This window comes from Nelusetta ayraudi, unplaced genomic scaffold, assembly GCF_046127955.1.
Source record: "Nelusetta ayraudi isolate G7.1 ecotype Tasmania unplaced genomic scaffold, CSIRO-AGI_Nayr_v1 ptg000033l, whole genome shotgun sequence".
NCBI classification, from domain to species: Eukaryota; Metazoa; Chordata; class Actinopteri; order Tetraodontiformes; family Monacanthidae; genus Nelusetta; species Nelusetta ayraudi.
In genome coordinates this window covers 3,721,560-3,859,174 of record NW_027466083.1, presented here as the reverse complement: position 1 = coordinate 3,859,174, position 137,615 = coordinate 3,721,560, and the positions used below count along the sequence as shown (strand labels likewise).

Below are 137,615 nucleotides of genomic sequence, written 5' to 3'. Positions count from 1 at the left end.
TCCTAAGCTAACTAAGGGTCCACATAAACAATCTTGAACTACCAGTATCCATGCATATATTGACTGTTAAAGGCTGGTGTTGGCTGGGGTGTTGTCTTCATCTCTGCTTCATGCGAAAAGAAACACAAAGTTAATGTGGCACAAAAACCATAAAGATTCTCTTTGCCTTCAAGCTGGGATTCACTGACAAGTGCGTCTTGTCTAAAACATGTTTGATTCACAGATGCGTCTTCTTCGTTCCCGCAGCTGAGTCATGGGAAATGTGGAGAGCCAGAATGGGGACAGTGGTTTTTACGGCGATGTGACTGGGCATCTTTCCCGCAAGCACACCTCCCGGTCGCTCCGTCTCTCCAGCAAGCAGCAGATCGCCCGCCGTCCCCGCCACTCCTCCTCGGTCAAGAAGCAGCACAGGAACTCCGAAGCCTCCACCCGTTCCTCCAGCACCCCCAGTATCCCACAGTCCCTGGCGGAGAGCGGACTGGATCCCTTCGGCGCGGCCGATGCGTTCGGGGAGTTCGGCGTCAACCCTCACTGGACCCAGCGTGTCGCCATGACGATGAGACCCGAGTCCTTTCAGAACGACGAGGACCTCTTGGCGACGCCCACTCCGGAGACCTCGGAGGCAGACACCATCGCCCAGGACGGCGGGGAGGACTCTGCGGGTGAGGGGGAGGTTGAGGGAGACGGCGTCGGCCAGGTGGAGCGCTACCTGCAGCGCGTGGCCGAGGGCTCGCGGGATGGAGGGAGTTTCAAAAAGAAGCGCTCCAAGTCGGCAGACATGTGGAGGGAGGACAGCCTGGAGTTCTCCCTGTCGGACCTGAGCCAGGAGCATCTGACCAGCACCGAGGAGATGATCGATGGAGAGGAGGAGGAGGAGGAAGACGAGGAGGAGGAGTTCACACGGCTTCGTGGAAGCGCAGGTGAGGACGGCAGAGGGATGAAGATACTAAGAAAAAGTCTCTTAGAGAGGAAACAACAGACCTTTGCATTTTTGGATAAACATTTTAGTGAGTTTTTCATCCTCGCCCTGTTGTGTACAGGGTCATAAATCACAGCCATGAGGATTTGCAGTGTTTTTGAATTCATCTGCACTGTCCTTTAGGTAGCAAAATTGTTTCATATTTGTTGAATCTGAGGGGCAGCTTACAAGCTGACATGGCATAAGGTTCAATTCTTTTTAAATGTAAAAATTCAGTTAGCAGGACACAGGCTCAGGCAGGGAGGTTTCATTTGGCTCTGAAAAGACTTCACCTTGACACACACACACACACACACACACACACACACACACACACACTCACTGCTGTGCTCCTAACCACCTCTGTGCACCATTCCAGGCTCTGCCGAGAGGGCTTCGTCCCTGGACCATCTGTGCAGCCAGCAGCAGAGTCCAGGCCTCAGGGGCCAGAGGAGCCGCTACGGCAAAAACCGCAGAGAAGCCGAGGAGGACGGCGAGGGCGAGGAGGGCCTGATGTCTCCGGCCGAGGAGGACGGTGGCGGCTATGGTGCCTTCACGCTCCCCTGCCGCCGCTCCCACTGCCTGTCGGAGGGCCTGGCCGGGCTCAGCATCCCGCCGGCACCGTGTCCCGCCTTCCAGGGACGCCGCGCACAGACCACTCAGGTGGGCATGATTGTTCTTTTTTATTCAGACCTTTTTTTAATTGGAATTTCTCCACAAAAACAAGTGAAGTTGTTGACAAAAGCGAAAGAGAAAATGGTCGAGGGATTCACTTGGAAATAAATAGTAGATCGTCAGTAAAGAACTATGAAAGAAAAAAAGAAAAAAGTTTTTGGTCCTTTCCCAGTGTGTCACTGGTAAAAAAAATACATAAAAATGTTCCCAAACCAGGAGGCAGTGCTGCAATAGTGAACCAGCTTCTTCTTTTAACGTATTCCCCAAACCTCTGAGCACCCTGCAACACCCTAAGTGCTCATTATGAATTCATCCAGCCAGACTGTGGGCGTCGCTGGATATAAATAGAGAGACAACACAACAAAACAAAGAAGGGGGAGAAGAAGAGAAGCAGAAGCAGCTTCTGTTTGGTAGAAATGAGAGGAGCATGAAGAAAAACTTTCAACGTCAATACTCCCCTTCAACTCACAGGCAGCCGTGCACTTCCTGGTGCATGGAGGCACCTGTACGCACGCACACACACACACACACACACACACACACACATGGATGAGGTGATTTTAAAATGAAAAACACTCTTTCTGCACTTCCTTATTTGTCTTGGTGAATCAGGATGTGAGTCTTTGAGACGCAGCATTTATCCACATTGAATCCATTCAAAGCCTGTTTATTTCCTGCAGGACATCTCAGGGGTTTTGGGCGAGGGCAGCGAGTACGGTGACAGCGGCATCGACGGCGTCGCCGCCGAGATAGATGGCGACGGCGAGCTGGTGTCCCGGCGCTGCAAGGCCATGTCGGCCTCCTTCTCCGTCTACTCGGCCGCCGAGAGCAGCGTCTTCAATGGCAGCGACAGCGGCAGCAGCAGCGCCGGCGGCGGAGACGGCCGGGGCGGCGAGGCAGGCAGAGGGGGCGTGTACGAGAACTTCCGCAAGCTGGAGTTGGACAATCAAGCCTGGGTGGGTCCGCCTTCCACGCACCCTCACCCCTCCTCCGGCCGTGCGGAGCCTGACTGACCTCGCCGCTCTCCCTTGTTTTCAGACGCGCCGAGGCCAAGAGTGCACGGAGGAGGCTGGCTCGGCCGTGAGCGACGAGCGCAGCAGCGGCACGCTCAGCAGCGCTTACCCCTCGGACGCCGTGACCGGCTGCGCCCAGGGCACCGTGAGGAAGGCCGGGGCTCTGGCCGTGAAGAACTTCCTGGTGCACAAGAAAAACAAGAAGGTGGAGCCGGCGACCAAGCGCAAGTGGAAGCACTACTGGGTCTCTCTGAAAGGTGCAGTGAAGGCTCTCATACTGCCGTGCTAAACTGGCTGCCCGCAGCCTGCAATCAATCAATCAATCAAAAGAAGAAACCACAGGTCCTCTAACAACCACATGGTTAAGTGGCCTAAACCAGTGGCAGTCTCACATTTTGATCCTTATTTTGTTGTAAGTTGCGATCCAAATTTATTCCACAAAAATAGACAAATAGTGCAACAATACAGAATGGTGTCATCCAGTCATAATCCTCATATGAAGAAAATATCATGTATCTTATTAATATATAAATATATATTTTTTATTTTATTTAAAAAAACAAAAAAAACAAAAAAAAAAACAAGGAAAACTGCCCATGAAGACCCAGTTGAGGAATGCTGGCCTAAACAATGATGAAAATTATATAGCAGCGTTTTCAGCACATGATCAATTAACATCTCAACTCGGCATCGTGCTGGCTGCTTTGCTTTGCTGCTCCGTCAGAATCAGATTCCCGCCAAGCTCTGCCCCAACCTGCGCTGCCTCTCTGGCCGTGCGAGTGTAATCGCGTCACGGACGCAGCCCGTGTCCTTGGCCGTCACCTCTGCTCCTGGACCCTCCGCAGCCTCATCACAATTTCATTTTACGGCCGCGTCTGTGTCTAATCCGCTCTGGTGCTGGCGTGCAGCTGCGCTCTCTCCTTCGCCTCCTTGTTTCCTGACACGCAGCCCCTCGGCAGAAATGGGATTTTATTTCTTATTGTGTAGATGGTGTCGCACGCTGGATTCGGCGCCGCAGCTGACACTCGTCGGGCTTGTTCAAAGGCGTAAAAAAAAAAATCATATGCAAAGCAGTGCATATACAATATGACAGCTGCACCGGCTATAGATTTATACTCCTGTGCCCCTGCTCTGTCTTCCAGGATGCACTCTCTTCCTGTACGAGTCAGACGGCCGCTCCGGCATCGATCACAACAGCGTCCCTAAACACGCGCTGTGGGTGGAGAACAGCATCGTCCAGGCTGTGCCTGAACACCCCAAGAAAGAGTTTGTCTTCTGCCTTAGCAACTCTCTCGGGGATGCTTTCCTCTTTCAGGTGAGACACACACACACACACACACACACACACTGGTGTACGTCCTACTGACATGCTGCATCTTTTAGGGGGTTGAGCATGTGTGTGTGTGTAAGTGTGTGTGTGCATACATGCCTGTGACATTTAGCCATGTGTGGGAGATAAGCCAGTCCAGTGTCTGTGTGTTTGTGTAATGTGTGACATGTTTAAAGGCCACGCTGTCACACGGCGACAGTGATCCGGCGGCGCCGCCGCCTCCACCCTGACATTTCGCCAAATAATGGGACTGATAAGTTAACGAAACGATGATGAGCGCTAACACCCTCTTGCAGATCCTGAATCTCCTTTCCTACTGTATTTGCATTGTTGCTCTTAATAGAGGTTTTCACCTCTCGATCCCTCCCCCTTTCCTCCCCCCCACCGCACCGGTCCAGACCTCGGGTCAGACGGAGCTGGAGAACTGGATCACCGCCATCCACTCGGCGTGCGCCGCCGCTCTGGCGCGGCAGCACCACCGGGAGGACACGGTGCGGCTGCTGCGCACCGAGATCCGCAAGCTGGAGCAGAAGATCGACATGGACGAGAAGATGAAGAAGATGGGAGACATGCAGCTGTCCACCGTCACGGACACCAAGAAGAGGAAGACCATCCTGGAGCAGGTATGCCGACGCTGCCGTCTTTATTTAGTTCTGCAGATTAGTCCCACTTCACGGCCCCTGCGGTTTCAAACCTGAACCAGGTGTTGAAAACTCTTGGATCTCCTCCCGAGCTGCTCTCCACACCACTTGGCTGCCTTCTCACACCATTAAATGACCTTTACTGCCTCCACTGGCTGGGACAAAATGTTCATTGGAACTTGTGCGTTTTCTGATCTCTTTCACCGACTGGTGGTTAGAGGAAGAAAGCTGATGACACGTCACTGTTGTGCGACTGCTACTCTAACTGCTTTGGTGGAAATATATATCAAGTGAAAGGCTGCGTTAGCAACAGCGGCTCTGGTTCATTGTTTCAACTCATCGTCCCCTTTTCCTTCGCTGCAACGGGTTTGAGCTGCGAATAAATGAATCACTGAGTTGTGCCGGGAGTGGGTGCAGCTTGGATTTCTGCACACTCCCAGTGACTGATTCAGTGACTCAGTGTGACTGAAAAAAACATTTTTCCTTTATCGGACAACTTCGATAAACACGAGTTGGTAAAGCAAATCGCTTCCCGTCACTCCTTCCAAATATATAAATACATTTTCGTTGACAGCCACGCATCCACAAAGTATTTACAGCACGTACTATAAAGTACACAGCACTCTAATTCAGCAGGTAGCCCATCTTTACTGCCTCTTGTACAACAAGTCGCTACTGGAATTCGAAGCTTGGCTTTTGCTAAAACGTTGCGTGCCGCATTGTTGTCCTCGTGGCCGCTCGTGTGCTTTCAGCATTAGGGAGAAGAAAGAGCCCTCGGTAATGAGGCTGAGCGTGCCTGCGTTGAACAATCCTCTGTAGCTGCCTCGCTGTGTAGTGGTACTTGATTCTTCGCAAGTACAAGAAGAATATCACCATTAAAAAAAAACCAAAAGAGTAGGTGGTTGTGTTCAATCATGCAAAATGTTTCCCATCTTCTGAGAAAACACTCATCGCTCTCCACGAAGGCATGTTGCCTTGTTCTGAAGGATCAAAAGACTTTGGCTTGATTAGATCGCTATCTATGCGGTGATGCACAAAGCAAGCGGATGTTTGGAAGTTGAGAGGCCTGAGCTTGATGTCGATGTGAAGACTTGAAAGTCGGAGTATTTGTTTCCATATTGATGCTCTTAATCCAGGAGCAAATGACGACTTAATTTCAGGAGTTTGTCTGTGTGAGTCTGTGTGTTCGGCCTCCCACGGCCCCCCCCTCCAGTAGCGGGTTGTTGCTGAGTAATAGCTCTTTGCAGACAGCTCCAGCACTCCCACATCTCCCTCCTCACGAACCGACCCGATAACCAGCTGACTTCATATCTTTTCACACATTTCTCACATTGCGTAATCACAAATCCATCTTTTTTTCCTCTTTGAAATCTCTTTTTTTCCTTTCAGATCTTCCTGTGGGAGCAGAACTTGGAGCGTTTTCACATGGATCTGTTCCGCTGCCGCTGCTACCTGGCCAGCCTGCAGGGCGGCGAGCCCCCCAACCCCAAACGGCTGCTGGGCTTCGCTTCGCGGCCCACCAAGCTGGCCATGGGACGGCTGAACATCTTCTCCGTCTCCTCTTTCCATGCACTGGTACGACAATGCCAATGATTCTCATGATCACATGAAGTTGCTTATTAGTTGCTTAGTAAAGGAGGATGAAGGAAATCAGTAACAGACAACAGACAACATCTGCTATTCACGTACGGCAACACCTATTGTGCCACACAAAAATTATTTGCAACCAAAGAGCAGCTTTAGAGGATTAGGCCGGCTTTTGGTTATTCAGCCGTGGCAGTGTGTCATTGTCACTGTTGCGTAACTTTTCTATTCTTGGAGTCAATGAGCCTCAACGGTGAGAAAAATCACTCCTGACAGCATTACGGTAACTGTTCAGCCGTCTAGCAAGTCACATACCTCTGTCACTATGTTGAAATGCAGTGCACGTCAAGGGAGTGCAGGTTGTTTTGTTTTTTTGTGCGGCGCACCTATCTTGACATGAATGGTGCTAACTGCGCTACGCGTTGTTAAACCGCCATCTCCTCTTCATCCTCTGCTGCTTTTTTAACTGAAAATTGGACAAAGATGACAATAAAGGCAGTAAAGGCAACAATTTTATGAATTTTATGAATAAACCAAGTACCACACAGTACATATGCTATTTGCTAGGAAGCGGATGTCAGCGTTAGCTAGCATGCTAATGTTATTGCGCTACTTGTCCCTCTGTGTTTACTGATTATGTGACGTGTCTGTCGTTACATGCCTTGACTTGAGGGCTGCCTTGAGCACTCTCACTGTGTCACTACACTTAAATGTTAAGTATTTAATACAAAAGTCCGAAATCCGTGTTTTTTGCATTGCAACATTAGCAGTAGTAGCTTTAGGAAGCCCTGCAAGGACTTTCAGTCTGTTGACTCGTGTGAAATAATGGGTATGGAAGGCCATTACATTAATCACATTACAAATAAAGGCTGCATTTATGTGTTACACAGCCTTGGCTCTTTGTAATGACAGACACTCTGAGGCATGCCAGATTCCCGTTGTGCAGCTGCTCAGAGCAGGAAGTAAAAACTTATTACGTGTTAGCCTTGCATGGCAGCTGGCATGGGAAGCATTTCTTTTTAAGAAACCTTCCACAGCTTTGCTTTAAGCCACCTTGCCAAAAAGTTGGATTTTTTTTCACACAGCAGAATTTGGCCATATGCAGTTTATTGATTTAATTCCATGAGCTCGGAATGGAAATCGACCCAAATCTACACCTTCAAAAAAAAAAAAAAAGAAATACCCCAAATGTTGCGGTGCAAACTGGGCCAGAGCCATCTGTCATGAGTAATTCATCGTCCCTTTGGTCTTGTCGCTATACAATTTTCTTTTTCTGAAGGCGTTTCTCATAGATTCTCCCCCCAGTTCGATTCTCTCTTGAATAGAAAATCTCAAGACTTTTTACAGCAGTGACATATTGTCATTGTCTGTGTCCTCACGTTTACATTTAAGGCTACGGCTAAGATTGTGTGTTCAAAATAAATCAACAGTATGCTTTCAAAATGATTTGTTCAACGCAAAAATTCACATTTTCAGTAAAAAAAGATAAAAAAATGGAATAACATTGAATGAAATTCTAATTTCAACTGTGAATTATTTTTAATTCAGTTTAAAAAGTTATTTTTTGCGACGATAGAGCACAAACAAAATTGTGGGTGTGGGGGAACGTGTTTTTGCTTGTTCTTTTTTTTTTTTAACCCTTCCTCAACAGGCCAAGTATGCCAAGAAGGGCAAATATTTACGGAATTACTGCACACCACTCTCTCTCTTCACCCTTCACATTCAGATCATTTTATCCACAAACCGGCTGACGCTGACAGCTTTTCACCTCGTGGCTCCGATCCAAGTTCTTAGCTCAGTGTGTTGTCACCTTGAGCACGTGGGGAATGCGGCGTTACAGAGCTCGCTGCCACCGTAGATGGAGAGGTGTTGCGTGTTGCGTGTCGCTGCCGCGTGTCACGCGGCTGAACACCGACATCATCCAGGAGAACAAAAGGCAGCAGAGGTCAAGAACAGATAGAGGTGGCGGAGAGGAGGAAAAAAAAACCTGTAGTGCAGTTTTTATACAAGTAGGCCATTCCAAAGACGCACACACACACACTCGCTCTCACACATCAGAGGTTGATGGTGTTTTTTTGTGATTGGTGGATCAATAGGAAGTCTGTTACTAAGCTGCCATCCCTGCGGCACTTTCCCACAAACAGGCTTAAGACTCTCTGCTCCTTTGACCCTCCCCCTTCTTCCTACTGCCTACACCCTCACTTCCTTTGTCTGTCTCCCCCTCAGCCTCTCTCAGCCCTGCCTCACTCTCCTCCCTACCGCCTATTTTCATCCTTCATCCTTCAGCCATCTCCGTCTCTCCGCCTGTATTCGAAACAGCACATTCTGAAAAGGTTGAAACCCTTCTCGCTCATGCAGGCCTCAGAATTCGCTCTCACAGACAAGCGGAATGCTCCTGTAATGCAGAGACAAACACAAATGTCCTTGTGAGTTAACCCCTCTGAGCATTGCCATAAGCTAGTCTTAAAGATCAGACAAAGAAATGACAATAAAGCACTCGAAGAAATCATCCCTCCATCCCTCCCTCCATCCACCGCAGCTCCCTGATCACACCCTGCTGACGCCTCTCGCCGTGTCTCTGCCCCGTCACAGGTGTCAGCGCGCACGGAGAGCAGCATGAAGAAGCGCAACCAGGCCGTCCCGCGCACTTTCAGTAAGCGCCGCAGCCGTTTCTCCTCCCTGTGGGGCCTGGACACCGTCTCCAAGAGAAAGAGCAGCGGGCATCCGTCCATCAGCCAGGTTCAGTGGCAGCGACGCTCGTCAGTCCAAACCCAGCGTGTGACACCAACCAGCGCGACTCACAGCACTCTGCCCTGTTTGTGTGTTTGTGTGTGTGTGTGTGTGTGTGTGTGTGTGTGTGTGTGTGTGTGTGTGTGTGTGTGCTGCTGCAGGTGTTTGTCGATGGGAGGGAGCCCATGAAAAAGCCGCTGGAACGCATGTTTGAGGACTCTGCCAGCGAGAAATCAGTAAGAGCCCCTTTAAGTCGCTGACGCTGCACACGTCCCTGTCGCTTTACTATTGGAAGACCTCTGTTACTCTTGTGAAGGGTAGCAAGGTGTGCTTATCAAAGTGGCCGGCGAGCCCACGTCCGCACATTTCTCAGGTTTCCTGAGCATGAGGGTTCCCCTGCACACTCTGTGGTTTGCCCTTCGCGACGGATTCCAGAAAGCGCAGCTGCAGGCTGGATCGTTTCTCACAAGCAAAACATTTAAATCCTGATGAGGCTCTGTTCTTGTATAATGGATTGCGGGATCCTTAAGAGCCCGAGGCCGACGGAGACGCTGAATTTTTCCTCTCGCTTAACCGAGATCCTTTCCCCTGCCGCCTGGCTCTCACTGGTTGGAGGAGTGCGGGGGGGTTGAGAGGTTTACACAGAGGACAGACAAAATCCCTGCACCCTTCCCGCGTCGGTGAGTAATTCTTTGAGGTCAAGCTCCTGCTTTTAATGTTGTCAGACACCCACTTCCCTCCTGCAGGAGCGGGAGCAGCCAGTTACTCAGGCCATGAAAACTTTAAAAGCTGCATCCGCCGTGCCCTTTCCCTCTCTACGCCTCTCACTGCCGCTCAGAAGCGACACGGCTTCATCACAGGCTGCCGAGTGGAGGGATTTCTGTCCGCTAATCCCACCCAGAGAGATAGGGGGGGAAAAAACTGGGTCCGATACACCCAGATTGGCAGCGTTGGGATGGTTCATCAAATTAGAGACATGCGACACCAAAAGTAACGGACACTTTGGTGGAACCATCTGGACTCTGGTGTGTCTGTCTCCTCCGTGGCTGCAGTTAATGGACAGTGAAACATGATGGGGGATCACTGAGAGCCTTCTCTCACATCAAAGACAATTCAATGAGTTTATGTGAGCTGTAAGGGTAAAAAAAAAAGAAAGCCCAACTACCCATGGGCTCCTGCGTGGACGAGCGCGCCGGCTCCATATTTCATGAGGAGCGTCGGAGCGTCGCTCTGAACTCCTCACATAGCAGGAAAGCGCCGCGACGCTGACTGACGGCGACTGACGGCGACTGTCGGAGGCACCGCCCAACATTGATTCGCTTCCTCCCACGCCGCGCCTCTCAGCTGGCCGGGTGTCGTTCAGGCTCGGCAAGGCTTGGGCGGGAGGAGCCCAGTTCAGCGAGATCCTGCAAGTAGCCTCGGCTCACATCTGATGGATTCACTCCCGTGTTTGTTTTGGGGAATCGTGTGTGTTCCCCGGGACCCCCACACCCCCCCCCCCCCCTCCCCACCACCACTACCACCACCACCTTGTAGTGGCATCCAAGGGAGGCCAGGAGGGGAGCCAGATGGTGCCGAGAAGGGCTGGGGGGAGTTCAGGGAGTTGGGGAGTGGGAGGCGGCGCTCGCAGCCGCCGGGTCTCTTTCTCTCCGTCGGAGAGAGAGAAGAAAGAAAATCACGCCTGTCTGTGTTTGTGTGTTTTGCAAAAACCCGTTTGTGTTTGTGTTTGTGTGACACGCATGTACGCGTGTGTGATGCATGTATAGTTTCCCTCCCTTGCACACACACACACACACACACACACACACACACACACACACACACACACACACACACAAGGCCAGATCCTCCAGGTCAGCAGATTGCGGGGCATGAATGGGAGATGGGGAGGAGCGATGTGATGGAGCGATGCGCCGGGGTTGAAGACAAGTGATGGCAGAAGGAGAGGAGAAAATAAGTAGGGGGGTGGTGGAAAGGTTGAGGGGGCGGGAGCACGACAGAGGATGGAGAGAATAAAGGAGTTTGCGGATGCTGTTACCTGAAAGGATTAGATAAGGTATCGATGACAGACAGTGTGAGGTCTGAGGGTCCGTCACGGCTGCCAGGCTGTTGGAGGTCAAGCTGATGGCTTTGGAGGTTACACATCTCACACACACACACACACACACACACACACACACACACACACACACACACACACACACACACACACACACACACACACACACGCACACACACACGCAGAAGCTCCCAGCCCTGTCACACACACACACTGCCACAGGGGCAGACAATCATATCAAGGGCTTCTCATCAGCACAAATGAATTAGATTTTTTTTTCTTCCCTGTAATCGGACCCCAAGTTGCCCTCGGGCCTCCTCGGCTCTGCATGGCATCAGGCTGTTTAATCTGAGTGGAAACGGTTTCTTTAGGGGTACAAAAATTGCTTCATGATTTTTTTGATAATTTTTTTATGTGTCCCTCCCTCCCCTCCCCCTCCCCTCCCTGTCCTCCCTGTCGACTGCGTGTCATTCCTTTCAAAGCCTGGAACCGGCAGAAGCAGAAATCATCTCCCTCTCTCGCTTGTTTTGTTTTTTTTCCAGAAGGAGCGAGACGGCGCTGCCAAGACGCTTCCTCAGCAGCATGCAGACAGCGACATCTGGGTCCCAGAGTGCCTGGCGCCCTCCTGGGTGTGCCTCCCAAACAATCGGCCCGTCCTGGTGGTGGTGCAGCCTGGGGAGACGGCGCTGGATGTGCTCAGCTCCACCTGCAAGGTGGGCCGCGCTGATAGCGGCACCTGACGCTGCTGCAGGTCCCGATTATCTGACACCCGGGTGGCTGATGCTCGTTACACTGGCTTAGTTGTGTATTTATAGGAGACGCTGCGCCGCCTGCAAGCTCTTTTACATCTTTCAAAACAAAGTAACACCTCTGAAGAAGAAAGAAAAAGCACAACAGTTATATAATGATGTGTTATATCATCATTTTATCATATTTTCACTGTTTGGGAGTTATTGTCACATTTTTATTTTTCATCCTGGTCTCTAGAAGAGTGAATTATTTATCCTAGTCTACAGATCTCCAGAAAACAGCATATTTAGCCCTCTGTTTACAGCCAGTTACAAAACAGTCAAGAACACTTGGCAGTGGTTCTTCTAGCGAAGCGAAGAAAGGCATTGTTGCCCTCTGTGACATTACAAAGAGCCAAATTTCGGAAGAGTGGAGCAAGCGAAACAAGTAAAGGATCATTTCTGGGAAGTTCACAGACTCGAGGAACATTATGTTCCAAAAACATTGCTCAAGGGATGAAAAAGGACTTTTTTTTTGCACGCGACCTTTCAAACCCAGCAATAGCAACTCAACCCAACAAGACGGGAGATAATTACAGACCAAAACTCTTTCTCGACAACTTGGCGGGCCCCGCCCCCACTCACGCCTGGACGCTCCGGCAGAGCGGATCACCGTCAACAGCTGTTACAGCCGCGCAAATAATTCATCTCAGCAGCTTTTGTCAGGCACCTGCCGTCTTGAGGAACGAGTCCCGTAAAACTTTAGAGAGGAGCGGAGAAAATCCCCCCGGTGGTTATGTAAGGACAGTAAAAGTCACTTCGCTTTACAGCATGTTGACAGCTCCGTGGAGGCAAACACGTGAAAAAGGTCAACGCTGTTCGAGTTAGACGCTGATGATCAGAGGACGTCGGTCCGGACGGCCGGAAACACACGAGACAACGTCTGCGGATGATGCCTGACGGTGTCGCGCGTCCTCTCGTTATCCTCCCGCTGTGCGCTGCCTTCTGAGCAACTGCACCCCCACCCCCCCACCACCGCTGTGGGCTCGGGACGCACAGGAATAATGAGGCCTAATGACGCGTGCTGCAGTCGGGGTTCTGCGAGAACACAGCTGATCAACGTCGGCGTGGGAGTCTTTGTGTACATACGCGTCGCAATGAACTGGAGCGTGTAACAACGCGTGGCGCCCGTGTGCGTCTCACACATGGACGCATACGCGGTTGTGTGTGTGTGTGCGTTTCGCGAGATGTACAATTAATGCATTTCATCCGCTTGCCAAAGGGTTCCTGACATTATAGCGCAAACACTGGCTGTGTCTTCCAGGCTGAAATGTTCAGCTTGTCTCTTCCGTCCATGAGTCCGTGCGCGCCTCCGTTGCCTATAGTGTCGGGTGAGCTATTGTCTGATTGCGTTCCCTTTGTCTCTAGACCCACAACATGGACCCATCCAGCCACTACCTGCGGCTAAAAGTGTGGACGGACCACCAGATGCTTTACTATGTGCCCAAACCTGAGGAGGACATCTCAGACCTGGTGAGAACGGGTGCACTCTGAATTATGAGTCCGAGCACTCGCTGTTGTTTCTGTGAGTTTAGAGTTTGAACTGAGCCAAAGACGTCCAGTTGGAAATGAAGGGTCTCCACCCTGCGATGACATTTGGGCAGATCTGCATGCAGGCTTGTGAAAGTTTTATGAATCACTTGCTGATTTGCTCTGCAGTGCATAAAATAATTAAAAGAATGGCTTATTATTCATATTTTCACCTGCCCACATTTTGAATTATGCGCTAACACTATTTGCACTTTACAACACGCACCATGAACCAGGTTTTGTTCTCTGTTTTTTTTTCTAATGTTTTATTTTAACAGTCAGTTCCATTGAAGTGAGAAACGACCACCCTTTATATCATTCAGCCGGCGTAAACAAAAACTCTTTTCTTTCTTGTGACATCGCACTGAAGGTGACACGCTGAACTCAAACCAAAGTCGTTGTGCAACTCGAGCTCAAGTGGTCCTTTATAGTCCTGCTTTGATCGGTGACTCATTTTGCTCTCTTTCATCCTTCGCTGCTGTACGATAATATGTTATTATTTCTCCGCACCAAACACACACACACACACTGAGGACTTCTGTCCCCGTCTGTCCTTCATGCACACAGCTGCGTCCACACACTGAGGTCAAACCCTCCTACTCACTTCTCACACTCGACCCGGATTTCTCCTGCCTCCTTCCCCCTGAATTAAACATGAATCTGCGCGTTCCTAATTAAAATGTGGTGGCCGAGGCTGCGCCGTGACCTTGGCCGCCTCGTCTCGTCTCGTCCCAACAAACACCCCTTCAGTTTCATATTGCCTATTAAAACATAATTGTCATGTGCCCGCAGCTCATCAAAGAGATCGAGGTTTGCCTCAAAGACACCAGAGTGATCCGCTTCGACAAGGCCGAGTCCTGCGCCGTCGGTTACGGTACGTTCTTCACCCCCACTCCTCCGACGGCAGGTCCAGTCCTCACCTCTGTAATCCTCTGGAGCAAATTGATTCTGTGACAGACGTCACAGTATAGTCAAGGAGTCATACTTGGTTAATAATTGGTATTAGATGGTAATTAGGTGGCTCTGTGGTTTTTTGCCTTGGCAGTCTAATTGAGGGGTTTTCAGGAGGAGAACTTAAAGGAAAAGCTGACTGGGCCGCCTTCTCTGCAGGTTTTTCTGTGGCCGTCATAGACGAGGACGGGACGCAGCAGCTCCACATCACCGAGGTGAAAGCAGAGGGACTGGCCTCAGCCAAAGGTACAAACTGTTCAAGTCTACAGTTGCATCTGGATACAGCAACACCACGGGGCTCATGCAGCGTTTTAGTGCATGCTGACACACACACACACACACACACACACACACACACACACACACACACACACACACACACACACACACACACACACACACAATCCCACATGGCATCATGTCAGTGCAGCTCTGCGTGACAGTTGCTGAGCCAACAGCGTAAGTTCCCTTTGCTCCAGAGCTGGAGGGGGCGCGGAGGGGGGGGTGCAAAATCCCACTGTAACCCAGAATCAGTGACGCGCAGTCGCAGCGGCTCCGTCACCTGATTCGTGCCAAAGGAACCTATAGCGCATCATTATTCCCAGTACATACGAACTTGAACCTAGAGGTCACTGAAAATCATCTGGGCAGAAAAAGTGGGAAAGTGATGAAGGTATAAAAACTCAACAAGGGTGAAACTAAACAAAGTTAAACTGAAAAGAAGGTTTTGTTTCTTTCCTGAGAGCAAAGACGACTTCCAGCCTTCCTTCTGTCTGCACCTGACTGTTGGCGGCGCCTGTGGCTTCCAATCAGGCCTTCTTATCCTTCAACAAAACCGAGGGGCCAGCTAATGGCTGCGATAAGCGCACGGCTGCTCCGTAGACACAAAAATAACCTAATGTATAGAAAATAACACAGGCCACCGTGGTGCCCGGGGGTCAGACCGAGGTTACTCAAGTGTGAGATTGTTTCCTCCGGTGTATCAGGGATCAGAAAGCTGCTCGGTTAGCAGGCCGCCAGCTGCCACAGGACACGGCTGCGCTCTCTCTCCGCTGCTGGCCAATGGGGATTAAAATGAAGAAAAAAGATAATGTGGTATCCAGACAACACAATACGAGCTTATTTATGCATCCATCCATTTTCAATACCTGCTTCTTCCTGCACTTAGGGTCACGGAGGTCTGCTGGAGCCTAGAGCTCACTAATTTATTTATTTATTCAACAGTATAGCACAACGTTTTAGTGAATCACACAACTAAATATACCAAGCATGACAAAAGTCGGGCCTGCTGCGTGTGCGTGCATGTTTGTGTGTGCGTGTGTGTGCGTGTGTGTGTGCGTGCTCAGCCCGTAGCGAATGGAGTGCAGAGGATGGGGGGGGGGGAGATTGCGCTTCACTTTCTGCAGGGCACGCTCAGAAACCAGGCCAGCGCTGGACGAGGAGCCCTGAAGGCTCTTCAGCCTCCTATTCCCCCCCCCCCGCCACTATAGTTGTCGCTCCTCCCCTCCCTTCATCCCCCTTTCACAGAAGCACCGCCGCACACAAAGACACAAGCAAGGCAACACACACTGTCATATTCATATAGTAGCACATATAGCCGTAGGCGCTTCTCTCTCCCGCTGCCCAATAAAGACTCGTCTGCGGCTGACATTTCCCATCCAGACATCTAGGTCATAACTCAGGGCTAAATGCGCGCGCCCTGTGTCTTTCCTATAGATTTGTGTTACGCTGTGTGTGTAAGCATGTAGGGCTGTAAAAGCCGACGTCGAACAACGACTTGCTGCTGTCTGCAGCGGTGAGAAGGGCGCTGAAAGTGGGACGACGTGGGGAACATGAGCTCGTGCGTTAGATCCGCGTTCACGGGATGGCGGCCGTCTTGTCTGACTCCCTCCGCCGGGAGCTTCAGGTGGGAGCTCCGCCTCCGTCAAGTCCATCCAACCGCTGCCACAACAAATCAAGCTCACCGGCTGGAGATCACAGCTGATTGGCCAGCTGATTATGTGCTAATTTAGCAATTAGCTCGGCCGGGCACACGTGGAGCAGAGGGTGGGGGGAGTGGTGACAGGCTGCGTTCTACCAAAGTCAATATCTTTCATGTTTTTTTTTCCTTTCTTTCTAAAATAAAGATCTGCAGAATGTGCACCATGGTGGGACAGGACTGGAATAGATAGGAATTGCACCCTTTTCCCTTTTTAAAAAAAACTTATCCAGTCTTGTCAGAAGATATATTTGCCGCAAGCGAACAAGCAGAGAAGGATGCATTTTTAATGTATGGGGCCACATTAGAGTCCCAACATGTCTGAATGCCTGGCAGGAAGGCTGCGCTCTCAAGTTTTTCCCCTCTCTGGATCATTTGTACACATTAGCACTCATGAGTTCATGGCCCACAAATAGAATGTTCTGGTTTTACGAGACATGCCGCCCCCCCAAACCAAGCTTTTTGACACGCCAACCCATATTTCTCTTCCACCAGGTTTAAAATCAGGGGACGAAGTTTTGCTGCTCAATGGCAAGCCGGCTTCGGCTCTCCAGATGGACGACATGAAGGCTGCGTTTGTCAACCAGGCCTTGACCCTGAGCATCAGCACCGTCCCTGAGCTGCACCCGCAGGTGCTCTGCTGCCATCCCCCCCGCCGATCTGACTGGGAGCAGGAGCCGGCCACGGACATCTTCTCCCAGAGCCAAGGTGAAGCATTCTGTCGTGCGGAAAGAATGCCCCATGCTGCAAAGATTTATTTCGTTTGATTTGTGTACATGATCTCAGCGGCCACTTGAACAGCAAAAATGTGGAAAAACCTGCAACCAGAAACTCTGTGTAGCTGAATAACAGGAACACGCTTGGGGTTTAGGTGATGCGCTCGTTATGCACCAGCGCTGACCTGCAGGCAGACGTCTGACCTGTTCTTTTTATCTATGCAAGGACGCCATTTGTATTCCTGGCAAACTGGGTCTGGCGGTGCGGAGGCTGACACGCCGGCGGTGTTTGTTCAGATCAGTATGAATATTAATAGGAATCCCTCAGCAGTGTGGGGCTGTCAGTGTTTAGGATGCGCCATATGCGGGAGGGTCGAGTGGAAACACCCAAAGCCAGATGGAGGTTGTCGATGGTGTCACGAGGAGACGCTGAAAGGCCTCCGACAGGGAGGAGACACTAATTTGGGCTTTTTTCTTGTGGATATCAAGAGGATCAGGAGCAGTTTTCCATCCCCCACTTTAAAAACACAGGGACACAACTGAAGACAAACACAAAGGGGATGCAGTTAAACCTCTGTACAAGTGCATCACATTGTTCTTGCTGTTAGACAGATAGCAGATAGAGTAGTGTCATCTTGATTTTCTATAGATCCAATGCAGGACTTATTTTCATCATATTATTATCCAGGTCTCCAGTAGAGATGCCTTTGATAAAATAATTGCAAAACAATTAAATAGAAAATCCAGGAAGAAGCATATTTAGCCCTCTGTTTACAGTCTTGTTTTAGCTCCTGGGGGAAGCTGGTGCATTGTGGAACCTTTCCCAGGTTTAGAGAGGGACAAGGAAACTGGGTGGTAGAAATGTGCACAGGCCCTAAAATTTAAAGTCCTACCCTGGGAGAGCTGGGAATGTAGCAGCAGTCTAAACCTGGGACTGCCGACCCGTGAAGAACTGCACAGTTCTGTCCCTGACCAAGCAGTGGTTGCTCATTTGCCAACATTATCATCAGCACCCCAGTGTGACACCTGGCTGTAACGTGGGAGGGGTGTCAGTGACATCACAAAAGGTTGTTATGCGAAGCCATGCCTTTTAGCAAGCAGAGCAACTGAAAGTTCCCTGCCAGCCTGGAGACGTCATTGCTGCAAGAGCGTCCCTGGAGCGAACAACCGCACAGCATGCAGATCTGCTCCCCCGCTGAGCTCCGTCCTTTGCCTTCGTCTCTGCAGAGGACATCTTGGACGACGTGTCGGAGCTGGCGGTGAACAGTCCCGATGAGGGTTCGGAGGACGGGCCTCACCCGCTGCTGCCGAGCCCCGGAGGTCACCCAGAGGACCAGAAGTCCAGCGCGGGAAGCGGACAGCGGGTAGGACACCACATGCAAATTCTGCACAACTCTTCTGTACGCATGCAAATGTGGAACAAAGGCCGGGGAGACAGAATATGCGTCCTCGCTGTTTGGACAGTCCGCACACCCCCCCTCTGTTTTTCCCGCACGCACACAGAGAGCGGTGGCTTTGAAACCCGGTCGCATCGCTGCGGCTGTTTGAAGCGGCTGATTAGCTGCATTGTTGCGCTTCCATCTCTCGGCCCACAGTCAGTTTTTTTCCCTCTCCCCTAAGCTCCGGGGGGGAGGCTGGTCCACTCACTGCTTTGTGTGTTTGATCTCGGAGATGTCGCGCACGCACAGACGCGCGCGTACGCACTGTGTATGAGTAGCCTGCTGACATCACTGATCAAAGACCCAGACACTCTCCGGGGTTGATATTCACACTAATACTCTAAACTGCACGTTTAAGACAAAAAAGAATCTTGAATATTTCACTCCTCGTGCTTCCTCGCATGCGTGTGTGAGTGACGGAGGGAGAATAAATGGAGTTGTGCACGCACATCCGACCATGATGTGAAAGAATCAGTACAAGAGAAGCACTGATTTTTTTATTTGGGAGTGTTAAGTTGCACATTGACGTATTGATGAACGTCCTTTTAATCAATTTTTATCAGTGCTTGACTGAGATTGCACTATGTGTGTGTGTGTGTGTGTGTGTGTGTGTGTGTGTGTGTGTGTGTGTGTGTGTGTGTGTGTGTGTGTGTGTGTGTACGTGTACTATCGGTTCCAAAGCGTGAACAGATGTGTTGGTGTTGGTCCAGCGCTCAGGGATGGAGACGGACAGGTGAGCGAGAGAGCCAGCGCACGCCGTGGCTTTCTAATTAACGCCGCGTCCGCTCCCATCAGGGTCGGCGCCGTGACGGGCGGGACGCTCGCCGCTGCCTGCTGGCCTTCTTCCGATGAGCTTGTCACTTCCATCGCAGCGGCGACGCCTGATGACCGGTCACCACCGGAAAGAAACCTGGGATCTCTGTCAATAACCCAGATATGAGGAAAATGAAAAGATGAGGAGGGGAAAGAGGGCGGGGACGGCGCCTCGCTCTGTTTTGTATGTGTGTCAGTGAGCTTGAGTCCGAGCGGGAGGACTAATGGAGCGAGTCGCCGGAACCACAGACTGACTCCCGGTCTAGACTCGGTCCTGGCCGACAGCTGCGGTTCTGCGACTCCGCCGCGGCCTCAGACAAACTCTTTGAGTGTGAGCCGCAGCGACGGAGGGGGGCGGTGAGGGAGGGGGCGTGACGTGCAGGAAAAAACATTGGGGGGATTTTGTTAAACTCAACAAAACTGCTGAACCTCAGACTCCAATTAAAAATGTAGGAAGACTCGCCGAGGTTTTCTAAGGTTGGCAAAAAGACGAATCCAGTTAGATCCAGCTTCGTCTCGCACTGCAGCCTTTATGTAACGTCCTGGGACAGTGTGCATGTGCGCGTGTTTGTGCGTGTGGCACCACCTCATTGTTTTGTCCAAGCAACAATGTCAGTTCTCTGCACTGAAAGAAAGACGACTGATCATCCATCGTCCAAACTGGATCGATGGTTTTAGTCGCATTACTTCACCAGAAAAAGAAGCTTTATTTTTTAGGGTAACATTGCACATCATCGTCATGTCATGTCAAGGTGGATTCATGACTGATGTCAGTGGTGGGAGATGAGACTGAATCCTAATTCAGTTAATGTCCCAGTGTTACGCAATGCTGCCCCGCTGTCTCGCCGCAAAGGAGATCTTGATTTCCTTCGACTCGTTTTTTAATTCGTATCATCCCAGGCTGCTCTGCATGCACACTGTGAGGGAACTAAAGCAGAGTGCGGTGCAAATGGCTGGAAAGAGAGGGGATCCAAGATCCGCATAACACCTTTAGTTTCTCACCTCCTTCGCCCCCCCAACACGTGACTTCTCTTCCCATCTGCCGTCTGCAAAGCCGCAACGATGAAGCTCTTCTGCGTTTTTCTTTTCCTTCTTGATTATCATCGTCGTCATCATCATTTTGTGCTGTGTTTGGAACCACCTCTCACTGTTCTTCCTCCCCTTCACTCTGTTTTGAATCGCATTTTATTCTCCTGTTTTTGTGAGCACACTTCCTTCCCGGCAGCCTCCTCCCTCTCGCTGACCCCCTGCTGTTCATTACCATAAACAACACAAGGATACTGTTGGCTCTCAAACAGCCCCCCCACCTGCACTCCCGGACCGGCTGCGACCCCTGACCTCAGCCTGAAGCGCTTGCGTTGAAAAATGTAACCATAGTCTTGTTCCTAACATGCAGCGTCTCAAAATCTGCCCTTTACTTTGCACGTGCGTTGTTGTTTTTGCTCTTGCTTTGTTTCTCTGCTCCCCTGTTGGGGAGGAGCGGCAGGGACAGTGAAGGCACTGAAGCGCTGAGAATTGCTGCTCACCTCATTCCACCCACAGCCTGCGGTCACATTTTGGCACGGCTCAGGCAAATTTAAAGGAAAAAAAAACAGAATAGGCAAAGTGGGACAATTTTAATTATCCCCACATTCTAATTACTTCATTCTCCACAGTGTTTGACATCATTTAGTTGGGATAAATGAGAGTCTGGGTTGCCAGAGGAAACAGGGAGGTTCATTATTTTAGACAAAGAGCGGGAGCACCTCCTCAAAATGACGAACCAAGCGCAGAATGAGGCTGTGATTGCTCTGCGATTGCCCAGATAATGAAGATGACGGTGATTGCCAGCAGCCTCTGAGGCGCTGTAGCCGGCAGTTGTGATTGACAGAGCACCGTGATACGTCAGAGTTAATCAGTGTCTCAGAGGGTGGCAGGTTCTGTCAAGGTTCGTTTCTGGTTGAACAGGTGGAGCCGCAGCCAAACAGCTGTTTTTGCTTCCGGCCAGTCCTGTCTGTCCACTCACAGTCCATAATGGCAGGGCTTTGTTTATGTAACCTCAAACTAGTCTTCATCATCGGCTGCGCAGCCAGACCTCAAGGTTCAGTCGTTGCTGTCATTTCACGGTCGCCCACTAGAGGGAGCAATGCACTGATTAATGGAGACGACGCGTCCTGAACATTCAGCAGCAAATCTTTGAAATCACTGCTGCTGCCCTGCGGACGGTTAACATTTATTCCTCAGCGCTTCATAAACTCCTTGTGATGATAAAGCCATCAGCAGCTTCACCGCCACCTCTGAGGGAGGATGAATAGAGGAGGAGGAGGAGGAGGACGAAGAGGAGGAGGAGGATGAGGAAGGTCTTTGTTTTAACTGCGGCGTCTTGCATAAGATGCTGTACATAAATAAATAAATAAATAAATAAACCCCTTCATAGATTTGCGGAGGGCTCGTGTCACAACATAAATCATCCTTTCAGTTCAGATTAAACGATTAAAGTCTGTCTCAGGCCGACTATCCCATCATTCCTCGCAGGGATTTATGGATTTGCATGTTTTTTTTTTGCCTACATTCTGGATGCGACTGAACTTTAAAGACTTCCCGTCATGCCTTCCCCCCCACCGCATATTTACTCCTGTCGACAAGCGGCGCGGCTGCTCTGCTTCTGAATGTCACGGGATGTTCACGGTACCGCTATCAACTCTGCCATCTTTATTATTACACACACGCTTTATATGACGTATCCCGCCTGCCACTGCGATAGAGCCAGAGTGAATGGGTGTGTGTGTGTGTGTGTGTGTGTGTGTGTGTGTGTGTGTGTGTGTGTGTGTGTGTGTGTGTGTGTGTGTGAGAGAGAGAGACAGAGAGAGAGAGAGAGAGAGAGAGAGAGAGAGTTCCTGTTTGCCAAGTGTGTGGATATAGATACAGGTTTTTGCTTGCCTGCGCGCTCCTCCCTCACCTTGTGCTTGTGTCTCTCATTCCTGATGGGCGAGTCAGTGATAAGTGCTCTCTCTCTCTCTGTCAGAGGGTGCAGAGTTTCTCTCTGGACTCTTTAAAAAGGAAAATGCATGACACAAGGAAGGGATTGACACGAGGAAAGGTACTACCTGCATGGTCTCCTATTCTCTCTCCGCTGGGATTTGTCGACTTTGTCTTGAAATTGTCTATTTTCCTCCTTCAGCAACGAGGTGAAAGACCTTCGTGTTGCGCATGCGCGTGCACCTTTGCACATTACTCTCACTAACTGCTGAAGAAAAGTTAGAGACAGATCAGCTTTCAGTTGTCGTCACTAATATGTGGCAGAACTTTCTTTTCTTGCTAGAAGTGGGTAGAAAACCATCCTTTTAGAAAACATTTCCAGCCTCTCCACTCCTTTCTTATCTCCCTCTGACCTCTGGCCGCTCCGTCAGCCTGAGTTGTGGCGTAATCTTACTCCAGTTAACGTTATGCAATAGTATTGATTAAAAAAAAAAAAAAAAAAACAGCAGCAGGTGTGGCGTTGTGAATCACTCGCTGGCTGACATGAAGAACTGAGGCTCGTGTGGTTTCTGCTGGGAGCTCGACTCTCCAGTCAGACCTGAACCTCCGTCCGCTGCTTCTTCACCTCTCTGATCCTCCCCCCCCCTGCTTGTTGTCTTGTTGATCCCCGTCGCATTCCGCCCCGCTGCTCCTTTGAAACACCTGGACAGGGAGAGTGAGTGAGAGCGGCGAGCGGGACAGAGCCTCAGAGGGGGAGGGACGGCGGTGGAGGGGGGAGGAGACTGAGAGACGACGGGAAATCACGCCGGGTGGATTTGAGACGGGCGGACAGATTAGATGCACGCAGGGGAACGTGGCGATTGCAAATCTGCCGCTGCGTTGGGTCCTGCCTCCAATCCTGCCTGTCGGCGACGGGCTGCTTTCATCGGAAGTCGCTGCTGGCAGAAAAGTGCAAGCGTGGAACCGCAGGAGTTTATTTTGCTGCGCGGTGGGGCTTGGCCGCCCGGAGAGCCTGCTGGGTGAACTCGTCCAGTCTTGCATGATTTTTTGGAGGGGTGGAGGGGTGTTAGAAATATGAAAACAGACAGCTCCAGCACTGCGTGGCACCGAGGGATCGGCACCTGCCTGCACAGGAGGGAGAGATCCACGGCTTCCCTCTGAACTCTGGCAGCATGTCCACCTTTAGGAAGAGCAAGAACTCCAAACGCTCCGCAGAATCCATCTATGACATGTTGCACATGGTGAGCCAAGTGTGTGTGTGTCTGTATGTGTTTGTGTGTGTGTTAGACTGCTGCTATCAGAGCTAAGAGGTTTTGGCAGAGGTTTTATTACACAGCGTACCAACCTGGGTTGTTTGCTTATGTTTTTTTTTTTTTATGGATGAAGTCATGTGTCCGATCAGCAGCATCAGCGTTTATGGCTGCGCTCGGTGCCCTTTATCTTGACTCGGAGGACGGGAGGTCGTGGCCACTCTCTGCCGTGCCTGCCGTCTCGTCAGGGGTGCGTCTGTCTTCTGGCTGCTGCTGGTTCCTCCAGCCGTGGATGTCAAGACTTCACTCACCTGCCATGTCTTTCCCCCAAACTGGAGCAGAATGTAATCGGAGTGGTTTGGTGTGTTTTGCTAAACTCCCTAACCTGCCTCCTGGTTTCAAGTGTTAGGTACGAGCGAATGCATGTTTAAACTGAGCGTTTCAAGTTTTGACACGGCTGTGTAAGCAGTGTCTTTGAAGACCACAAGCTCTGCTGAGAGCCTCACGCCCAAGCGTCAGTGATAGCAAGAGGCACAGCAGCTCCATGCTGTGCACTCACTGTACACCAGATCTGACATGATGCATTCAAGTCTGGGGGAAGAAGAAGCGCTACGTGGAAGCTACGCAGTAACTACGGAGCAAAATTTGTCAACTGCTCAAGTTCTCAACTTCTGCTCAAACCCATGAACGAGGTCATTGGGGAAAAACAGCTTCATTCATGGCTTTGAATTATAATTGTAAATCATTTATGATCAGCAGAAGAGTCAAGACAGCCTTGTGTCACTGTCGCTTTAGGATGTGGGCCGACATCTGAGAGAACATCAGCTATGTGCGTGTGTGTGTGGGGAAAACTGGTTTACATACCAGTATGGAAAATTAGTGTTGTCACTGGTGCTGCTCGGCGTTAGACAAGGCGTGAAATCAGGCAGGACAGGCCGTAGCTGAGCTGCAGTCGTCAGCAGCAGCAGCAGCAGCAGCAGCAGCAGGAACAGCAGCAGCAGCAGCAGCAGCAGCAGGAACAGCAGCAGGAACAGCAGCAGCAGCAGCAGGAACAGCAGCAGCAGCAGCAGCAGCAACAGCAGCAACAGGAGCACAACAGCGTGTTGTCAGATTACAATCTGAAACAAAAAAACAGCATTTGTCCTATGCAGCAAGTGAGCCATGATGATGATGATGATGATGATGATGATGATGACACGCATTCCCATTTCATTTCATTTGAACCGTGAACGGATGCGCCCCAGGATTACATTTGGAGCGTTAATCCTGCCCAACTAAACAATGACTAAAAAGAATAGGTGTGTTGTTGTTGTTGCTGCTGCTCACTCATGATGATCGCTGCGGTGACTCACCACTTAGTGCTGCTTTGCTTTGTTGTTTTAAAGAACCTGTGGAACGGAGCCCATCCCAAACAAAACTGGCCACAGTTCTCTGACAGTCGCGCCTGGTTCTCCGTCTTTTCGCTGTGCTGTACTTGTCTGAGTTGGACATGTGCGAGGCGTTTTGCAGCAGAAAGTGTTGTTGTCGGGGCTAAACTTGACTTTTAAGGATAATGGACCATGTGAGGCCCCTCCACTGAGGTCTGAAGGGGAAAATCTAAAAAAATGGGTAGATATGCCCCAACTTTGACGCATGTGATCTTTTCTTCCTGCAAACCAGCTGCAAGAAAATGTTCAGGTCCTCCTCACAGGCAAGAGGAAGCTCACCATCATTTAAAGGCTATTGTCCAACTCAAAGTGTCCTTAATTCGCCCCTAATCATTAGTCATTACACGGCCTTTCAGACTGGATGTAACGCGTCCTCCCTGTCCTCCATCACTCTCTGGTTTCTCTGAGTTCCTGTGCCTACATGCTGTTGCATTCACAACCTTGGGAAAGTGAAGCAACACTCGGATGAGTACACAGCCATCATTTCCTCATGCAGGTTCCTGTCGTTTTGATTTGGTTCCACTCTATTGCACACTGGCAGAGGTGTGAAGTAATGACGTACAAATACCCTGTTACTGTACTGAAGCAGATGTTTCAGGTATCTCGTACTTTACTTGTGTATTTCTTTTTCTGATGACTTTTACCTTCTACATTTGTGCATTTGTAAAGGTGCTTCAGTTTGTCTTAACCAGCTAGGAATCAGGCAGCTCTTGTCATTGCCATTTGGTCACTTTATTATTTTTTATTTTGAAGAGCCGGACAGCCGTGTATCAGCTGTTATTGCTCCCTAAGGTCTGGCTGGCGATTGGCCGTGGGAGGAAGCTGCCCCTCATTAATAAATGTGATATGACAGATCACGCTTGGCATTTTGATGAATCTTGCTATGACCGGTTGTGAGTGGATGCGCTGTTCTTGCTGTAGGTGGGGCCGTTGTTCTCATGTTGGCCCAAGTAAAGATGTTGCCATAGTGGCTGGTTTTGGATTCAATATGTTTTTTTGTGGTGCAGAAACTTTAACCTCTTTGATTCAGCAGCTTTCGGCACATTTCTTCACTTTCTCTCCCAAGAACCTTTTAAAAACGCAGCGCCGTCGTCTCCTTTCTGCTCCGCAGAGCACGGAGCAGGTCACCACCTTCTGCCGGAGTCTCCACGACATGAACCCGCTGGAGTGCCCCATGTCGTCCTCCTCCTCCTCGTCTTCCTCCTCACTCTCTCCCAGCCCCGTGTCGGCCTTGCCGCCCACGACGGCCGCCGCCACTCAGAGGCAGCTCTCCCACGCCGACAAACTCCGCAAGGTCATCAGCGAGCTGGTGGAGACGGAGAAGACCTACGTCAAAGTCAGTACATCCCTCAGGACCTGAGTTATTCTATACGGCATGCAGAGCAGTGGCTATTTTTGTGTTGATGTGTTGATGATTTGTAATAAAAGTCAAAATGCAAGGGCCTTCACAGCAGCAGTAACCCACGCCTGCCCTGCCCTCTTTTCCTCTGAATCACTGAGCGCTCGTCATTCGTGATTCACGTTGTCGGCAACGTGTTTCTTTGCAGGACCTGAGCTGTCTGATCGAGTGCTACCTGAAGCCGCTGCAGAACGAGAGCTTCCTTTCCCAGGATGAGGTACTTTTCCCTGTATAATGCAACTGAATCAATACAGATATGCATTAATTGCAGGGTCCTGATCAGTGAACCCCTCCCCCCCAACTGAGACCCTTCCATCCTTTTCCTGCTTTTGCTCCCGACGCTTCTTAAATAGCCATCCATCCATTTTCCATACCCGCTTAGTCCCGAGCTCAGGGTCACGGGGGTCTGCTGGAGCCTATCCCAGCTGTCTTAGGGTGAAGGCAGGGGACACCCTGGACAAGTCGCCAGTTCATCGCAGGGCCACATAGAGACAGACAACCATTCACACTCACATGCACACCTACGGACAATTTAGAATGTTCAATTGACCTCACATGCATGTTTTTGGACTGTGGGAGGAAGCCGGAGAACCCGGAGAGAACCCACGCAGACACAGGGAGAACATGCAAACTCCACACAGAAAGGTCTCAGGTCCGGGCCCCGGAATTGAACCCACGACCTTCTTGCTGTGCTAACCACTGCGCCACCGTTCAGCGTGTGCTGAAATGCACTGTTCTGGAAAATCTGCCCTTTGTGATGTCACAGAGGCCACCAAAACCTCTCTAAAAGTTGGTGGCCACTGTGTTTGAGGTTCTCTTGTGAATTTCATTTTAAGAGCTTTTAGAGGCAGGTAGATAATGAATGTATCAAGGCGGTTCCGCTGAATCTAGGAAGAGAGAAAAATATTAGTCCCAAATTTAAACAGGACTTCCAAGATAGCAGCCGGATCAAAGTGATCTTCTCTGTGTTGTAGCTGGACATTTTGTTCGGGAACCTCGGGGAGATGGTGGAATTCCAGGTGGAGTTCCTGCGGACGCTGGAAGACGGGATCAGGCTGGTGCCGGATCTGGACCGGCTAGAACGGGTGGAGCAGTTTAAGGTGAGTGTGTGAGTCAGTGATGAGTGTTTGAACCTCTTGTACGTGACTCATAGCAGCATAGCGGTACTTTTTGGAAGAAGTGACTGATGGTTTGCATGGCTGCATTGAAATGTCCTCTTCGCTCCTCAGAAAGTGCTCTTCTCTCTGGGCGGCTCCTTCCTTTATTACGCCGATCGCTTCAAGATCTACAGCGCCTTCTGCGCCAGCCACACCAAGGTCCCCAAGGTCCTTTCCAAAGGTAAACAAACCTTTTGAAGCTGTGTTCTTCCAGTGGACAAGTCCTGGCTCAGGGTGATGTGCAGTGATGTGAGGAGGTGTTGCTGCGCTTCATTTTGTCCCTGCAGCCAAAACTGATCCAGATTTCAAGGCCTTCCTGGCAGAGAGGAACCCCCGGCAGCAGCACTCGTCCACGCTGGAGTCGTACCTGATCAAACCCATTCAGAGGGTCCTGAAGTACCCGCTGCTGCTGAGGGAGCTCTACTCTCTCACCGACCCCGACAGCGAGGAGCACTACCACCTGGACGGTACTTCAGGAGGACTTCTCCTTTGTTGAGCTGCTCTCATCCGTGTCTCAGACGTGAAGTTTGGAGCATTTTCGGCTGCATAACTGAAAGTCACTGCTGTTTTGCTTGTTTTTATGCAGTCGCGATGAAGGCCATGAACAAAGTGGCGAGCCACATCAACGAGATGCAAAAGCTCCACGAGGAGTACGGAGCCGTTTTCGACCTGCTGATCAGCGAGCAGACTGCTGATAAAAAAGAGGTAGAGGTCTACAGTCCCTCTTTGTCCTACATGAATCCAGTCGGCATTCTTAGGACTCGAATACATTGTTTTTAATGTGTTTTTTGATTCTATCCCTGTCAGGTGGCTGACCTGTCCATGGGGGATCTTCTGCTGCATTGCACTGTGGTGTGGATCAACCCCCCAGGGTCTCTGCTCAAAGGCAAAAAGGAGCCAGAGTTAGCTGCTTTTGGTATGAGTCAGAATATTTTACACAAATACAGACAAATACTCTCTAAAAAAAAAAAAAAAAGTACAGGGAAACTGATAAGGAAAAGCATTTGGGCTTATTTTGGCTCTGGGGTGTTCAATATATTATATAACCTCGAAAATCCAGTCAGATTTTGAGGGTTTTAGATGATCTGCACAGTGATCGCTTTCAACAACGGCCCAGTTTGCGATAAAATATTTGTTTGCTAGAAACATTCGGACAAAGCGGTGACACTGCCGTGATCCCAAAAAGGAAAACGTGGTCAGGCGAATGAATAGCACAGCTCTGCCATATTTTCATTTTTTTCCATGTGTGTTGAAGTTTCACTAATGGGATCACACACTACTGCTTGTAAGATATTAATCAGCTGGGACACTTTGGCCGATAAATAAATAAGCTCTGCACTCTGCAGGAACCCTTCCGGAAAGTCGCTCTAGAGTGGAAATGAGTGTCTTTTGCTTGCGAGCTTTGTCCATTTCTGTCTTCTTTTTCCAACTTTCACAGGTAACCTTGCCCAGACTCTGCTAATGATTTTCTCTGCGTCATTCTTTCCCAGTGTTCAAAACAGCAGTGGTGTTTGTTTACAAGGAGTGCGCCAAGCACAAGAAAAAAATTGTAAGTAGGACCTTATGTAATTTTATTGAGTGATCACAGAGGATCTTGATGCAGAGCAGGCTCAGTCGCTCTGCGCTCTTTTGTGCCCCCTGCTGCCAAGTTGCTAAATTGCAGCCGACCTGCCTCTGCCTTTTCAGGGTGCATCTCACCGAACCTCCGTGAGCGATGACAGGGATCCTTTCCGCTTCCGTCACATGATCGCCACCGAGTCCCTGCAAGTTCGGGCCCTAGCAAGTAGGTCTATCTAAATAAAGCAGCACACGTCAAACTAGATTTATTTTTTTTAATTTATTTTTTAGCCTTGAATCACTCTTGATGCCTTCCGTTTGGCTTGTCATCCAGATTCTGGGATGCTCAGTCCTATGTTTGCTTCAAGTCAAATCTCAGTTTTTAAATCCTGGATTAGTTGATATAAATGCAATTTATTACCGCGGATTTTACAGGATAAAAAAAATAAAATACTGCGCTGCTATTTTTTTTGCTTGTTTTCTGTTTTATTTTTAATCTTGTCACACATTTTAATCTTTAACAAAACTGAAATACATACAGAATCAAAAAAGATTCCTCAGTGTCTGTAGTTACGTCTGTTAGCCTAATTGCAAATAATGGCACCATGTTTGTATTTCAGTGTGCCTCAGCAGAATCAGACACACATCTCCACAATGAAAGTCTATTTTTTTTGGCAGTGCGTGAGAGCTGTGCTTGATCTGTGCACATGAACTGTGTTCACTGTCACCATCAATGTTTAATACTGGCTGCTTCGAATCGGCGATAAGGCTGCACCAGAGTGATGCTTTTACAACTTTTGCATATTATTGTGACTTTGCCTGAGCTAGTTTCCTTTTCCCACTAGACTGGAAAGTTGCCGAGAACACTTGCAATAAACGCACTGACAATGCAAATGAACCATCTGAACCACCCGAAGGGTCTTTTTTTTCACTTCCCCCATTGCTTGAAAACTTCCAGAGGTCACGTGGTGCAGCTGTCGGGGAAAAAATAGAACATTTCCCTGGTAGCATAGCAGATGAATCTGCATGCTGCTCCATCGCCACCTCTCTGAGTTCTCGGTGGAACATTTTATCACATTTTATCATCATTTTATCACCCTCTCTGGTAAAGAGACAGAAATTGATGGGGGCTATTAAGAGGAAGCTTTGAATAATGTAGATTTCACCTTTCTCTCCTCCCTCCTCTTAGACTCCGAGGTTTCTGCACTGTGTGAGATTGTTCACATGCGATCGGAATCGGAGGGAAGACCGGAGAGAACCTTCCAGCTGTGCTGCAGGTAGGATGAAAGAACGCAGGCTGACGGTGCACTCGGCGGCTCCGCCCTCCTAAATCTTACCCACACTTTCCTCTCGTCCAACATGCAGCTCGCCAGACAGTAAGAAGGACTTCCTGAAAGCCGTCCACTCCATCCTCAGGGAGAAGCAGCGGCGGCAGCTTCTGAAGACAGAGTCTCTGCCGCGCAGCCAGCAGTATGTCCCGTTTGGAGGCAAACGTCTCTGTGCTCTCAAAGGGGCGCGGCCTGCCATGAGCAGAGCAGGTGACGAGCAAAGCTCAGATGGTACACATTTACATCTCGTGCTGTTTGTTAGTGATGTAACACAGAGATGAAAATGTTGAGCACATCTTAGATGTGGAGATGAAGCCAGGGTGGCCAGACTGGTTTGGACACGTTCAGAGCTGCAGGCCTGGAGAACAAGCAAAGAGGAGATTTATAAATGTAGCGAAACATGAAGATAGTTGGTGTGAGAGGAGCTTGCAGAAGCTTTTAGATTGTTAGATAGAGGCATCTGATTGGCTGTGAAAGGAACAGACAAAAGGAGGAGAAGAAGTACTGGAGTAGTCGATTTTGTGGTATTGCACAGAGAACAATGAGGACAAAGTCACTGACAGACAATATGAACAATCAATCTTGTGTTGTTTTCTGAGCATTTTCTTTCAATTTGAGATCCCAATAATTACTTTCTAATATTTGTATGTAAGTGCAACAGGGTAAAATATGTGTTTTATTTTCTCTCATCACTTTAGCATCCGCTCCAACCAGAACGCTGGCTCGCAGGAAGCTGGTGAGGAACCGCTTCACCATCGACACCGACATCATCTTCCATGGGAACAACAACAACAACAGCGGCGGTGGTGGTGGCGGCGGCGGCAGCAGCGACCTGGACCCCTCCCAGCTCTACGTGCCCCTGACCCAGCACGTCCTTCTCCAGTCCCAGAAGCCCCAGGGCGAGGACACTGACCGCTGGGTGGAGGAGCAGTTCGACCTGCGGCGGTTCGAAGAGCAGGTCCAGGCCGTCGACATGGAGCAGGTGAAGGAGACGGACATCCTGAGCGACGACGACGAGTACTGCAAGTCCGTCCGAGCCGCCGCCGCCGCCGCCGCCGCCACTTCAGCGGGGGCCGCAGACCTGCACGACAGGATGGAGGGGCTGGGCCTCGGCGGCAGGGAGCCGGAGGCCGGCGCCGGCCGGAGGGAAAGCCGGGAGGACGGAGCGGACCGGGGGCGACTGGTCGGCGCCGTCCCTCTGACCCACTGCACCGCCGGCACCATCAAACTGGGGCCCTTGAAGCAGTGCGCCGTGGAAGGGGCCACTAACAAGGACCAGGACGTCGTCTGGGTGCGACGAGACGACTTTGCCAACGGCTGCAACAGCGACGTCTTCTGATGTCAATGAGTCTGAGGAGGAGATGAGACGAGGAACTTTGAGGGAGGATGTGTGGGATCTAAAGCTTTAAGAAACTGACAGACACAAGAGGGAAGAACATGTGTGGAGGTTGTAAAAAAACAAAAAAAACAAAACCCTGAAGCGATCCTGCTTCTGCCCCACTATCTCCCACTATCCTTCCCCAAACCCCCCTTATCTTCCCCCCCTTTATCCTGACAATCCTGCATACTTCATGTGCCCGACACCTTGATGTTTTCTTTGAGGACTATTTAAAAAAAAAGAAAGAAAGAAAGGACCTGAGAAGCTCGTCAAGGTGCTCACTGTGTTTCTAATTATATTTTTCACACCCACCACACACACACACACACACACACACACACACACACACACACACACACACACACACACTGTGGAACTGTGACAAAAAACGTGACAAACGAGACGGCACCGCATGAGCACGGCTGTGTGTGTGTGTGTGTGTGTGTGTGTGTGTGTGTGTGTGTGTGTGTGTGTGTGTACACTGTAAAGCGACACGCAGATGCTCTGGCGCTCACAAAGACAGCAGGCAGCTACTGTTCCTAAGTCACCTGACCCGTGACCTCGTGGCCAAAAGGAGGAGAAAAGAAAAGTCTATTTTTAACGCAGGAATGTGGGTGTACTATATATTTTCGAGGGCAACATAAACAAAAAAAACAAAAGCTGTTTGTATTTTATCACTTCAAGGGCTGTGTGTTACTGAACTTCTCTTCAGGGGCTTTTGGCTGAAAACGGTGACCTGACTAGCTTTAGCGTGCTTTTATTTTCTTTTATTTTTTGACAGTGTTTTAACGGAGACTGCTGTGACGACAGCAGTACAAACCAGTGCCGATTTCCTCTTTGTACAGAACGGCGGTGGCGCTTTGGCCTCCCACTCCATGTGTTTTGACACAGACACGTGTATACTGTTCCTTATTTAATAATTATAGGCTTTGAAAGGGTAAGTTGTATTGTTTACATCGCTCTCGGTTGCTCAGTGTTAAACACTTGTTTTTCTACGTTTGGTGCCAGGAAGAGGCTCATGACGGAGCCAAAACCCCTCGTGCCCTTCACGCGAATGTCCAGTCTTCCTCTTTTTCTTTTCTTTGTTTCTCTTGTCGTTCTTAAAACTCTCCGTTTTCTCAACTGGCATGTCTCATTAGTGCTTATGAACATACAGACCCTCCCTCATCCCGCAGGCCAACACTCCCGTCGTGCTCGACAAATATAGCGTAATAGCTCCCGACCGTGATCCTGTTTGACTTGAATTCTCTCGTTTTCCACGAACGGAGACGTTCAACCAAGACGCCACCGTCACTCCAGACAGCGGGAGGTGCCGGTGCCATCTCCTGCTCTCACACTCACCCGCGCTTGCGAGACACATCCTGCACAACTTGCGTTACTTCCTTCCGTCCACCAGTCTGTGCTGTTTCACTGTCGTCTACCACACAGTCGCGCACTTTAAAAGGATGTGGGGAACGTGCGCTTGATGCTTGGCAGTCAAGAGGGATGGAGGAAGGCAGTGAAGGGAGATGGTACGCTTTAGGATGCTTCCTGCTGTCCCGCTTGCGATTATCCTGGTTATCCTTGGATTCTCTCTCGCTGGGTTGATGCTCCCAGCGAGGAGGCCCAGACTGTGAGGTACAATCCCTTGATCTCGGAGAAGAATCCCCCGAGAGACCCTCTGACTCTTGACTCTTTGTACTCTCTTTGTGCGTGCGCGTTAATATATAAAACTGTGGAGTATTATCATTTTTATGTCAAAATAAATTTTTCTAAATTTTGTTTGGTGTGGAAGCGCAATTATTACAGAAGGCATGACTTGAATTTCAGATTTTTTTTTTTCTTATTTTCAACACTCACAAAGCAGTTTCATCAAATGTTTTTTTTTTTTAGAATAACATTATGTTTGACCTACTGGGTTTAGTGCAATAAAAAGTAGCCTATTGGATGAACTTAATTAAATTCAAGGAAGGATTTTCAGCCGGTAAATAGGAACAATTTAAAACAGACCTGTTCCAATAAACTAATTTTATATGTGAATTTTACTTTACCAAAAATTAACTAGCAACTGCTTAAACTGCATAGATAACAGAGATGTTAAAACACGTGTTGTGTTTTGATTTATAATAATAATTATACCCTAATACTTGCACTGCTCAAAATCAATTATTTCTTTTGAGGACGTATCCTCAGTTCCCTCAGGCTTGGTTTAAATTACCACGTGGATTTAAACCAAGCCAACATTTCTGCGGCAAATTAAATCCATGGGAGGCAATTTTCCAGACACGGACAGACAGATAGTAAGCAAAAAACCCTTTTCAACGAAATCAAAATTTACGACGTAAGAATTTGTTATTCACATCGTCAGACTGCTTTAAAGGTGTCCTCATAAACTCCTGCCTGACCTTTGCACAGTCAAGCCAGCTGCCCACAGAAACGGAGGGTTAAGACTGTGCACGCTGACATGTCCAGCACTGGAGGATTTCACACCTTTTGAAGATCCTTCAAGACATCACTAGAGTTGAAACAAAAGGTGGAAGCCTTGATGAACTTGTTATAGTCTGTGGATAAGAGGAATGTGTGTGTGTGTGTGTGTGTGTGTGTGTGTGTGTGTGTGTGCGTTAAGCAGTGTAAATTCAAAACTCCTTTGACTCTTCGATAGACGTCAACTCTGCACCCTTAAGGAATCCTTTGAGACGTCACTTGTGCAGAAGCTGGAGGTCAAAACTTTGACAAAGCCTCAGGAGGTAAGAATCCTGCACACATGTTCCTTTTCCCCCTGAGATGTCACTTGACTTACAGCTGAATTTCAAAGCTGTCTTGGCTCCCTCGATGGTTGGAAGTCTGGTGCGGTGCTGAAGGTTGGAAGTTCAAACACGTTCGGAGACATGAGTGGCCGACTTGTGTCGCCGACTTGCCTCAACCTTCATGAAGCTGTGGAGAAGCTTATTACTTGCCAGATAATGTGATCTGTTTGGAATTGCACAATGATTCTGGATGTAATCAAATTCCAGGACAAGCGAGGGGAGGCCAGAAGGCTGGGATGAACCGACCACCACAAGCTGATTGGAAATTAGATAAATCTCTCTCTGCTGTTGCATGTGTTTTGCGACATTCCAGAATGCCCTTTAGCAGGATACATGATAATCTATTTGAAAAATAAAGGGATGTCCTTCCAATCACACCACTGAATCCTCATAACAAGATGAACCAGGCGGGGGGAGGGGGGTTGTTGCAATCCAGCGCTGCGAGTCAAAACCTTTCATTTTGAGTTAATGAATCCTCACATCTTTTGCACAAATCAGCCTCTTTTTTACTGTCACATTGCCATGGTTTTAGAATTTTTTTTTTTAAATAAAATTACAATTACATTGTTTTCATAAGTGGTGAGTTCACTGGGAGGCCCATTGCCTTGAGAGTCTTTCTAGAAAGGCTTGAACGGCAGTTTTTCAGTTGATTAGTTTTGTCTCATTGTGGTTTGTCAAAGGTTCCAGGTTATGTTCTTATTCAAACTGTTGTTCACATCCACTACCTCACAGTCTTGAGGAAGTTTAAAGAGACTCGGCCAGTCCTGATGCAGTAATTCAGATTTGTCAGAGGAAGGAGAGAAATAATATATGTCAAATATGTCAAGTTTTAAATACAGATCCAGAGGTAAAAGGCTAAAAAGTGCCTTAACCTATCATACACTTGTTTAAACCGGAGAACACTAAGGTCCACATAATGATAAGAACTGGAGTGGTCATTATCTTCAAGCAGAGCATGAAAAGAAAAGAAATCAAAAGGTCTCCACAAACTCATTAAAGGGAAATCCATTTGTTTTCTTTCCTCAAGTGAATCTTGTGCAGCGTCTAGAGGCAGCTCTGCTGCAACGGTGACAGTTTCCCACCCGCCTCCAGGAGTCCAACATCCAGTGACCCAGTCCCATGAAGACCTTGCTCGCCAGTAATGAGAGATAATCTGGCATCTGCCCCCATAACCTGAAGATTACTCTGCTCTCATCAGCAGCGATGGAGAGGAGCGCTGCCAATCCATCTGCTCCTTAATCCACACCGAACAGAGCCAAACTCTAGATACAGATAACCAGAATCAGAGCACAAGTAACTTCAAAGTAAAAGTGCAATTCATTGCATTGATTTAAAAATTTTTTTTTATTCATTTTATTTTATCCAAAAAAAACAAAAAAAAAACAAGCAGAAAAAAATGTGGATGAATTGGGTTGAAGTGGCAGCATCATACAAATGTACATTATTTATCATGGTGATGAATAATAATAAAAAAAAAAACTTGATTCTAGCATGTTTGAAACGTCACACCCTATCTATCGTAGGTAACCAACAGTTGGCTGTTACGCCTAGACCTCTGTCACGTCCATACGTAATCTCTTTTATTTTGGAAAAAGTCGCCGGAAACCGGGTTTATTCTCGCGGAGTTGTGCGCGCGCTCCCTCTCTCACTCAGCTCGAGCAGCCCTGGTGGCGCACTCACTCACCGCGTGCAGAAGTGCACGTGTCCAGCGCCTCTGTCTCGTTATTTCTTCTTTTTACGGAAGGAGTCATTGACAGTTTATTTGGTGGGAAAGTTGGACTTGGTGCCTGCCCGGCAACGCTCTTTCTCCTCCTCCTTCCTCACACCTTCCTCTCTCTCTCTCGCTCTCTCTTTCTCTCTCTCCGGAGTGATGCGGGATCGACCGTGGGCTCAAACTTGGACCGAGCGCAGCCTGGCCGGCCCGGCAGGTGTTCCGGGGCGGTGGTAGTGGCGCCTCCCTCCTGTCATGGTGCAGACGCCCGCGGTGGTCGAGCCCCCGGAGCAGCATGGAGGACAGAGGGAGCGCCTTCGTCTTCTTCTTCTTCTCACTGCTGGCGACGCAGCTGTGCGTCTGTTCATCGCAGGTCCTCCGGATCGGTGAGCGCAACAAGCTGTTCACGCTTTTCTGATGTGGAAACCAACTTCGCCGCTCATGTCAGCGTCCCCCGTGTCCGACCCGGATTATATTAGTAGTATTTATTTATTTATTTATTTATTTAAAATAGGACCCTGACTTTTCTTTTTGTAAAATATATTTGTAGTTAGACGTATTTGTATATATTTGTATTTGTATATTAGACTTACTTTAAACTATTATATCTGAGTGTAGGAAATTATCTAGAACACCCTGGTTTTAAAATGCTAATAGTGAATAATCAGATAGTTTACGATGAGACTGTGATGGAATTCAGCCTCAATTGTAATCGTAATCGTAATGAAAAAGGTTTGAGCATGAATTCTCCACTTGAGATTCAAATTAATCTGTGCCGCTCACAAAGCAGTTCTTTCAAATTTAGAGGTTGACACCCTTGAGTATTTTCCCCCTGCGACTTTAATCAGAAATTTCACTTTCAGAGTGGATTGGCTGATGTTCCCCTCGAAGACAGAATTGGTTGTTGTGTAGATTCTCTCTTGCTGGATTCTTCTGGATTCTTGCAGAGGCAGCTTCACACTTGCTTTGTTGCACCGCTGCTTGTGGAATGCTGTTGGAGCTTGATGCCAAATGCAGCTGGAGGCATGCCCTTCAAAAAGCTCTACCTAAGAGAAGACACCCCCCCCTCTCCTCCAAAAAATAAAAAATGTCAGAAAGAAAAGTTCTGAGGTTCATCGAAATGTCAAATATCTGCCTTTGTGTGCCTCAGGTTGGCCGTGGTGTGAATTCTATTCTATATCCGCCCAGAGTCTTTTTAGCCTGACAATGGAATCTTGAGTTTTCAAAGTGTTCCTGGGGGGAATTTATGTGACGTTCGCCCCTGATGGGAACGTCGCCCTGTTGTTCTAAAGTGGCTGAACCTTACAAGTGGTTTTCAGTGCCGTTCATATTAAACACTTCAGATCGAGCACCCTAATCCCAGCACGTTTGAAAATTCCAAATCCTGGGCATCATTAGTTCAAGGTGAGGAGATGTTCATGATAAATGATGAATCGTGATGCTGTCAGTACTGACGCATGGCTGCGTCTGACTTTATGTTGTTTTGTTTTGTTTATGCTGAGCTTTTTTCTGAAATTACTTTGATGGCCTGCCATGTTCCAGTAACCCGGAACGCTTCACACATCTGTGCGATTAATCTTACACGGTACAAGTACTGGTACAAGAGACGATGCTTGACATTTGTCGCCACCTCGTTGTGAACGGTGATGTGCTGCCAGTGAAAGAAAGAAGAAAAAAAAAACCCCTGTTCTTTGCTTCAATAGCCATAATTTTTCAGAAGCTTCCTGTTTTTGTCTCAGGGTTCCACTCCAGTCACATTCTAACCGGATGAAAAGATTCTGGTTGGGAGCTTTTCGTGATGCAGCCGTGAGGTTATTGAGCCGTGAAATCTCAGCGTTACCAGCTGCACAGCCAAGTTAACATTTTCAACTGATGGACGTGTGAAAGTTGAGAAATTCCAGAATAGGGCAAATACTTTTTCCTCACAACACCCCATCGTGTTTGTGGTAAATACGTTTACGTGACCTTTAGAAGATTTTCTTTTTCTTCGTTTGTTTTCTTTTTTTCTCATCCATCTAAGAATCAATTCGCCGGTGCTTTGTAGAATACTCTAGGAGGGTGCGGACTGCAAAGGTTGAGCTGTCAGAACCCTGGAGCAGATTTTGGCAACCGCTGCATCATTGAAATACACTTCCACATCTTCATTATTTCCCAAACTTGATGAGAACTCTTCTTCTTCTCCTGTCACCGTTCCCTTCAGGGGTTGAGAGAGTTGACCTGGATGAAGAACAATCCAGATTGTTCTAAAATGAAGTAAAACTCCTTCATTCACCCTGTTAGGATTATTTGACGCAGCGTCACCTGAAGGTGTTGATGTTGTTTGAACATCACTCATTGGATCGCAGGTTGAACGGGAGCTGGAAGAAGCGCTCGATCGTCAGTAGCTGGCGCCAGGCGGTTTTACGCACCGTGGATTGTCATTCAAAGTGCACCTGGTGGCGACGGCTGATCGCCACGGACCGCTGTAGAGCGATCCATCACCGAGATGAGGACGATGCGAGCGGCGAGGGCGGCGCAATCATCCTCAGTCCTGCCTGTCAGCAGGTGGGGGAAGCGGTTAAGAGTGAGCTAGAGGAACTTCTCCCAGACTTGATTAGACAGTAGGCGGCGGCTGATCGCTGTGGGCTGTCCTCATTATTGGCGGGGAGGGTCTCGCTGTCCGAGGCTTTTACATCAGACTGCAGTCAAAATGTAATGAACACAGGGCCGGGGGTCAGCGCCACGCGCCACGCTGCAGTCCTTACTGTCTGCCTCCAGCAACACTGATTAGTGACGGTGGCGGGACAAAAAAAAGGCGGTTTGATTTACACAGCACCTGTTTGCAGCATCGGCCCGTGATAATATATTTTCTATCATATTAACGGCGGCGATTTACGATTTTGAGCTTCGACGGCGCTCGATAAATCAGCCCCCGGTTTTAAACCGCTGAACGCCAGATGCCTCCGACGCCGGGTGACAGCAGATCATCTGTACACAGCTCGGCTCTGCGTGCCCGAACCCCGGTCGGCCTCCACAACTGCTTGTGGTGTCACAAAATGCCGCCGGCACACTTTAAACTCTGATTCATGAGGCGAGAGCGTAATCTTTCATCCCTGGTAAGAGGAGAAATGTGACAACTCCACTCTTAATCCCCCCCCCCCCTCATCCCCCCCCCGTCCCTGCCTGTACTTCGTGCTGCAAAGTGAATGTCACATATTTTGGTTTGGAGAGGGAAATTTTGTGTGCGTGTGCCGGGGGCGGGAGAGGGAATATTACAATAGAACACAAGAGATAAACACGATGGCTTACTTTAATAGTAGAGCGGCCCACTGGTAACCTGGCACGCCAGCTGGAACGTTTCCTTAATCCGTTGGATGTGTCTCATGTATCCATGAGGAAAGGAGCCCATACATGTTGATAGAAGGAAGGCAAAAGTCGGAATGTGATGGAACTAACCATTTTGCCTTTAAGGAGACCAATTGCAAACCTACTGGCTGTTTGAACCAGGTCGCCAATGTTGGAGGCTTCTTGTTGGTGGAAGGGCTAGCAGTTGCCATTCATGGTGACGCTTCATTAAACTCCTCCCAAAGGCAGCTGCGAATAAAGTAATTGGATCCATTTCTTTACAAAGCAGCAGCTACTGTGAACGTCAATAATCAAAGTCACTTTCTGTGTCCTTTTCGGGGGTTTGCAAGGACAGCTAGTTGCAATTATTGTTGTGTTTTTTTTTTGTCACAGCTGAAAGGAAGCCGATTGGTCATGGAATCCACGATCAATTGCAAACTATTGGAGCTCGGCAAGATGAGTTGAGGGTTTGAAAAGCTGTCATGCAAGATTAACCGATTCTTTGCTCTGTGATATAATTACATAACTTACTCACTAGACAGACTGATAAGACACATAACACACAGAGTAGAGACTAGTAAACTTATTGCAACATGGCTGCCAATGTTCTTAGATATTTTTAGTGCCCATTTTATCCGGTTGCGCATGTAAGAGATGTTTGATCTAGAGTTTATCCTGAGGTCACACATTGATATTCAAGACCACTAAAGACCTATTAGTTTAGGTTCAATCTTTCAGCTCCGGCTCTGTTGAACAACACAAAAAAAATGTTCCCACATGATTCCCATGCAGACATCAGGGTAGTTGCGAGTGGCAGAGACTGGCTGCAGGTGTCCCTCTCTGTTGCTGAACATGGACTCGTAACCTATATTTGAAAAGAGAAAACAGCCGCCTCTTTGATTCCAGCAATTTTCCCATTTTCCAACAAACACATTAGGGAAACAAAAGATCCTCTCCCGAGCCAAACTGCCTTAGTTGGGTTGTTTTTTTAAAAAGTTGGCCCAGTTTTGGTTGGAGACGTGCAGATAGACTGTGGAATTGGCTGCCCCTCGCCAGAGAAATCATTCATCAGGCTGGCAGAGGCTCAGGACTTTTGGCTGCCTGTGTCTGAGAAGTAGTGGCGGCTGTCACTGAACTGCACGGTGTGTTTGCTCACTGGCAGGTATCGACCGTGCAGTCTCACGGGGCAGCGCTTGCATTGTGCCGAGTGATTTAATGGATTTCACAACAACAGATTCTTTTCAATGCGCCCCCTTTCCTTCGTCTTCCACCAGCCCAGATCTCGGTGACGTAGGCCCCGTCCAGGCCTGGCAAAGCAAATTGGATTGCACTGTTTCAGAAATGACTTGCTAGCCTACTTGCGGCGCACTGTTTGAGGTTCGTTGGAGGCGCCAGACCCTTGCAATTCAGCTGGAGCCATCAGTTTCCCAGTGTGGAATATTGCACATTATCGTCTTGCAGAATGTTGTCGCTTAGCCCTAATTAAACTACTTTGAGCTGTGACAATCACATGCGGCTGCAAGAACACATGAAAACAATTTAGAATGGCAGTAAAGGTTCTGTTTTCACTCCAGACTGGCTTTAACACTGCGACTCGTTTAGAGATGCAGCAGCCACCGTCCTCTTCGAATAATGAGACAGTCCACTCCGGTCCAGTTAACTTTGTCTTGCGGCTTCCAAATGCTGTCTAAGCCCCGCTCACCACATGGATATATGAAATGAATCCGCTGGATTTGTGAAAACGTTCCATCTGCCGTGCCAGTTCTGCACATCTGGCATCTCGGCCTCGTTCTGTGAGACCAGAGACTCGACCTGAACACGTTTTGTTTGAAAGAATTTATAAAGTGGTGAAATAAATTCTCTAAATGCTGCATGGAACTGTTGGAAAACAGTAGTAGCTGTCCAGCCATCGTGCTGTTGAGCAGTCAGATGATGATGATGATGATGATGATCTGTCAGCTGAGGATCACCGTCGTCACTTCTGCTCTTTGTCAGGCTCTGGATTTGTTCGCCACTCGTCTTGTCTGACAGAATCGCCGCCCTCACGCATCTAGGATTGTGTTGTTTTCCGCCAGCAGTGTCTCATGATTTGGTTATTGCACCAAAATATTCCATGCCACCCAATTGCACCCCAGCAAGAGAGCCTGCCACTCCAGATCCCCTGTGCCTTTTTTTATTTTTTCATTTCCTCTCTCCTTCCTCGCAGATTACCGCCCTCACACCTACGCAGCCCTTCCCTCCCTCCCTCCCTCCCCCCCTTCCTCCCCCTGCTGGCACAGCCAGACACGACGGGACAAAAACGGCCGTTCCTGCTTTAATTTGTCTGACGCGGTGACCCTTGTTCTTTTTGTCTCTTTACAGCCACACTTGCCTGGCACAACATTTTCTGAATAAAGCATCTGAATGCTGATTTACTTTAATGACTTTTAATTATTCTGTCTGTGGCAGATGTAATGTCTGAAAGGCAGCACTTTGGCTGCAGACTGCTTTGACGATGAAACAGCGACGACGTGGACTGTGCACCACTGGCAGGTGTGCACATTTCTTTTATTTAAATAGTCAAGCGTCTACGTGCGGCCTCACGTCTATCAACACCAGGGTCATTATAAGTGCTGCCCTGTGTGTGTGTGTGTGTGTGTGTGTGTGTGTGTGTGTGTGTGTGTGTGTGTGTGTGTGTGTGTGTGTGTGTGTGTGTGTGTGTGTGTGTGTGTGTGTGTGTGTGTGTACACCTTTAGACTTTTAGCACCTTTGTGCCGTCTTGTCAGCCAGACAGACGCGTATGTTCCTGTGGCAAATTATCCCTCATTGTTTGCCAAGCGAAAACTTTTAAAGCCCAGTGGCACATTTATTCATTTGTTGGAGGCTGGGAAAAAAAAAGAAGAAAAAAGTTGTTGTTTTTTTCTGAAGGACAAGCTTGTTTTGTGAACCGCGATAGTCACGTGTGAGAGCAGAAATTCGAAAGGATGGATGACGGAAGACCTTGAGAAAATTTGCTCGGATCTTTGTGCCACTGGAAGGTACATGTGAGCTTCCTCCATGTGCACAAGTGCGAGGAAGACGTTGTGCGACCGCAGATTCCTTCGGTTGTTTGGAGCCGTGGACGCCGTCGGGATGAAAGTTCAACCATCCAGAAGTCTGGATGGCTTTGACTTGCGACACATGGCAGTAGGTCTGCAGCTATAGAATGTTTTGGTAATCGATTATTCTATTGAATGTTCCATCGATTCATCGAGTAATCGGATGAAACATACGTTTGCTTAATTAAAGCCCACTCCGCAGCAGAACGCAGCCGTTAACGTCAGTGTGCAAAGTTCACACCAGACGTGGCGCGGGCTCATTTCAGAAGCGTCCCAGAAGCGTGAAACCGCGCTGCCCTGGTACCGTTGCCAAAAGACCGCTTTCGTCTTCTCACGATTTGCATTGGGCACATGGCCTGTGGCCGAAGCACGTTGTGCCACACTGAACTTTAAATTTAATTAAACGACGCCTCGAGGCAGATGAAATTCCTCGATTATTTTTTGTAATCGAGGTACTCAGATTACGCGAGGAATCGAGGCAGCCCTACATGACAGTGTGTCCTCGTAAGCAAATATTACCCCACTCAAATGAAGTGTCCAGCTGCAGGGACTGGATGAAATGCCCCTCCCCCACCTTAATTACCAATTTGATGTCCAACCTCTTACCAGGCAATCTTACTAACCTGTCAGAAAAAGGAAAAGTCTGAGCAGTTTGCAGCAGGGCTCCCAACCTCCCACAAGGCTTAAAAACCACCTGGTATGATTGTTATGAAAATAGAATCGCTTGGCTGATTCGTGTTGTCGCCGACATCCAGAACAAGTGATGCCTGGAAAAGACCTCCGCCGAAAGCAAAGCCGCCTCCTGCTTAGCAAGTGAAATATACTTTATTGACAGTCAACATCCAGTGTGGAAGCTCAGCCTGATGAATAAGTGCAATCACACACGCTGTTTGGCTGCTCTTGGCAGTGAACAGAGGGATCGCGCTGAGTTTGCGGCAGCTCTCCAGTCCTCCGCTCTCTCTGCTTGTAATTGCAGAGCGAGACTGAAAGGGTCTTTTTTTTTCATGTAGGACTGAACAAATGGAGCAAAGTGTCTCAGTCGCTGCCCTCATGCTGCGAAATCAGAAAAAATGAATTCATGTCCGGCGACTCTTCCCTTCGTCTGACCTCCGTCTTCAATGAAGTGACTCGACTCGTCTCTCTCGTCTCTCTCGAAAAAAAAAAAAAAACATCTCTTTTTGAAACTTTGCAGGAAGCTCTTAAAACCGCCGTCTTTTATTTCCCCGGATTTTCACACCGCTGGAGCAAATTACGCCACTTCCATTTAATCTCCCCTCTGTGTCCACACTTCACATCCGCGTCAGCTGGGTGACTCCATGTTCAGAGGGCCAATTTCACAAGTCTGTTTGAACCCCATTACGTTTTTTTTTTTCCCCCTCTCCTCTCCCTCGAACCCTGCTGACAGCCCGTCCACCAGCCCGCTCTCCTGTTGGAACAGCCGACTGCTTTCAGAGATGACGCCTTCGGAATTCTGAACACTTTGCGAACGCTTAACGTTCGCCTTTGTTGCCTCTGCTGGGAAATTCAAATTGATTCTCCTCTTGAGAATTTTTATGGTTTTGTGTATCGTCAGAAGAATTGATTGCAAATTGCGAAGGAATCTCCCTCTTGCATCATGCGCATTATTTCAGGCGGGAAATGGTGATTGTCAGTCAGTCGCAGTGATTTGAACGAGTTGATTGAACAGTAGTTTTTATGGAAAATAACATTGCTACATGTAAATCTTTTGTATTGCCATTTCCTCATATTTTTATACACAACTTACCCACCATCATTTTATGTAAATGAAGCAGCTTTCTGAAGTGAGAATAAATAAATGACAGTTCCTGCGTCCTGTTTGCGTCGTCTCCAAAGGTTCGAACATGATCTGTTCTTCAAATTGCTGCACTTCCAGCGTGTGATCATTGTCTTTCCATTTTGTGTGTGTCTCTGCGTGCATGTGCATGGCAGGCGGTATTTTCGAGACCCGCGAGAGTGAGCTGGTGAGTATGGACGAGCTGGCGTTCAAGTTTGCAGTCAACAACATCAACCGCAACAAGACCCTGATGCCCAACACCACGCTCACCTACGACATCCAGCGGATCAACCTGTTCGACGGCTTCGAGGCCTCCAGAAGAGGTGGGCAGAGATTTAGGAAGAGACGGCGAGAAAATCACTCCCGCTTAGTTTGTTGACTGAAAGTCTGAATGTTATTTGGATTCTAATTATTTCTAGATTTTTAATTTTAATGTTCATTGTCGCTTGTATGACATATCAGTGGTCAGCAATTGATATCTGCACTTTGTTTTCAAGGCCTATATATTACACTTATTTTTTAGATGACTAGTTTTCATCCAAGGCTTCAGTGGAGCTGAAACAACACCACATTAATCTCCAGATTGCTACAGATTTAGCCCTTTGTTTAAAGCCTTCTGCAAAAATACTGGGGGTTAGCCTTCAACTGATGCTGATGCTTTTTTTAAAAAACGCCTCATTTTTGGAAGCGGTGAAAGCGCGGTGGCCAGGGGTGTTCTCACTGGCCTTGGAGAGGTATCTGCAAGCTAGTGACGCTCCTTGTGATGTCACAAGGGGAACATTTCACAAACTGCTAATTTTTTAGCACGAAGAAGGATGGGCTTTTATTATTGTTAAATGACAGTCTCGAGACAATTTTTATTGTTCTCAAACAGTGGTAAATGGATTTTTTGGTAAATTGAGATTACTGCCTTAAATTCGTCAGCCAGCTTAATTATCCCCGGCAGTACTAAATCGCTTGAGGAGTCGGCTTTATTAGCATATGACGGGGGAGATTAATTGCCCTTAATTTCTCCAGTTGGTAATGTACTTATGTAAATAAGGAATTCTTAAAACGGCTGATCAGAAGAACTTCTTTCCTGCGGTCCAGGAGATTTATCGTTTCCTGCTCAAATTATTATTTTAGCGACTGTCTGTGGGTTCCAGTCGCACAAGTCTGTATTCAAGCACAACTTCTGTTTCCCCGGCGGCTGCAGTGTGTGACCAGCTGGCTCTCGGCGTGGTCGCAGTGTTCGGTCCCTCCCACAGCTCGTCGGTCAGCGCCGTCCAGTCCATCTGCAACGCCCTGGAGGTCCCGCACATACAGACCCGCTGGAAGCACCCGTCCGTGGACAACAAGGACACGTTCTTCATCAACCTCTACCCCGAGTACACCGCCATCGCCAGGGCCATCCTGGACGTGGTGACGTTCTTCAAATGGAAGAAGCTGACGGTGGTCTACGAAGACAGCACAGGTAGCTTCCAACCCCTGTTGAAAATCTTTGTTTTTGTGGATTTCATAATTTGTTTCAACTTCATTTTTTTCAAGCAGGCTAGAAGGAACATTTCCCAACTCAGCTGGATTTATGTATCTGTGAAAGAGCCCATAGAACGTTTTTTGGAAAGAGTTTTTTGGAGGCAAGACTTTGAGGATGATTGGCATCAAACCTTCTGTCAATCACATCCAAGCCGACCAGTCAGATCTGTTGCCAGCCTCAGACGTCCTTCTCGCATCTGCCTCTCCCTGTCCTTCCTCTGCAGTGTTGAGCAGTCTGCTGTCACTGGTTCTTGTAAACTGGCTGATTTTATAATGGAATTAAAGTCTAAAAAGTCGTGGATTGGATTCGGACAATGTTCCTGAATGTTTGTTGAGCCGTCCAGCATCTGTGCAGGGTTGCAATGGGTTTTATTTCCTTTTCCTTCATTTCACTCAGTGCTACCTTTAGAAAAACACAAACATTGGGAACCGTGTGTCTGAAAGTGAGAGGAGGGCAAAAGTGCAGCTGACTGCATGCCAGAGCTCATGATGCCTGACTAGAGCACTTTTTCTAATGACTCGTAAAATGCATTTCCATTGTCATTTTTCTTGTTTTGGCCTGCGATTGCGGCATGAGTGCCTCGCATCAAGCAGCTGCCAGCGTCTCTGCCCTCTGACACAGAGCCAAATGGCAGCGCCGATGGCTGGCTGAGTCCCATCTAGGGGCCTCTGCCCACCACCCAGAGAATATATGAAATGCCGCTGTGGAAATGTCATTTTTATTAAAAAAAAAAAAAAAAAAAAAAAAAAAAAAAGCCTGGTTTTATTCAGCAAGAATTTTATTTTTCCTGAAATGTCAGACAGCAAATTTTCTTGTGCAAATTCACAGGGATGTGGGGTGTCGGGGGCAGTTAGGCAGGGAATGTGTGCCGAGAGTTTGGAACAGGCTCCGGCCTCCTGGTTCACTCATCAGAATTTTATTGAACATTAAAAGCTGTGCAGACACCAGACGTCTTGCACACATGTTAATACACTCGCCATCCACCTTGTCCGGCAGAGCTTGCTGCTAACCACAGCTGATTGACTTACTGTTGCCTTTCTGGGGTCTTCAACCAGTCTAACCTCTGACCCCTGACATCTACTGGGGATTTTTCCTTCAGACAGCTGCCACCCACTGGATGTTTTCTCTGTTTTTTGGATTATTGACTGTAAAACCAAGAGATGGTTAGTAGATTGCATCTCTAGGTCTCTCTAGGTCATCTCTACTGGTGGAGTAAATGCTTCACAAACTGCCCTTGTGAGTTCTTTAGTTTGTGAGGCTCTCAGAACAGCAGAACCAACAGCCAGGTTCAGAATTACTTCAATCCCCATTCTTCCCCAGTCTGATGCTCCCTTTGAACTTCAGCAAAACTTCTTCAACACGTCTCTACATGCCTGATCGCGCCGAGTTGCAGCTGCGTGATTGGCCGTTTATTGTTAAAAAGCAGTTGAACATTTTGCCAAATGAAGTGGCCGGTGAGCAGGCGATTCAATAAAACGCCCAATTTGTTTGTTTACTTCAAAGGATTGATGCGAATGCAAGAGCTGATCAAGGCTCCGGCCAAGTTGAACCTGAAGATCAAGATCCGTCAGCTGACCCCGGGCAACCAAGACGCCCGGCCACTTCTTAAGGAGCTGAAGAAAGACAAGGAGTTTTTTATTATCTTCGACTGCTCGTACCGCATGGCCGCGGAGCTCCTGAAGCAGGTGCGTGCACCGACTGCAGAGCGTCTCTTCAGTGATTTGTGCGCTTGAATTTCCATCACATTAATGACACGCAGCGTCAAACATCTCAATTATTTTCCGAGGCAATGGCCGCTTTATATTTTAACATGTCACGCCAGCCGTAAACCTGCTCGGCTAATCGTTCCATTTGGAATTGTTCTTTGAAATTGCAACTCGTAAACGTAACAAGTTTTCTATTTGTTCGTAAATCACCCTTTGTGCTGAGTTCATTCGTGAGGAAGATGTGGCATCATTTATTCACTCTAGAAAATTAAAATTATTTGCTGTCTGTTATTGAAATAAACCTAGATTGAAAACATTTCATACAACATTTACGAGACAGATAACAAGCAAATGACTTTTTTTTTTATTTGCAGCAACAAAAGAACATATTATAACTTGATCAGCTGGAGCCAGACATTTTATTACCTCTGTTTTATATTTCAGCTGTCATCCATGGGAATGATGACCGAGTACTACCACTTCTTCTTCACAACTTTGGTGAGAAAAATTGCACCTCTAAAGTTGTTTTATGGGAGATACCAGGCGGAAGTAAGACCAGGCGAGCCTCGTAAATTCCCTGTGAGCTGCTGCCGCGGAGCCCTGACGCCCCAGAGGGCTGAGGGAGTGATTGAGAGCTTAAACCTCTGCGCTGCTTCTTTTCCCTCCCCCCACACTGCAGGATTTGTTTGCCTTGGATTTGGAGCCGTACCGCTACAGCGGGGTCAACATGACGGGCTTCAGATTGCTGAATGTTGACCACCCGTGGGTTGCCTCCACCATGGACAGGTGGGCCATGGAGAGGCTGCAGGGTCCCAAACAGGAGAGCGGCCTGATGGACGGAATCATGACTGTAAGTCCTGCTGTGTATTTTGAACTATAGGGCACCAATGGACACGGTACATCATCCGTTAAACCAGTGGTCCCCAACCTTTTTAGCACAACGGCCCGGTTTAATGTGAAACAATATTTTCATGGACCGGGGGGGGGATCTCCGTAACGGAGAGAATCTGGTAAATTTTCAAAATAAAATTGTTCAGACTCAGATAATGAATGAAACGGGATTCATTTAACGGAATTTCTTTCTGTCCGGCCCGGTACCAAATGACCCACGGACCGGCACGGGTCCACGGCCCGGTGGTTGGGGACCTCTGCGTGAAACCACCTTCAAATGTCATGCTTTGCCATCTTTGCCACACACAACCCTTTGTTTCACATATCTATCTGGTAAAGAGCCCATAGAAAACACTTTTTAATGGGGAAACAAACTTGGATGCCTTTTGTTTGTTCCACTCAAGGGAACCAGTTAGCTTTGTTGCTGTTAGTTTAGCCAGGTAGCTCGAAGTGAAGCTTCTTATTAATGATATCAGCAGTGCGCCTGCACCCTTTAAGTGGAAATATGTGAGACAGAATTTCTATTCTACCATGAAACTGGATCCAGTTTTTATAAAACCGCTGCTTCATACGTTCACACTACTCCTATCGAGCCAACCGCCAGCTAGCTAGCCGCTTCAAGGACGGTTGGAAACAATTGCTTCCTGGTTTCATCACAAGTAAAAGGAAGCCAATTGGCTTTGCAATCCAACGAATCCCTGGAGTGATTTGAAATTCCAGGGCAGGCAGGAGTGAGATGTCAGTGTTAAATCCTCGTCACCCGACTGACGTGAAAGGGGTTAACGCAAGTACACATAAAAAAAAGTACTTCTCTCGCTCTCACACTCACTCTCTCTCCTTGCTTTTCAACCGCAGACGGACGCGGCGCTGATGTACGACGCGGTCTTCATGGTCGCCGTGGCGTCCCAGCGGGCCACTCAGATGACTGTCAGCTCCCTGCAGTGTCACAGACACAAGCCCTGGCGCTTCGGACCACGCTTCATGAACCTCTTCAAAGAGGTAGCGACGGCAGACGACTTAAACTCCCCGTCACATTACCAGTGTGACTCCAGGGAGCCCACTTCCCCCCCCCGACCTTCCATCCCCCTTCACTCCCGAGCTGACGACAGTGCGCGCTCGCTGTGTCTCTCAGCGCGTGTCAAACAGCCGGGATCCTTCCTGTTGTGCCTCTCTTGCAAGATGCGCCATTAGTGAACGTGAGATCCTTTCATGCCTTACTTAAGGACACAATGTGGAAGATTTCAAAGGGTCTGGTCGGCATGAGATTGAACAGAAAATGCCGAGCAGTCGGTTAAAGTGACTAAAAGTGAATAAGTTTTTATTTTAGTTTTCACCTCCGAACAGCGGGCTGTGTTGCGTTTTGCCGCCCTGCGTGGAAAAACAGCCTGAAGCGATGTTGATCGACTCGGGTCGCAGTGTGATACACTTTAACTGTCCCAGAGATCAGTGCTCACGTTGCTTGCAGTTATACTTTCTGACCTTTAGATGCTGCTCAATCTTGCACGCTGGTCCTTTAATCGGCGCCTGCAACCTTTCCAGGCGCGCAGAACATGTAAATACACTTTTGCTTTTAATGTACTTATAAGTTGAAAGCCCGGCTGGACCATCAGACACGGACGCCTGCAGACACAAACGAGGCCTTTGATGCGCGAGCGTTTTGATCTCTTAAGTCTTAAATTTCTCCAGTGAGCCGTCGCCAGCTCGCTCCCGCCTTCCCTCCTCTGCCGACATGTAGCCTGCATCGCAGAGTGACTCTGCTCTTCTTTGGGTTTTTGTTTGGTGCTACCCACCCTGGGAAGCATCTGTCCTTCTCGGCGTCTGTGCCATTTATCAGCGGATAACAGCTTCCACCTTCCCCCATTTTTTTTTTCTTTTCCAGCATTATGCCTCCCACAGCACTCGATTAAAAACCATTTTGGACAGAATGAGAGGACGCGGTGTTCATTTCCATGAATGAAATTGAGTTCAGTGTTTTTGTGCCACGCCTTCAGCAGTTTTGCTCTCAAATGCACAACAACTAGCTTGGGGTAGCTGCCAGGTTAGATTCCGTGATTTGTTTTGATTTGATTTTCGTCTGTTTTGAGTCATTCGTGTGGGGAAAGTTTTCAGAATTGAGAGAATCTATCTTCTCATTTGCTCCCGTTTCTCCAGATCTCAACAGGGACATTTCTCAATTTGTACTCGAGGATAAAATATTTCTTGTTTTTGCCGTGACTACAAAAATACCCTTTTTTTCTCTTCAGTTTTCAACCATTTTTTTCCCTCCATTTTCAGTTTCTACACTTCCCTGTTCCAGGAGGACGTCTGGCTGGGAGCGATACATAAATTTCTGCTAATACCCGGCGGGAATTAGGGGGAGGTTGAAGGTGGCGCAGCGTCACTCGCGGGGAGGTGGGGGGAAGGGGGGGGGGCAGGTCGTGCGTCACGTTTAAACCAGCGAGCTGGAGATCTGAAAAACACACAAGCAGACCGTCGGCTACATCTGAGGAAGCCGCGTTGAGCACCTTTTGCCCGTGTGCGCGACTGAGCGGGAAACAGTGTGTGACCTGCGCCTCAAAACAACAACAGACTTCCTCTCTTTCTCACCACACCTCATCCCTGACTGCACCCCCACCTCGGCTCCGTTCGGCTCCTCGTGTCTCACGCCCTCCTTGCTTGCCCCTGTCCGCAGGCGCAGTGGGACGGACTGACTGGCCACATTGTTCTTAATAAGACGGACGGCCTGAGGAGAGACTTTGATTTGGACATCATCAGCCTCAAAGAGGACGGCACTGCCAGGGTGAGCCAGGAAGAGCCAATTACAGCTGGTTGTGTGTGTGTGTGTGTGTGTGTGTGTGTGTGTGTGTGTGTGTGTGTGTGTGTGTGTGTGTGTGTGTGTGTGTGTGTGTGTGTGTGTGTGTGTGTGTGTGTGTGTGTGGTTTTCTTTTCTGTCATCATCATCAGTTGCAATGTGGCCATTTCTCTGCACTTCGCAGCCTTTTTAATCATTTCTTGACTTATTTGTTTATTTCTGTTCATTTCTGGAAGGGTGTAGTGGAGGGCGCGAGCCGCCTCACCAAGAGGTGGATCAAGGTATTGTGCCACTGTTGTTGTCTGACTCCCCGCCCCTCCTCTGTCCTCGCTCTGTATGCCGGCACCGTCCCACTCCGCTCCTTGCCTCGTCAACCTTGTCTCTCTCTCTCTCTCTCTCTCTCTCCCTCTCTTTCTCTCTCTCTCTTTGCTGATTCTATGAACGCCGGTGCCACGTGTTTGACATTTTGCTTCCCCTCTCCTCACTCCCCGCCCGGGGTCCAAGTGCAACGTGCTCTGGTGCCTCTCAAAATTAAAAGTCAGCAGTGGCTGCCGTCACGTCGTACACAGGCTGGTGTTACCAGATCAGATGAATCCGCTGCTGGTGAGCGCGAAGAGCCGAATGAAGTCTGTAGGAGGATTGCGAGGTTGGAGTCTGTCAGGCAGGAGGCCTGGAGGAAGAAGCAGAGAGGAGATTTATGGATGCAGTGAAAGTGGACAGGCTGGTCTGTGCGAGTGAGGAGGGAGGCAGATGATTCACTGACAATAGGAAAATAAAACCCTGACCTAGATGAGCAAAATTTGGGGGTAAATTTGCCAAAAAAAAAAATGCTTTTGAAAATGTTGCAGTCTCGTTTGAAAGCAAGCAAAGCTTTTCTTTGTTGGCCTCTGGATCGGTTAAGTAGTTTGAATCGAGTAGGAGTGTTTTCAGTCAACCTAATCTATGCCAGAACTATTTTAACAACATTTTACATGTCTCACTCTCAGACTTCACGGGAGTCTTGGGTGAAAAATAGAGATTTGAAAGTTTTGCATGAATGTGGGAGCTTTGAAACACATTGTAAAGGTTAGTGTGCAAACTTAAAATCCTTCACTCCTGCGCTGCACCTGTCATCTCACAACCAATTTGTCAAAAAAAGAAAGAAAGAAAGAAATATCGCGGCTCGACTTAATCTCATAACCATCAAACGCTCTAGTTTGCAGCCTGGAGTCGGCCGAGTTCTTCCCGCCCGACTCTTTCTCACAGCTGTCAGACAGAGTGGTGTGTAGGCAAGCAGGCGAGTGGCTGTCAAAGCAGAGGCAATGATTTATACTGTAATTTTAGATAGCATTTTTTAGCCTAGGCCTTCCTCCTCCCCCTGAGGAAAAACCACGACATGGTAAGAGCATCACGTAAAGTGCTCGACTTTATGGTCATGAAAAGTGAATCATGAGCCCAGCGCTGGCCTCTAGCTCAGAGTGTTAGACCTCCTCTGAAGATGATGACGGCACTAAACAAAGTATTTTCTCTCAAAGTGGGAACATTTCTGGGTATGAAGTTCTCCCCGGCTCCCTCTTTGCTCTTTTTTTTTTACTTTGCTTTGCCTTAACGGTTTTCCGTTCTGATTTGGTTCTAGGTGCTGATCAGCTTTAGGACTTGTGATAAACACTTTTACTGCCAGCGCCTGAGCGAGACTCCCTGTCAGTTTCCATAGCACACTTTGCTGCTGGATGCTCCTCTGGAGCGCATGATAAATTTGCAAGGTTACAAAGTACATCCGTGACCGTAGGTTTTTTTTTCTCTTCTTCTTAAAAGGATCAGTTGAACGTCCTCGACTCTACTCTGACTCGGATTACTTGGGAGCGTTCAGATTATTGAAGAAACTGAACCTCATTCACGCTAGATGGGCAGTTTGTACCCATACCACATATTGAAAGGTCTGATAATTTCCACATTTTCAGATGTGGATATTTTTCATCCGGATTTCCTGATGCTGATGCACTATTGAACTGCCAACGTCTTTGGACCAGCGGTGGCGATGGAGATAGTGCTACCCTTTGTGACATCACAAAAGGCTGATCTTCAGAGCTATGTTTGTTTTAGCATTTATTTTTTTTAAAGAGCAGCAAACTTAAGAAATAAAAAAAATGTGGGGAGTTTAACAGGGACATAGCAGACACTGGAAAGGTGAATTTTGTACAATGCAAGGTTTTTTAACAACAAAAAAAAAGATGATTTTTCTTTTTTTTTTTTTTTTTTTCCAACTTTGGGCTTGACTTTGTTAAAGCTCCACCCCGCCAGTAGTATTTTCCTCACGCTGTCCGTTTATCTTTTGCGATCGGAGACAATTCAATTAATGGAAACCCGGCCTGTCGGCTGCGCTGCTCGCCGGCAGAGTCCAGGAGATAAGGCAGATTTATGGAGCTGTGCAGGCAGTGGCTTCTCGCAGAAACGCCGCCACCGGCGCAGAGGTAGGGAGCTTTCAGCGAGGTGAGGAGTGCGCACACTTCTTGTATTCGTCCGACCCGGAGAGCAGAACAGGTCGGGATGCCATTAAGGACTCAAAGTCAAGTCATCTCCTGCGACAGGAAAACCCACCGAGCCATTTTGCTGTGAAAGGAGGGCTTTGTGAATCATAATGCTGCTCTCGGCAGCGCCGCCTTTAATGACAGCCACTTTCACTTCCTCTCATCTTCCCCAGCAGTGAGTCACCGAGCAGGAATTGGTTTTTCAGAGTCCCTGAAGTCTTTACTTACCATCGCAGCCGCGTAATAAGGAGGAGGAAAAAAAAAGCGTCACTCGCTTTGCTTGGTATCCGGCGTGAAGCTTGATCATTTAATGTGATTTACTTTATTGCATCAGTGTCCTGAGCCCCCTTGGCCTTTGCTCATCACTTAACCAGTGAGAGGATTTCAAAGGGGTCAGAATACAGCAGCCAGACGCCTGCTCTAATCTGATAACTATCGGGATTATCGCGGCTGGTCTGCAGCCGACGATGAGGCCGACTCTCTCCTTCACAGTCGCTGCAGCGGCTCGGTGGGCAGCGAACGCCTCGTCCTCTGTCCCCGTCTGACTCCCTGCCCGGCCACTTTGTGCCTCGCCGGCTCATTTCTCCACTAATCTGTAGTAATGTTCCCTACAATATTTCTCAACTAAGTAATTGTTTGGCTAATTAAGTGTCCTCAGATTGTCTGAACAATGGATCGATTGCCTTGCATGTTCAGACAACTCAAAAGCCTCCAGTATTCTGTGCATCAGCAGATCCTCCAAACTGAACCGTGACATTTTTTAATTGGAGGGTGATAAAGAACCAAGCCTTTGTTTTTTTGTGGGTTTTTTTTTTTAGCTGATGTTGAATATTCTCGATTATCTTGTTCTTTCTCCTCCGCCTACATTTAAAATATTGATGTGCAGAAAATGTATAAGTCGTCGTAATTGGTTTTTTGATGCTACCGTTAGGATTCTTCATTGCACAGCATTTTAATTTTCTGCTTAGTATTTTGAAACTAAGTTGAGGGAAACACAAAAGGCCACAATTCATCATGCAGAGAGACCCTTTTCATTTGTTATCAAATAAAGACTATTTCTTATTTTCTCATGAAAACTAAGTGGCTGAGAGTCTGATAAATCACCGCCCGCAACACCAGAGAAGATGCCGCTGTTTGCTCTGAGCTACCTCTTCTTTTTCATCTTGGCCGGACGTAAGATGAAGTTTTCGGCTCGATGCCCAGAGTCATTAGAGCCGAAGTGATGCGGCTCAGGATGCTGAATGGGGCGAGAGCTGCAGAGGTCTTTCAACCTTGTGCTTCTTCATTTTTCTGTTTGATGAATGCGAAAAATGTGATTACTATGCAGCACGTTGGGGCAAGTCTCCCGTCAGATTTAGGGACTGAATCCGGCACTCTGTGTTACGCCAGACAAAAGCTCTTTAACCCATGATTAAGGCTGTAGAAAAATGTATTGTTGGTAGTTGTGTTCCCCCGTGTTCACTCCAGTGGTCTGAAGTGTGCGCATCTGCTGGAAATGTGGCTGTGAGTCTTAAAGCTCCCACCTTTTCTTTTCTCTTTCTTACCAGATCGCAGTGTGGAACTCGTACAAAGGCATGAACCTGACGGAGAGCAACCGAGACAAGAATAACAACGTGACTGACTCTCTGGCTAACAGGACTCTTATTGTCACCACCATCCTGGTGAGGAAGGTTAAACCGAGAACAGCTCAAGGGACCGGGGGGTGGGGGGGGTGGAGGGAGACCGAGAGGGGGCGCTGGTACATGAGGGATGCGCACCCTAAAGTACAGAGGAAAATACTCTGGCATGGCCGAGGGGAGTCGTTGATACAGACCATCCACAGCAACATCAAAAAAAAAAAATCTTTCCTTTCTGCCGTGCAGGAAAATCCATATGTGATGCACAGAAAGTCGGAAAAGGAGTTGAGTGGGAACGACCGCTTCGAGGGTTACTGCCTGGACCTTCTGAAGGAGCTCTCCAACATCCTGGGCTTCACGTATGAAGTCAGGCTGGTGGCTGACGGGAAGTACGGAGCCCAGAATGACAAGGGGGAGTGGAACGGGATGGTCCGGGAACTCATCGACCATGTGAGTCAATTCTCGGTGCACATTTGCGTGTTACATTTGTGTTTATTTCCCCATAGTTTTAGTTTTCTATTATTTATTATCCACTTTTTATGCTTTAATTGTGGACTGCAAAGGAAGAATTCCATTGCACATGGAATCGTGTTTTCCTTACTGCACTTATGGAAATAAATGATGCTGCTTGTTTGCCATTAATCTCTTTTAAGAGAATCATAGAGAAATGAATCAGAGCTTGAACTTGCTCCTTATTTCTCCAGGTAGCAGACCTTGCCGTGGCCCCGCTGACCATCACCTACGTCCGGGAGAAGTCCATCGACTTCTCCAAGCCCTTCATGACGCTGGGCATCAGCATCCTGTACCGCAAGCCCAACGGCACCAACCCGGGTGTCTTCTCCTTCCTCAACCCGCTCTCCCCGGACATCTGGATGTACGTGCTGCTGGCCTGCACGGGCGTCAGCTGCGTGCTCTTTGTCATCGCTAGGTAAGAAGGCGGATTTTCATTGGTTGATAATGTGGTGTTGTCCATGGGTGGATGGAAACAAAGGGGTTTGAAGTGCCGAGGCAAAGGCAGTGAGTTTTGCAGCTATTAAAAAAGAGAAATGTGCTGCTTCTTTTTTTAACTGTCTCTCAGCTGCCAGATGAAGTGAAAAGCCTCGGCGAGCTGTTGTGATCCCCCTCTAGACTTTCCCTCCAGACGCCCTGTCAGCCCTCCACCAGGTTGCACTGACTGGGCGCCACGTGTTTAAAACATACTGTGGCAGCCGATGGTTGTGAAAGTGCAGGAATCCCAGGACGTGATTCAAAATCCACAGGCAGTGTTTTCTGTGTTTTCCTTACCAGCACTTTGCTTTCACCGCGTGTCCTCGCAGGTTCACCCCGTACGAGTGGTACAACCCGCACCCCTGCAACCCGTCCTCCACCCTCATACAGAACAACTTCACTCTGCTCAACAGTTTCTGGTTTGGCATCGGGGCTCTCATGCGACAAGGTATTTTTTCTTTCTAAGATTAATGAGCTGAAGTGTTTACGCTGACGTGTGTATGCAATGTGGAACGAATCAGAACAGTCACAGCATATCCCTGTGCTGTGTCTGATTGTGATTGTCCTCGTTTTATTTATCATTTATTGTGAAAATGTTGTTTTTGTTTTTCAAACCATCCCCTCACTATGCAGAATAAATACTGGGGTTGTAATCTTCAGTTCTGAGTTGTTGTTGATGTTGTTTGTCATCGCTTGAAGAGGGAGACTGGGGGGTGGGGGCGGGCAAGGACGTTTTCCTAATTTTCATCTTTTCTTAGATTTGTCACAATTGAACATTGTGCTTTGTGCCCTCCTGCTCTACACCGCTGTGTTTGTCTGCAAACTTGTAGTGCAGCAGGAGGGGTAAAAAAGTAATCACAGGTATTGGGGGGGTGCAATTTAGCGACAGCAGCTGAGACACAAAATTAGTTGGAGCCCAAAATAAAGAGTTTGTGAGGTTTACAAATATGGATGTCTTTGTGTGTTTTTTTTGTTTGATTTTTGAAGAAACTGCTCTTGTTCCTATTTGTTTCACATTTCTCACCAACTATTTTCTCACCTCGTCTCTCCCAACACTTTTCCTGCCAGGCTCGGAGCTGATGCCCAAGGCCCTGTCGACACGCATCGTGGGGGGCATCTGGTGGTTCTTCACCCTCATCATCATCTCCTCCTACACGGCCAACTTGGCTGCCTTCCTGACGGTGGAACGAATGGACGCGCCCATCGACTCAGCGGACGACCTGGCCAAGCAGACCAGGATCGAGTACGGGGCGGTGAGGGATGGATCGACCATGACCTTCTTCAAGGTGCAGCTGGCACGAAGTCTGAACGAGCGTCAGACTTCATCAATGTGGTTCTGCCGTCGAGGAAAATGGAAAATAGTCTGTAGGCGGGTCTGTTTTGCCTTCCCCCTGAAATTAATGTGAGGTTAATTCACCCCCTCTAGTTGTAAACTCACTTTAATGAGTGGCGCCATCAGTAATTCTGTCAGGTAGATGGAAATTAAAAAGTTGATTAAAAAGCAAAATGCACACTCATCCTTGACCCTTTAAAGTTTTCTCCATTACAATGAAACTCTCCCAAACTCCAGCGAGCCCCAGGGAACACAAACAAATTCCCAATAGGAATTAAATGCAAATATTGTAACAGCTAAATTTGTTTCAATATTTTTTGATTATTTTAATTTCAATATCTTATTGGACAGCCAGCGGCATGTAAAAATAGCTTTCTCTGAACGTGCCTATTTGGCTCAGATGGTTTGGACGTGAACAGAGGAGGGAAGGAGAGTGTGGACGCTGAGGTCAGAGCTGGCAGGCAGGAGGCCTGGAGGAAGAGCAGAGAGAGAGAGAGATTTATGGATGTAGTGAAAGAGGACATGAAGTCAGTTGATGCTGAGGATTACAGGGTTAGATGGAGACATATGATTGGCTGAGGCCAGGGATGAAGGGAACAGTTCAGAGGAGGAGGAGAAGAAGGAATTGTTTTAACTGTGCATTGGAATTATATCCTTCATAAAATATCTTTATAGGATAAACACAGAATATATTTACTGATTTAGCATAAATTAACAGTCTGTGATTACTCCAGCAATTAAAAAACAATAGACTCTTCATTTGGTTAGACTTCGATTATAAAAAGGAAGAAAGTTGGAAGAAGGAGGAAGACAGATGGAGAAAATAAAAGAGTTTTGTCTTGAATGGAAGCGGCCGTACAGGAGTTGTTTAGTGCAGCGTCTGATGTATTGCGATGCAGATGTCCTCAGGCAGGCCTGTCACTTCCTCCCTTCGCTGACACCCTCTTCACTCGCATCCTGGCGACTCAGCGGGGGAGGCCAGGGGAGGTCGGCGGTGGGGAGGTGATCCATGCTGGGCTTTATCCTCCCAGATTGCAGCGCGTGATTACAGCTGCCCGGGTAGGAAGGAGCAGGCTGTGTTGATGGCTCGAACAAATTGAATCAGCTGGAGGAGATTAAGACCGCAGCTGTCCCATTTTCTCAAACTGAGCAAGGGTAGAAACCCTCTCTCTCACACACACACGTAGACCAAGACACAAGGATCGAGTCCAGCCGCCCTGCCGTCACACTTACGTGGCTCTTGCTATGTCATAAAGTGTGGCGCATGGATGGTGACGTGACAAAAACACACACACACACACACACACACACTGAGTAAGCTCAGCTCTGAAACGACTCAGCAGTTTCAAAACACTTGTTTCCAAATCTTCCTGCTTGGCTTCAATGTTCTTTTGCTTTTTGCCAGAAATCAAAGATCTCCACCTATGAGAAGATGTGGGCTTTCATGAGCAGCAGGAAAAACACGGCGCTGGTGAAGAACAACAGGGAGGGCATCACCAGAGTGCTGACCACCGACTACGCCATGCTGATGGAGTCCACCAGCATCGAGTACATCAGCCAGAGGAACTGCAACCTGACGCAGATCGGAGGCCTGATTGACTCCAAGGGCTACGGCGTGGGAACACCCATTGGTAAAAAATAAATAAATTCTGTATCAGCAGTGAGTGTGTCCCAAACCCAACGCTCTGGTTAAGAGCCCGCAGAAAGAGTTTGCACAGAGGAGGCCAAACTTCCAAGTTGATTGGATGAACTCTCTGTTTATCACATCCAAAGTGAATCTGTTGAATCAGGTAGCAGCAGCTTTGAGGCTTCCTGTTGGTGTGAGGTGTGACAGTCAGCCAGTCAGCCAGAAAACCAAGACAATTTGTCCAATGTAAAACATTTTTTTGACTTGGCTAAGTTTATTTGCTGTTTTTGAGTAGCTCAGGTCAACTCAAGTGATGACCTGCTGTAAAGTAAATGAATTAAACAACTAATTTTAACTAATTTATTTAAGCCAATTAAGTAAAAGAAAAGTTGCTTTTTACTCATGTAAAGAATATGGAGCATATAGGCAAGGTGCATTAACAAAGCCAGGGGAATAAAAGCACAAAGTTAAATTTTCTTTTCCAAGGTGTCTATGTGTATGTGAGGTCGCACGGCTTCTCTTCCGGCAGCAGGGGGTGGAGTTGCACAGTTGGACTTCCCCACAATCAGAGACTTCCTGTGGACTTCAGGACGAGCAGCATCAGCGGTTGCTCACAGCGCGAGTGTGTCCCGCTGAGGGTGAGCGAGGCTGTCAGTGAAGCCCCCCGGGCTGACAGACCGCCATCCCACAGTCACGGCTCGGCTCTTCCAAACACCCCAGTCTGCTTGGGAGCGTGTCGAGTTCTCTGCTTGCTGGCTTTTCCTGCCCTGCTGGCAGTGAACGCCACTGCTGGGTTTAATGATGACCACCACAGAGCAGAGGGCGGGAAGGTTGTTTCTCAAGTGGCTCGCATTGTTTCAATGAAATCAGGTCTCTGCTTTCTTTTGATAGCAGTTGGGGGGGAAAACAATTAAAAAGCAACAATGTATAAGAAGAATGAAAACAAGACACCTCTTTTTAACACGCTGTGCTCTTTATGACATCACAAAGGGCTGATTTCTGCAACCGTGTGTTTCTAAAGAGTAAAGTGGAGTGAGCAGAAGAAGACACGAATGGACTTTTATCCTTTCTGAGGAGGTCACTGACAGGATTGATGATGATGATGATGATGATTAGTTATTATTATCATTATTATTATTATTACTAGTAGTAGTGGCAGTAGCAGTAGTAGTATTGGTAAAGCGGATTGTGGAGTATATTGGACCTTTTCGAGCAGAACCCACTGCTAAAATATTTGGGCATATGAAACAAGGATCGTGTAGTCATAGTATTAGAAGTAGTACTAGTAGTAAACAAATTGCCTATTAAAAGTTGCTGATAAAAACACTATATGTCTGCAAAATAGGATGAAACCTTGAGAAAGCTGTAGTAGAGAAAAAGAAAAGCAGGTGCCGCAGTGCAGTTGCAGCCCCATTCTTCCATTAATCTCAAGTCAACATGACGTGGCCAATACAAGTCACTCTGTCCCTGCGTCTTCCTCTCTGCCTTCGCCGCCGCCAGGTTCTCCGTACAGGGACAAAGTGACCATCGCCATCCTGCAGCTGCAGGAGGAAGGGAAGCTGCACATGATGAAGGAGAAGTGGTGGAGGGGCAACGGCTGTCCGGAGGAGGACAACAAGGAGGCCAACGCTCTGGGCGTGGAAAACATCGGCGGCATTTTCATCGTGCTGGCCGCTGGCCTGGTGCTGTCTGTGTTTGTCGCCATCGGAGAGTTCATCTACAAGGCCCGCCGCAACGCCGACATCGAGGAGGTGAGTGAGGGGCCAGCGCCGACTGAAGCAATTGGTTCTGGACTGGAACCTTAATATTTACTATTTGGCATATGATGATACTATGAAAAGAAAGGGGGTTTTGATGAATTTTTTGTGTTGTGTCACAGAAGAACATTTTGCTCGTATATTCACATTGTCAGAGATTTGAGAGAGTTTTTGTTTCTCTTTTTTTTATTCCAGTCAAAAATTTCCAATCTTATTGAGGCGCTTGTTAGATGTTGCTTCCCTGTAAGAATTCAATCTTCAGAGGAAAATTGGCACCCTCCCTAGAAAGTGATGCAGCACAATCAGTGTTTGGAGAGATTGCAAGGAAAAAATTGAGGAAAAAAATGGATTTCTAAAACTTCTCAAACCATTCAACAAGAATACAGCACACCCAAATATTATCGTAGCATGTACAGACTAACCCTAGTCTTGCCTTACTGGAACTGTTGTTCTTTTACACACTTTCTTTCACTCATAATTCTCTTTGCCATATTTTTATTTTTGTGTTTCTTTCCTCCTTCTGCCCACCTTCCGTTCTATTTCTTTTTCAATGCATGCTCGCCGGCGTCAGGCCTTCTGTTTCTTTTATGGAGTGCAGTCCCGCCAGTTCCAGCGGCGAGGCTCCACCTCCTCCTCCGGCACCTCCTTGTCCACTGACCTGGAGAGCGGCAGGCTGCTGGGGGACGACACAGACTAGCCGCGGCGGCACATTTCCCACACTAGCGCTTTAGCCAGCAGGTCTGTGACCAGGTGTCCTCCTCTCTGCCCCCTCGCCTGCACCTGAGTCCTGTCCAGCCCCGCAGACACACTTCCCCTACCGACCCCACTGCTTCCCATTAAAGTGTTCTGATTTTCCCTCTGATACAAAGAAAAATCACAAATTCACTCCCTTTTTCCTTTGGCATGGAAATACTTCACAACCCCTTATGATACAGAAATCGCTGTACCGCTGGTTTCAATTGTTTATCTGTATTTGCCTCCAGCTAGGTATTGAAAGAACATTGTTTTTGTCCCTTTCCAAACATGAGCAAAGCATTCATTTTTGCTCAAAATATAAAACTTCGCAAGCTGAGAATTTCTTTGATAATTATTCTTGATTGGCTGCTCCTCTGGAGTCCAGGAGGAAATGTTGACAACCTCAAAATGGGTAAACAATAGAGCGTTAAAGTTCAGCCTTTCCTTCAGACCATTCCAGCTTAAATGTCTGTAAAACTCCATGTAAGCTTTTTTTTTTAGAAGGTAAGTAAATCATTTAAAACCCCCTTGACCTTAATGCTTTTTCACAGCCTTGTACTAACAACACTTTTTGTACTCTGCAAGAGAATGGCACTCTGAGTTTAAATATATCAAAGTGTCATTAAGGCCGCCGTTTACTTTAAAAGCTTCCCAGTGCTTATTTTTTAAAACATGCCGCGATGAATTAGTTTGTGTCTGTCCTTGAAAGTAGACGTGCATTTGAAGTCAGGACTGTGTTAATGACAGCAGACTGACGACAAGTGCTGCTCAACCTCCCAGCAATAAACAATTATGAGAGTATATGAGCGCGTACCACCCACACCCACCCACCCACCCTTTCATTTTCCCATATTTTTCCATGGATTTTCCCACTTGATTCAACAGTTTGGTGCATGTATGGGATCAGAAGCACAGGGACAAGCAAAGGTAGCGCCCAGTCACAAATCACCCATTAATGGATGTTAAAAACATCCCACTGTGGGAGCCTCCCAGCTTGCGGCCTGGATTAGTGGATGGGATGTGGGAAGGCGTCACCTGAAAGCAGACAAGAGGCGGATCTTTTTCGGTCTTTGGGGTCCAACGCCGCTGCTTTTCTCCCCTTGGCTGGATTCGTGGGAAACCCTGCAGGAAGGCATGTTCACTAGAGGAGCCTCACATAAAAGCCCAAGGGGGGGAAATAGAGAAAGAAGCTCTTCAAAGACCTTCAGGAAACAATGGAACGGGCTTGTGTGCCGACTGATAATTTGCAGCCGCAGCCCTTTCAGCCGACGCCTTTTTTATTATTGTTATTATTACCATTAGAGGAAAGCAAAAGGCAAATAAATATGATTAAACATTCATAAGTACAACACAGTGAATTATGCCAAAGAGTCAAACGGATGCTCTGAAGAATAAAACAATTCTTCTAAAGAATCAACTACCCTCAGGGCTTCTCTTTTCACTCTGCCTCCTCTTTGATCACTTCAAACAATTAGCGTATTATGAATTCACAGCTGCCGGCACTGTGGTATTGCAGAGCTGATATTGTCCTCCATTCCCTTTTTGCCGTTAATGGGTTTCACCATGATGAGGTAGCAGTTTCCAGTGTCTCCCAAGAGTTTGAGTCAGACTCGCGAGGATGTGGTGCTGTCAGACTTGGAGCTCCTGGCAGCAGGTTCATCGAAATGCTGTTCCACTGTGTTAGTCCCATGTTGTGGCTCATGCATCTTTCTAATGTTTCCTAGCAACGCTGTGGCTTGAAACTATAACAATCAGAACAGTCCAATACAGTACAAACAGTTTTGGATATTAGCCCTTTTTGATGTCACACAGAGTGCTGATGCCTATCTCTGGTTAGAGACAACAACTGGAATCAGCCTTGCAGGAGGCTGTAAACAAAGGGCTACATACACTGTTTGCTAAAAATCTGTCAAGTCTTTCTGGACAGTTTAATAAAAAATAAAGACCTAAAAGTGGGCAGAACATGTGCAATATAATATCATAAAATTATGTAATTTTGAACGTCAAACAAACTGGCTCCCTGCTTGTGGATAAAGTCAAGTGAGTAATGACACATTTCTGCAAGCCAGAAGATGTATGTTGTGGTGTTTCCTCTATTATTTTGCTCTCCTAACAAGAGGTGGCACATTCGTTTACGACTGTTTAACGCTGCAGCATTAGTTAAAGGTTCATGGTTTAGAAGGCAAAGGAGAAGAGCTCCTCCAAAGTGAGATTTCAGTTTGCAGTCTGCAGTCGGTATCCTGCAAATCACATTCACTCATCTTCCAGCCTGCCTTTACTGGTGTCTAAAAATTGTTTTTTTTGCTTTTTTTCCTTCTTGATTGTCTTGTCTTGGGCAGTCCGTAACTTTGAGCTCCATGATGGAGGACTTGGGCATCTCCCTGCAGTGTTACAAAGGTATGAGGAGGAGGTCTCGGCCCCACAGCGGAGCGAGGTCCGCCTGTGTCTTCTGTCAGCCCAAACGCAGCTCTAAGCGGGAGGGTGCACGACGGGACTCCAGCACATGAGCCACGCAGATCAGAAACAAAGAAAAACACAGACAGCTCTGATCAGAGATTGACTGTTGACTGAAGGTTTTCCACGACTCAGACTGATTTTTAACTTGTTTCCTCATCCCCCCCCCACCCCTGTCTTTACATGTTTCATTAGATGACCTACTGTAGATACTGTAGTCTAGTGTGGACATTTCTGATGTTTATCCTACAGTGCGGTCAAGAATGGAAGTTCCGGAAAAGAAATTTTCCGTGTTCCCTCATGGCTGTACTTTTCCCTCATGCTGAGTTCTGCACTGTGAATCTGCATCTTTTTGTTGTTCTCTGTAGGTGTGTGACAGCTCACTGCTTTTCAGAGTAAAGACTTTTGCAAATTTTTTTGAACCGTGGTCTGATTGGAAGTCTTTTTTATTATATTTTTCCTCCCTGCACTATGGTTGGCATAGGTTTGTGCGTTTCTTTGTGAGACTCATTGGCAGGCAACAAAATTAGCTTCAGAGCCAAACTTTGTCAGCGAAGAGAGACGAGCAAATCAAAGGAGATTCAGAAACAACACCTGGTGTTTTATTCGCTTCAAGGACCACCATCTCACACACACACACACACACACACACACACACACACACACACACACAACTACACTTACACCCACACATAAACTCTCAAATGCTGCCAGCTGTCTAATTTGATAGAAATGAACAGCATGCATCCCGTCCTTGCTAACCTGGCAGAATACACACCTCCGTCAATGTGTAGAATATTTAGCTCAAAGGTTTCCCATGAGCTTTAAAAAACAAATTCCCAAGTGGCTTCAATACATGGTTCCCAACATAAACAATGGCCAACACTGAGCACTTTGCGCTCGCCTCAAAACTGCAAACATAAAATCTCTTGGCCTAACAGAAAAGGAACTGCAAAACAAAAGACAGGTGCAGGCGGCTTACCTGGACTCCTCGCTTAAAACGTGAGAAAACTGTTTGTTAAAAAACAAAAAAGGATTCTCACTCCGGCAACAGCCTAAAAAAGTGAACTGAGGAAAGCCATAATCTCACACTGTACACGTTTATTAAAATGATGCTCACAGGTACCCACAGTTTGCCAAAACACAGATGCACGGCTGATTGTGATCTCACTACAGGAAGGCAGGACGTGTGTGAAGATATTTTTTAACTATTGTAATGCACTAAAATAAAACTGAGCAAAGATTTATTTTCCTTCACATGCAGTGACGCATATCCAGTCTCATATCACCCACAGACTGAAGCTGCACAGCTGGAGATCAGTTATGCTGCTGCAACATCAAAACACAGCGCAGATTAATTTATTTTAGTAAGACTTTTCTTCAAAAATGAATCTGCTTCCTGGCACTCTGCCCCTCCTGATCATAGTTATGACGGCAATCCTTGTTTATTCCAGGTCCCATTTTGATGACCAAGTAATGCCATCAGCCGCCAAACTGTCATTCAACCTGAAAATAGAAGGGAAAAAAAAGTCAATATTGTTACAGTCCACTTATCCAAAAGTTGATGAAAAAACTGAAGCGGCAGCTTCCAGTGACGGAGCACCGAAAGCAAAATCCTGCCCCCGACGTTTAAAACGGGATGGAGCAATTAAACGGGTGAAAAATATTTGAGAAACCTCTCGACTCTGACGCTACGTTGTGGCGTTTCCGCCAGGCGGATTGTGCACACTGGTTTTTCTGCGTCCCTGGGAGAATTGGACGGAGCTTTCCTTAATCTCTTCATGTAATGACTTTTCTCCTTTTTGGTATTCAGATTAATTCTGGGATTGGGCTCCGTCCGATGTAATAGCGTTTGGTCGCCTCTAATCTCCTAACCCCATAATTCTTAATCAAAAGCAAAGTCTGTAAATAAATATATATTTATTTTTATCATTACCTAATCCACCGTGAATGAAGCTGCAGATTACAACCCTGACCTTGCCGTCCAATCGTCTCCTCCTTTTCCCAACTTGAGGGGGCCTCACCTCAGCCCTGCTCTCACTAATCCGTGTATGTTTCCATGCATGCTGGGAATTTTTCTTACTTTTTCCTGCGACGTGCAGCCCCTGCGCTTCAGCGGCGGCCTTGGTCAGAGAAGAGGCGAAACGAGAAGAGATAAAAGAGGTGGACGGTGGCATTAGTCAGTAAGCAGGTCAGAGATTATGGAACAGATTGACAGTGGCGGTGGAAATCAGAGAGGGGCCAAGTGTCAAAGATGTGATGAATTCAAACACCTTTGGTCATGCATCCATTCATGCATATACAGTAAATATTCTCTTATCTGTCTAATCTGCCCCTATATGAGTAATCGCACCAGACTGCGAGATGTGAGTGGAGTCAAATTTAATCCGTGAACCAAACATAAAAAAAAGCGGGGAGGGGGCGGTGGGGTGGGAGGTAGCTGGCAGTGGCTGCGGTGCGTCCAATCCATCACAAAGACATCAGCAGTCTCTGGGGTGAAGGCAGGTCTGTTGTCAACGGGCCTGTCAATGAAGACAAACGAGGACGAGGGGAATTCTTGAAGGCGCCGAGCATCAGTTATCCCTCCTCTCTCTGTTTACAGCCGTGTTCCACTCCCTCCGCTGCCGTCCCAAACCCTGCCGGTAATTAATAACCTGCTATCAATGTGCAAGGGGGGGGAGCTTTGTGGACGCAAATAGGTTTTGTTTTTTTAACATTTGTTTTTGGTGTGGCGCAACAGGGTCATTGTGTATTCTCGCAGCATTTTATTTGCCGTGGGGGGAATCCCAGTAATGCGTTGTGATGTTTTGAAAAAAGAAAGAAAGAAATTAAATACACTCACAATCACAAAGGCCAGACGTTAAGTTGTTCTTGCTTGTCTCTGATCTGTACATATGTGTCTGAAGTGGAACACTTGAACACCTGCTTTAAACAAGAAGATGTGAAAATAAATCGACAGCATAATTTTCTGTTGTTTGTGTTACCATAAGGGCAGACTAATTAATTTGATTATGGAAGATTCTAGGCGAGCGAGAGTCTCCAATTCATCAGGAATCACTGGTGTGTGAAAATTAACGTCCTCTTGATATTTAAGTTGGGTGACAGGAACTCAAAACTTGGCTGTGTTTGAGAATTGAGGTTAAAGGAGGGCAGCAAAGTGGTGAAGGTGTCCTGATTTATATTCTGGCAAACTCCAAGAACACTGGACCTTTTTTCTGATAATGCGATTCACACTCATCCTGTCTGATAAGGGTCTAATTTGTCAAAATACACCCACCTATGGGGGATGAATGGTGACACTGCAAGAGGCCCTGAATGCTAAACTGTCTGTGATGTTTTTGCAGCTGGGTACTTTATTCTCAAGTTCCCAAGTGGTCTTGATTGCTCTGTTCTTCTTCCATTGATGTCGATTTTATACAAATTCCTCATACTGACATTATTACGTGTCACTAAAGCCCCAGTCAAAAAAGTCTGTCTGTAGCACTTTCTATACTATACCCACTCTGCAGCGCCCTAGGTTCGTAAACTTTAATTCCCTTTATGAGGTTAGTTACCTCTTTTACTTGATTTAAGTACACTCACCAGTTACTCTCTCTCTCTTACAGCTCCACTTTAAAAATCCATTTTCACCTCTGCAACAGGTGGAAAAAAAGCTTTTAAAAAAAACCCCCGACACAGATACCTTACAACTACGTGGCAGTTTGTCAATTTGTGAAAGGTACAACCATCGCATCACCTTTAGCAGGAACCTAAAGTCAATCCTTTTTGTGCCAGGATGCAAACAGTGTGCTAAAGTGTGCCGCCCTCTGGATCTCTTTTAATTTGTGGGGTCATTAATGCTGTGAGGCTGCTCCGCTGCATTACAATGTTGTGATTAAGAGCCGCTGCCTCATTGCACTTCTATTGCACAACCCAAACAGCTTCGGAGCTCCATGGCAGTGTCACTCAAAGCGGAGCCTGAGCTACGGGCATTTTTGCGGCCTGCAGTCATGTCATCCGAGACGTTTAACTGGACTCGGGTGTCACGGCGAGTTCTGCATGCTTACCAACAGCTGCATGCAACTCGCGGGAGCGCGCACCACTGTACTGCTTGGGCAACAAGGAGACGTCACATCAGAGGCCTCGTTGAATACGATACCGTCTATTTCTTTGTCAGTAACTGAACATTGAACACAACGTCACAATATTTAGCCGTCAGTGTCTTGTTAAACACGGAAGCGCCTGGCTGATTGCGGCGACCTGGAAATATGACATTTCTCAGGGCGACTTTTCCTTTACGCAAAGATGTCTTTGGCGTTTAAAATATGATCTGTCATCAATCAAAGCACATTGCTGATTACATCTCAATATGCACATCTGTTTAACATCATTGAAATGTCTTCACTGAGTGTTTATGGTAGAATCCAATAAGTTGGTCGGTATAAAACTTTCTGTTCAGTCAGAACAGCACAAAATACCAGCCACAAACAGCTTCTCACCCCTAAAGTATAACAAAATAAAAACAAGGTATGCATGCATTTCTTGTCAACAGTGATTTTAACCCTGCCAAAAGAAATGCATGGACCCTCTTCACAGGACGATAAATGTGTCAATCACTGTTGCCGAGTTGCGGCAGGTCAAAGTCATTGTCGCGCGACCGCTATTTTATTTTATTATTATTATTATTATTATTGTGAGATGTGAAAGTGAAAAACAGTCTCTGACTTTTGAGCACTGATGCTTTATTTTAAATGAAAAACATCTCTGCGTCATTGAAAACACAAGTCGCCTTCAGAAAAGTCCTTTTTCAGTTAACTCGTTCTGAGTTTAATGAAACTGATGACTAAATAATGTGACAGTGTGTTAAATGTTGACAGAAGAAACAAACGATGTCGTATTCGACACAGAGAACTGTTGCCCTCGCGCTGCTCAACTTCAGCGGCGCGCGCCCAACCCCACGTGCATAATTGCACATCTCGGCGGGCTGTGCGGAACTCGGCACGACACCGGGCGGCCACAGAGGGACCGCGGACCGCATTCCTTCACTGGCCTGCGCCCCCGGTGCGTCGCCCCTCGCCCCGCGGCTGCGCCCCTCGGATGTGCCGTCGTGTCCCGAGCACAACTTTGACTCTGAGTGACACCGGTGCAGTGAGAGAGAAGGAGGAGGAGGAGGAGGAGGAGGAGAAGAAGAAGGCACCGGTGGGAGGCTTCAGAACAACACGTTCGCACCGCAGCCTCAGCAGCGAGGTGGCGGCCGACCCTTGGGGACAAACGTGTGTTGTATCCGGTGAATTCGCGCAGCGGCTGGAGACAAGCGCCTTCTCCCCCCGTCTTCCCCCTTCTGCTTCTGCTTCTTCCTCTCCCAGAAGAAGACGTCAACTGTGGTCGGACCGGAAACTAACCCCAGGAACTATAGAGGACACCTTGAATTTACTGCTCGGAAATTCCACATCAGTGGTCGGCTTCAGGTAGGTACCTCACTCACACGCTGCTTCCCGGCGCGTGCTCCATGCATTCTATGAACACGTACCTATATAAATTGTCTGATAAATATTTCCATCTCCTTAAAGACCAACTAATGCCAAATAGACTTAAGTCTTTACTTGCATGCTATTTAAAAGCTGCACAATGTAAACTCCACAGCTTTGGAGTCTCTCCCCCCCTTTAAAAAAAAATAAAAAATAAATAAAAATAAAAATACATACATACATACATACATATAACAAGTAACAAGTGACTCCCTGTATGGTTCATGTTACTGTGTATGGTGCAAATATACAGTTTTGTTTTTGTGTGTGTGTGTTTTTTGTTTTTTCATTTTTGCTTGACGCAAATGTCATTCTAAGAAGAAAACATTGTTACAAAGTTGTGAACAATTAGCAGCGGAACGAATGTTCGGAGCCTCATTAGGGGGCGGGGGGAGCCTAAGATGCAACACCCAATGTTCATCATGTTGATAATGTCGAGAGTAAAACACCTGCGAAAGGAAAAGGTAAGTATTTTCTCACACCAGAAGAGTGAAACTCCGGACAGCATTTATTTATTGCTTACTTTAAGTCAAACTGTGCGTGTGCGTGCGTGCGTGCGTGCGTGTGTGTGTGTGTGTGTGTGTGTGTGTGTGTGTGTGTGTGTGTGTGTGTGTGTGTGTGTGTGTATTTGGGTTCCTCTATGGTACTCCTTGGGGTTATTGGTTTGAATCGTTTTCTATAATCATGCTCTTCATATTTGTGTTTAAATGTGCCTCAAATAAGGACATTTGTGTTTGGTATATTGCTCGTCACCACTGTGCTTCACAGCAATAATCCCTTTGAAATACCACTTTTGTAATGAACATGTATGCGCGTTGCTCCCACTGTAAAATTGTTGCTGAATCTCCTCACAGCAAAACTGCTCACTTTGCTGTTGCAATTGATTCTTGTTTTTGATCTTTGAACCCTGAAGATGCAGCTGATTGGCTGCTCCTGTGATCAGGCTGCAGTGGTCAGTGAGGTGTCGGCTGCGAGAACCGGCTGCATCCTCATCTCTGCTGCTCGTCCCATAAAATACATGCGTGCTCCTCACAGATGTGGAGCTGAACAGTCTTTCCGTCGATCAACGATTCATTGCAAAGAAACCTCGCTAGAGCAAACAACAGTCCACCCAACACAAAATTTCCTTGTATTTTTTTATGTTGAGTTTCCTTGAGTTTTCATGACATGGTGACACGTTGGTGAAGTAAATATCTGTGAAAAAGAAGGAGATCATGTTGTCCATCTTTGAGGGGAGCTGCTATACAAACTACATACTGAACCTGCTGGTAAATCAGTTTGTCTCTTTCATCAAAATCTCACTACCAACCTTCCACGCAAAACTAGACTCCGACATCTGACATTCGTAATTTGAAGTCTAGTTTACGATATTCAGTTAATGCAAAGGTTGTCTGTTTCAGATGTTTTCAAACCAAAAAGTGTCTCCTGGAAAATCTGAAGTTAGGATCGCCTTCAGCCTCGACAGCACATCAGGTAAACACACATACAAGACCATGGACACTCACTGCCATGTGCTCACACACACACACACACACACACACACACACACACACACCCCTGCATTCCAGCACATTCATTCTCAAAACAATTCAAACAACTTATTGGATCTGCTCGATTGCTTTCTCAGCCCCCCTGGCAGAGCCGCCACTCAACTCTCACTGCATTTCCACTATGAGTGTTTACACGTGTGAAATTCTTCAAACAAAAACAGCCTGTGCACAATCTGTGCCCTCAGACACACATGCACGCACACAAGCACACGCACGTCCACACACTATGGCTTTAACGATGCTCATTCTTCTTCACTTCAGCTGCGACAGGTGCTCTGTCTATTTCTGTAGGACCACGGCATTAAAAAAAACAAAAAAAGAAAAAAAAAACCCTTGTGCATGTAGATGCTGCGCCGTGTGTTTGAAGGCAGCATACGTGCGCCGCCAAAAGAGCTTTGCAAAACCTTTAAGGAGCCTCGAGTCGGCCTTTTAGTTCTCAGACACTCCTCTGTCACACACACACACACACACTCTGTCCCTGAACGAGGAGGTGGTGCGAGGTGCCGTCTGCTGGGATGTTTTACTGCAGCGGGGGCCAGGCTTTGGGACAGCAGCTGCAGCTATGCAATGGCAGAGTCAGGTTTCCTCTCTAATACTGACACTGTCCTGTGGCCTGATTCACTGTTCAGCTTTTAGAACACTGGCCTATATTTACAAGCGGTTAACACTTACGCTCCCTCTCCGCCCATCTCTCTCCCCATCCCACCAGCAACCGCCCACCGCACAACCCCCACCTCGTCTTCGCTGTGGGGGAGGGAGGTGTGACACCGCCGCGGCACTCCAGACGTCATGTTTTGAGTCGACGCTCGGCTCAGAACTCAAACGCGATGACACGGCATAAAGCCGGTGCCGCTGCCTTGCTGGCGATTGTGGGCGTCAGTTCGCTGTCGTGACTGCACGGGGGTCTATTTCAGTGTGATCTTCGCCTCCTGAACGTTATAGACAACCGTGCCGTCGCCGCCGCCTCTTTGAACCGGGTGTTTGGGAGCTGAGACCGCTGCTCTGTCTGGGGATCTTTCTTTAAGCCCCTCATGACTTCATGCCAGACATAGTTATAACCTACACCGTGTCAATCCTGAGCATGAGAACTGCATTTACCCGCCCCCACCGCTGCCGCCGCCATCGTCGTAATTGGCCCCCACGGCTGCAGCCAGGTCCACTTAATGTTCCTGCTTTTAGAAGGTTGCATCATCACTGGATTCTCCAGGACATTACTGGCGAGACAGACGCTGGTCGAGTCTGCTTCGATCCGTCTGGCCGCCTGCCTGAGTCGCCCTGCCTGGTCCTCACCGCTCTGTTTGTCTGTCTGTCTGTCTGTCTGTCTGACGGTCTGCCCTCTATGCCGCTGCCCCTGCTCGTCTTTCTGTCTGACGTCTCATTACTGCAACGCACTTGGAACAGCATGGCTCATTTATAAGTGTAGGTGTTGTTGCTGCAGGGTTTCATTTGGCTGAGAGGGAGCCGCTCGGCGGTAAACATTTAAGGACATAATTAAATTCATATTTATTTGAAAACTAATTTTCATGCTGAGAGAACATTATGCAAACTTGATGCTGTCCTTCGACAGTGACACTTTGAAGAGTGGCTTTTAAAAGGTACAGCTCATTAACGGCAACCTGTTTTTTGTTTTTTTTTTCTTGTTTTGTTCAATTCCACAAAGAGCTTCCAGTAAACCATCACTTTTTTCCAACTTCTAGGTGTGATGAAATGTTGTTGCCAAGGTTTGAAGTGGCTACAGATTGATCACATGCGGCACCTAGCAGTCGCTTCTTTGTCAAAGGCATCAAGTGGTGTTGCTGTGACCAAAATGTAATTTTGTCATCTATTGTTGCTTTCAAATGAATTGATTATTTCATATCTGTAAATGCTGAGAAAAAAAAATGTGGCTGGCGTGAAACCAAATTGATTCAATTACCTTGTGTGTGTGATTCAGCTCAAAAACAAACAACAAAAATGAACACAAAGAACAAGAGCAATCTTGGTGCGCTGATGTCAAAATGAGCCGCACTACTGTTTTGAAACCACTAAAAGTTCAGAATATGATGCAAAAAATGCATAACTTTTTTTTTTTTTTTTCTTTTACTTTATTTTGATGCCCTGATTTTTTGTTATTCCTCAGGGGTAATTAATTATTTTTTTCCTTTCAGTAGATGTGAAAGATGAAAGAAAGAAGGATGAAGAGGACCTAAATCAGACTTTCCCAGATCTTGAACAGCGATTGCAGGTGTACTGGCAAAACTTAGTAGTACTGCATAAGTATAGACATTAGCACTGTGACCTTCTAAACAGCTGAAATCATATAAACAAGAAGGCAATTGAGATGAGCATGAATTTAAAAATTCCGTTATATTTTTAATTTGTCTTTCTCTGCACGTGTCTGGGGCCTCTCTGACGGTTTTTCTTATTTTCCCCCAAAAGCCGGTGCCGCCCTGTGTGACTCTGAAGGAGAGCGTCCTGGTGTACAAGGAGCACTGCAAGATGGCGAGGGAGTACCACAAGGTCGAGTGTGAGATCGCCGCCCTCGAGGAGCGAAAGTGAGTCCTTCTGAACACCTTGAGCAGAAGGTGTCGCTTTGTGTCTTTTATTTGAATAAAAAAAGTTCCTCTGCCCACTGAGCAGTGCTACGGTTCTTAGGTTGATGGCTTGAAATAGAAATTACATAAAGCCTACATGCTTTTGTAAATGTTACCATCATACTGTTCTGATTCCAGTGCAGTTCATACGTCAATACACACAGTTCTTTTTCTAACTTTAATTGGCTGAAAAATTGTCGTGGCTTTGAACGTCCACTAGATGGTGCGTTTGTACAGCAGCACGCGGCATAAACCATGAACTCCTGGAGCAGCTTCCTCAAGATCAGCGACTGTGATTTTTTTTTTTATTCAATCATTAATCTGAAAACTTTTCCAGAATGTTGCGCTATAAACAGGGTTCAGACAGCACCTCTGCTCTGAGCTTCTTCTTTGGCGAGGGTCACGAAGTGGGGCCTTTTTTTTTTCTTTTTTTTTTAATTAATAAATAAATCTATTTTATTTCTGTCAGCAGCCGTTCCTCTTTTTCAATGGCACACGCAGACACGTTCAGAAGTTCCTCTGCTTGGCACTTCCTAAATAGAACATGGCAGTCGCACGCTGATGAAATGACTGTAGCTTCAAGTTGAGATAAGGAAGCCGATGACTCAGGATGGCAGGAACTGTTAGTTCTCTTTCCATGCCAACATCAGCGGACGCACACACACACACACACACACACACACACACACACACACACACACACACACACACAGTAGGCTAAATCAGTTTAAATGAAAACCAAAAACTGCACTGTTAGTTTCCATGTCACACCAAAATTGTTCTATTAAAAGAAGGACAAACTTTTCTTCTTCTCTTTAAATACATTTTAGTTAAAGACAGAGATAATGTGTCTCTTGGTCACCGGAACTTCACTGTGCTGTACAATGAAGTGTTGCAAGAAGCACAAGAGGAACAACATGTTAGCACACAGCACAGGGACTGGAACTAAGAAACGAGCTCTGTCAGCATTTTATCGTTAACCAGTGAAATCTCCTCTCCTGTGTGTATTTTTAACTTGTGTAACAAATACTGGAGAAACACTGAGAGTGACGTTGGTCTTGAGCCTGAATGAAAACCTGCTCCACCTAAGAACAGTTCCACCTGTGGTTCCTCACTGGGCTACTGGTCCTCTTCTCCTGGCAACCACGTCATCGCGGTCGTAGGTCTCACTGGGGCCTTTTTGCGAAAACGCAGCCGCTAGTGAGTGAACCAGCGTTTTTAAGGCAAAGTTTAAAAAAACAAAACCTGCTCGGCGTCACTTTTGAGACTGTCACACACGTGTTGCTTGAAGCGGTGTGGTCGCTGTCCACCCAGGAGGAGGCTGCAGGCCGAGCTGCAGGAGGACAAGACGGTGGCCCGGGAGACGGCCCGCCAGGAGGAGGAGTTCCGCTGCCTCAGCGAGGAGAACCGTGCCCTGCTGACTGTCCACGAGGAGCGCGCGCGCCTGCTGAAGAGCCTCTGCGCGACTGGTGAAAGCGGGCAGGACTCCTCGTGACCTTTCGACCTCCGCCCTCAAACCTGAGACCTCTGCACATCACCAGTGCCAATAGCAGGCGGGAGGGAGGGAGGGAGAGCAAAAACTGAATAAAAGGCTGAGCCGGTGCTGCTTTGACGCGGCAACAGTAGGTGAATCAGCTAATTGCCGAGTGGCTCCGTGTTTATTCAGGTCTGAGTCACTGGGTTGAAATCACAGAGGTGCTCGTGTGGCTGTGTGAGTGTATTATGGGGACACGAGGCCACTTTTTCCTGGGTGCTGTTTTGTTGCTAGGCCTTCTTCAGGAGCCCTCATGGCTGCTTTGCAGAGCCTGACGCTGTTTCTATGATGTCAGCTGCTTTGCAATGTGACGGGATATTTTGATATCATCTCAGGCCACTGTGGAGACTCCTTTTTTTTATTTTATTTTTTTCTTATTTTGATGGAGCCGGAGGTATGTTGTGGTCCAAGTGTTGGTGTATTTTGATGACTGACCCCCCTGCCCACCACCCACCTCCCTTTCTACCTCCTACTCGCCACCTCGTAGTTGCTCATCACGGTTCCTGTATTGATTTTCAAGAAAAGGGAAATGAGATGTATTGTCTGGAATGATTTGCGTGGCGGCCGGATTTGTTGGTGTGTATTGAGGAACGGCAACATAAGGCTTTTTATCTGTTTCACAATAGGTTTCCGCTGTGACACAACTCTTTGTCTTTGTTGTTGTTTTTAACAGCGTCTGTTGTATGAGTAAAGAAAATACTGCAGCAAGATGATCTGCTGCCCTCCTTGTCTGGTAATAAAATGTTTTATTTTCAAACATTGCTTCCTTTTTTTTTTTCTTTTGGTGGCAGCGCTCTTGGTTCGGGTGTGGGATTTATGATAGTCACAAGAGGCTTACTTGGAAAAAGGAACCACTTTTTTTTTTGTTTTTTTTTTTCCCAATGCAAGAGATTAGTTCATAGAGGAATGAAGAAACAGTCACCTGATTGGCCAGCGTGGATCCGGGAGGCTTCACTCTTCCTCCTTCGACATGTGACACTGAAAACAGAGTTTGTAGTGACTCTCTGGCTTTGAGGAAAAAAAAAAAGAAAAAAAAAAACACTTCCGAACGCTTTTCTTTTATTTACACACGCTGTCTTGTCAAGCTCTTGTTTGCTAAGATGGTGACACCTCTCAAGCTGGGAAGCATGTTGATTCTGCCGCTTGTGTTCATACTCTTTTACAGTTTTCGACTTAACTTTTAGCCCTATCTTGCTATTTGTGTGTGTGTGTGTGTGTGTGTGTGTGTGTGTGTGTGTGTGTGTGTGTGTGTGTGTGTGTGTGTGTCACGTACAACACACACAGACTTGTCCTGATCTGACCAGGGTCTCCTGCTACCCTCACGGGACGAGAGACGACAAAGGAGCCTCTGAGAGACAAACTGCCGCGTTCACTTCCATCTACAACAGCAGCATTTCATGCGCGACGCGGCTGTAAATCCGCAGAGACTCAACACCGCTGGTCAGGATCTTGTTTTACATGACGTATCTGTCCTCCGCCCAGACACTGCTTCCTCTGCCGAGACGTGGGTAGCACGACTCCCTTCCCAGATGACTCCAAGGGTGGGACTGTGGATCCGTGGAATGGGAAAAGTGCTTGCTCACCCAATATCAGCAGGGAGCGCATGACTCAGCGCCTTGCTCTGTCAACACCCAGAGTTGTTGCGAACACACACACACACACACACACACACACACACACACACACACTCTGTAGTTCCCTCCCTCCCTCTCGCATACTCGCGCACAGGCCATATGACTGAGTCAATGCTCGGTTTTTAGTTTGAAGCCCAGATGAGATAAGGCTTTCTGGGAAGCGCAGCCTGTTGGTTGGACAGCATTCCATTTTCGAAATAGCCATGTGTGCGTCGCAGCTGTGACTGTCTTTAACGCTCTTAAGAAAACTCGGATATTTAAAAGTCGGCTGCGCGAGGTAGGCACGCCTTCTCTGTTTATCTTTAATGTCCAGCTATTTTGTGTTCAAATATAGGCTTGGATAGGGGCTTAGGGGTTGACTGTACAAGCGCGCGCGCGCGTGTGTGTGTAGGTGTCGCTGACGGCCATGGCTGCCCCCCGGCTGTCTGTGTTTACCTTCGAGTCGACGGTCCACTCCTCCCATGTGCTGCGGCGCCTGGAGCAGCAGCAGCGGCTCGGCGACACGCTGTGCGACGTGACCGTGGTGGCGGAGGGCCGCAGCTTCAGGGCCCACCGCTGCGTGCTGGCCGCCTGCAGCAGCTACTTCGCCCACAGGCTGCCCTCCCTCTCACCCCAGGGAGCGGAGATCACGCTGCCGCCGGAGGTGAGCCGACACCTCACCTCACAAGATAGGGAGAAATGTATAGAAGTTTCCCCCAAGCGAGCACAACAAGGAGGAGAGGGAGTTTTCAGATGCATAAAGTCACAACTGAGTTGTCGCAGATGATATGAATTTAAATAAAAAAATAAAAAAATAAGTAAAAAGGTCGACTTACTAGGAGATAATATAATCACTGCTTATGTACAGTCAAGCCATGACAAATTGTGATATACACACACGTAATGGATGAATGTTATTTTCCCTCTGTGACATCAAAGCTAAGCCTCAAAAGTTATGACATCAGGTGGGACATCAGGAAACGCGTTTCAACCTTTTAAATCCGACACACTGGGCCTCTTGAGACCCGACACATTGCTGTTCCGTAAACAAAACAAGACCAAAACTTCATGCGGCTGTGACACATCAAGTGTTTGTGGTTCTGGGACACTTCCTCTCTGTCGTCAGCACTAACACTCAAACTGTGAACAAGTGTAAAAATAACTCCATCAACAATCAAAGGGACAGGTCTGGTCTTCAAGAGGAAGCCTGTCCTTGTCATCAGACATGCTAACAAAGTAAATTTATCACCCCACATGTGCTCTTTCTTTTACAAATTCAATTTGCAACTGAGAAACAACAAAGAGAGAAGATTCATTCTGGTGACTTGAGTCATGTTGTTGTTCTTACCGTCTCGGTTCTTCACTCCTCGGCTTGACTTCACCGTATGTTTGTCTGCCCTCTGTGAGAGCTGAGTTGCCTTACCAATGTGTTTATTTGTCTTTGGCAGGTGACGGTGGCTGGTTTTGAACCCCTGCTGAAATTTGCCTACACTTCCAAACTCCTTTTCAGGAGGGATGATGTGATGGACATACGCAACTCGGCAGCCGTCCTTGGTTTCCAGGACCTGGACGACGCGTGCTACGACTTCCTCCTTCCAAAGATCTTCTCCAGCAGCAAGGCTGATGCCCCGTTTCCTCTCAGGAAAACTTGCTGCAGGAAGAAATGCAAGCGGCGACTATCTGAGGACAGACTCGATGCCGGGTCGGACGACGCCATGTCGGATGAGAAAGAAGTCAAACCGGTTGCTGACTCATGCGACAAGCTGGCTCGTAGCAAAGCGGATCATGAGAACCTCACCGGCACTCTCAGACCCGCAGCAGCATGCGCAAACGATCACTTGCTGCAGTGCCCGAAGTATCGGAGGCAGCTGGCCTGTGAGAAGGAAGTGTGTGAGAAGAGCCGGGCGGACAAGGACGGCGTCAGTCTCTCTGACTCACCCGTCTCCAGTCGTGTTAAGAGCGGTGGTGGTGGTGGAAATTTGACCTCAAGTGGTCAGAGCGAAGAAGAAGAGGCCAACGATGGCAGACCCAAGGCAGATGTTTGCGTGATGAAGCAAGAAACATCTGAAGAGCATCAAGCCTGCAGCGAGGAGGGGACAGCGGGACCTTCAGAGGCCCAGTCGTCCTCATGGCTGAGCTGTGTGCAGAGTGAAAGGTCCTCAGGGTTAATATTGCACCATTCGACCCCGCTGACCTCTGCTGTGGACCCTGCTGTCAGTGGGCTGCCGGAGCACGATCGACCTGACATGGACGTGACGGAGGACGAGAAAATGAGGAGCTTTGGCCGCTCCGCTGGTCAGAGCGTGGAAGTTGAGAGAGAGGACGATGGGATGGACTCCAGCTGGACTGAAGGATGCCCCGCTGGAGAGAGGAGCCGAGTGGAGAAGGAAGTGGCCGAACATCTGGCCAAGAGGTTGGGGGCCGACGTGGACGTGGTCTCCCAGCAGGGGGGAGAGGACGCCGGGGCAGGAAGTTCCTCTGGCGCAGGAAGCGGGAAGACTCCGAGCGCTTCCCTCCCGGAGTGGCTGGACTGCCGTCTCAACAGCAGGCCCACACGAGGCGGCTGCCCCTTCTTCCCGGAGCTGGACCAGGGCAAGTGTTTGTGGAAGGGCGCCGAGCTGTTGGGCTGCGAGGGGACGTCTCAATCCGGGCTGTCGTCCCTCACCTCGGGGGAGGACGGAGACTCGGAGACGGAGGGAGACAGCGAGTCTTCCGCAAGGGAGAGGGCCAGACAGGTGAGAACTCACCCCCACTTACCTGCGGCTTGTTTATAACCACCTGGGTCAACAAGGTCATAAACCATACTGTGCAAACACAAAGATAATAGCACATTATTTGTTCAGTAAAAAACAAAACAAAAAAAACCCTATATTAACTGTAGATATGTGTGATTTGAAAGCCTGCTTTTGGCCTCGTCCAGGATCTAGCAGCAGGTCGACCTCAGTGCTCTGCCTGGACTAATAGGAACGTGACTTATTCAAGTCTGGTGTGACTCTGTAAGATTACCGCACTTCACCTCAGTGGGGTGAGCGGCTGAAGTGATCGAGTGCTTTGCTTAATTAGTCCAGAGTCCAATCCCAGCCAGAAAACTGACAGCTCAGCAGTCGGAGTTACTAATTGCAACACAAGTGATTCGGTTGAAGGAACAACTCTGTCTGAACGACGGAGAAAACACGGGCCAGAGTGAAACTGATGCATGCATGCAATGATGCATCTTAACGAGAGGAGAAACTGGGCTTTTCTCTGCACCGTATACAATTGGTCAATGCACGTTTCCCGTCACAAGTTGCAGTAGTAGCGGCAGAAAGCGAGAACAATCCCTCCACGGCTGTGTAATGGTTAACTCTCCCTTGCCGGGGTAAATAATTAACCGCTCTGTGAATGTGTAACAGAATATCTGAGCACAATGTGCATTTTTGACTTTTGCCACACCTCACCCCGTCATGCCCTCACTCACTTATTAAAGTTTAATTTGTGCTTAAAGTGACAGTCTAGTAACATCAGCAGCGATCCAACAATTATTATTTTATTGTGTTGTATTTCATTTGATTGATTGATTGATTTCTCTTCCCCCCCCTCGTCCTGAACACTGCCGCACTCCCCACTCTGGTCGCCTCAGGTGCACTTGCCGTTCTCCGTCGACTGGGTCGTGGACCTGAGCAGAAACGACTTCCAGCAGCTGCTGAAGCAGCAGACCTTCACGCAGGAGCAGCTCGAGTTTGTGCACGACATGCGGCGCCGCAGCAAAAACCGGCTGGCCGCCCAGCGCTGCCGCAAGAGGAAGCTGGACTGCATCTACAACCTGCAGTGTGAAATCAGCAAACTGGTAGAGGAAACCGTTCCACATTCTACTCCACCACGAGGACACTTCAGAGCATGTTGTTTACTCTGCTGCGTGTGCATGTGTGTGCGTCTGGCAGAAGGCGGAGCGGGAGAAGCTGATCATGGAGAAGAACCAGCTGGGTCAACTCAAGCTGAAGACGTGCCACAGCGTCTCCACCCTGTGCCAGAGGGTCTGCGGCGAGGCCAACCTGCAGCCCGAGCAGCTCCAGGTGTTGGCCAAGTACACCTCCCCAGACTGTCCCCTCTCCTCGGTTTTCCCCCACATGAATTCACTCCTCTCGCAACTCGGGCAGCAGCAGCAGGCAGGCCAGGTTTCGCTCTCTGGTGCCGACGAGTTCCTGCAGCTAAAGGAGGCGGCGCCCGCCGCTTCCGGCGGCCAGGCAGTCGCAGGAGAGGCTCCGCACTCAGTTTGAAGGTCCCACGATGTACAGTTTGTCTCATCCTGAAAACATACCTAAACACGCTTTGCCCTCTGTTTTCAGCCTCCTGTAAAGGTGCTCAGTCGTAGCTTCATGCTAAAACTGATGTGTCATAACGCCTTCCATATGTTTGGAAGTCAGACAAAACAAGAGCAGCTTTTTCAGGCGGTCACGAAGTGTGAAGTGTTGGTGCCCTTTTGTGACATCACAAGCAAGCCAACTTGCAGAACTGACTGTCTTGACACACAGTTTTCTGACTAGAGGAATAATTTCTCATTTCTGAGGAATTCACTTACGGGGCAGAGACACTTTTATTTGACAAAGCTGGTTCATTTTGCATAGTGCGCATATGGGACCTTTAAAAGATAGGAGCACATGTGTTGCAGGTGATCCATCCTGCATCTGTGTACAGGTAAAAACAAAAACACTTGAATACAATCAGCACATTGTCCCCTTTTTGTCTGTAATTAACCTCTAAGGGCCAAATCGTACTTTCACCAGATGCCAGTCACACGGTTTTCAATCACGCTGTGTAAATAATGTTTTAATTTTCTTTTAAGTCTTTTTAAAGGCTTTGAGAATCTACCTTCCGTAGCACTATTGAGCACATATCTAGCTATGACACCACACACTGCCTTAAATTGTACATAGACACCTTACTTGCCTTTTGATACAGTTTTTGACAAAATGTTCTTCAGGTGTGGTTCTAAAAATTCAACATGCAATACCTCAGTGTTGTCCTGCCTGCGGGGGTTAGACGTGCAGGCACACAGCAGCCTCCTTCTTTCTTTTTATTTTTTTGTCTTTCTTGCAGCGAAACCAGTAAACCGCGCTTGACATTGTGTGTTTGTGTGTCCTTGCTGTCATATTTAAAGCTGTCACTGTGGTCAGCAAACCATGGTGACACAGCTCCGGCCGCACGGAGCTCTGACCGACCAAAACAGACCTCGAAAATCTCTCAAAGTAATGCCTTAACTGAAAAACATTATAATAATAGACATATTATTAAAAAAAAAAAAAAAAAAAAAAAAGCCCAGGGAGAGTCCAGTTGTGTGTCTTTCCTTGTGAGCTTTAATTCGGTGTATTACTAATGATGCAGATGTATTTGACAGTCTTCCATAGAAGACAGTCAAGGGTCAAGTCTGCAAAGTAGCAAAACCCAATCGACAGATTCAGCACGAGTGAATTTCTGTTTATTTTTCAAAGTTGTGTATTAAAATCTCTTCCCTTCACTACAGCCCAAAGCTCAGCTGGGACTTTCCCGCTTCCCCTTAATTTTTCTAATTTTCTCCTGGCTTCAAGTGAACACCTCAGAATATTTCAGTGGTGTCATGGTGAGAATGCATATTGGAAACTATATGTTAATTATTCTTTTCTTACACCCCACTTCTATTTTTTAAGCATGATATCAATTTATTTCTGTTTGACAAGATTGAAAAAGTCAAATATCCTAAATATGGGATCCTTAAACGGCTGCTGTTGATTATTGCAGTTGTCCACTTCTGCTGTGTGAGAGAATGAAGGAGTTTTTTGTGGGTTGTTTGAATCTCCTTTAAACGTGTGTGAACAGCTTAATTAGGGCACTTGAGAGACTGGAACAGTTCAACATCTGCTTTTGGACAACGCATCATTCTTTCACTCGGCAAAGAAATGAACATAAACAAGTTTGATTGTGTAAGATTTAGCACCAACTAATGAGAGAAATGTTATTCCATTTTACACTAATAGATCTCTTTGAATCGTCTCACATTGGAACTATTAAAATAAGGACGCTGAATTAAAAAAAGAAAAAAAGAAAAAGAAAAAGCAAACCCCGAATCCGCTATGCAAATAAAATTCCAGCCTGTGGAAACGCTGAGTTACCGCACCGTCATCAAGAGCAGGTTAATCATTCTTTTCCCTCCCACTGACTCCAAACTGCACAGTCAAGGTTGCGCCTGAAATGAGCTGAGTGCCCTCTAGTGGCCGTTCTTCCACGGTCCAGCGACCTGTGGTCTCGATGCTCCTATACATCCAGCGGTTTTTGCCCACCAGCTGCTGTTTCTCATCGCCATCAATCTAAAGGTAAATAAATGAATAAAATAAAACCAACACATACATACAAAAACATAGATTCCACACAGCTAAAGACCTTTCATGCTTATTGACGCGAGTATTGATGATCGATTATAAGATTAATTCACCCAGAGATCTTAAGAGGACTCTTACTTCTTCTGCCGCCGCATAATCCGGATTTAAGAGGACTCAACCGACCAAATTTAACCTTTGTAAATCAGTAGGGGTCCCCCTCCCTCCTCCTGTCCCCAGATAATTAAAGAAGAGATCAACTTTTCCCAACAGATTCTGACACAAGGGAGTGGGAACTAAAAGTGGCCCAGGTTCCAGGGCTTAAAGATGAGAAGGCCATGCTAAGAGGGGGTCATTAGCCGTGGAGGCTGTTCACACGTGGTTGTCAGGCTCCAAATCCTCTCACTCCCAAGTGGCTGCACTTTAGCGTGTGTGTGTGTGTGTGTGTGTGTGTGTGTGTGTGTGTGTGTGTGTGTGTTGCACATCCGGAAGCACAGAAAAAACAAAACAATATTCACTTAAAAAAAAAAACAGCACTTAGCAAATTAACACGACAGACAGATATTGTCCCAAAAGGATTTCCGACAAATACAAATAATTGGTTGAGTTGAACTTGATGCAAAAGAAAATTAAACAAAATAAGAAATAAACTGTAGTACTACCAAATTGACAGCAGATGGCACTATATGAGTGCTTTCCGGAAGGTGCAGAGAGGAAAGTACGAAAAAGCTGACAATGTAGTTTGAAGTTAGTCTGACAACAACTACAGACTAGAGAAACATATTGCAGTGAGGAAACATTGGCGAAATGAAATTAGTGGAATTATGGCGCCTTTACATTCCTGCTGTTTTTCGTAGCCTCCCTCACTCTCTCGCTCTCTCCTCCTCCTCCCTCACTCTGCTGCTCTTTTTCTCCGTGAGAATGTGGGAGTTTTTCTGTGGGTGGTTCTCTGGCAGGACCTGAGAACTACAGCAAGCACAATATGCCAGGCTGATAATCCCATAGTAATGGAGAGCTAGGTGTGTGCCAGCTGGCAACACATGAAGACGGACTGAAACTTTTTTACCTCAACTTTCTCTCCTCCCAGCTCCGTAAAACATCATCAAAAATTGAAGTCTTATAACAAACTAGAATTTAAAGTCCACCCAAGACTTGTTTAACGCAAAAGAGTGGGATCTTTAAACATTTGTTGTTCATGGAAAACTATAGGGCCCTCTTTCTTATTCCTTGATAAATCTCAGCCAGCAGCTCTTCCCAAACACACTGACAGACAGTTTGTGGAGATGCTTGAACTCTAACCAAAGAGCAGACGAGCAAATCTAATCCGCAAAGGCAGGGAGTAATCCTCGCAGTCATGTGGCTCCCTAATGAGAACCTGAGAGCCCTGGATCAGCCAGCCTATGGACACACACACACACACATGCACACATTTTTCAGTGTAAGCTAATGACATTTGGGGGCCGTTTCGCTGTCATGTACAGTGATTTCAGGTCGCAGAGATCATGAGGCTGTCGTATGGTTCGTCTCCAGTTAAATGCTAAATGGCATGAGTGAGCTTCAAAGTCACGATTCATAGGAGTCCAGGTCTCAGTAACAGGGACAGTGATTGGGTGAAAGTAATAAACAGTGGAATTAAATGTCGTGCCCTCTGGTTAAAAAGAGAGAAAAAAAGTAACAATAATGGATTTGATTAATAGAAATCATAGTGACTGTGAAACCCGTGATGAAAAGGCATGTTCAGTCTTTTTTTCTCCTAATTTAATTGGTCAGCCCTCATCAAACTGTCATTTATCAGCCTTACCAGCCATGGTTAATAACATCTTGTGGAAACATATTTCCATTTTTTAATTCTGAGGTTTATTTCTGCCAACATTCAAACAGATTTCCTCATCTGAAATCCAAGCTGACGCTCAGAAGTGAAGACCTCAGGAGAAGGACGATGCCTCATGCTGCAAAGTTCCCTTTATCCACTAATGATTTCCCAGCACCAGTCAAAGCCTCGATCAGTCAAACAGGAATCCTTGCGGACCAACGTTCAGTCAACTCTGCCAAGTTGATCATCTTAATATAAAGTGTCAGCCGACTTTGCAAATCAACCAGCGATTCATCAGTCGGGTGTATTAATCCACAAGTATTTCCTGCTGTTTTGCCTGCAAGCAAGACTTGCTGATTTGAAGCTGCAACTGTACCGCTTCTGTTGGAAGAAGGCAAAACATTGAAATGTTGTGCAGTTTGTCTGTTTTGCACCCCTACTAATTGTTCCTTCACATTGTAATTCGAACCTCCACCCTTTTGAACAAGCAGCATAGTGGTGACACAAAATCAACATTATGGGCCCTTTTCCACTGAGCAGAAACCGATGCTAAATCAGAGCTGGTGACAGACGGAGCAGCGGTTCTTTGTGTTTTTTCTGTGTTTTTCTGCACGAGCTCTGAGTGCTGAAAACCAGTGCTTTTCTGGCACCAATTCACTGCTGGGCCAGAGTTTACCACCAATACAATACAATACAATACTTCAGGAGTTAGAGGCCGGGTCATCGCTACAAATATCTGCCATGTTTGCCAGTGATATTTTATAAACTTACTCAATGGACACGAAAACAAAGCAGCAGAGGTCCATGCAGAGAACCAGACCACTAGCTATGATAGTCCCTCATCAATGTTATGGACTTGTTGGTGTTTTATATGAAACATGGCAATACAAATTTAAAGTTCACAAAGTGGACTTTTGGTGGACTTATTAAAACTTTGTTGAGGAAATTCTTAAAATCTAATTTATTTGTATGTTTTGACAGCATCAATGGCCTTAGTTACTTAGCCTTCATTATGACGTAAATGCCCTGGAAACTATGTTTTGCTCCACTAGATCCACTATATGAAGGTGTTGTAATGTGTTAGTGTGATTTTGTATGGATTCCGTAGTGTTATATTGAGGCTATATATTATGAGGTGTATCACTTCAGGGTGGACTAATGTTTAGTCATATTCAGAGAGACGGCATATATTGCGTCCTCATTTAGTCGTGGCAAAGGGCCACAAAAAGGTCAGTGAGCAAATGTGAAAAAATGGGCGGATCAATGTCGCAAGATTGTGTTGATGCTTTGTGCAATGTACACGTGTATGTACGTGCAGTCAATCAATGTGATTCGGTGAATATGAGTGCAGTTACAGGAGATGCAGTTTTGAATCTGTGAAAAATAGCTTACAAATACAATAAATCACAAACATTTAAACCTAATTAACTTCTTGTGAGGTTAAATGAAAATAGACTCATGTAGTTGAGGCCAAACCTGACTATATGATACATAAGACAGACGTGAGATGTGAAGATGAAGGAGCCTGAAAGAAGCTGCACTGAGAATTTCTTCTTTCTTTTTTTAAGCATAAGACACAATAAGGGAGGACGGTTCCGAGTGGGAGAGAAGAGATGAGTTAAAAAAAAAAAAAAAAAACCCAGCAGGGACATAGTGGGTGGAAAGAAGTCAGCGTGCACGTACGAGCATGTGCAGCTACGCACTGGTGTCTGTGTGGTGGTTGAACGCTGCAAGAAATAGCTGCACAAAGACTTGAGAGGATACCCATAAAAAAATGCTGCAGTTGCTATGGAAACAGGAGGGTTCGGCATTGGAAAGTGAACTCTTGACAGTGTCCGGTTTTAGTTTACTTTAGGACAATCAATACAATTCTTCCTTCTCTCAGCTGCAGCAACACCGGAGTAAAATAGAGCAGATTTTTGGAGTGAATAATCAGGGGGAAATGTGTGGGAAACTGTTTTTTTGATTATTTTTTTTGTTGCAGTTTATTGACATTGTATAAACTATATACAGGGCAAGCAAACAGGAATATAATTGATTGATCAATTCAACATAAAAAAGTAGTAAAACTATTCTTGAACAAAAACTGTTTGAGTAACATCAATAAATAGCACCTTGTGACAAAAAAGTATACATAATGTTTTAAAATGGAACTAAACAGGTAAAACATGGCATAAATAGCATTCAAAAATTCAGAAAGAAAAAAAATATTGTGCAATTTTTTTTTTTTTTTTACATAATTACAGATGCAGGCCCAGGCTAAATCATGAATAATGCTTTTCCTGGTTCTAGATGAGAAATCCTCTCTGTTTCCTGACGCATCAACGTGGATCCTAAGAATGCAAAGAAGCACTCAGTGTGTCTTCACAATGCTTACGCTTGTCTTTTGGTTCCGTTCCGAGTGTTTCAGCCGGCAGTCCTCCCCGTGTGCATTGTTGTGCGACAAGAATGCTCGCGAGCTGCAGAGAAACGCCTCCAAAAGCCAAAAGCTGGCCAACAGACAAACAAGTGAGTCGAGATAAACACGTTGCATGTGCTTCTCCAAAGTATGACCTTACTGTCATACTTTAGAGTTTCGAAAACCATTTAAAGTAAATGTGAAACTTCTGAGGCCTTTTGAACCAGAGCATTATATGGCCCGAACTAAAATCTATTGCATTTTGGGCCGAAGAACACAAACAGTTCTGCTGTCACAGCTTGGGGGCTAAAAAAAAAAAAAAAAAAATACAATCTGTCCATTCTGTTTGGTCCCACTGTGGTGTTTCCCCTGCAGTCAGTCATTTGAAGCAGCCGGAGCAACTGGCCTGCCTGTCGGAGTCGAATGAGGGCGAGATGGTGTCGGGTACCACGCTTTTCAGGATGTCGCTCTCTGTGGCCATGATGTGCTTGACAAGGAAGTTGGCAGCCTCAGAGATGTTCAGATTGTCCTGAAGGCAGGAGAGGATCTGCAGTCAACTGTACGCTCACGTCATTTCAAATATCTTTTAAATAACGTGAATTTCACAAAGTTGCCCTTGCTCCTTTGACAGTTCAGAGAAAATGGGTTTAGCTTAGGTGAACTTTAAAGAGCATGGCGTGAGTCATTTCATTTTAATGGATTTGTAATTAAGAGCGCCCTTCTGAATGTTTGAAAGGTTAGTGTAGAATTTCATAATGATATAATAAAAAAAAAAGAAAGCTGAAGAAAACCTTTAAAATAACAACAAAAAAAAAGCAAAACTATTTGTGTTGTAGTTTAAACTACTTGGCCAAAACACTAAACAGGCTCCTTTAACAAGCGCATTTTCTTTTGTACGAGACTCTGGCACCTCATAACCTTTCACCTCTTCGAATGTCGAGCCTGGATGCCACAAGAGCTGCGGCACGCTTACACTGCAGTGGCACTGGTGTGTCAATGGGGCTGATGTGAATGGTCACAACATTTGGAGATATGTGTGTCTGTTTGTGTTTCTATTACAGTTCAAGGAGTATTTACATTCAACGTTATTATAAAATCAATGACCAAAATTACATGTTCTGTCAATAGTAGCAAGACACTTTGTTAAGACTTATTTTAAGAGGCTTTATGTGTGAACTTTGAACAGAAACAATGTCCAGGTTCCTGTTTTTCATGCACATTGTTCATTTTTATCTGATAGACCTAAAAATGTGTTCGACTATCTCATTCCACTGTCTGACAGATGAGCATTATGAGCTCAAGGTAGGTGAAAATATAACACATGCCTGCCACTTTATTGCGCACGCCTTACTAGTACTGAGTACCTTAAAAAGTATCTGGCGAGTGAATTTACCTACAACACATTTAGACCTTAAAGGTCCAGTGTGTAAAATTTGGCCTGATTAATGATTTTTATATTGGTAAAAGCTTCACATGCTGCCCATAATTACATTCATAAAAGTTTTCCTACCCTTAGAATGGTTCTCACATTTATAAGAATATGCATAGTGCAAGAGTCTTGCTCCTAGTTAGCTGCCATATCCACCATCATTATTTTTTTTTTAAAGGAGGATGGTATTTAAAGAAGCACGACTGACAGTGACCTCAATACCAAACTCAGGCAGGCTTCCTTAAATACTCGTTTCCGAAATTTTTTTACGCACTGGACCTTCAACTTCACTCACCCTGGCCGACGTCTCAAACCAGCCGACGAAGCCGTGGTCCCGGCAGAACTGGTCCATTCTGATGCCGTTGCTGGTCAGCTCCCGCCCCTGGTCGCACTTGTTGGCCAGCAGCACCGTGGCGATGCTCTTGCCGTCGGCCAGCATCAGCTTGGAGTCCAGGTCCTCCTTCCACTTGGTGACGGCCTCGAAGGTCGTGTGCCGCGTCACGTCAAACACGATAAAGGCCCCCATGGCTTCGCGGTAGTAGACCCGCGTCATGTTCCCGAAACGCTCCTGACCTGCGACGAATCACACACGCACAGAGGCACGCACACACTCACAACACTGTTGCTTTTGTTGTTGCTACTGCAAGACAGCGGTTTGATGACAGCTTGCTATTGTTTGCAGCAAAACAACTAATGCGGCTTGAACGCAGTTATGTCCTGAAATGGCACATTCCTGCGGTCACGCTCGCCGCGTGTGACCGAGCCAGTCATTTGACAGCCGGTCAATGGCGCAGCTTGTTCCTGCCTGGAATACCTACACCTTCACTCAGTCTTTGTCCTGGGTGATGATCAAGCTGAGCTTCAGACAATATGCATAGAGTTGCTTTTGTTTGATTGTGTTTGTTTTTGGGGTTCAGATGTAGGTGAGCGGAAAAAAACAACAACTAAACAACAACAAAAAAAAACGGTTTCTAAAATAATTAAAAGCTTCATCCTACTTTGCTCCAATTCAGTTGCACTGGGGCAGAAGCCCAGTCATCTGTAAGAGGAAATGGAAAATCTGGCAGGACACAGATTAGGAACCTTCCTTTTTTTGGACAGTCACACATCACTTGAGCATCACTAGTTACGAGACCATGTGAAGTTCACTGAAGCGTGACCCCACCATTGGATGGATTTATTGCAGGTAGTCGTCCGGGACTAAAGCAGAAGTGACTCATCAAGTTGACCCATGCTTCCAAGTTGACTCTTGGAAGCATGCGTCTGGACAGTAGGATACAGTGACAACTGCTGCAACTTAAACTCTCCTCACATGGACTTAATCACATGATAACGGACCTACCTCGGACCAGTGATTGAATGACAGTCTGCTGGTGCGTGTGTGTGTGTGTGTGTGTGTTGTGTGTGTGTGTGTGTGTGTGTGTAAGAGCTATGTGGAAACTGTGGTTAAGGTTAGTCACCAACGACTCAAAGGATATAGCAAGAATGTGTGTGTGTGTGTGTGTGTGTGTGTGTGTGTGTGTGTGTGTGTGTGTGTGTGTGTGTGTGTGTGTGTGTGAATGGACAGTAAAAAAACAACAACTACTGTTTCCCACTCTGGTCTGCCATGAGTCCACAGTGACTCTGCAGTGTTGAGCTATAAATGTTTCACAATCTTTAACAAAGTCATGACTGCCTGTCACGCTGATGCTATCTACTTTTACAAAACAAAGCATGGTTTTGTCTGACTTGTTGTCTCAAGAGGAAATTCTTAATACTGGCATATTTAAAATTTTTAAATGTTTGAATACATTAACTTTCAATTAGTTGAATTTATATACCGTGTACTATTACAAATGTAAATGATCTTAATGATGTTAGAATCCAAAACAAAACAAAACAAAACAAAAGCACAAGTAAAGTAAAGTAAACTAAGTAGATGCACCCTCTCCACTGTCCCACCTGCAATGTCCCAAAGCTGGAGCCGCACCGTCTCAGAGTCCCAGTTCAACACCTTCAGGGCGAAGTCCACTCCGATGGTGGCCCGGTAGTTTGTGGAGTAGGTCTGGTGCACGTAACGCCTGATGATGGACGTCTTGCCGACCCCCAGGTCCCCGATGACCAGCACCTTGTACAGGTGCTCCTTCCGGAGGCTCTGCATGCCGTTGCAGTGCGTCGCGTGGTTGCTCATGCCGTGTGTGTGCACACGCAGCAGAGTTTCTGGACCTGCTGCTGCTGCTGACTGACTGACTGACTGACTGGCTGCAATCCCGTGAAAATTTGCGCAGGAACCTCCCAGCGGCACGGCGGTGCGCGGCGCGTGTGAGGGGCAGAGCTTGGAAACTTGTGACCAACGTCTCATCTTCGTCACCCAGGGGTGAAGGCACGTGCTCCTCTCACCCACCGCGGCTGCGTACGCTGTCGGCCGGCCAAACGTCTGGCAAAATGACACGGGATGGAGTCAGTGGAAAAAACAAACAAGAAACAACAACAAACGGACTATACGAAAAAGTAGTTTAATAGATCATAAGCTAAAATTGCAATGAAATCATACGCTGTGATTATACATTTTAGAAAAAAAACAACAACAACAACACATTATGTTGTTCCAGGTTGACCACCACACCACGCATCCATAAAAAATATCCATTTGTAAAAAAACAAAAACAAAACGAAGACGAAACGTATCTGGTATAATGAAATACTGCAGCATGTGACGTTTCACACATATATGATCTAAAGTTATCGTACAAAAACCCATAGTGTAGTGTATTTAAGATTACTCAATTATAGCATACAGCCGCAAAGGTGACTGGACAGACAACCGTGCAAGGGATCGTGTACGCTGACCATCAATGCAACGCGTAAAACCCAGTTACGTCACAGGGCGGCGCAACCGGAAGAAGTGCAGGTAAACTGCGCTGGCTGTGGAGAGAGAGCGAGAGAGAGAGAGAGAGAGAGAGAGAGAGAGAGAGAGAGAGAGAGAGAGAGAGAGAGGACTTCTGGAATAACTTCGGCAGGCCGAATTTCGGGACAATTGGGTAAATTGAAATTATTCGTGTAGGTGAAGAAATTAGCTGCACCTAGACGAAGACAACACGATTAATGAACTTCCTCCTAGAACAGCCCCGGTTCCGAAGACCACGCGGAGTTCAGTTCCGTTCAACGGCCGTGATGGTGTCGAGCAAGAGAAGAAATGTAATGAAAGTAGATAAGATAGCTGCTAAGTTGTCCGCGAAAAAAGATCAATCATCAAACAACATGAACATGAAATGAACCTTTTTGTTTAGTTATTTATCATCAGTTCATGTGACAGAACCGGTCTTTTTTTCTTTTTTTTTTTCTTGAAGACTTACAGTAAAAACGTGCTGCAGAAATAATATCTTGATTCAACGCACATGAGACACAGCAAAACACATTTCAGCGACAACATACGTTACACCATTTGTACCATTTTTGAAAAATAGGCACCAAAGGTTTATTTTGACAGGGTGTATTTGTTGCTCCAAAGGAAACCTTTTGTTGAAATTGCATTAATTTGTTTTTGTTTGTTTTTTTGTTTATAATTCTTCACTTGAAGCTGTTTTCAGATGTCCTGAGGAGCCCAAAAGTGATCCTGCAATTGGTGTAACAGTGTATGGATGACAGGTGAGAGACATTCCAGCCTCTGATATATCTGAACTGTGTGGCTATACAAAGCATAGAAATCATCCTTTGCCTCGAGAAAAAAAAGCCTGCATCAAAACTGAAATGTGAACCAAGAAATACAGCAATTCATGTTTTTATTATGTAATGTTTTACCTATCTATTTATTTACACCTTTAATTAATTGATGACACTTTATTTATGAAAAATATTTTATTTTTACATATTTCATACTTTTAGCCCCTCATAGCTTGCAGTTGAAGAGTGCTGAGTATAGTTGACCTATACTGTGTACTGTACTGTACTTCACACCAGGTGGAAGATTATTAGGAAATTAGGAAAAGTAGTGCAAGGAAGAAAAGAAGGAAGGTAGCAATAGAAATAACATCAGTTTCAGGAGGTGTTTTTGCTGATGAAGTCAGGTCTTCTATATTCTCCTGCTATTTGCCCGAATTAAACTTTGGTGATTTTACTCTGACATCAAAGCTGATACGAGATAGATGTCTGATCAATAGGGACATCAGAAAACAAGGACCAAGCTTACAGTGTGTTTTCTTAGCTTAATGGTCCCTCTTGGCTTTAAGAAAAACAAAGCCTGCTGTAAAATATCTCATATCATACTTTATGACACAATATAGTCAAATGTGTTATAAAAACAGTTTAAGAGGAGGCCATGTCGTGATCACATGGGCTGTCCCGCTAATTAGCAGTGAGAGCCCTCGGAAGTCCCAGAAAAGTTTTTTTTTTTTTTTTTTTTTTGCCTTTTTTGAAAAAAAAAAAAAAAAAAATTTGGAATGGAAATTGTTGCTTGGACAAAAAAAAAAACAAAAAACCTACATGCCCAGCTTTTGGCTAACCAGCATTGAACACAACTTTGGCAACTCTTAAATAATTCAGCTTCCAACTGCCAACGTCCAAGCTAATAACAATGCCAGTCTGTGTGTATGGGGTTATCAGGGCTCACTTAAAACAGAACAAGAATTAAGAACTGATTTTCTCAGTATATTAATATCTCTTAACAAAAGAAGCATGGCATTATTGTTTCTGTACTTACACAGGAAAACTTTGTTTTCTGAGTATTCTTTCAAGGCAAGAAAAATTTACAGCTAATTTAAAAAATGGTAAGAAAAAATAATTTACATTTTGAAACATAAATGATTCATACTGACTGTTGCAATAAAGATAGGTAAAGAAAGGTAAAGATACACGGTTTTCAGTATTTTCATTAATTCTTGTTGGAATAAACCCCAAAACAACTACAACACGTCACTTTGCAACTTCCAGCATGCAAATATGAAAATTGTCTGTCTATGATTTTCATAATGAAAACGTGACATTAAAATAAATATGTAAATATTCTTGCAACCATTGTAGAAATGTATGTGTCTTGCACAAACATCATCCATAAGGGGAGAATAGGGTTACAGGAAGAAGCGTACTGGAAATTCAAACAAGACATCAACGGTTGTTTTTTGTTTTTTTTGAGAAATTCTAGTTTTTTAGACATCAGGTAAAACAATTTCTGAGATTCAGATGAAGTACACTGTTGCTCCGCTAACATTGTTATCCCCAACATCTGCAGCTTATCTATTCTCAATCACAATTTGTAGCCTGAGAAGCAACAACGCAAACAGCAGAAAAAGAAATCTGCAGAACATAAGCAGAACATTTCTATATCTAACACCTTAAAGTTTTTAATCTAAATTGGCTCAAAAAAGTCTCCCACCGTGTTCTCACTTTATCAGAAAAACATGTTCATTAATACAGTCTCACTGTTGCCGACTAGTAGGCTGGAAACAAGCTGTTTCCATATTTGTGGCAACAAAGATTTTCACGTACCTGCTGTTTGTTTGTTTTGTCCTTTTCGTGATTGTCGTTACAAAAATACACTAATGCCACTTGTACCATAATAACTCCATCATTCAGGCCTAACTAATTGGACCCTGGACTTCAAAAAAGTATTCCAGTGCAAGTAATAACTTAAAGAGTGCGTTACCAAAATGTTTGACATCATGCAGCGCAGACAGAGGAGTCATTCAGCAGCAGGTAGAAAGTGACACCAGAAGTCTTTTGCTTCATCCTGAGGCAGAAGGTCGGTTTTGGTCCATCGGTACGTCACATGACAAATTCTCGTACATTCAAGTATCCAAGTAGTCCAGGCTCTCAGGGCTTGTTTCACTCCCCACAAATGTTTGTTGTAATAAAAAAAAAAAGAAGAAGAAGAAAAAAGGTCAGTGTTGTCAGAGCCTTATATAAAGCAGCACATCGTCCTTCAGGAAGCAGGAAGCTCGCTCATCTTCTGGGATTGGAGACAAATCAGAGGCAGGAAACAAGGGGCCTCGTTAATGTTAGCCAAAGTTATTCTGAGCCTATTTTTTTGGCGCTGCCACGTCACAGAGAAAATTGCCATCCTCGTAGTCTTGAAACAATATAAATATTAATTTTACTGTAAAAAAACAACAACAACACAAAGTCAACTGCATGTCTGTGAAGGTTCTCAGTCATCCAGGTCATTTTATGGTAGAAGGGTTGAGTTCCGGCCACTGGACTTGTTCTTGTGATCTTGAAGATGTTTCCCCTCTCATCCGAAAGGCTCCTTCAGTTGGTGGTTAAATACCTGGGACTCTCCGACACCTTTCAGAACTGAAGAAGCCTTTTGGTTAAAAGCGAAACGTCTACAGGATCACAGGAACAAGTCCAGTTGCCCTAACTCAACCCTTCTACCTAAAGTCAACTACAGTGATATAAGAAAACACATAGTTCTATCCTAGCAATAGTTTCATCAGAACAGTAATCCAAACATTGTTGTTTTCTGCTTCTGCCTAAGAAAAAAAAAAGCCCATACATCCGAACCACTTCTGGTAAATTAGGATCAGGATGACTTTCCAGATAGAAGGTTTCCTCAAACCCTTTGATTTATATCACAAATCCATATGGTAAAGCGCCAACAAAAACACATCCAAAAAGCAGGGGCACAACTTGAGGTGAGGTCGTTTGTGTCCAGTTGCAGTAAAACGCTGCCACAGCTGCATTTGCGCTAATCTCTTCAACAGCAGCTATTCTTTACTACTCGTAGTAGTCTTCTACCTGGTTTTCCTACTACATTCTACTTCTTTATCCATAACAAAAGCTGACTGGTTATGGAATTCGCTGGGGTTTAAGAAGACTTAAGACAAGAGCTAAATGTCAGGTGAAATTTGAGCAATCACATGGTCAGAATCCGTTAAATGAGGGAACAGACAGAGTTGCTGAGCCCAACGTTAGTGTCGCATTGTTCATCTTTGGAATTTGAATGCTTTAATCTCTGTTGACTTCTCAAGTCGGTTGGACATGTATGAAAACATGTCCAGTTGTTTGTCAAGACTGGTCAAAACTTTTCTGTACTCACTTGGGGATAAATGACAAATGCGCTTGACAAGGAGGACCAAACTCCTGCAGTGACCATTGAGTGCAGTAATCTTGCAGTTTCCCCCAAGTAAAAGGTATCCACGAGCTTGGCTCAGTCTGAAGTTCCGGGCCCTTGGTGTTCGTAACGGCAAACACTGGGCCGGAGTTGATGCGGGTTTAGAGGGAAGACGAACTCTGGCTGAAGTGTCTCAGCAGCAACTGGTCGTACTCGACCTCGGACGTCGGGGAGGCGGTGGTGGGCGAACTGCACTCGGAGCTCAGCGACGAGTCTCGAAACGGGGACGGAGGCGTGAGGGCCAGCAGCTCCTCTGTGTCCTTTGGCCGTCTGCCGCCCACGCAGGCTCCGGCTAAGTGCTCGTAAATCTTGCCGCCCGGCCGATTGTCGCTGTAATTAGATACGTCCGCAGTCGCCACTTCGGCGTAGGTGGTGACCGTGGTGGCGGCCGCTCTGCCCTTGGATGGGAGGAACTGGGACGGGCACGGTGCCGCCGAGGTGTCTGTGGCGTCCGCCGCCGAGGTGGGCGGGGCTCCGCCTGGCAGCATCATGGTGTTCAGTTCGCTGATGTTGGCGGTGAAGCGGTTGACCACGCAGCTGATCTGGTCCATGATGGTGGCGCCCGCAGGCTGGCCCACCATCAGCCCCATGCCGATGTCGCCCACTCCCACCACGCTGATGTCTCCGCCGTCGGCCGCATCGGTGCCCGGGCTGCCGTCTCCGCCCCTCCTCCTCACCGCGCCAGCTGGCTGCTCGGGTGCGTACGCTGGCAGCACCTCCACACCACCCTGGAGGCCTCGGGCCTTGGCGGCGTTCTGGCTGACGGTGGTTAGTGGCGAGCGGGACGCCTGCATCTCTTGGAAGCTTCCTCCCAGCTCGGCCTCGGCTGCCTCGTCGCCGTCCTTGGAGAATGGTTTGATGATGGCGGTCTGGTTGACCTCCATCGCCGCCTCCTTCTTCTTTATGTGGAACGACATCCTCTTCCACAGGTTTGGCCGGTGGCCACGGTCGTTTTGTGACCACGCCACTGACTTGCCGTTGGAACTGAAAAAAAAAAAAGAACACAAAAACAACGCAGCCAGTTAAAGGTACAGTGTGTAAGATTTGGCTTAATTAATGATTTCCACATTGGTAAAAACTTAACATCAAGCCCATAAATACATTAATAAAAGTATATGCTCACACTACAATACAAGTCATTTGGTTTTTCTTCTCTTAGAATAGTACTCAATATACATCGAGAAGAAGAAGTTAGCTGCCATCTTGCGCAGCCATTTCTTAAGGAAGCCCACCATATAGTGGCCTAAATACGAAATGCATCAGACGTGCTTCCTTAAATACCGGGCTTCTTTAAAAATTTTACACACTGGACCTTTAACGGCAGCTCCTGGAAGTAAAACTGATAATGACACATCCACTCTGTGACACTGTCTTACCGTGTGCCGCAGGCGTAACTGTGCGCCTTCCATTCCGCCGTCATACTGGGATAACAGGGGAGGAAGAACCTCCCACATGAGGTTGGCGTTCTAATTCTTCCCATCATTATTTCCACCGCCCCCTCCCCCATTCTGCCTTTTTGCTTTCTGTGTGATTTCACATCTCTATCCATTTTCTTTTATCTTCCCTCGAAAGAAGGAAAAAAAATCCTTAAAGGCAGCAGATCTCCTGTGGGAGTACTTAACCCAAATGAGATAGCCTTTTCGCAGCTCTGGAATCTGTTTTTTTTTCCTTCTTCTTCCCCTTAATCTTTTTCTGTCAGTTGTCGAGGATTCAAGATCTGATTCACCAAAGGCAGCTTTTGGACGGGAGCAAAAGTGTCTTTTTGGAAAATATCTTGGAGTTGGTCATCTCCACACAGTGGCCCAGTAAAAGCTTTTGAAAAAAATAAAAATAAGGCCACATACAGATAAAAAAAAAAAAAAAAAAAACATTTCCATAGGCATTTGCTAATTCAATTGCCTCATTTCGGAGTACAAAGGCAGAGAGACAATCAGCCAACATGTGCAAATGCAGCATGTGTACCAGTGCACTATGCATTCTTTCCTCCCTCGAGACACGTGCCTCTGACAGGTTTTCTTAATTCCATTATGGCTTAATATGTCTTAATAGCACTAATGTCCCAGGACAGACCTGATGTTCTCTTGGCCGGAACCGCTGCGCCTGAACAAGTTGGCCATGCTGCTGGAGGATTTGCCAGACTTGGCAGCTTTCTTGGCGTCGCCCACGTGCATGCGCACGACTGTCGATGTTGTGAAAGCGCTTCGGACGTTCTTCTCCGGCTTGGCAAGCATGATGTACACCTGACCACGATCGTTAAAAAAAAAAAATCCATTAGAACAGATTCACATAGATAAAAATAAACTGAGACGGGAAAACTTTGGTTTGGTGCAGTTTGTGAGTTTCTTACCTTTGGGACAAACATGCAGCAGAGAGCCACTGTGGCACTTAGGCTGACACTAAAGCACATAGTTATGATCTTGTAGTTGGAGCCAAAGTAAATGGGGACAAAGGCCAGCCAGATGATGCAGGTGGTGTACATGGTGAAGGCGATATACTTGGCTTCGTTAAAATTGGCCGGAACGTTGCGAGTCTGGGAGGAGAGATTATGTTTTAAAGATCAGCGAGCGGCTGCAGGAGCAGCGTGAGGGAAAAGCGCTGAAGTACCTTGAAGGCGTAAAAGGTGCAGCTGAGGATGAGCAGGCCGTTGTAGCCCAGCGGTGCCACCACCCCCAGGGTGGTCAGGTTGCAGATCAGGTGAACCTCGCGGATGCTGGGGTAGTCGTAGATCACCTGATGGCGGAGAAAAAATACCATATAAACGGCGACTGAACGTTGCCTCAACACAATCGCAAAAACGTACCTGCGGCGGCTCGATGATGAGCAGTGCCACGATGATCCCCAGCTGCAGCAGGATGAGTAGGAAGGCAATGACCAACTGTGCGCAGGCGGACATGAAGCGCGGCTTCTTGGTGCAGATCTTCTTCTTGCTGCCTGCCAGGATTCGAGCTATACGGTTGGTCTGCGTCAAAATAAATAAATAAATAAACAGAAAGAAAACACGCACTCACACCAAATGCTTTTGCAGCCTTTTGCTCACATCAAATGTGGATGATACCCCCTTTGTGCTGTGATTCATGGTGATGCCATTTTTAGTTCCCACATCCCAAACATCAAGCTGCCGGCCCACACAGCTGCTCGCTGTCTATGACTCCCTGATAGCTGGAAACCGTCCAGTTTCACAATGAAGCTCTTCCACTACCGTCCTTATCCTCAGACGCCCTCACCTCTAAACATCCCTAAATAATGAGGAAATTGGCCTCGTGTGGTGCACCATGGCCAGCAGGCTGACCTCTGGCCTACAGTGGCCCAGGAGGAGGAGCTCACCTTGGTCACCAGGGCAGAGTAACTCATGGCGGGCGACAGGCCGATTCCCAGCCGCTGGAGGTAGCAGTAGATGATGTGAGGCTTGGCGATCAGGCTGAATGTGCAAAGGTAACCCAGGCAGATCCCGGCCAGGATGATGTAGCACAGCTCGCGGCTGGAAGACTTGACCACAGGAGTGTCCCAAAATCTGTGCATCAGATTGGATGAGTGTTTAACACAAACAACAACAAAAAAATCATCCCACCAATGAAGCAGCACAGCCTGCCAGTCAAACTCTGACCACACTCATCTGGCCTTGTGTCCTGCTCCTAAGGCATATATTAGAAAACTTGTTTGCATTTTACCATATATTAGTCCAGTTGCTTCAAGAAACCTCACCCAATTTACAGTTAATGTAACTGTTCACAATTATCCTGAAATCCAACACCATCAGCAAAGCCTTTAGAACTCTGTGATCCTGGGTTGAACGTACATACATCAGGTGTTGAACCACTATCATCATCATATATCATAATCAAGCCATATTTTGGTTGAGTTTTTTTTTCCCCTTTCTTTATTTCTGGTCATTGAAGGTCAATTGAATTTGAGTAGCCCCTTAGCTTTATATGCTGTTAATAACTCAGTCTCTTACTGTTTATCCAGCAATTCACTCATCATCAACAGGCTTTTGACACAACAAACTTGCTTTTTTTCTGCTTCACTTGATGCTTCTAAAATGTGACACCATTAAGTAGGAAGAGCGCAATTACTTGACAAACACAGAGGTAACAAAGAGTGTCGCCAGGAGGCCCAGGCAGGCGAAGACCACGGCGGCGATGGGCTCCGGGTCTCCCCAGCGCACGTACTGCACCGGGATTGGCTCACAACCTGTGTGATGCAGCACAGAAAGATCATGCGGGCGAGGTCCGACGTTTTATTTTATTTTCACATGTGCTACTCAAAAATATAAAGCTTTCTGTCAGTCTGCCAACAGCTTTCCTCTTCAGTGACAGTGGTGGGGGGAAGCTGTGTGAAGACATGAAAAAGGTTCTGCTGCTTTCTACAGACTTAAGAAATCCGCGTTCAGTCATATCCTGCAGGCTGGCAGCAGCATGAAGTCGCTTCACACATGTACAGTTGCATGTTGCAGCAGCGTTGTGTCGTCGTGTCGCGTGTGAGAGGCGAAGGGGATTTCGGGTTCGCCGCCGGCGTGCGATCCACATTGGAAAGTGTAAATCTCATTCTGCCACAGCGCCAGGCACACGGCCATACGTGCAGCTCACCAGTGAGGTCATCGGTGGGCCAGGAGCCGAGGAGGCAGGCCCTGCAGGTGTACTCGTCGAACACAAACTCGTTGTCCTTGCAGGGAGTGCAGGTCCAGCAGCAGCTCACCTCTCCTTTACGGATCACCTGGAGACACACACACACATTGAAAGGTCTCAAAGCTCCAGCAGCATGTTTCTGTAGCTAATCTTACCCTCTTCAGACCTGTTGATCAGGGGAATGAACATCACCTCACAAGGGGAACAAAGGGCTTCTTAAAGAAAAAAAAATCAGTGTGTACTATATGTTTTAGCTTCATTAATATCTAAAGCATTAATTAAAAAAAGACTGCAAGAACTGTGAGATAATTGCTTATGGCTAGCTGTCCCTTGCAGAAGACTCAGTGGAGTGTCGACACATTACTTTAAAGGGCCGGCAATGTAAAATGTCCACTTTAGAAAAAATGTGTCTCTGGAATGTCAGTAAAGTCCTCCGCCTTGAGAAAAGTCAATCCTTTACGGATTTTGCATCTTATTTCGTCTGTGATGCCTCTCAGATAAGCAACGACACCCCTCGGAAAGTGTTTGTCCCACCTTCTGTAAGATTGTCCCATTTACTTGTTTACAATGTGCAATATATGGTGTCGTTTTCCAGCCTCTGTACAACGGCGGCTGGTTGCCTACTTTGATCTGAGCCTTTTGGCAGGGCTCGGAGCAGACCGACTGGATGATGTCACTGCCGTTACTCCAGATTTCCTCGTCGTTGATCCGCAAGCCGCCCTGATCCCAGCTGCCCACGTGGATGTAGGCGAACCCGTCCTCCCCGATCGGCTTGAAGTTCATGATTTCATATCTGGGGGATTAAAAAAAGCACAGTTGAGACAACAAAGTGTTCATCCGTCCCCTTCCTATTTTTCTTTTCTTTTTTTTTTTTTTTTTTTAAGAATAAATTGTCAGCTTTCTCTGACCTGCCCGGTGAGTCTCCGTTCTGGTCAAAGTGGATGGTCTCTCCAGATACACCGGTGAAGTTGGTCCTCATTAGGAATTCAAGCAGCTTGCGTCCGTCGATGGGCCGCATGTTCTCACACAAACCCTGTTTTTAGATCGAGAGAAAGACTTTCCTTTGAAACTGTCAGGTGTCGATGCGAGGAGCCGACAAACGCTTCCGCCTCTCTACCTTGTAGCCCGGACAGAGGGACTCCTGCATGGTGTGCAGGCCGTAAGCCATTGAGTAGATGGCGTTGATGACGAAGCCCATCTTGGAGTCCTGGACGTACTGCTGCCGCAGGGACTCTCTCCCTGAGGGGAAGACAAAAAGTCGCTGTGAGGTGCCCTAATTTCCACCCGCCGCCTCCTGTAAATACGTGGCAGCGTCTCCTGCTCGGCAACTTACAGGTGCAGGTGCGGTTGTACTTGATGTTCTCCTGCGGGTGGCCCCTCAGCCGGCACTGGAAGCGGTGCTGCCAGAACTCGGGGAACCAGGGGTTCCTCACGTTGGAGTCGGGCTTGAGGTTGAGGTAGTAGCCGTCGAACCAGGTCACGTGGGCCGACTTGAGCTTGATGGTGATGCCGCCCGCCGCCTCCTTCTCGTAGCCGTCGGTCACGTCGGACCTGTCGGCCCAGCCGTCGCTGCACGAGGAGGCGGAACACACACTTGAATGGCGTGAACGTTCAATACTGTAGCCAGCACGGGGGTTTGACTATTTCAATTTGTGCGAAATGGAGAAACGCCTTTGATTCTCTTTCATACAGAGGCTCAGAATGGCAAGCAACACAACGCTGCAGCAGGGAACACTGCACAGATAAAAGTGTGGCTGCCGGTCCCGACTTCATTTCACACACCTGTTTGACAGATGGGAGAAGACAGACAGTGGTTTCGCAGATATGAAGCCGGGGACGGCACCACAGTGAGCTTAAGGGCAAAATATTGATGATGGTGACTCAGATGTATCAACAAAACACTGAGTGTGCGACCGAACTATCCAAGTTAACGGCCTGCACAGCCTCAAACGACCCCCCCCCCCCTTCCTCCCTTCAGAGGATGAAGAGACAAAAGTGGGAGAAAAGGAGAAAGGAGTCTGTTTTTCTGCCTTTCTTTGCTTGCTTCCATCATTTTTCTTGGGATGCATCGCTGCCATGGTAACACTCGTGCAAAGGTTTCTGTCTACACACTGATTAATAACATCTCTGCGGACTCATTATCTGCTTGCGTCCACTGACGCGTGTTGGTACCAGCGTGCATCGCTACCATCAAAACGCCTTCAGCAGCCAGGTCTTCGCTGCCGACGCATGAGGCGCTTTGCTAACAGATTCCACCATCAAGCCGCCCCGTCGATGATCTTCATTTAATTGGAAATGGGTGTAAATGTGTGTTGGCAAAAGCTGCGTCGCAATAAAAGCAGAGTCACAGCATTAAAGTGCTTTCCAATGAGCTTTGAACACCAGCAAACTGCAGCAGCTCATCTGGTGTTTATTCAAAAAAAGGAAAAAAGGAAAACAAAACATTTGGGATTAGACTCAATAGGCCATTCCATCAGTGAGCGGCATAAAAGAGCTTTTTACTCCATCTATTATTATCACCCCCTGTGGATACCAACGCCGACCAAACACAGGCAGAGCAATGAGGCACCTCCGCACACGTGCGCTCGTGTAAACACCATTGCATGCAAATAAATTCCTCTCTTTGCGCCGGCCAAAAAAACAAAACAAAAAAAAAAAAAAAAGGAAATCATCTTTGAAAAACTTTGCTAACCGAGCTCCAGTTACACAACGCTTGCGTGGGTGTGCATGTTTTTTTTTTTTCTCTTTAATTTAATGACGCCCGGCTCTCCGGGTTAGGTAGGAGATCATTTCGTAACACATCCTTAGAGAAGCGAGCACAGGAGCTCCATAAAGGGAAGGGTGGATATGAAAAGCACGCTGGGATTTGACTCTGGATAGTTTGAATCACTCTTGTGTGAAACCCACACACGTTGACCCGGGAGGCCGATAACACTGCTGCTGCTGCTGCTGGTGCTGCTGCACCACCACCTACAGTCCCGAGGATACACACAAGTGGATGTGAGTCTGAACACACACGCACACACACACACACACACACACACACAAGGGGTGCTTTGCTGGCCAACCTATCCAGTCAGATCATCTCTGAGTGGACACTTCAGCACTTTGTAGTGGTATGAACTTGAAGCTGGACAGGAATTCATTTTCTAATAATAAAAAAAAAAATGAATCCATCCAGAATATTAAAAGAAAAAAACAGCAGCTGCAGCAACTGACTGGAGCTCTAACCTTCTCCAGATGAGCTGCCAAAGGCTGGAGGAGATTCCAGGAATACTTTATGAAATCAACCTTAGGTCACATGGCCACTCAGGCATGGTGGCGTTTCGTAAATAAAATCCTCTCTGGTTTCTCGTCCCGCGTCCTCAAACAGGAACTGCAATACAACATTGGCTTATCGCTTGACTACATAAAGTGAATACAAAGGAGAAGACTTCACACGGATGACCATAACGCAACTGGCTGAGAAGCTCTCAGCCGTAAAATGGATGGGGGAAGGAGGGGCTGTTTTTGCAATAAGTAGTTCAAGGTTATTTTATGTTTCCTGCTGTCAGATTTGAGCGACAGCCTACATACTGTATGTGGCTCCTAATGAGGAAAGGAATTTATAGAACAGCAGGGACGGGAGTGGGCCAGAGAGCTAAACCTTAAAATAAAACAAGGTATTCTAGCAGAGTGTCGATCCTTTATGCCGCCACTATCACAACTCCCACTTTTTTCCTTCAACACTCTGGACACTTAACGTTGAAATTTCCTGCGTAGGATTCCTATTTTGCTGCATGTCTCTCACTGCTCTCCAGGATATGGTTCATGACTACATTTGCATAAACTCATTGACAAAATACCTTAACGTCCCCAAGACCACCGTGGAGGCGAATGCACGCGATGGATATGAGAATGAGGATGGTGATGAGAAGATGGTTGCGCTAGACGAGACATCTTGTCTGATGACGCTGGACATCCAAACAGGGTCTGGATTGGAAATGAGTGCACAGAACAAGTAGCGCACAGGAGAAAATCATACGCAGTCAGAACCCCCAAAAACGGCTGTATATAAATATGATGGATGCGGCTGTGCTGAAAAGCTAAATTCGGCCAGCAGGTACCGCCAAATCTGGTTTCAATAAGAATGGAAAGAAAAAAACATATAAATAACAATGTGTGGATAAGTTCATTCATTCATCTTCTATACCCGCTTATTCCTATTCAGGGTCACGGGGGTCTGCTGGAGCCTATCCCAGCTGTCTAGGGTGAAGGCAGGGTGACACCCTGGACAAGTCGCCAGTTCATCGCAGGGCCACATAGAGACAGACAACCATTCACACTCACATGCACACCTACGGACAATTTAGAGTGTTCAATTGACCTCACATGCATGTTTTTGGAGTGTGGGAGGAAGCCGGAGAACCTGGAGAGAACCCACGCAGACACAGGGAGAACATGCAAACTCCACACAGAAAGGTCCCCGGCCCGGGCCCCGGAATCGATTTTATCATAAAGTGTTGGACACTTGAACCATCGCAAGGTTATGGCCCCCTCACACAAGCTTTATTCATCTTTATGTACAGCCAGTGTTCTTAATCAAGCTGTTTTCTCTCCCCGCCCCCCTCGACCCTTTACCTTCCCACCAGTAGAAACTCCCCCTCCAGCTGCTGCCGCCTCATGGCCATGAGGATCCCTCGGACCGTCATGCCCTCGCAGAAGCAGGCCACCACCCGGGCCTTGGGCAGGTGGCCCCGGAGCTTCTGAAGCAGCTTGTCGAAGCTGCGCTCGCCGGCGTTGCTGTAGATCTTGTCGGAGTGGGCAATGCAGATGCCCTCCTTCGCCGCCATGTCTTTGAATGCCTCCATGCCGCTCTCACCGTAATTACCTGGGCGGAGGGACAAAATCCAACCAAACATTTGTTGCATAATTGAAGCCTTCTAGTCAGAGCAGATAGCAGCACAAATAATTCATCCGTTTAATGGGGCAGTGGAACACGTGCTGGCGAGTGTGTGAGCGCTGCCAGTCGCTGCTGCCGCTTCCGTCCCTGCTATGGCAGCTGTCAGAGGTTAGATTTCCCCTGTTTTGCAGTAAATGAGGTCACCTACTTCCACAAGTTTATCTCCAGGCACAACAACCCCCCGAGTCTTCCTTTTCGCCTGTGTGTGTGTGTGTGTGTGTGTGAGAGAGAGAGAGAGCGGTAGAGAGAAACTTTCACTCCTATGTGCCACTAGTATTTTATCACTTCAACCCAATATGATTGTGCTGCCATTCTACTTGCATTTAAACTACTGACCTACTGTTCATCAATTCAGTTTTTTTTCCCTCCCCTCCTCTTCAGCCATCAATGATTAGGAGGAATTAATGATGCGCTGCCTTGAGGTACGGGCAAAATGTTATGAAAATTAGGAAGAGCGACTGTGTGCGGCAGGCTCCAAAAAATATCCAGCATTCATTTAGCTGTACCTGAATCTGGAATATTTCTAAGAATGATCCTAAAATATTCCTAATAATATAACTACATTTTTTCCATTGCTAAGGTCGATAATGTCCATTTGTTGTTGTCATTAGGACATTGTTTAAAAATATATTTCTGAAACGTTGCACAGCGACAGTCGTTGCTCCTCAAATTAGTTGTACTGTACCTACCGCATACTAAGTGTGTGTGACCAGAGTTGGAAAAAAAAATGGAATTAGAGTTCTGTCATACACTAATGCACAAGCAACTCAAAAGAAATAAAGGTGGTAAATATGATTAAAGGTCATCTTTGCACTCATTTCACGTCGACACGTTTGCTACACGTGTTCATGCGTTTTGTGGAAAATAAGTCTGAAGTAAAAGAAGGAAGCAACTGGAAGCTTTCAGCTTTCTGCCAGTGTGATCAAAGTTTGCCATGATGGTTGGCGTCACTCGGCAGAGCACCGTGACACCGTGGCAGGCTGTAAAAGTCATTCTTGAGGTTCCCTGCGACGCTCCTCGGGATCTTTCATAGGATTACATAGACTATATAGTATCATCAGTGCCAATTTCATGCCACATTTCATATTCATGACATATGGGGCACAGGCAGTATGTAAACAGCTAAAATTAGAGGTGGCAAACGAGAGGCTTCTGTGTGGTTTGTGGGTGTCATTGTGTGTATGTGTGTGTGTGTGTATGTGTGTGTGTGTTTGTGTCACGGCGGCTGCTATTGGTCCCATTGTGCACGTTGCAGGATTCCCACACAGAATGACAAACAGCACCACGCACTCACGGAATCTATTCTATGATGCTGGCAAGTCAGAAAATCAGCAGGGAAACAGTGTCGTCTTTCTCTCCAGCTGCGGGTTTTAACATTTAAATGTCCCAATTTTTGCAAGATCCACTTCAGTAATGTCACAAGATGTAATGTCTGAGAATAACATGTAGACACATGCCTGGCAGTGAACTCAAGACATGTGGTTCTCGAAAGTCATCCCTTTGTGATGTCACTGATAGACCCAGTGAAGTCTTGGTTCTGCAGCCTATGACTGCCTCAAGGAAGCTTTGTTTGGGTCTAAAACTGGACATTTTGCCCAATCTCTCTGGAGAGCTTTGAGAGTTCATTTGATTTCTTGGTTTTGGCTGCTTCATTGGAGTCCAGGGCGAAATGAACAACTTCAAAAATATTATGGGACCTTGACAAATGAAGAACTTAGAGTTGCAAGAGTTCCTTAAAGACACAACTTGTCTCGAAATAATAAATTACCAGTGCACACATCATGTAAACATGGTAAATGCTGCCTAGTCCAAGCATGAACTTAACTGAAGTCGAGGAGATGAGGAGAAAATTAAAGACTGACCAATGTGGAACATTGGAGCAAACACATATGCACGAACAAACAAACACAGAATCTCACCTTCAGTGTGTATTGCAGACACGTAGCTCCAGCTGTATCTCTTGACAATATCCACCATGGCTCTGGCCTGTTGCATATCTGATGGCACCACTCTCATGAAATATTTATACAGGCTCTGTTGGCAGGAAGGTGCACATTTAGAAGTTTGACTGTTTCAATAACTCTACATTATATTAGCCCCTTTCATCACTGAGTCACTCCGCCAGGTGCACACATTCTGCAGCCTTTTGGAGGTTTTACAAAACTCCTGAGTTGTGTTCGCATGATGCAGTGGATGCCAGTCTGGTCACTCTCAAGTCCATAGCAATGTCTTGGTGTGTCTAAATATAACAGTACCATCATCTCCCCACTTGATCTCACCTTATCACTGAGGTCCATGCTAGTAGCTGAGTAAGCGATCTGCGGGATGTTGAAGAGCTGGAGGAGGTTTTGCACCTGGATGGCCACGGAGCTGGAGCCCGGTCCGATCAACCCCACGATGGGCTTCTTCCCCTGCATCAGCAGGCTCCCCACCTCCGCCGTGCACCTGCCCTGGCTCTCCTCCTCCTCGTTGGACACCAGCGTGTCCCGGATGAATTCGATGCTCTGCTCCAGGGCCACGGCAGAGTGCCAGCACGAGTCCCTGGTGAGTGAAAATGTGGGCTTTAGACACGAGGAGGATAAGAGGAGCAGCCAGGTGGATGCATTGCAGCCGGTGGCTTTGAAAGATCCACTTATCCAACACCGATTTGGAGAGGTGTCTTGTTTTTTTTGCAGTCCAAGGTGAAGCCACTGCTGATATGAGATTTTGGCAGCTTGAGTTAGTCATTTCAATCTTGCATCATCCAAAAGATTTCAGCGCTAATGTGTCTCTCTCCCTTCGCTGTGGAGTGTTCTACCTTGCCGAGTTCTGCTGAAATCACACTTCCTGTTAGTCATGTGTGGGCTACATGGAGCTCAAAAACACAGACCAACTGCTGGTAAACTTCGGGATTTTGTCTTTGGTTTTGTCATCATATCACTTCAGTGCATTGATGGAGAGAAGACGTCAAAGTACATATCACAATATTAATGAGTTCACAAATTTCCATGTTTTCGTGCCTGTCATCTGATCCACCTGCTATATGAAAGCCATGATCCCAGAGATCACTTACACCTACAAAGACGTTGCACACCTGCAAAGTTACTTGGTTGTTTTCGTGGTACTTTTCAGTGAAGGAACAATGTAAATTCCATCCACAGGGCCACAGCCAAAGTCACTCACACTGTGTTCATGACTAGTTCAGCGGTGCCTTCTGACCTGATCTCACAGCCTAGGGTGATATTAGGGAGGATGTTGGGATCTGCGTTTATCCGGTCCAGGGTGTGCATCATGGCCTCCACTCTCTGGATCCCGTACTGCTCACGCACCGCGCCGCACTTCCGCTCGTGGACCTCGATGAAACGCACCAGACAGAATGGATTGGACAGCGTTCATCGCACACGGACAAAAATTGGAGAAAAACACTGCAATGCGCACAACGACTACCTTGTCTGCAGGCGGTTGGTGGTGGACAGAGAACAGAGCTCCAATGATGATGTCGCCTGGGATGTGCGCTAACACCCTTCTCTCATTGTTCTGGGCGATGACTCCAGCCTGGTGCTTCAGGCCCGGTCGGCCGAGGTCAGCCATCAGGAAGACGGTCAGCACCAGCAGGCTCACACAAAGCCTTGGTGTAAATCCCATCCTGCGGTCCCTCCTTCTCCTCCTCACACCTCCTGAACGCCTCTGTCCTCTTAAAGTCAACGGTCAGGTGACTGATTTGTGTTTGACATGGTGCTTTTACTAGCAGGAGAAAAGCTTCCGTTTCTGAGGACGAGGGCATTGACAGGAAGAAGATGAGACACTCAAATCACAATCAGCACTTGGGCGGAATAGTCTGAACATGTGGACTAAAAAAATAAAAAAATAAAAAAATCAATAGACTATATGCACCTCTAATTTACGTTATACTCTCAGAGGCCCAATATTAAGCAAAAATAAATACAGTCATTTTTTTCTGACAATAGAAAGAAAGAATCAGTAGCCTGGTGATAAACAGCAGAAATAAAAAAAGAACTTCTGAATTTGTTTTATGAAGCCAAATAACAAACACTGTGGAAAGTACAGAGCATCATTTTGAACAGATTTCTTTTTAACAACAAGGCTATAAACGAAGGGCTAAATATGCTTTTTTTTAATTTTTATTTTTTTAGATCTACTGAGCTTTTTTTTTTATGGCCAATAGTAGAGGACAAAAAAAAATCAACAAATCAACAAATTCAACACTACACCTTTCAACTAACATTAAGTGGCTCTCCATGGTCCTGAAAAAAAAAAAAACACAACTCTGGTGGAGACTTGGCTATCGTTTCCATAACAAACAAAGCTTTCAGCATTTTGAGGCAGAGAAAAAAGGCAGCAAAAGCCAAAAGCAACTTCATCCTACCTGTTTTCTGCCGGCAGCCTTGCACTTGTCCTCCGGTTTGAGTCCGTCTCCATCACCACGCACCAGCAGGGGAGAGAAAAAGCGCAGCAGCTTTCTGCTTCATCCTCACTCCGGCGCCTGGTTACAGCAAACTGCAAATAGCAGCAGATAATATAGCCCGTTACTGGAACATGTTTGACTTACTGACGCACACACGCCGCTCTCCCCCCGTAGTCCCCCCCGCTTTCTTTCCCTCTCCACCGCCACCGCCACCACCACCACCTCCTCCTCCTACTCCTACTCCAAAAGCAAGGCATGGAGCTCCAACAGTGACTTGCTTGCAGAGTATGAAAAGCAACGGTCCATGCTAAAGACGGTACAACAAAGAAAAGGTAAAGAAAGCAAACAGAGGATAAAAGCAGTGACGATGGGGGTTTCTCTTTTTGTGCCTGGCATTTAAATATGCCTTTTTTAAAAAAAAAAATAGGAAAATGATCAGAATGACTGGAGATTATCATTTATTTGGAGAGTTTATTAGGTATATCCAACCACTTTTCACTATCTGTTCACTGTGCATGTGGAACCAGAAAACTAACGCGGGGCTTTAGCTCTGGTTTAAGCAATGCTGTGTAATTTTTCCAACTCCGGACGATTTTAAAAATCCTTTGTATGATTTGTTGACATGTGTAACAGTGAGAATGGCACCCCTGCCATTGACACAGCAACCCCAGCTGGCCTGGCTGATACAGGATTATATAGCTTTGGCCAAAGGCCCGGCACCCTCTCGCGTAAACGCAGCAGTCCAGTCTGGACAAGCAGCATTTACTTGTCCTATATCAGGCCTGTTGCTAGGTGTGTCAGGTCAAGAGGCAGGGGTGCTAATTTTCCCTCTTGCAGGTCAGTGAATTCAGAGACGGTTTTGAAACAAAAATTTTAAGGTAGCAAAACAACATGGTGTTGCATTAAACAGAATCAGCAATTACAATATTGACCAAATTTTGGAAAAAAAACAACAAAAACTATTGCTTAGTTTTGAAGCTTTATGTTTAATTTGTCATTACACCCCCTGCACTGGCCATTTGACCTCTCCTGATTGGTCAGCGTGACTCCGCTCCTATTGGAGGTCTAAAATTCTTCATCTCCCCAGCATCAGTCCAAAAGCTGACAATGGCAACAATGGCAAACATGCTGATTGCTGGTGTCAAAGACCTTTTTGAGAGGTTGTGCCGATACCTGGATGTGCACTTTATAAATTAGCCAGCAGGCATGTTGTCTACAAGTCACGCAAACAACATTCCGCCTCCAAAACGAAGACTTTGCTTGTTGCCCCGGGAGACCGAAAGAAGAAGAGGAAGAAGATGAACCCTCACATCTAAACACACAGCTACTGGAGCTAGTTACATGGCGCCCTCTACTGGGGATTTATCTCAGCCGAGTTCATCCGTTGTTCATTGCTTGTGGTTTAAACGTGATTCTGTTGTTTCATCTGATTTAATCTGTGTTGGACCTAATCAAACATATCATTTTCACCACATTGAAGGTTGATTATATTCAAATTTCAAAACACACCAAAAAGATTCTCTTCCAGCAAATGTAAAAAATGTTGTCAATAAAAGACACGTCATATGTGGACTGGAAGGCAAATGAAGAAGAAGAAGAAGAAGAAGAAGAAGAAGAAGAAGAAGAGATCTATGTTAATCTGAATGGAGAGTTGTGCTCCACATTCCGCACGTGCGGAATCCCTCTTGAATGGTGTTGAGGCTGAACGTCCAGGCGCATTAGCAGAAGATTGAATCAGATGTTCAGGGACGTTATTTCTAAGGGTGAGCGGATGAGGTCGGATATAAGATGTAATAATGAGAGAACTTGTGGCCGAATGCGGACAACCTTAATGACCACAGGTCATGCACAGACCAAAGTGCTAAATTGTGCATAATCATTGAGCGTTCCATCAAATGGCAATCCTCTCCTCATACATTCAGAGACTTTGAGAAGGTCTGCTAACTGATGCACCATTATGGTCTTATGATTTCTCACAAATTCATCATCATCTAACATCAGGACCTAGTGGACCTTGACCAAACATCTCAAAGACTTTGATTTTGCAGATGACGTCAGGCTCCTTTCCCAGAAACACCAACTTGTGCAGTCACAAGCTCCCTACGCCCTCAGCAAAGACCAACCTGAAGATAACTGTAAAGAAGAGTGAAGTAATGTGGCTAAACAAGAAGCAGAACCTCCCAATACACCAGCAGGGAGGAAATATCAGAGACAGACAGCTTTACATATCTTGGGAGCATATATGGTGGATCAGTGATGACACCAAGAGCAGATTAAGCAAGGTAAGCTCTTTAACACACTGCGACCCACCTGAAACTCCAAGGCATTGTCCCTCCAAAATAAGATCAGGATATTTAACACAAATGTTAAGTCAGTCCTCCTGTATGGATCAGAGAAATGGAGAGTGAGCAACAACGCCAACAACAAACTCCAGGCTTTCACCAACAAATGTCCTGGACACGTCCTTGAACATCAGGAAGCCAGATACAATCTCAATTGCCAGCAATTTGAAAAAAACACATCATCCAGTCATTCAGGATGAGAAGATGAGAAAGTGGAGGTGAATAGGACACACCTTACGCAAACCAGGTGACAACATCACAAGGCAAACACTTGACTGGAATCCACTGGGCGAGAGGAAAGTGCTGAGGCCAAAACAGATCTGGAGAAGATCAGTTTAGATTGTGACAAAAACAGACAGACAGGGACTCAGCTGAAGAAAACTGCAAAAAACAGTCTGTTGGCGTTGTGTTATTGCAGCCCATTGCTACACCTAGGAGCTTACAGGAAAAACAACTGTAGTGACCATATCAGATTTGAAGCTATTATAACATACATCATATTTATTGTGGCACCAATTTTTACTGTTGTTGCTTTAATGTCTAACTGCATGTTGGGCAATGCACATAATAAGAAGAGGACACAAATACGTGGATTCAACAGAAAACACATTGATTTGGAGATTATCCATCTCCTCGTCTTCCCTGTATTTATGATTTCTTAGAAGCCATAAAAATTCCCTTTGTGTGCTTGTTTGCGTGTGTGCACGATCATGAGGTACGCGCCTGCTGTGCAGTTTGACCTCACATCACACATTTCCCCTTTCTTGAGAAACATTGAATGGAATCTTGCAAAGAAGAAAAAAACCGTGTTAAGCTTGGCTGATTGCCAGCCTCGTGCAGTAAGCCGGACCCTGGGGATGAGGCATGTGACTGGGCTCAACAAAGACTGTGGTGCTGGTGGGGCCCTTGGGCGGCTGCAGGGGGAGGACAGTGGGGGAGACAGATTAGATGGCCGGAGGAATTTCAGGTCTTACGAAAAAATAAAACCCTCAAATGGACTTGGCCACTTAGCGCGGAGGGCTCCATCCTTGGTCACTGCCGTCCACAGCAGCCCTGATGTGGCCCCTGACCTTCCTCAGCCTCCTGCTATGCTTGACGCCCAGCCATCAGCAGTTTCCTCGGCCGTGCGCCACTGCGGAGGCGCTGAGCGCCAAGCAGTGCTGCCCGCCCTGGGATGGAGACGGCTCGGCGTGCGGAGCCACTTCCGGCCGGGGCTTCTGCCAGGACGTGCAAGTGCCGGATGAACCGGACGGGCCCCAATATCCCTTCTCCGGGTTGGACGACAGGGAAAAGTGGCCGCTGGTGTTCTACAACCGCACCTGCCAGTGCGTGGGCAACTTCATGGGCTTCAACTGCGCCGAGTGCAAGTTCGGCTACTTCGGGACGAGCTGCAACGAGAGGAGGGAGTCGCTGAGGCGGAACGTTCTGCACCTGACCCGGGCCGAGAGGACGCGGCTGGTGTCCTACCTGAACCTGGCCAAGCAGACCACCAGCAGGGACTACGTCGTGGCAACAGGCACCTACCGCGAGATGGGCAACGGCACCGCGCCGATGTTCGCCGACGTGTCCGTGTACGACGTGTTCGTGTGGATGCACTACTACGTGTCCCGGAACGCGCTGCTCGGCGGGCCGGGGGACGTGTGGACCGACGTGGACTTCGCTCACTGGGCTCCGGGCTTCCTGCCGTGGCACCGCGTCTACCTGCTGCACTGGGAGCGCCAAATCCGCATGCTTAGCGGGGATACGAGCTTCAGCATCCCCTACTGGGACTGGCGGGACGCGCAGGGCTGCGACGTGTGCACGGACGAGCTGATGGGAGGCCGCAGACCCCAGGACCCCAGTTTGTTGAGCTCCGGCTCCGTCTTTTCTTCTTGGAGGGTAAAACAACACAAACACGCCCTGCCCAATGACTTCCGAGTGTGTACTCGGTGTATGCGAGGCGGGAATCACACCGTGACTGTAAAATTCAGCCTCATCGCCGATCATAAAACTAACGCTTCACTAAATTGATAACTAGAAAGGGGGGTCGGGGGGGGGGGACATCTGTTCTAGCACAGCTGCGCCACCAAATGGCTCCATAGTGTGAATTAATGCAGCGATTAAATCCCGTTCTTAAGGCGCCACTGGATGCTAAGTGGGTTCATCTGTTTCGAAGCGTTGTCATAAAAACAAAACAAAAACAACGACTATCCTTTCTTTTACAGAAGTCCCGTGCGTTGCATTCTCCTCCTCAGCCATAACTTCAGCACTTGCATTCTCTTCAAACTTTATATTTCTCATGTCTGTCAGAGTGTTCAGCCAAAGACAGGAAAAGTCTGCCCTGGGTAGAAAATGGTGCATGTGTAATTTAAAGATGGCGCAATTTTAAAAACTCTCTGCGCACAAGTTCTCACTCCACTGTTTGGATGTGCTGTCGTGTGGCGCAACAGGTGCTGTGCTCCCAAGCAGAGGAGTACAACAGTCGAGGTGTGCTGTGTGACGCCAGCCATGAAGGCCCGTTGCGGAGAAACCCTGGGAACCACAACCGCAACTTGGTTGCTCGGTTACCAACCGCAGCGGAGGTGGAGTTCACCCTCAGCCTGGACGCCTACGACACCGGAGCCATGGACCGCACTTCCAACATGAGCTTCAGGAACACTCTGGAAGGTCAGCGAGGATGTGAAACTTGGCATTTGATAAATAGCGCACTGTTAAATCATAGGTGGTTTAAAGTTCTGTTCTGTTTGTCTGTTTGGAAGACTGATGATATAAAGACACTGAAGTCTTTGGCTACAAATGCAATAAATAAATAGATAAAACTGAAGGGATTCTCAAGACATTCAACTATATACTGTATATATAAATATTTTTTTCCAGCATAAATTTTTAGAATTTGTCAAGTTATCTGCCAAAAATCCAACAGTAGTAACTTCTTGCACTGTAACTCTTTTTGAAGTGTGCAAAGTGAAATGAAGCTAAACTGAAAGTTATGAATATTTAAAACAACCAGTCGTGAAATATTTCGGCTTTTGAACTGACATCAGCTCTTAGATTGAAAAAAGAACATTAGGCACAATACTAGCTGTTACAGCAAAGTGATGCAACGCCGTTGCATCTGCGAGAAAAGTTGCCTGGACTCCAACACGGAGGAGTCTTGTGATCATTTTTGAGAAATCAAAGACAAATTCATACTCACGTATCTGAGATTCTGCTGGCGTGTTCTCCTGTGGCCTCAAACTTCCACGCACAACTTTCCAACAGTACAGAGTGCGTTTGCTTTAACCGGCACACTAAGATCTTATTTCTTAAAATCAGTGAGCGCTGCCTTGCTATGTTGATGCTCTCCTGCAGGTTTCGGGGATCCGCAGACGGGCTTAGGAAGCAGCACGCGTATGGGCATGCACGCCGCCATCCACGTTTTCATGAACGGATCCATGTCGTCAGTACAGGGCTCGGCCAACGACCCGATCTTCCTCCTCCATCACGCCTTTGTCGACAGGTTAGACGGCAAAACTTTGGCCTGGAATTTTTAACTAGACCCTGGAGCTTTACGACTAACAGCAAAGTGTGTCTCCAAAACTCTGCCACAGCATATATGAGGAGTGGCTCAGGAGGCACGGACCATCTCCATCGGATTACCCAGAGTCCAACGCCCCTATAGGGCACAACAGCGAATACCACATGGTGCCTTTCCTGCCCCTCCACAGGAACAGAGAATACTTCATCTCCAGCAAGGACCTCGGATACGACTATACACACTTGCTGGATGCCGGTGAGTTCCTTTACATGTTTGGTTCAAAAACCCTCTTTTGTTTATCTACATAATTGCGGGGTTAATGGGCCAAGCTTTACTTCTGGACTTGGTTTTGGGAAGAAGGTGTGTCCTTATTAGGATCCAAACAAATGGAAGCATACTGTAAACATAGTTAATGGCAGTCCCAGCTGTCTAAAATCCAAGTTGATCTCACATCCTTCTTCAATCAGTCTTGGTGAAGTCATAAAACCCAGAGCAGGTCCACCTTCTCAGCGACTGTAATAGCTCCCATTCAAAGTTACACAGAGGGCCCTTAAACTGTGTAAGCCATAAGTTATTAACTTTTGATTTCTGTCCACAGAACAAAGGTTAGCAGAATCAATGCGTCCTTACCTGGAGGAACTGCAAGACCTGTGGCCGTGGCTGCTGCTCACGTTTGTGTGTGGGGGAGTGGCTTCAGTAGTGGCGGCGGGGGCCGTCCTCACTGCAAAACGCAGCTGCAGTGGTTTGTCTCTGCCGCACGCAAAGAAGTGGAAGATGTCTCTGCCAGAAAGGCTGCCACTGCTCTGGGGCAGTGACAGAGAGGCAAGCAGCCAGCCAAACTATCAAACAACCATATAAAAGCACAGCAGGCAGTTGTGCAAGGTGATGAATCTGAAATATATGTATTAAAAAAAAAGTACTGTGAATTATGCATAACGTCGTCTGTCTGCGGTGAGCCAGTTATCTTTAATGTCAATGCATTTGAAGTTTATAAAGGGTGAACAAAAAAAGTTGCACGGAAGGGATCTCAAAGTCGAGATCTTTCATCCCCCACATCTCACATATGTGTCAGAAATCTCTTGGACGTGATCTCTGCAGAACCCCACAGGTTCTGTCACGGTAGGGTTCCAGTTACTTCTCATGTTGTTCTCTGGAGAGGGGGAACGTGGTCCCACCGACTGCAGTCATAGTCTACTTAAGCAGCGTTGCAGCAGGTTGCATCAGTCATGTACCCAGGCCTTTACTAGTATCTGCACGTGGGAGCTGAGTGAATCACGTATTTGATCAACAATAATTCCAGCACAAAAAATGTGGGCTTCTGAAAAGAAGGAATAATATCTGTGTCATCGACGTCGGAAACATCTCCGCTGCACCTCAAGTTCCAGAAGAAACTGTGACCCTATTCAGTGTCCTCAGTGTTGAGATTATTCAAACCGAGTTGGGAAGTACATCTTGAGTTCTGACATTTCAGACTGAGTTAATGTTGTACCGCCAGTTCTGTGCTCATGAGGCACATTTGAATAAAAACAGTCTGTTCAAGAAGTCTTTGCAATGATCTGTTTTTTGAAATGGTCCTTGAGGCCGTGCCCCAAAATCTTTGCAAGCGTCATGTGATGTGCAGGACTGACAGCTTTTTCCATTTAAGTTGAGCCGTCGACTATGTCGACCATGCTTGTCACCTGTGAGTTTAAATAAAAATAATTAATGAATGAATGAATAAATAAAAACATGTCTAGGAATCTCCTGAAGACCTGAGGGGGCCTCTTACCAGTTGCAAATGTCAGAGGATTACAGGATTAGCATTATAAGTTTTTTTTTTTTTTTAATAAAGCTGTGAAAGCCACAAACATCACCCTGACATTTAAAATGTTGAACAGAAATATTTATTTTGGTAAGATAAAGTGGTTCTGCATGTTTTTACCCACAAGGCTTAACAAGATTTAGCCAAATTTGACTAATACATTGAAACCTTGAGACATGCCGTGTATCAGGGAGGTTTCATGATACAGTACTTTTTGCTGAAATACTTCAGATTTTACAGTACATTCTCATCAAAACTAGTCTCAGCATTATTTAAAAGGATTAAAATGAGATATAACTTGACATACTCTGATTTAAATAAAAACATCTTGTTGACATCAACAACATTAAACTGAAAGATTTGAATGACTGGCTACCAAACATTTGACTTTTAAAGTTAAAGAATCCCAGGTAGGGCATTTCTGCTATTGCAATTCATCCAGGATAAACTTTATTCAAATGTTTTATTTTTTTACATTTTAAAGATTTGCATTTCCTTTTTCCATCTCCGAATCGCTCAAACGTCCGGCAGACAGGCATTTGAAGAGACAACACTCGATGAGACAGACAAAGCAAAACAAGGCAATGAAAGAAGTTTCCAAACCGGATGATTATCTTCGTTCAAACATGGCTACAGGAAGTGGTGGTCGTGAGTGACATCATGTGTGCAGCTCGCGTGAATGGTGTTGTAGGTCTGACCTGCGAGGGTTCCGAGTGCAATACGCAGGTGTGATGTCTCCCTCCTCAAATCTACAGAGCCAGTGGTCCTCAAGGTACTTGACTGAGACAACGTTGTGGGGAAAAAAAAGGTCTCACTCAAGTCTTGCGGTGTTTCACATAGCTCACTGGCCGGAAAGGAGAGGGAAAAAAAACTGGCAACAAAAATAAAAATAAAAAGAGGAATGGTAAAAATCAGACGGGAAGCACAGCAACAATGAAGAGGCTGAAGTGGCAAGACAGCAAAACAGGCAACTCCCAAAAGAGGTCAGGAATGGACTGTGTGGCTAAATTGAAGAGATTGTTTCTTTTTGAAAGTGGTTCCTCATCATTCGTCCTCCCCGTCGCTGTCATTCTCATTGCGCGTCTCGCTCTCCGTTGGGGCGCTGACGGGGGCAGGAAGGTCCAGACGAGCCCAGGTCATCGGCTCAGACTTCTTCATGGCGATCTCGATTTTGGCCGCCATCATGTTCATTACACTTTTGCTCACGTCAATCACCTGCGGGTGGAGAGGATGACGGGTGAAGAGAGCAGTCCGTGTGCGCAGGCAATTCCAAGGTCTTAAAGTCGAAATCAAACAGTCAAAATTTGTCACGATGATGTTTTTTTTTTTTTGTCGGATAAAGTGAATTAATTCTACTCAACAGATGGAATGTTTCCTACATCCTTTGGAGTCATTTCATGTATCCATCCCATAAAAAGAAAACAGTGTGTTTGAACAAACCATCTATCTATCTGCAGTGATGAGTTTGTGTGCCACTAAATTCAGCATAACTGCCTCTCCAGCAGCAGCTTGGCTTTCGCTGTTTTTCTTTCCCTTCTTTGTCTTCTTCAGGGCCGTTTACAGCCAGCCCGCAGCAGCCTCTTCCTGTTTTTGTCACAACTAAAAGGGAGTTGTTTGGAAATGGAGTCCAATGCAATCTTCACACTCGAGAAAACGGTCGGTCGTCTACTGGAGGCTAACAAGTCAGATGAGCTGAAACATTGGCCATCCAGCTGCAGTGCAGTGCAGTGCAGTGCTAATGCGTCGTGTCAAACAGTATAAACAGAAGTGTGCAGTGCACGTGAGGTGGAAAGTGAAGTCGTACTTACCCCCCACATGCTAATTTTCTGCTTAAACTCCTTCTCTCCATCAAATATAATATTGATATTGAGCTAAAGGGGGGGGGGAGGGGGAGAAGAAAAAAAACAGTCAGTCGAGACGAACAACACTTAAAACTCTCCTGTCGTGTGCAATCACTCACCGTGGTGCTGTTTGCATCCACGTAGCTGAGCTCTGGGACGGAGTTCTTGGCGTAGATGGAGATGATGACCTGAGAGCCGGTCTGGTGCCAGTCGAACCGACAGGGCACCACTTTCTTTCCCTGCAACCAGATGAGGGATGTGCGTGAACCTCCCATGCGCAATTACACGCCGCACGATTGTTGACGGAGATGGAGACACAGCAGAGGCTCCATGCCGACCGGCGCTGCCAACCTACCGCATCCTTCTTCTTCCACAGGTGCGTCCCCTTGGTGCAGCCCGCTTGAGAGAGGAAGGTGTTGAAGTCGGACGTTTTCCGCTTGCAGCAGCTCCAGTATTTCATCCTACAGATGCAGGAAAGACACTCAGCCGCTGGGAGTTTGCCAATCACTGCACGCCACTCCACAAAGAAAGGCAAACAGGAAGACCAGCAGGAGGAAACACATGGATTTTGCTGCAGACTTCGCTCTTAGGGAGGAGAAGCATCTATCGCGCTGAGGTTGTTGGGTTTTTTTTTTTTTCTTACAAGAGCAGAGAAAAGTGTGACACAAACCCTTCGTGAAAGATTGGGACTCCAGCGTGATACGTGCACACGTCCGAATCACTGGCAGGTCCGTCAAAAGTCTGAAGGCATTTAAAAAGAAAGTGTGGTTAAAGACACAGCTGCAGGTTATTTTTTTTTTATGAAATAACTAAAGTCCGTCCTTTCAGCTGAATAATAGAAAAGTTTTTGAAGAAACGCTCTTGAAAAAAAAAAAAACTTTTTCCATCTGGCCCTCGCATTGCAGATGAATAGAGACGTTCAGAAACATCTCGTAATCCATTTCTTATTAAGCCTTCTATTGAATATCGCAGTAGTAAGTGAAGTGAACGTATCATTTTCAGGGAAAGATTGATGAATAAGAAATAATTCAATGACTGACAATTGTGACTCTACCAAGACCCAAAGTTATAATCAACTAAAAGCAGGCAGCCCTTGAGAGAATATCTATCTCATGGCTTTCAATTAAATCAGCTGAAGCGCAATTATGTAAATGAATAAAATCCCGATCCGAGAAAATTTAAGTCGATGTAAATGTCCTAATAAAAATTTCTCTAAACTCGGAGTTTATGCTCTGACAGGCCAGATTAGCATGAGCTCAATATTTTCTCCTCCAACATCTGTCTTAAATCGAATGTGGGGGAGGAGACATGAGAGCTGCATTGACTTCCAGGAGGCAGGAGCTTTTTATGGGGTGTTTTTTTAAATTCCTTTGTCAGGATCAGCCTGGATATTTATTTCATTAAATGACAAGTGCTGAAACTGCTCTCAAATATGTGCATCGAATTTGACTTTAAAATGATTTCTCGAGCATCAAATGGCATAAAAAAAATATATATATAAAAAAAAAAATTATATATATATATATATATATATATATATATATATATATATATATATGTATATATATATATGTATATATATATATAGATAGATAGATATATATATGCTGTTTCCCAACTCTTTGAAAAAAAGGATAAAGAACACATTTTAAAAGCAGAATCAATATTTTAGGACGTTCATAAGAGAACATACTGTCACTTACTTTAGTGCAGCCTCCGTTTTTACAGGATGTCCCAATCTTGACTTCGTCGCTATCGTCCTCTGGAGAGAATGAAAGGAAAAGAGGCTCAGCGGCATGACACAGACGCATGGAGGAGCTCGTAAGGAAACACGCACAGCGATAATAACTTGTCCTGTTCCTGTCAGCTGTTCCTCAAAAACCATGACGTGAATAATGCAAGTGAGGGCAGTCCCCACAGGCCATCCATTAACTCTCACTGTCAACATGACCTTCACGTCTACGCTGAAAACAAGTGGATGGTGGCACTTATGACCATGACATGAAAAGGAGAAGATAAATGTCTTCTGGCACCTTTTGTCTCTGCGGCGTTTTCCGAAAGCTTCAGTTTCTCCAGAGCCTCCTTGAGGGAACTGGTGACTTTGTGCTGCAATCTGCCCATCGGCTCATCAGCGCTGTAATGAGAAGCAAACTATTAAACAAAAACACAACAACAACAACAAGAAAAACAAGAGGCTGCAACAAAAAGATTCAATTCAACATGACTCTGAAAGGAAGTAGGGTGTACATTTTAAGTCAGTAATTTATCATCTGCAACACTTTGTGAAAGGAGTTTGTGCAGCTCTGCCAGTAGCTTCTACAGTTGCCTGTCCAACTTCTTTTGAACTCTGGTGAAAATCCTCCCGGGGAAGAAACGGCTTCGACGAGCTCCCCTGCACCACCCCTGTTCAACTGATGGCTCCAAGCCGATTTAATACCCTGGATACTGTACCTCCCGTTTCATGTGTTTGACGTGGCATCAGAATACTAAAGAGACATATAGCATCCAGGAAGATAAGCAGCGTTAAGCGGGGGGGGGGGGGGGACAAAAAAAAGGAAAAGTTGTTTCTTCAGGGCACTTTCCTGGTTTTTCGAAGGTGACTTTAAGCTTCCCCCACTCTGACAACTATGTTCAGCCTTGATGTTAACGGAAACAACCTTGGTCTCTGTATCTTCTCCTGGGGTTTAGGCGCGGAGATGATGTACTCGTCACACTTTGGTTTTTGGTCGTCCGTTTCTTTCTTTTCCCCGCATGATTTCACCGGCTCGGGGGGCTTCTCCTTGTTGTGGGCACCTTTTGTACAACCCTTTGAGAGAAAAGAAGAAAAAAATCAATACACTGAACTCCTAAAAATTATGAGCACACAGGGCCAATATGTGGACGGCCTAGGCGGGAGTCGATGCCTTTGAAAGCAACAGAGAGTGGAGGCATGAGCATGGAGGATTTATAGTACAGGTCAAAAGACAACCGAGAACTTACAGCAATGCTGAGAAAGTCGGAGAAGTCCGTTGTTCTTCTTTTGCAGCAGGACCATCCCTGCAGAAGGTGTGAGACGTGTTAAACTTTCTCCACATATTCTAGGAAAGAATTACTGAAGCTCGTTCAGCATTTTACCTTCAATGCATCGTGAAATACTGGGACTCCAGGGTGAAAGGTGCAGACATCTATGGGAAATAAACCAAAAAATGTGAGAGAAGATATGGTTATCTAGGAAACCTGCAAGCAAAGTTTTTTTTCCTTTTTTTAAAAAATTCTTTTCAAATGTTTGGATCAGAGAAACAAGACGTCCAATTTGCAAAAGACACAATGAATTAGCAGAGCATTTTCCAAATATCTCGAGACGATCAAAGACTCGACCGCTAGCTATTTTATATTTATCAGCAATGTGATGGGCATCAACTCTTGGCGGGTGCAGCACTCCCTCTATGATCTCAGTCCTTTCATGTGCAGCGGATGTCTCAAAGGGCTTCTGTCAACACAGTTTCATGCTGCCTATAAGAGGCAGCTCGAGGTCTTAACACAAAGTGAGGTGAGTATCAAGCAAAAAACAACAACAAATCAGTCACATTACCAACAGCGTGGGATAGTCCCGACATCAGTGTGTACTGTAGCGCTACTCCGCTGAGAATTCATTTTGAAACAAAGAATGTATATATTTCTAATGGACTCTTAATGTGCTGTTGCTCTGTATTTCAGTTAAATCTTGTAAAGATGTTTTTAAAAGGTGCTATCCGAAAAAGTTTTAGTTTAATTGTAGTATACGTGAAATACATTGTACCGGTGCCAATCTACATTTCCATATCTATTCATCCATCCAGACAAATATTGTGTCAAATACAAAAAGTGCCCAATTTCTAAAGTGTTGAGGATAAGTAAGGATAAGACTGAGGAAATCAAATTCCTGATGAAAACTAACTAAAACTCTGCGGCAATTCCTTAAAACAGAGGTGGAGGAAACTCATGACGTAGTCTTTAAAATTACATTGTGATAGTTTGAACAAAACACAAGATTATGACTATAAAAAGTTGAACCGCTAGGTCGATGGGATGGCTGCTCTTCGATGTCCTTCAAAAAACAAAACTTTTAGACTCAACATCATAACATGTGTAGGGGCCTATACCTATACAACCATATCAAAATAATGTAAATGCATGTTGCCACACTTTTTATTTTGGCAAGCCTGAGCACTTCTTTACCTGTACATTAGCGCTAGGCTAACCCCACGTCTCACTAAAGTTGCTGTACGGGACAAAGGTTCTGCCCTCGACATTGCTAAACAAGCTAGTACATGCTAACGCAGTTGTTTCTCACACACCGGCGTTCTGTTATCTGCCCCAGCAACACACTCCACAGTGACAAGTCTTACTGAATAAACACATAATGATCCAGTTCCGGCCAAGTAAATGCAGCTACCTGGGCCGAGCAGGCCTGCTCCATGTAGAACGTTCCAGATGATCGCAGGCTAGCCAGCCGACACACTAGGGCAACGAGCTAGTTTATAACCGTGTTACTCACCGTCCGGGTTGTTTTCCGGATCGAATCGCTGTCCACATCCCTTGTTGTAACATAACACCGACATAGTATCCGCTGATGACAGAATCTCAAAGAAATTAAAAAAAAGAAATGTGCAACAACCTCGCGTGTTCCGATCTCTCCCTCTCTCCCACACACACACACACGCACCACCGGCGCCGCAGCCACCGCCGCCTGTTTGCACGTTACATCGGCCCACTTCCGGGTCTTTCCGGCTACGCTCGGGAAACATCGGAGCTCGCCCAAGCAGCCCCGCCTCTTTCATCCCCGCGAGCGCGCTGTGGTCCCACACAGGCGACAACTGATGCTGACCGCCTCCAAACTTGCGTGAAGCGACCCGTTCTGTGCGAACCGGTCACGCTGGACCTCGCAAAGGAACGCGAAAGAGCTTTCGACGTCAGTTTGTGCTTAACTGGTGCGCGCTGCAACGCAATAGCCCCGCTGCACTCAAGGTTACAGTCCTAGGATGCGCGAAAGTGGGGCAATAGCTGTGAGTTGAGGCTGGCTGCAGCTCATCGGCACCGGTGCACGTTCATTTTCCGTTCCGCGCTTCGCCGTCGACTTCTGCGCGATTGTTTTGCACTTGCCGGGTCTTTTCCTTTCAATTTTTTTTGAAAACTATTTTTGCCTGACAGGATGGGAGAGGATTTGCTTTTACCGGTCGCAACTGTTTCGACTCAAGGTACGGCATAATGTGCAAATGCGATGTAAGTTTATTCAGCTGTAGACAGTACACCCTAATAGACTAATAGACCTTGGTAGATTTGTATGGACGGGAGATCTTTCAATAAATGTATTTTATGTATGCCAACATACATTTATGTCATTATGTCATTGATATCAGTAATTCTTCCAAACATTTTACATTGTGTTTGAAGTTTAATAATGATTAAGAAAAATACTTTTTGAGTTTATTCGTACACCAGAGAGACACCAAATGCATAATTTAAAACCATGTCTGTTTCAAGAAAAAAAAGACCAATGCAGTGATTTACAAATATGAACAAGTCAATTCTCTCCAAACCTTTTCTGGCTGAATTCCTAAAATTGACTTCAACTGCTTGTTTGCACATATTTCTTCCTGCTAATTTCATTTACTGATGTGACTGTTTGGGCAAGTCAGTTTGAAGTTCCTTTTGTCCAATTAATTCTATCCATGTATTTCCTTAGAAAACCCCATCATTCTGTTGCGCACGTTCAAAAGAAAAACCTTTGTGACATTATTATAGTAAACAGCCTTCGTTCATTCCTGGTTGGTTTTTAATTGATGACATGACCTGTTTCAGACAGCTTCTGTAAGTGTGCTGTGCTTTTGATGTTTGCTTGTTAAAATGTGTTGTTGTTTTTTTTCCACATCTGAGGCTGCAATATTCAGCATCTGAATGCAAACTGCTGGAGAACAGCATAGAATATGCTATTAGATCCCAGTCATTATACCACTGAAATGCCTTACAACTTTTCATTCTTGCCTGAAAGTTCTATCAGATTTAGCATGCAGAAGGCGTGTCCTTAAGAAGTCACTCACTCAATTTCCATCTGTTTTTCTGTGTATTCTCTACAAATATAGGGTGACGGGATGATGGAATAGTGATGAGGCCGAGTCGGTGGGGAAATATGCGTCCTCTACCCACCTTCTCTTTTCCTTTCCATTTTATTTCCCTCTTCCTCCTCTGCTTTCGTTCAACTCATACTCAGTTTCTGACCGAACCCAGGGCAGGACACAGCCTGCTGCTCTTCACACAGCCTGCCTATAATGCATCCATCTTTGAGAACTCTGCCGCAAGAGCTTACACCAGATGCGACGTGAAAATGGGCATCATTCTCGGACCACCGCGATCTCTAGAAATAAAATATACAATTGAGTCTGGAGACAGTGAGGGAATCTTCCAGGCTGAGGAGTTTGTTATGGGGGATTTTTGCTTCCTTCGCATTCGCACTAATGGAGGCAGCGGTGCCATATTGAATCGAGAAGTTCAAGACAATTACACCCTGGCAGTTAAGGCCTCGGCCCAAGGAGGATTAGAGGCCTTGGCCATCGTGTACATCAAAGTATTGGATACCAATGATCTTCGACCTCTTTTCTCCCCAACCTCTTACTCATTTGTTGTGCCTGAAAGTGCACCTTTTGGTGCGAGCATTGGACGAGTAACAGCAACTGACGCTGACATGGGCTCCAATGGGGAGTTCTATTACTTCTTCAAGAACAGAGTCGACCTCTTCTCTGTGCATCCGACCAGCGGGGTCATCACTTTGACGGGACGGCCCAGGATGGACAAACGAGACCGGTTTGAGCTGGAGGTACAGGTGGTTGACAGAGGCATAAAACTGTACGGGAACAATGGTATTAGCAGCACGGCTAAGCTGGTCCTGACTGTGAGGCGAGTTAATGAGTTCTCCCCTGTTCTGAGTGCAGTGGCTGTCATCCCATCAGGGTCAGACAAGGACTTGATTTATGCCACAGTGACAGTGGAAGACAAAGATGAGGGCGTATCTGGGGATATAGAGTGGGTGTCCATCATTGAGGGCGACCCCTTTGAACAGTTTGTGGTTGATCGATCGCCTGTGGGAAATGAATACAGAGTAAAGACGTCAGATTTGGTCGACTGGGAAACTTTTCCTTATGGCTGCAATCTGACTTTTCAGGCTAAAGACAGAGGTATTCCACCCAAATTTTCCAACACTCAAGTGGTTCAGCTGTTAGTCACAAAGCCAGACCCAGTGTTGGCCAAGTTTGAGAATGATGTTTATGTATTTAAGTTGAGTGAAATCGCTCCCCCAGGCACTATTATAGGAGAGGTGAAAATCTCCCCTGCTCCTCTGGGTGTCAATTACAGCTTCACCCGGCTCTCAGATCCAACGTGCTTTAATATAAACCCTTTGACTGGCGTTATTATAACCACAAGGCAGCTATCAGGGATCTCACAGGATTTCCTGGAAATGGAGGTGGTTGAAATTTTCAGTCAGCAACAGGCAAGGGTCCAAATGGTCATTGAGGATGCTAATGACAACTCCCCAGTTTTCAACAAGCCCTTCTATGATATTGCAATCAACGAAAGCCTGCCTATTGGCACAGTTGTTCTTGTGGTGTCGGCTGCGGATGAGGATAAGGGAGAAAATGGATTAGTCACTCACATCATAGTCGGGGAGCAGACTCTTCCATTCACCATAGACCAGGACACCGGCGAGATAAGAATCACCCAAGACCTAGATTTTGAGTCGTCAGATGATATGTATTTTTTCGCAGTGCGCTCCTCCGACTGGGGCTCCCCCTACAGAAGAGAGAACGAGGTTAATGTCACCATCCGTCTGGTAAATGTCAACGACAACCAGCCCCTCTTTGAAATGGTTTCGTGCAGGGGAATGATAAGCCGTGACTTCCCTGTCAGTCAGACTATCGTAACAATGTCAGCGGTGGATATAGACGAGCTGGGGATGGTGCAGTACAAGATGCTGTCTGGGAACGAGCTGGATTATTTTGACTTGAATCCCGACTCGGGTGCTTTGTCCTTAAAGAGATCTTTAGCAGCCTCTAATTTAAAAACAGGGGTTTTCAACCTGAAAATTGTCGCATCAGACGGAGAGTTGCTCTCGGAGCCGACCTTCGTGAACGTGTCTGTGGTGAGGGGAAGAATGCCACCCAGGGGCTTCAACTGCAAGGAAACCAGGGTGGCCCAGATGTTGGCGGAAAAGGTGCTTTCAAAGGCGTCGGCCATGGCGAGATCCAAACCAGATGAACTGTACACAGACGTTTTCTCCCTGAACAAACAGGCTCCACAGTTTGAGGCCTTGCCGACGAGCATCCTGGTGAGGGAAGACCTCCCCGTCGGAGCCAGCGTGTTCCAGGTTAGAGCTCGAGATGGTGACACAGGCTTCAATGGTCTTGTTCTCTTTTCTATATCTAGCGGTAACAAAGAAAACGCCTTCAATGTCAACATGGAGACTGGACTGATAACGGTTTTGCAGCCACTGGACCGTGAGCGACTGGATCGTTACTTTCTCAATATTACAATTTTTGATCAGGGCATCCCGCAGATGTCTGGTTGGAGAGTACTGACCGTCATCATTGAAGACGCAAATGACAACGACCCTCAGTTTTACCAGGACAGCTTCTCTGCTCTTGTTTTAGAAAACTCAGCCGTCGGCTCGGAAGTCATCTCCATCACTGCGTTTGACAGAGACATAGGCCAGAACGGGCAGCTTGCCTACAAGATGCTCACAAGTGTCCCGCAGTTTGGTATTGACATCGAAACAGGGAGCGTTTTTGTGGCTAGTGCCTTGGACAGAGAAACCATTTCAGTGTTTGCGCTGAAGATCGAAGTGAGAGACAAGGCAGAAAGAGGCACCCGAAGGACATCCGTCACAACGCTAAGTATCATCATCGAGGATGTCAATGACTGCGCCCCAGCCTTCATCCCGAGCAGCTATAGCGCTCGTGCGCTAGAGGATCTTCCACCTGGGGCTGTGATTACTTGGATTCAGGCTCAAGACCCAGACGTCGGCCCCGGTGGACAGGTCCGATACTCCTTGATTAATGACTTCAATGGCACTTTTGAGGTTGGTGACACTACTATTGTCTATACTGTTGCATATGCTGATGGTCTTCCTATTGACAGTTTGAGGTGAATTGGATTTAAATGCGTTGCACAGGTCGATGCCGTGAGCGGAATGTTAAGGCTCAGGAAGGACCTGGACTTTGAGAAACAACAGTTTTTTAACCTGACGCTAACTGCTGAGGACAGGGGCGTGCCCAGCCTCATCAGCCAGACATTTGTGGAAGTGGAGGTGTGTATAGTCGATCATAATTTAATACCGAAAACAACAACAACAACAAACAAGTAAGACAATAGACCTTTTCCTTTTGCTTTCCCCCCAGGTGGTGGATGTCAATGAGAATTTGTATGCACCCTACTTCCCAGACTTTGCTGTGAGAGGCTCAGTGAAGGAGAACTCTCGTGCAGGCACGAGTGTCCTGACGGTCAGCGCCAAGGATGACGACAAGGGACGAGATGGCGTGTTGAGATATTCCGTCAGGGGAGGCAGCGGACTGGGAACCTTCACCATCGACGAAGACACAGGTGTGACAGAAGATCAATATGAAACCCTTATCATGCAAAGTGGAAATCCAATAACTCTCCATGCACCAAGCATGGGAATGTCGCTGCTAAAAATGTGTCACTGCCATTGCTGACGAATCTCGTGTGCGTTTTTGCTTACTGTGCAGTGCGGTTTTGCATCCCCGTCTATAAAAACACCTCTCAAGCATGCTTGCCAGCCATGTCAGTTTGCGTGTGAGCGATTCAAGGGGTGAGGAGTTAAGGAGAGTGTGGGGTACCATCCAAGTCCATGGGTTGTTGGGGCCTCATGTGTGAGCTGTGTACTGGGAGTTCATTACTGTAATGAGGGCAGCGCGACAGCCACACTGGCTGGCCCTCAGGCCACTCAGTGCAGCTGATCCACTGCTGTGTGGATAACATTGATCAAGGCTCCGCTGCGCTGCAGCCCTGCCACCCTTTCTAAGATTAGTGGAATCACTGGGACTTGACCAAGAATCTGGACCCAGAGAGGGAGCTTGCTGTTACCTCCAACTGGGCACTGTCAGATGTGGAATTCTAGAACTCTTAGATAAAAACAAGCCAAACACCTTGTTTGGGAATTGGACAGATTTTGTTGGTTGACAGTCGCTAGATTTTTTTTACAATTGGAAAATGGTATGTGTGGTCTGTATTTAACAAGTAAGACTACCAGTTTGGGTTTGTTTTCACGATATAGGATATGACGTTACTATGTGCTGTGATGTGTGAAATAGATCTCACAAAGAACTTCCAGCTTCCACCTTCCACTTTCCAACTTCCATCTCTGCAGTTTAGCTTCAGTTGCATACAAAAGGTTTTTAGGTCTCTGTGGACTGAGGTTTGAGAAAACTCTTTTCAGGGTAATGATTTAGAGAAAACACTGCTCTATGTGGGGAAACCAATTTTTTTTTAAAATGTCTCCTTTCTCTGACATCATCTTTTGTGTGCCGTGTTTGTTTTGCTTCAACTTTATCTCTTAAGCAACCTCAAAAATGCATATCTAAAAACCCAGAAAAATGGAGAGAAGGCCTTAGTCGGAATTTCGAACATTTCCATGACAACAAAATTGATGTGAACTCACCGATTTCTCTCAAGGCTTGCGGTTGTCTATTCCTCTGTCCGTGGTGCTGAACCCTTCAGATGTTATATCTCCAGTGTGTAACTCTCCGTGGTGTTGAAAGTTTATAACCTAGAGCTCCTAAAACTTGGCTACTTATTTCCTCTTCCTTGTAAGAACTCTCTGGAAAAGAGTGTTTTAGAACCACCAGTGATGTTAAACAGTACCACTTATATATTAGAAAGATCACAATGGAATACAACATGATAGGATAGAAGTATCTTTTCTTATCTATTATAATAGATGTTTATACCTGATATTGTTGGTTTCAATTTGGCAATTGCTACACTTAACAAAAGGAAAAAAATCAGCCTAATTATTATTTTTTCATTGTGGTGGATCTAATTTTGAATTTGAATTATTTTTTTCATGACAAATTGCTCCTTGCTGTTTGGACAAGGAGCATTTTTATTTAAAGACAATAAACACAGACCATGGAACGCCTCTCAGTTCAATTTTCCATTGAGACAATGAAAAATAATATTAATGTCAAAATCAATAATAACATTTTTAATTAAATGACAACAGTTGCAATACAGTTTTGGCAAGATAAACTTGTAATTGACTGTTTGTTGTTGTTGAATCCCTGTTTAATTTTCCTTGCTACTTAATGAAATTGATAATTTGAAAATAGATATCAAGCATGTTCTTGTTTCTGTCACTGTGGTTGTTTTATTGCTGGCAGATGTGTTTAAGGTTGTCTCTACAGGATGTTGTAAGCTTGCAGTTAATTTTAGTGCCTGTTTGAGAACACATGACCACAGCCCTCCCTCCCTCCTGGCCACTACTGTACACGACTCAGGACTGGGTGCCTGTATTGACCTTCAACTAGACTAATTAGTATTGACTGCATTCAGTGAAACCGCCAAAGAGAAACACAAAGACAAATGAGGAGGATGTCGTTTCCCCCTGTATCCCTCCTCTACCTATCTGCACCTTTTTTTCCCTTAAAAAACGAAAACCAAACAAACCGTGCGCTCACTTAATAACATATGCATTGTGTGTACAACAGGCTCAAGGACAGAGAGTGCCTGCAACAATCTGTGCTACAACCTCCCCGATGCGAGGAGCATCACAGCCACCTAGAAAGTTTATTGAGTCCAGATTTTCCAGGGGAAATCAGGCTGCTTGTTAGAGCAGAAAGTGAAGGGGCGAGGGGAGTACGAGTGAAGTGAGGAGAGGAAGGAGGAGGATGCAGGGGAGTCTGGGGTCCATAAAAAAGTGCCAGGAGGAAATGCAGCCTTGTTCCACCCTTCCTCTCCTTTTGTTCTGAAGTTGTGACTTCTTGTTGTGTTTTTCTTCTTCTTCCCCCCTTCACTATATTATTAGTAGATGAAAAGATCAATGATGTGCTGGTGCAAAAGAAATAAGAGGGAAAAAGAAAGAGTAGCACCAGCAAGTTTTACAGAGTGGTGCTACTGGGGGCTGTCAGATGCAGGCAGTGCAACACAACTCTGTCCTCTCACCGTGCGTTTTTAGCTGCCACGCTGAGTCGCTTCGCTCTGACTGCCTGTCAATCTGGGCCTCTCAGCGCCAAAACCGGTGAGTGAAGATGGAGTGTGACAGACGGAGGAGGGGAGGCAAGGGACCGTCGGAATTAAAGACAGAGCGGGCGAGAAATTTGCGGTCATGTTTTGCAAAAATCACATGCAGCACATGCAGCGACTCCCATATTTTGTCGAAGCCATATTTTATACAAACGTTTCAGAATGACTTAGTACGTGGGGAACAGAGCAGGGCTGATCTATCTATCGAAAGACAAGCAGGATCTTTTCCGGCTTAAAATCTTAAAGCGCAGCTCCACGTTGAAGAAAAAAAAAACAGAAAAATAACATTTGTATTCTTGTCGTTGGCGAGGGAGAAAGCAAGCCCTGCAATTTCTCACTGGGCAGCTGTCAGAAGCCCGCATGCTCTGCTATTAGTGGGTTTCCAGACTCTGTGATTTATCACAGCCAGCATAAAGCGCCGCTCTAAGTTGCGAGGAAAATGTGTGCTTAATAAGTCATCTGTTCTGCGTCTGTAAAAAATTAAGAGGCCGTATATTTTCACTGTCATCCCGTCTGCCACAGAGACTGGTGGAGACATGGCTCGCTGTACAGAGATAAACCACAGAGATCGTTGACTGATTTTTAAACACAAAAACCATTACAGAGATAGTCCACTCTAAATTAAAATTTCACTCACTCACCCCGATGTCCCTGGAGGCCCTGGTGACATTTTCTAATCCGCAGAACCGTTGTGGAGTTTCACAGAAAAGAATCCACTCAATGGATGCTGGATGTTGTGTCCAAAAAAAACTACTGAAGAAGAACAAAATGGTGATGTTAACACTGTTTCTGACCAAAATATTCATTATAACCAGGGATGAGCTCATGTTAGCTTTGGCAAGTGTAGCAAGTTGGTTTACATGCTACTGGAACTACCCCCCCGACACACACACACACACACACACACACACACACACACACACAAAAAACCTATACTCCAGTAGATATGTATTACTGAAAACACGGTGTTGTCTTTCACTTTCACCGCCCGTGAAATCTCAAAACATTCACATAGAATGAGAAAACGTCCCCCAAGCCGCCGTCAACCTTGGGGGTGAGTAATAAATAGAGAAAATTTCCATTTTGAGTCAACTGTCCCTTCAATTAGTCGGCGGCATCTCACCACGTTCCCGGTGAAGGGTAGAGAATTAAAGTCGACGTGGCCGGACGGCTGCACAGCCGATCATACTTCTCTACTGGATAACGCACCGCGACCTCTCAGTTTTATGTCGCGTCTTTTGAAGTGTGTTATTTACAGCGGGAATGGACGCTGTCAAGTCGGATTTGTATCGAATTTACTCAACGGTGGCTGTCGGTCTTAAAAGTTCAAAGAGCTTTTGAAAACAGCTAGCTCTGTTTTCTGGTTTGCTCTCCGTTGCGCTATCTGACAAAGATGAGATGCGCTTTGAAAAGGACATGGCCAAGGACGGCGCAGGAGGAGGAGCGCGTCTTTGCAAAAACACTTTTACTATGCGCCGTGCACGCCCTGAATGGCTCCTTAGTCATAATCTGACACGCACAAACACATGCTTCAGGCGATAGGGTAACACCTTTGCCGTCCGGCTCAGGAAGCTGCAGCGAGGCTGATGCTCCCACTCCTAGATTTGTATGCAGTTCCAGCCTTGCCCTTTGTGTCAGCTGGCGAATGGACACTGAAAATACACAGGAATGTTTTAAAGATCTGTGCAAAAGGAATCAGAGACACGGTGTGGATTCCTGCCACTGAGTGACGACGACATATTTTCAGACTGTGGAAGAATGTTGCTAATGGGGTGCCTGGAGTGGGAGTGGCACGGAGCTTCTTCCACCCAAGGGACTGAACTGTCTCGGCTTGTTCCGCCTCCCTGGATTCACGGCTGCGCCCAGGTCTTTGTTTATTTTGGTCGGATGAGGGAATCCCTGCTCGGGCTTCGTAGTGTCGGAGAAAATACTTCTTCTAATGAGACTGTTGGAAGATTTAAAGCAGAAGGAACAAGGAGTTGGAGGCGAAACAGCTGGCACTGAAGTTTGGTGATCTCAAGAAGACAAATGCACAAGATCCCTATTACACCTATTTACTCCAGTGGATCAGCATTGCATCATTAATGATCTGCCCACCTAGAGGAGTGGTGTGTGTGTGTGTGTGTGTGTGTGTGTGTGTGTGTGTGTGTGTGTGTGTGGGGTGGGGGGTTTGCTAAGATTTTTGCCCAATCTATAAAGAAGTGAAATTGAACTTCTCTAAATTATTAATAGATAAAACTCACTGACCGACTGGAGACACACATCATTGTTAGAAAACAATAATGCTTTTTGCTTAGTATGGAACCTTTAATGCTAATGTCAGTGTTAATGTTGCTTGACCCCAGCATCCTTTATGTAACAATAATAATGTCATTTTAAATTAACATAAAGGACCCAAAGTAAATATTTGCTGCCTGCAGTGATTTGATGCTGCTGCGATTATAGTTTGGTGCCTGATGCAAAAATAGATCACGCACATAGTTTGTAGCTTTTTGGATATTGTTAGATGAGCCGTGCATATTTTGCAATAGTACAAAATACGAGCTGCTATTTGTTATGTTTTTTCACTTGTGATTTCAACCTTCCTCCTTCAAACAATGGAACGCCGTGCTGTGGCACTCTCAGCAATGTTTGGAAGCGACATGTGAGGTTCCCTTAAAAACCTAGAGTGTGAGCTCTCTCTCTCCCTGTCGCACGTGTCATTTTCCCCCTGCCAGTTTATATAGACGTCCCAGTGAAGCTGTTTGAAAAACCAAAAAAAAGTGTCATCTATTTAGAGCATTTCTTTTGTTTGTGTGTATGTGTGTGTGTGTGTGTGTGTGTGTGTGTGTGCGTGTGTGTGTGCGTGTGCGTGTGCGTGTGCGCGCGCACGTGTGTGCATGCGTCCCACAAGAGGTCACCGAAGCTGTCAGCCACTCATCTCCCTTTAGGCCACTAAAACACACACCAGTCAATATGTGTGAGTGTCTGGTGTGTGCGTCTCTATCAGCGGCGCGGCGGCCGAGGCCGCTGTTTAGTGCTGAGCGAATTGCAGCGGGAGCAGTTTGGTCAGCTGTGATTAGCAGCAAAGATGCTGAAACATTGAAGGTGACTACGGCACCGCCGCTAATGCCTGTGAATGTCACTGAAGCTGGGGCTGAAAAAATAAAAAAATAAAAAAAGTTTCACTTCCAAAAAAAGGGGTTGGGGTTGGGGTCTGTCTTTGCCACCGAGGAACTTAGTATTCCGAGTCTGTCCCGGGAGATATTTTTGTGATGCTGCTGTCTGCTGAACACAGACTCGCACCAGTTCTCACCTGATAAATATGTATTTTCAAGCCTGAGTAACGGCTGCCTTAATTTTTTTTTTTTTTTTTAACTCCCTTCTTCAACAGGGGTGATTTACACCGCCGGCATCCTGGACTGCGAGACCAAAGACTCCTATTGGCTGACCGTCTACGCCACTGACAGAGGGATCACGCCCCTGTCAGCTTCCATTGAAGTCTTCATTCAGGTTCGTTATGACCCCAATTTTTAAAGAAATACCCTTGTACAGAGACCTGGGAGTGTCCAGACTTGCACTTTGCCTGAGTGGTTAGTCTTGCGCATTGGCCAATGCTTTAATTTACAGCAAAGCTACAGCAGTCTGACATTTAATACATTTCGATATACGTTTTGGTCATTTTCTAAATTACAGGTAGGGAGATTAATCAGCAGGAAAGCCCCTAAAAAAAAATTAGGAGGAGTTGGATGAGGGAAGATTTATGGCGCGCTGTGCCTTTGCAAATCGAGCCCCACAAATAGGCTTTTAAAGCAGTTTCGCCCCAATCAGATAAAGAATTGCATCTTTTGGCGAGATTTGGATTTGGATGTGTAGACCCTCTCAGGTTAGAACGTCCAACTCGGAGCAAGTCACGGAGCAAAAAAGCCGACGGTTTGTGCAAACTGTGATGGAAAGCAGCGTGCGAGAGAAACATTTCCTGATGTTCGAAACTCATGACAGCACTGAACTTTTGTTCTGATTTCTCAGACAGAACCTGCACATAAACAAATGAAACAACATAAAACAGCAGTTATTGATTTTCCAGACTGCACATGAACTTCTACACCCCGACGTCACTTCACATTTACCTCATCTCAAAGGGACTTTGCGTGTATTTTTTCCATGGAAAATATCGTACGCATTAAAGAAATGCAACATGCAGCGTTGCTCTGGATAATTGCTACTCTCTCTACTTGTAGTATTAATGCTGAAACGCTGGCCTTTTTCTTCCCTCTGCAAACAACGTACCCGCAGGCTAGTTTGCCCCTTATTTGGAGTTCCATCCATGGGCAACAACACAGAGCCGAACAATCACTGGGTTCGACTCCCTGAAACGCTGATGCTTGCTCTGCGCTGACGATGACTTTTGCAACGCGGCGCCTGTAGGCAGGAGATAGAGACTGGGGGGAATTTGCCGCCTCATTTTCTATTTTACTTTGGCACTTAGTAATCCACTGTCTAAACACTCCAATGCAAACAGCGGCGCTCGCAAAAGCTGCCCGCCCCTTGGGGGAAAAGGAATTCAGCGGCGTGAAAGTAAAACAAACAATTTTCTCCCGGCTCGGGGACGTTCAGGTGTGGCGGCGTTGTGATCATCGGGCGCTTTTACTGCCAAGCCACTTCATCACAGACAAAAGCAGAGGGGTTTGGGGTTGGGGGGGATTAATCGGGCACAGGTGCTCCTCATTCGGCGGCTGAACCGTCATGGCTCTCCGTGGCCCTCCGGCAAACACTCAATCAGCCCTCTGTTTACCATAAATATCCCAGATCTTTGCTGCGAGAAGAGGAAATCGTTTGCGCTGCGTTTAAAGGGCGACATCCAGAGTCTTTTTTTTTTTTTCTCCATCGTCCCGGCGTTCTGTGATTGATAAGCAATCTGCGCGAGAGCCTGTCCGCGTTGCATTGCAAGAACTTTTGATTAATAAACATCCTTAAACCCGAGGACAGGCCTCCTTTTTTTCTTCCCTCCCGACCCCACAGTGCCATTATCCGTTATGATTTTGTGTTTTATATGCAAATGGAGGGAAATATGAAGATGTATGAATGCGTTGCTCCGCTCTATCATTCTCTCTCAGGTGGAGGACGTCAACGACAACGCTCCCCTCACCTCGGACCCGATCTACCACCCGGTTGTCATGGAGAACTCTCCGAAGGACGTGTCCGTCATCCGTATCCAGGCGCAGGACCCCGATCTCACCGCCACTCCCAGTCGGCTGAGTTACCGCATCACTGCGGGCAACCCGCAGAATTTCTTCTCCATCAACCCCAAAACTGGTGAGGACGGGCGGCAGATTATCGCTTTTGAACGAAAACAAGCGTTTGCCGCGTCTCCCCAACGCACAAATCATTTTTGTTTTTAAAATCCCCGTCTGTCATCACGCACCTCCTTCATTCAGCGAAAAACATCTGACTCCCACGTGATAAATCAACAACACAAAAAGAGTCTCTTGTGTGCCCACACAAGTTGAACATCTAGGACACGGATGAGCCGCCGAGACAGTCGTCGCTGCACTTTTACAGAAGTGAATCTTGCTCCCAGTCTTTTTCAACAGGGAGAAGCTCTGTGCAACGATATTGGGGGAAATTAGCGTCGTCATTATTATTATTATTAGTTTTTTTTTCTTTTTTTAAACTAAGCCAGCATGTGGGGTGAATGTCTCATAATCATAAAAAGAAATGCACAGACAAAGCAATTTTCTGTCTCGTTACTTTAGTTCCCTGAAGGGAGTCTGGATAGTTCAGGTTGGTGCATTCTTTGATACATAAT

The 137,615-nt window shown here is 46.6% G+C and overlaps 9 protein-coding genes across 22 annotated transcripts in view; 6 read left to right on the top strand and 3 right to left on the bottom strand.

Annotated features, from left to right (window-relative positions):
• LOC142891805 (rho guanine nucleotide exchange factor TIAM1-like) overlaps positions 1 to 33,420 on the top strand; it is a 49,371-nt gene extending 15,951 nt beyond the window's left edge. The window contains exons 3-29 of one of the 4 annotated variants that reach the window (XM_076031648.1): positions 247 to 920; positions 1,338 to 1,621; positions 2,314 to 2,589; positions 2,672 to 2,903; positions 3,789 to 3,961; positions 4,375 to 4,599; positions 6,007 to 6,192; positions 8,794 to 8,940; positions 9,093 to 9,167; positions 11,533 to 11,703; positions 13,147 to 13,251; positions 14,101 to 14,182; positions 14,419 to 14,505; positions 16,733 to 16,945; positions 18,181 to 18,317; positions 25,952 to 26,176; positions 26,388 to 26,456; positions 27,214 to 27,339; positions 27,469 to 27,577; positions 27,684 to 27,863; positions 27,983 to 28,101; positions 28,204 to 28,312; positions 28,887 to 28,945; positions 29,083 to 29,179; positions 30,143 to 30,230; positions 30,319 to 30,512; positions 30,980 to 33,420. In XM_076031648.1, the coding sequence (XP_075887763.1) occupies positions 254 to 920; positions 1,338 to 1,621; positions 2,314 to 2,589; positions 2,672 to 2,903; positions 3,789 to 3,961; positions 4,375 to 4,599; positions 6,007 to 6,192; positions 8,794 to 8,940; positions 9,093 to 9,167; positions 11,533 to 11,703; positions 13,147 to 13,251; positions 14,101 to 14,182; positions 14,419 to 14,505; positions 16,733 to 16,945; positions 18,181 to 18,317; positions 25,952 to 26,176; positions 26,388 to 26,456; positions 27,214 to 27,339; positions 27,469 to 27,577; positions 27,684 to 27,863; positions 27,983 to 28,101; positions 28,204 to 28,312; positions 28,887 to 28,945; positions 29,083 to 29,179; positions 30,143 to 30,230; positions 30,319 to 30,512; positions 30,980 to 31,620 (5,076 nt within the window). In that variant the 5' untranslated portion in view covers positions 247 to 253 and the 3' untranslated portion in view covers positions 31,621 to 33,420. Of the gene's footprint in view, positions 1 to 223; positions 921 to 1,337; positions 1,622 to 2,313; positions 2,590 to 2,671; positions 2,904 to 3,788; positions 3,962 to 4,374; positions 4,600 to 6,006; positions 6,193 to 8,793; positions 8,941 to 9,092; positions 9,168 to 11,532; positions 11,704 to 13,146; positions 13,252 to 14,100; positions 14,183 to 14,418; positions 14,506 to 16,732; positions 16,946 to 18,180; positions 18,318 to 25,951; positions 26,177 to 26,387; positions 26,457 to 27,213; positions 27,340 to 27,468; positions 27,578 to 27,683; positions 27,864 to 27,982; positions 28,102 to 28,203; positions 28,313 to 28,886; positions 28,946 to 29,082; positions 29,180 to 30,142; positions 30,231 to 30,318; positions 30,513 to 30,979 lie in introns of all 4 variants that reach the window. The other 3 variants (XM_076031649.1, XM_076031650.1, XM_076031646.1) reach the window with 3 other exon arrangements.
• Positions 33,421 to 36,091: 2,671 nt separating this feature from the next.
• grik1a (glutamate receptor, ionotropic, kainate 1a) lies at positions 36,092 to 64,472 on the top strand. 5 transcript variants are annotated; one of them, XM_076031640.1, is made up of 18 exons: positions 36,092 to 36,542; positions 44,508 to 44,675; positions 45,548 to 45,805; positions 47,372 to 47,553; positions 48,019 to 48,072; positions 48,254 to 48,424; positions 49,321 to 49,464; positions 51,137 to 51,244; positions 51,493 to 51,537; positions 55,311 to 55,424; positions 55,626 to 55,829; positions 56,084 to 56,307; positions 56,696 to 56,814; positions 57,435 to 57,652; positions 59,105 to 59,330; positions 60,827 to 61,077; positions 61,655 to 61,821; positions 64,158 to 64,291. In XM_076031640.1, exons 1-17 carry the CDS (start codon positions 36,452 to 36,454, stop codon positions 61,778 to 61,780), a joined length of 2,703 nt encoding a protein of 900 aa, XP_075887755.1. In that variant the 5' UTR covers positions 36,092 to 36,451; the 3' UTR covers positions 61,781 to 61,821; positions 64,158 to 64,291. The 5 variants fall into 5 exon arrangements, with proteins under 5 accessions (XP_075887755.1, XP_075887754.1, XP_075887753.1 ...); XM_076031639.1 differs by lacking the exon at positions 61,655 to 61,821 and having other exon boundaries at positions 36,093 to 36,542; positions 57,435 to 57,619; positions 64,158 to 64,472; XM_076031638.1 differs by lacking the exon at positions 61,655 to 61,821 and having other exon boundaries at positions 36,093 to 36,542; positions 64,158 to 64,472.
• Positions 64,473 to 69,459: 4,987 nt separating this feature from the next.
• On the top strand, positions 69,460 to 76,193 carry map3k7cl (map3k7 C-terminal like). Of its 4 annotated transcripts, none has more exons than XM_076031637.1 (5): positions 69,460 to 69,719; positions 71,180 to 71,252; positions 73,480 to 73,553; positions 73,748 to 73,863; positions 75,217 to 76,193. In XM_076031637.1, exons 2-5 carry the CDS (start codon positions 71,180 to 71,182, stop codon positions 75,395 to 75,397), a joined length of 444 nt encoding a protein of 147 aa, XP_075887752.1. In that variant the 5' UTR covers positions 69,460 to 69,719; the 3' UTR covers positions 75,398 to 76,193. The 4 variants fall into 4 exon arrangements, with proteins under 4 accessions (XP_075887752.1, XP_075887751.1, XP_075887748.1 ...); XM_076031636.1 differs by having other exon boundaries at positions 73,477 to 73,553; XM_076031633.1 differs by lacking the exon at positions 69,460 to 69,719 and adding an exon at positions 70,111 to 70,243 and having other exon boundaries at positions 73,477 to 73,553.
• Positions 76,194 to 77,138: 945 nt separating this feature from the next.
• bach1b (BTB and CNC homology 1, basic leucine zipper transcription factor 1 b) lies at positions 77,139 to 82,153 on the top strand. 2 transcript variants are annotated; one of them, XM_076031631.1, is made up of 5 exons: positions 77,139 to 77,347; positions 77,462 to 77,713; positions 78,498 to 79,784; positions 80,669 to 80,875; positions 80,970 to 82,153. In XM_076031631.1, exons 2-5 carry the CDS (start codon positions 77,477 to 77,479, stop codon positions 81,303 to 81,305), a joined length of 2,067 nt encoding a protein of 688 aa, XP_075887746.1. In that variant the 5' UTR covers positions 77,139 to 77,347; positions 77,462 to 77,476; the 3' UTR covers positions 81,306 to 82,153. The 2 variants fall into 2 exon arrangements, with proteins under 2 accessions (XP_075887746.1, XP_075887747.1); XM_076031632.1 differs by lacking the exon at positions 77,462 to 77,713.
• Positions 82,154 to 87,179: 5,026 nt separating this feature from the next.
• Positions 87,180 to 91,299, bottom strand: rab38b (RAB38b, member of RAS oncogene family). Its single transcript, XM_076031630.1, has 3 exons — positions 90,960 to 91,299; positions 89,314 to 89,591; positions 87,180 to 88,118 (listed from the first exon to the last, which is right to left on the bottom strand). The coding sequence occupies exons 1-3, from the start codon at positions 91,186 to 91,188 to the stop codon at positions 87,969 to 87,971; spliced, it is 657 nt and encodes a 218-aa protein (XP_075887745.1). The 5' UTR covers positions 91,189 to 91,299; the 3' UTR covers positions 87,180 to 87,968.
• Positions 91,300 to 96,117: 4,818 nt separating this feature from the next.
• On the bottom strand, positions 96,118 to 110,230 carry grm5a (glutamate receptor, metabotropic 5a). Its single transcript, XM_076031662.1, has 18 exons — positions 110,039 to 110,230; positions 109,099 to 109,419; positions 108,871 to 109,004; positions 107,952 to 108,213; positions 107,592 to 107,706; positions 105,351 to 105,600; positions 102,064 to 102,299; positions 101,848 to 101,969; positions 101,639 to 101,763; positions 101,355 to 101,523; positions 100,692 to 100,818; positions 100,179 to 100,296; positions 99,430 to 99,616; positions 98,906 to 99,064; positions 98,710 to 98,835; positions 98,453 to 98,635; positions 98,176 to 98,345; positions 96,118 to 97,089 (listed from the first exon to the last, which is right to left on the bottom strand). Exons 2-18 carry the CDS (start codon positions 109,294 to 109,296, stop codon positions 96,207 to 96,209), a joined length of 3,564 nt encoding a protein of 1,187 aa, XP_075887777.1. The 5' UTR covers positions 109,297 to 109,419; positions 110,039 to 110,230; the 3' UTR covers positions 96,118 to 96,206.
• Positions 110,231 to 113,105: 2,875 nt separating this feature from the next.
• Positions 113,106 to 117,561, top strand: LOC142891809 (tyrosinase-like). The gene is made up of 5 exons (XM_076031664.1): positions 113,106 to 114,297; positions 114,849 to 115,065; positions 115,750 to 115,897; positions 115,989 to 116,170; positions 116,514 to 117,561. The coding sequence occupies exons 1-5, from the start codon at positions 113,476 to 113,478 to the stop codon at positions 116,771 to 116,773; spliced, it is 1,629 nt and encodes a 542-aa protein (XP_075887779.1). The 5' UTR covers positions 113,106 to 113,475; the 3' UTR covers positions 116,774 to 117,561.
• A 221-nt stretch (positions 117,562 to 117,782) lies between these two features.
• chordc1b (cysteine and histidine-rich domain (CHORD) containing 1b) lies at positions 117,783 to 124,272 on the bottom strand. 3 transcript variants are annotated; one of them, XR_012927328.1, is made up of 12 exons: positions 124,074 to 124,271; positions 122,672 to 122,721; positions 122,537 to 122,593; positions 122,215 to 122,363; positions 121,591 to 121,691; positions 121,261 to 121,319; positions 120,228 to 120,298; positions 119,913 to 120,018; positions 119,677 to 119,796; positions 119,525 to 119,587; positions 118,281 to 118,931; positions 117,783 to 118,221 (listed from the first exon to the last, which is right to left on the bottom strand). XR_012927328.1 is itself a non-coding variant. In XM_076031668.1 (11 exons), exons 1-11 carry the CDS (start codon positions 124,135 to 124,137, stop codon positions 118,761 to 118,763), a joined length of 1,011 nt encoding a protein of 336 aa, XP_075887783.1. In that variant the 5' UTR covers positions 124,138 to 124,271; the 3' UTR covers positions 117,783 to 118,760. The 3 variants fall into 3 exon arrangements, 2 of the variants coding, with proteins under 2 accessions (XP_075887783.1, XP_075887784.1); XM_076031668.1 differs by having other exon boundaries at positions 117,783 to 118,931; XM_076031669.1 differs by lacking the exon at positions 119,525 to 119,587 and having other exon boundaries at positions 117,783 to 118,931; positions 124,074 to 124,272.
• Positions 124,273 to 124,302: 30 nt separating this feature from the next.
• The window catches only part of fat3b (FAT atypical cadherin 3b), a 71,588-nt gene continuing 58,275 nt past the window's right edge, over positions 124,303 to 137,615 (top strand). Inside the window, exons 1-6 of the mRNA XM_076031676.1 lie at positions 124,303 to 124,773; positions 125,659 to 128,645; positions 128,739 to 128,873; positions 128,965 to 129,166; positions 135,201 to 135,319; positions 136,924 to 137,122. Of these exons, the coding sequence (XP_075887791.1) occupies positions 125,682 to 128,645; positions 128,739 to 128,873; positions 128,965 to 129,166; positions 135,201 to 135,319; positions 136,924 to 137,122 (3,619 nt within the window). The 5' untranslated portion in view covers positions 124,303 to 124,773; positions 125,659 to 125,681. The remainder of the gene's footprint in view (positions 124,774 to 125,658; positions 128,646 to 128,738; positions 128,874 to 128,964; positions 129,167 to 135,200; positions 135,320 to 136,923; positions 137,123 to 137,615) is intronic.

What these genes read in the sequence shown, in the direction of transcription:
- grik1a (XM_076031638.1), top strand. Translation starts at nt 36,452, where the DNA reads ATGGAGGACAGAGGGAGCGCCTTCGTCTTCTTCTTCTTCTCACTGCTG. An exon ending in GTGCTCTTTGTCATCGCTAG is followed by an intron (nt 56,308 to 56,695) that starts GTAAGAAGGCGG and finishes GTGTCCTCGCAG; the next exon opens with GTTCACCCCGTACGAGTGGT. An exon ending in CGGCGTGGGAACACCCATTG is followed by an intron (nt 59,331 to 60,826) that starts GTAAAAAATAAA and finishes CGCCGCCGCCAG; the next exon opens with GTTCTCCGTACAGGGACAAA.
- chordc1b (XM_076031668.1), bottom strand. Translation starts at nt 124,137, where the DNA reads ATGTCGGTGTTATGTTACAACAAGGGATGTGGACAGCGATTCGATCCG. An exon ending in TCCGGAAAACAACCCGGACG is followed by an intron (nt 122,722 to 124,073) that starts GTGAGTAACACG and finishes TATTTCCCATAG; the next exon opens with ATGTCTGCACCTTTCACCCT. An exon ending in TATTTCACGATGCATTGAAG is followed by an intron (nt 122,594 to 122,671) that starts GTAAAATGCTGA and finishes CACCTTCTGCAG; the next exon opens with GGATGGTCCTGCTGCAAAAG.
- rab38b (XM_076031630.1), bottom strand. Translation starts at nt 91,188, where the DNA reads ATGAGCAACCACGCGACGCACTGCAACGGCATGCAGAGCCTCCGGAAG. An exon ending in CCAGCTTTGGGACATTGCAG is followed by an intron (nt 89,592 to 90,959) that starts GTGGGACAGTGG and finishes GATTCGTCGCAG; the next exon opens with GTCAGGAGCGTTTCGGGAAC. An exon ending in GGTTTGAGACGTCGGCCAGG is followed by an intron (nt 88,119 to 89,313) that starts GTGAGTGAAGTT and finishes TCCTGCCTTCAG; the next exon opens with GACAATCTGAACATCTCTGA.
- LOC142891809 (XM_076031664.1), top strand. Translation starts at nt 113,476, where the DNA reads ATGTGGCCCCTGACCTTCCTCAGCCTCCTGCTATGCTTGACGCCCAGC. An exon ending in CATCACGCCTTTGTCGACAG is followed by an intron (nt 115,898 to 115,988) that starts GTTAGACGGCAA and finishes ACTCTGCCACAG; the next exon opens with CATATATGAGGAGTGGCTCA. An exon ending in TACACACTTGCTGGATGCCG is followed by an intron (nt 116,171 to 116,513) that starts GTGAGTTCCTTT and finishes TTCTGTCCACAG; the next exon opens with AACAAAGGTTAGCAGAATCA.
- grm5a (XM_076031662.1), bottom strand. Translation starts at nt 109,296, where the DNA reads ATGGGATTTACACCAAGGCTTTGTGTGAGCCTGCTGGTGCTGACCGTC. An exon ending in GTACAACCGCACCTGCACCT is followed by an intron (nt 101,970 to 102,063) that starts GTAAGTTGCCGA and finishes TCTTCCCCTCAG; the next exon opens with GGAGAGAGTCCCTGCGGCAG. An exon ending in TCCGGCCAAGAGAACATCAG is followed by an intron (nt 97,090 to 98,175) that starts GTCTGTCCTGGG and finishes TTTTTTTTTCAG; the next exon opens with TTCCAACGGCAAGTCAGTGG.
- map3k7cl (XM_076031633.1), top strand. Translation starts at nt 70,181, where the DNA reads ATGCAACACCCAATGTTCATCATGTTGATAATGTCGAGAGTAAAACAC. An exon ending in AACACCTGCGAAAGGAAAAG is followed by an intron (nt 70,244 to 71,179) that starts GTAAGTATTTTC and finishes TGTCTGTTTCAG; the next exon opens with ATGTTTTCAAACCAAAAAGT. An exon ending in GCCGCCCTCGAGGAGCGAAA is followed by an intron (nt 73,864 to 75,216) that starts GTGAGTCCTTCT and finishes CTGTCCACCCAG; the next exon opens with GAGGAGGCTGCAGGCCGAGC.
- bach1b (XM_076031631.1), top strand. Translation starts at nt 77,477, where the DNA reads ATGGCTGCCCCCCGGCTGTCTGTGTTTACCTTCGAGTCGACGGTCCAC. An exon ending in AGATCACGCTGCCGCCGGAG is followed by an intron (nt 77,714 to 78,497) that starts GTGAGCCGACAC and finishes TGTCTTTGGCAG; the next exon opens with GTGACGGTGGCTGGTTTTGA. An exon ending in CAAGGGAGAGGGCCAGACAG is followed by an intron (nt 79,785 to 80,668) that starts GTGAGAACTCAC and finishes TGGTCGCCTCAG; the next exon opens with GTGCACTTGCCGTTCTCCGT.